The 144,179-nt window shown below is 39.9% G+C and overlaps 2 protein-coding genes and 1 pseudogene across 2 annotated transcripts; 2 read left to right on the forward strand and 1 right to left on the reverse strand.

Moving 5' to 3' along the window:
• Window positions 1-10,850: 10,850 nt before the first annotated feature.
• LOC122689242 lies at window positions 10,851-11,605 on the forward strand (annotated as a pseudogene).
• A 25,593-nt stretch (window positions 11,606-37,198) lies between these two features.
• Window positions 37,199-41,402, forward strand: LOC122690333 (melanoma-associated antigen 10-like). Its single transcript, XM_043897381.1, has 3 exons — window positions 37,199-37,552; window positions 37,742-38,581; window positions 41,283-41,402. The coding sequence occupies exons 1-3, from the start codon at window positions 37,199-37,201 to the stop codon at window positions 41,400-41,402; spliced, it is 1,314 nt and encodes a 437-aa protein (XP_043753316.1).
• A 1,540-nt stretch (window positions 41,403-42,942) lies between these two features.
• Window positions 42,943-113,979, reverse strand: LOC122690334 (basic proline-rich protein-like). Its single transcript, XM_043897382.1, has 3 exons — window positions 113,803-113,979; window positions 50,723-51,514; window positions 42,943-43,433 (listed from the first exon to the last, which is right to left on the reverse strand). The coding sequence occupies exons 1-3, from the start codon at window positions 113,977-113,979 to the stop codon at window positions 43,413-43,415; spliced, it is 990 nt and encodes a 329-aa protein (XP_043753317.1). The 3' UTR covers window positions 42,943-43,412.
• Between the last annotated feature and the right edge of the window lie 30,200 nt (window positions 113,980-144,179).

The raw sequence follows: 144,179 nt of genomic DNA on the forward strand, positions 1-144,179 counted from the left end.
AAGATGGAATCACCTAGAATTCATGGCTCTAGTCTCCTGGGCTAATATTATAACTTGACCAATGATATTCAAATTGCTCTCCCTATCTCTTTCTCTCCATCCCTCTTTCCCCCATTTTCTCCTTCCTTTTCTCTTTCCCTCCTTCAAGTAGCAGAATGCTTTGCTTTCAAACAATTTTTTTTCACTTGGATACGGAAACAGAGGGCTTTCCAGGTGGCGCTTGTGGTGAAAAACCCACTTGGCAGTATAGGAGACATAAGAGACGTGGATTCAATCCCTGGGTTGGGAAGATCCCCTGAAGGAGGGCATGGCAACCCACTCCAGTATTCTTGCCTGGAGAATCCCATGGACAGAGGAGCCTGGCAGGCTACAGTCTATGGGGTCACAAAGAGTCGAACATGACTAAAGCAACTTAGCACACACATGGAAACAAAAACTTCAGTTATAAAGACATTATAAATTCAATGTTATAGGATTTATTGTATCAGTCACTGACAATGATGACAGTTGTTGTGATGAACATAGAAATTAGGCATCAGGTGTTTAGATGATAGTGGCTGTCATGTGACAGGTTTGCCATCCAACTTATTAAGGAATTTTGTTTTGAATGCCCAGTATTGAGAAAATCCAGATGAATCCTAAGAAGTGCAGTAGCTAAAAATAGTAACAGGTGTTAAATAGTGTGCCAGCAATCTTAGGATGCTTAAACTCGACTGATCCTGAAACATGAAAGAGGATTAGGAAAGGATGTCTTTATTTTAAATTTGAATCACTAACAACATCTATTAACGTCCATGCCATGCTGTTAATACAAAAATCTGACAAGAAGCCTTTAGCCTGCTGCAATCCTTTATACTATGATAATACTTTCATAATGCAACATGTTATGTGTACGTTTGTCATTGCACAACTGACTATTATGCAGAAAGTGAGAACAAGCACTGATGAAATGACTGTCTTGTCTTGCATTTCATTGGATCCAATACATGTGTTCCATGATCCTCCTCTTATTTGTACAATTTTGTGTGAGTGAACCCACACAGGCTTGAAATAAAATGATGAGTGGAGACCTATAACTTCTCTAATCAGTGATATATGTCCATAAAGCTCAAACCCATAATAGAGGTGATAGGAAGAGTTATATTCTGAGATCTGCTGTCCAACATGTTCTACACTACATAAGAAAATATGTCTATGGCTTTCGGTGTGCTCAGACATGGTACATTTGAGTGAGCTTATTATGTTTACTATAGGAAATTCCATGGACAGAGGAGCCTGGTGGGCTACAGTCCATGGGGTTGCAGAAGACTCAGACCCAGCATAGGTTAACAAAGAATTTAGGGTGGTTTTCTAAAATTAAATTTAATCCAAAATATTTGTACCCTTGAAGCACTTCAAGGTAGTCCAAGTGTTCTACAAAACTAAACCAGGCCCCCTGGCACTATGCTTTACCCTAAGCTACCTCCAATGTAAGTGGCATGACTCTGTGGTGGGGTAGGCAGCTATCACTCACACTCATCTCACACGCTAGTAAAGTAATGCACAAAATTCTCCAAGTCAGGCTTCAGCAATATATGAACCGTGAACTTCCAGATGTTCAAGCTGGTTTTAGAAAAGGCAGAGGAACCAGAGATCAAATTGATCCGATGGATCATCAAAAAAGCAAGAGAGTTCCAGAAAAACATCTATTTCTGCTTTATTGACTACACCAAAGCCTTTGACTGTGTAGATCACAATAAAGTGTGGAAAATTCTGAAAGAGATGGGAATACCAGACCACCTGACCTGCCTCTTGAGAAACCTATATGCAGGTCAGGAAGCAACATTTAGAGCTGGACATGGAACAACAGACTGGTTCCAAACAGGAAAAGGAATACGTCAAGGCTGTATATTGTCACTCTGCTTATTTAACTTATATGCAGAGTACATCATGAGAAACGCCGGGCTGGAGGAAGCACAAGCTGGAATCAAGATTGCTGGGAGAAATATCAATAATCTCAGATATGCAGACGACACCACCCTTATGGCAGAAAGTGAAGAGGAACTAAAAAGCCTCTTGATGAAAGTGAAAGAAGAGAGTGAAAAAGTTGGCTTAAAGCTCAACATTCAGAAAACTAAGATCATGGCATCTGGTCCCATCACTTCACAGCAAATAGATGGGAAGACAGTGGAAACAGTGTCAGACTTTATTTTGGGGGGCTCCAAAATCACTGTAGATGGTGATTGCAGCCAAGAAATTAAAAGACACTTACTCCTTGGAAGGAAAGTTATGACCAACCTAGATAGCATATTGAAAAGCAGAGACACTGCTTTGCCAACAAATGTTTGTCTAGTCAAGGCTATGGTTTTTCCAGTGGTCATGTACGGATGTGAGAGTCAGACTGTGAAGAAAGCTGAGTGCTGAAAAATTGATGCTTTTGAACTGTGGTGTTGGAGAAGACTCTTGAGAGTCCCTTGGACTGCAAGGAGATCTAACCAGTCCATCCTGAAGGAGATAAGTCCTGGGTGTTCATTGGAAGGACTGATGCTGAAGCTGAAACTCCAATACTTTGGCCACCTGATGTGAAGAGTTGACTTATTGGAAAAGACCCTGATGCTGGGAGGGATTGGGGGCAGGAGGAGAAGGGGGTGACAGAGGATGAGGTGACTGGATGCTATCACCAACTCGATGGACATGAGTTTGAGTAAACTCCGGGAGTTGGTGATGGACAGGGAGGCCTGGCGTACTGCAATTCATGGGGTCGCAAAGAGTTGGACATGACTGAGAGACAGAACTGAGCTGAACTGAGGCAGCTATGGCCTGGCCAGCCCTGGCAATGAGGCATTGTGGGAATTTTCTAGTGTTCCAGATATGGATGTGCATTTTGCCAACAATCTCATGCACAGCCCCTGGAAAAAAAAAACAATAGTCTTTTGCTTTCCAGTTTAAATGCATTGCTCTGTTCATCAAAATTTAGTTGGGGACCTGAGGGAATATTTGAATTTTTATAGTGTTGTTAATATTCTTTGCCTTCTAGTTAGCCTATCATCAATCTGTAAGGAGAGATTCTGGAATGTTGAGTTGAAAGCTATGTGATTAAAGTAGGTCATTTAGTTTCATTAACTTAATAACTGAATAAATAATTTCTCAGAAATATCTGTCACCAAGGCTTATTTGTCTTTATATAAATATTTTTTTCAATGAAATTGAGTGTTTTTTTATGCTCATGTAAATGTACTCTTGTGAAAAGTTTACAAGAAAAGGGCATTGAACCTATTTTGTGGGGAAGGATAAATGTGTGAGAGAGACAGACGAGGGAGCTGGACTCTGATTAGGTGGTTTGCCTTTTCCAGCCTTAACAGATCTGAGGTAGAAGATTTCTCTTAGTTATGACAGTTCACAGTGCAGTAATTCTCAGAGTCAGTGTGGGAATGGAGCCATATCAAATTCTGAAGGGCCTTGTGTATAGCTTGAAAATCTGGGAACTTTAATATGAGTGCTTTCTCGTAGCTTCTCAGCCTACTGAAATCCTACTGAGTTTTTGGGAGTGCCTCCATAAGACATCTCAGACCTTTCTTATATCTTATTCATCAACCATTCATCCCTTCTCTGAACTTCTACAGAAGTTATAGGGCCCATACTACTTAACCTAGCTTAATAAGTAGACCGAAAGGTATGACTCAAAAACGTGTACTTCATCAGGAGTTCAAAGACATAGATTTTGGTTTGTGCCCATGTGCCCCACTGGGCAAGCAACTCACTTATTTTGATTCCTGTCTATTAAAGGGGTATAGTAGTAATAATTCTACCTTCCTCATAGGGCTGTTATGAGGGTCAAATAAGATGATTCTTGTTCAGTCACTAAGTTGTATCCAACTCTTTGTGATCCCCACAGGACTGTAGCCTGCCAGGCTCCTCTGTCCACAGGATTTCCCAGGCAAGAATACAGGAGTGGGTTGTCATTTTCTTCTCCAGGGGATCTTCTTGACCCAGGGATTGAACCCATGTCTCTTTCATTGGCAGGCAGATTCTTTACCACTGAGCCACATGGGGAGCCCAAATAAGATGATTCTTACAAATGTTTTATTTTTTTTTTTTTGAAACCCAAAGCATTGAGCAACTACATGCTCATATTGAAATTTAGTTGTTTCATTGACATCAGCAGTTTTGTCTCTCTGATATGGTCATAAGCACCTTGAGGATACAGATCAAATTTGACGTTTTTTTTTTTTTTTATTCCTTAGAGTGCTGCACATATAATAAATATTTAGAGCAGTTATTGTTTTTGTAATTATCATTTACATTTACATAGTGTTTCATTGTGGCTAAAGCATTTTCACATACATCATATCCATTTTTATATGCCAGCAGGCTGAGATTCTGGGAGACACAGTGACTTTTCCAAGGCCACAGAGTTAGTGTATTACACAAGTCTGCATGCTTGCAGTCTGTAGCTCTTTTCACTCTGTGATGAGATCTTTTGCAGTCTGGGCGCTATCAAAAAGGTACTTTGGTCCATCAGTTCATGCAGTTCTGGTTATAGAAGAGATTTGACTTTGTAAACCATGGAAGTCTTCTGGGAGTGACATTATTGATTCTCTACAGCTGACTGCACCTGTGCCTTTGACTGCTTTATTTTCTCTCTCAGTATACCAGCGAGTGTAGTTAGAGTATGGCATGTACCCAGAGTGATGCCTGGTTTGGGATGTTTCCATTTCAATGAAGCCAGTTCTTAATTTTTGAGATGGTGAATTTTCCAGGGTCTCTGTTGGGCTGGTCTTTTCCATTTCTGCTAAGGCCCACTTTTTGTACATGCCACTGTGAGCTAGAATTCTGATCAGAAGGTTAGCAAGCAAGGAGAAGTGAAGGTGACCAATTTCAGTCCTAAAATGTGATCCTTTTTCACCACTCTGGACAAAGTGTTTTAGAGAAGAGGTTGAAGTTATTGGACAGGCACTCATTTAAAAATTATCTGGGCAATTTCCCCCTCCTGGGCCTAATTTAGTATTGATGGGTCCTAATTTAGTACTGACTGTGTCATCCAAATTAATCCCAAACAAATGTAAACAGTCAATGAAAAAACATTGTATTCTGATTATTATAATTAAAACCTGAATTTAAGTCAAAATGTGCCCTTTAAATGACCCTAGAGTTTGACTAGGAATGATGATAATGGTGAGGCAGTGGGCTACTGACAAGACCTTCACAAAATTCTCATCAGTTTCTATAATGTTTTTGACATTTCATCAAAGCTCGGGAGGAAATGGAGCAATTATTTATTTGACTTTAAAAATCACAGGGTGTCAGAATGCACTCAAGGGACTTCAAATGAAATGCTTTGAAAAAGAAGAACTGCAGTGGGTGCACCACAACTGAAATTAGAGCAAGTGTCAATATGTCAGCGGCAAAGTGACAGGTCTTGCACAAGGCACTGAAGGTTAATGAGAGATGTTTAATTTGGCCAGAGTTACCAGAAAATTTCCAAGATGTGAGCTCATCTTAGAAAAGGGCGATTTATGGCAAGGATCTAGAGGAAGCAGATGTAGCTTTTAAGCAGCAGATTTCTATCATAATATAAGAGTACTGTTGTATTAGTATTAGTGTAAGTGTTAGTAATGATAATAATACAGCTACCATTTGTTTGATGCATACTATGTGCCGGGCCCTGTACACTAAAGCATGGACCCATGTGACCTGATTTGTCCTCACTCAACCTTATGTTGCTCCATTTACATCTGAGCGAGCAAAGGCTTAGGGAGTGAAAAGCTGGGATTTGAACCTGTGTCTGTCACAGTGTGGAAGCCAAGTTTTCTAATCCTTTATCAATGACATGGGTCTTGTGTCAGATCTAACATTTTCTGTACTGTTATGTGACCTTAGAGAAGGTACTTTCCCTCTCTGGAAATATCTCCATCCGTAAAATGAGGGAACTTAACTGTGGGTTTTCTCATCTCTAGTCTTTTAAGAATGAATGGGTGCATGAGACAAGTGCTCGGGCCTGGTGCACTGGGAAGACCCAAAGGGATTAGGTAGAGAGGGAGGTGGGAGGGGGGATCGGGATGGGGAATACATGTAAATCCATGGCTGATTCATGTCAATGTATGACAAAACCCACTACAATATTGTAAAGTAATTAGCCTCCAACTAATAAAAATAAATGGAAAAAAAAAAAAGAATGAATGGGTACATGACCTTGGGATAGGGTGAAGTGTTGTGGAGGAGTAGGGGGCAGGAACTGGTATGAAAAAGGTATGCAGCTGAAACAGCAACTGAGAGCTTGGCTGGGCACTCTTGCTCTGTGATATGAGCCCCCACTCTGCTGCAGACTAGTTTGTACTTTTATCAACAGCCTTTGTTATTCTGGGCTTCAGACAGCCCTAGAGGGAGGGAGAAGAGTAACTGGACATGAAGAAAGAAGGTTCTCATTTGGCATTTCCTCTTATTATCACACTAGTCTCTGGAGGTGAGCACATCCCAGTGGCCTGAGTCTGAACACATGGAAACAAAATGAAAGCCCTACACTGAAAGTCAAGAAAGTGGCAGTTGAAAAATGCTGATGTGAAGGCAAAAAAATTTTTTTTTCTTTTCTTCCAGCCATTAACAAATTCTTAACATAAGTAATTTAAATGTAATGTATACTGTTTTTAACATTTAATTTTATAGAAAATTAGATATATGTATACATAAAAAATGAAATTTAAAAGTATCTACAATCCCACTGCTTAGAGAACAGCTCTTGATATTTTCATGTATATTGTAACAGACTCCAGATTTTAAAAAACCAACTAGGCTATTACCAGAGTGTTTCATAATCTGCTTTCCATATGTGCTCCACTCCATCCAAAAGTTTCCATACTTTCATAATCATCTTCATAACTGTTTTCTAGGGCCTTGAGTACCATAAAAATAAATACTATTACTATACCTTATGTTCTTAATATTACAGTCTGCAATACTTGTTACCTACACAGATATCTTTTACTACAGGATATTTTTGTATGGTGGATTCTAAAGACATGTACACGACATGTTCTGAGGCATTTTCTTTTCTCATTCAAATATTTCCAGAATGTTTCTCTATTTCTCATCACCTTTGGGCAGGAGTGGGGTGGGGTGGGGGAACTAATCCTGTTATTCAGATTGCTTTTTTAAAAAAAAATAAAGGTGATTATTTGATATTAGTAACCTAAACTGAGAATGGGAAAGATAATATGGGTAATTCTGTACTATCATTCCCTGACTCATGACTGGTAGCACATTGTTTAGTCACCAATTGTCTTTGCTGATAATACTTTTAATCAGTTACTGGCTGATTATGTAGTTTTATTTCTCACTATATCTGTAAAAAGAAAATTTTTCAAGAACCAACTCCAAAATATACTATTTTTTTTCCCTTTATCTCAATTTGCCTTTTATCCTGAGAGATTTTTAGAAGAGTAAATTGGTGTTATTTTGTGTAACCATTTGTTCTCTGAGGTGGATCTCTTTAATTTTTAAGGATGATTTTGGTCTTCTCAAGGTCAGGCCAATTTTAAAACAGAATTTTCCTGAATATTATATTTTAGTGTTCTGAGAGAGGCAGTTTTCACACTCCTGAGGGACAAAGATTTCTGAAAACCTTTTTGATGGAAACTATGGTTCATAATGATCAAAGTCTCCTCCCAACCTGTTACTTTCTTTGAAAAGCTTAAAAGCACGTTGTTCCTCCCCTGAGTATATCCCCTAGCAAAATTCTTGCACATCTGCACAGAAGACATGTACCAGAATACTAGTTATGAGTCATGGCAAAAATTGTATCTTAACTGTTCTATCAATGGGAGAACAGTTAAATATTATAGATTTTTATATGCTACCTGCATTAGCATGAGTGAATTTCAAAATACCCCAATATAAAATGTTTTTGGTGTTAAAAAAAATGGTCAAGGAAAAAACTGCTGTATGATAAATACGGCAGAATATAATTTATACAAAGTTTAAAACTATGTAAAACATTTCTGTTTAGACAAGCTAAGTTATGCTACTTAAACAAACACTCTGAAATCTCAGTGACTTCGATCCATGATACATCCAGCACAGATTATCCGGGGCCTCTGTTCATGAGTAATTCAGAGTCCCAGGCTGATATAAACTTCATTTTATCACATGCTTCACTGATCACTTTACCAATGGGAAGCAGATAAAGTGACTTGCATGGTAGTTCTTAAAGCTTCTCCCTGGAAGGGGCACATTTCCTTTTCACTCATATTTCATTGTCCAAAGAAAGTCACATAGTCACACTGAACTTTAAAGGACTGGGAAGCATAATCTTACTATGTGAGTGTAAGATCACCCCAAGTATTTGGTTGTTGTTGTTTAGTCGTTAAGTCATGTCTGACTCTTTGCGACCCCATGAACTGCAGCACACCAGGCTTCCCTGTCCTTCACTATCTCCCAGAGTTTGCTAAATTCATGTCCATTGAGTTGGTGATGCCCTCCATCCATCTCATCTTCTGTCACCCCTTCTCTTCCTGCCCTCAATCTTTTCCCAGTAATGAGTTGACTGTTCGTATCAGGTGGCCAAAGTACTGGAGTTTCAGCTTCAGCATCAGTCCTTCCAGAGAATATTCAGTGTGGATTTCCTTTAGGATTGTGTTTGGTAGATAACTGTAGTAACTACCAGACTAAACAGTACTCTGTAGTGCAGATGGATATATGCAAGTATGGTAAAAGTACACAGTTTTGAATGGAAATACTGAACACTAAATTCAGATTAGTGATACCTCTGTGGATGAGAGGAAGAAGAGAGTGGGATGGGATGAGAAAGCTGAATAACTGATATCTGCCTCTTCAGTTAACTCTCTTCTCCACTCTCTGTTCTCTGCCAGGGGAGGCTGACATGTATCAACTGCATAAACGGGTTCTCCATGTTCTGTGGCTTCAGGAAGGATTTGGACAATGGGGAAACCACCGGGAATTCAGAAAGAGGGTGGAAAGTATTCTTCTGGCTCCCTCTCTGTGAGGTCACCTCAGACTGCCTATGTTTGACCAGAGGTCTCTGCTACACTCAGAAAGGCCAATTCTACATGATATTCTTTGGATTCCAGGCATATCTCCTTTTCTTATCCCTTTGGGTCTAAGGATGGTAACAGCTTTGTTGCTACTAATCCCAAATTTCTGCACTGTTTTTTTGTAGCTCTCTCATACCCACACCTTTGTAAATAGTCATTTTTCTATCAAAATCTCTTGGAATGATCTCATATTAAGTGTGTCACTATGTTTCTTGTTGGGACCCAGATGGATACATAAAGATAAACAGGAGGTTTTATTTATATCTCCAATGTTTATTTCATATGCTGAGTTGTTGGCACATAGGTGTTCATTATAATAGTCTCTATGCTTTTGGGTTAAAGACCTAAATGTAAGACTGGATACTATAAAACTCCTAGAGAAAAACATAGAATACCCTTTGACATAAATTGTGGCAATATTTTTGGGAACCGTCTCCTAGAGTAATGGAAATAAAAACAAAAATAAACAAATGGGGCCTAATTAAACTCAAAAGCTTTTGCACAGCAAAGGAAACTATAAACAAAATGAAAAGATAACCTACAGAATGGAAGAAAATATTTGCAAACTGTGCAACCAACAAGGAATTAATTTTGAAAATATGCAAACAGCTCAATATAAAAAATAAGCAGACAACCCAATCAAAAACTGGGCAGAGGATCTAAATAGACATTTATCCAAAGAAGACATGCAGATGGCCAACAGGCACATGAAAAGATGCTCAACATTGCTAATTGTTAGAAAAATACAAATCAAAACTACAATGAGGTTATTACCTCATTCCTGTCAAAATAGCCATCATCAAGAAGTCTATATAAAATATTTCATAATTAAATAACTGCAAAAATTCTGTCGAAGCACACCACAAACATCACACACAATACCCACCCCTCAAAAACCTTTAAAATTCTATTCTCTAAACCTATTCTATTGACAGTTTCTAAATATGGTGATTAAAGTTGCTTTTTGTTCCTTTTTCCTTTGTGATTTTGTTTCATAAAAATAAAGCAAAATAAATAAACAATAAACAGTAGAAGTTCTGTTAGCTGACCTCTGAGTGGTTTCTGGGTCCTCTACGATGCATGTAATACTTGTAGCACATGTAAAGCTCATGGCTGGTAGGCATCTCCTTGTGCGCTTATGTGGTCCTTTTCCTACTGGTTGAGGTGTATGCTTATCAAGAATCATTTGTATATTTGAAAATGTTTTTATATGCTAATTACACTTGATATAATAACAATTCAATTAAATGTCAAAGAAACCAATGTGATATAACTATAAAAATAAAGCTTTCTTTCATGTAGGAATGCTCAGATAAAAGCCTTGGGAAAACACAATAAAGGTGAGCTCTAAAATAAATCTGTATGAATCTGGAGTGAGCAAGAAAATTAAAAATTTGTAAAAATATTATAAAAATTAGAAGGCCTCTCTCAGATTGTTTGTTGCTTTTTAAGTTATTGCTTCAATGCAAGTAAAATGTAACTAGAAATAATAATAACATAGAAATGTAACTAGTATTCACTGTTAGTATGCATTTCATAAGGATGAGGAACAGAACTCTGGATACATCTCAAGAGAAGACCTTGACTTCACCTTACAGGACTAGTTAAGGAACATACACTTTCATGTTTTATGTTAAAAATATGGAAAAGAACTACACAACTCTAATGAAAGGAATCAAAGCTCTAAGTAAATGGAGATGTTCCATATGCATGGATAGGAAGAATCAGTATTTTCAAGATGTCACTTCTTTCTAATTAATTTTATATATTCAATTCAGTCCCAATTAAAATCCCAGGAAAGCCCTTTCGGCTCTGAGTGGCACCATGGTGGTTGGCAAGAACCAGCACCTTGTGAAAGAAGGCAAAAAGGGAGCCAAGAAGAAAGTCATTGACCCATTTTCTAAAAAAGATTGGTATGATGTGAAAACATCAGCTATGTTCAATATAAGGAATATTGGGAAAACACTGGGTATGAAAACTCAAGGAACCAAAATCGCATCTGATGGCCTCAAAGGTCATGCTTTTGAAGTGACTCTTGCTGATCTGCAGAATGATGAAGTAGCATTTAGAAAATTCAAGCTAATTACTGAGGATGTTCAGGGCAAAAACTGCCTGACTAATTTTCATGATATGGATCTTACCCGTGACAAAATATGCTCCATGGTCAAAAAATGGCAGACCATGATTGAAGCTCACGTTGATATCAAGACTACCAATGGCTACTCTGTGTGGGTTTTACTAAAAAACGCAACAATCAGATTCGGAAGACCTCTTATGCTCAGCACCAGCAGACAAATGACTTGAAAGAGGTGGTCAATAAACTGATTCCAGATAGTATTGGAAAAGACATAGAACAGGCTTGCCAATCTATTTATCCACTCCATGATGTCTTCGTTAGAAAAGTAAAAATGCTGAAGAAGTCCAAATTTGAATTGGGAAAACTCATGGAGCTACATGGTGAAGGTAGTAGTTCTGGAAAAGCTACTGGGAACAAGACAGGTGTTGAACAAGACAGGTGTTGAACAAGACAAGCTGAATGAGCTGATGGATATGAGCCACCAGTCCAAGAATCTGTTTAAAATGCAGACTTTTAATGGTGACAAATAAAAGATCTTATTTGTGGTAAAAAAAAAAAAAATCCCAGGAAATTATTTTGTGGACATTGACAAACTGACTCTACAGTTTTTAAGTAAAAGCAATAACCACGGATAGCTAACACAACGCAATCCTCAAGGAGAAGACAAAGTTGGATTGATACTACCCAACTTCAAGACTTACAATAAAGCCACAGTAATTAAGACAGTGTGGTTTTAGTGAAAGAATAGAAAAATTATCAATGGAATAGAATAGAGAGCCCAGAAATAGACGCAATTAAACAGACCCAATTAACAAAGGAACAAAGACAATATAATGGAGAGAAAATAGTCTTTTCAATGAAAAGTGATAGAACGACTGGACATTGACATGCCAAGAAAAAAAAAAAAGAATCTAGACACAGATCTTTCTCAAAAATTAACTCAAAATAGATCACCTACCTAAGCATAAAATGCAGGATTACAAAATTAATAGAATATAACATAGAAAATGTAGATGACCTTGGGTATAACAATGACTTTTTATATACCATTCCAAAGGCATGATCCATGATAGAAATAATTGATAACTTGAACATCATTAAAATTATAAACTTCTGTTCTGCAAAAAATACTGTCAAGAGAATGAGAAGACAATGCACAGACTGGCAGAAGATATTTGCAAAAGATATCTGATAAAGGACTGTAGCTCAAAATATATAAAGAGCTCTTAAAACTTAACAGTAAGAAAGGAACAACCCAATTAAAAAATGGACAAGAGACCTGAAGAGACACCTCATGAAAGAAGATATATACATGATGAATGAATATAGGAAAAGATGCTCAACAACATATATCATCAGGAAACTTCAAATTAAAACCACAATGAGATATTGCTACACAAGTATTGTTGTAGTTGTCCAGTTGCTAAGTCATGTCCTACTCTTTGCCACCCCGTGGACTGCAGCACACGAGGCTCTCTGTCCTCTACTATCTCCCAGAGTTTGCTCAAATTCATGCCCGTTGAGTCAGTGATGCTGTTTAACCATCTCATTCTCTGCTGCCCCCTTCTCCTTTTGCCTTCAATCTTTCCCAGTATCAGGGTCTTTTCCAATGAATCAGCTGTTTGCATCAGGTGGCCAAAGTATTGGAGCTTCAGCTTCAGCATCAGTCCTTCTAATGAATATTCAGGGTTGATTTCCTTTCGGATTGACAGGTTTCATCTCCTTGCAGTCCAAGGGACTCTTAAGAGTCTTTTCCAGCTCCTCAGTTTGAAGGTATTAATTCTTCGGTGCTCAGCCTATTTTATTGTCCAACTCTTACATCCACACATGACCACTGGAAAAACCATAGCTTTGGCTCTATGGACCTTTGTTTGCAAAGTAATGTATCTGCTTTTCAATATGCTGTCTCATAGCTTTTCTTCCAAGGAGCAAGCGTTTTTTTAATTTCATGGCTGCAGTCACCATGTGCAGTGATTTTGGATCCCAAGAAAATAAAATCTGTCACTGCCTCCACATTTTCCCCTTCTATTTGCCATAAAGTGATAGAAACAAATGCCATGTTCTTGGTTTTTTGAATGTTGAGTTTCAAGCCAGCTTTTTCACTCTCCTCTTTCAACCTCATCAGGAAGCTCTAGGTCTGCTTAACTTTCTGCCATTAGAGTGGTATCATTTACATATCTGAGGTTGTTGGTATTTCTCCTGGTAATCTTGATTCTAGCTTGTGTTTCATCCAGCCTGGCATTTTGCATGATGCACTCTGCATATAAGTTAAATAAGCAGGGTGACAGTATACAGCCTTGTCATACTCCTTTCCCAATTTTGAACCAGTCTGTTGTTCCATTTCCAGTTCTAACTTGCTTCTTGACTTGCATACAGGTCTCAGGGGACAGGTAAGGTGGTCTGGTATTCCCATCTCTTTAAGAATTTTCCACAGTTTGTTGTTATCCACACAGTCCAGGTTTAAATATATTCAATTAAGCAGAAGTAGATGTTTTTCTGGAATTCCCTTGCTTTCTCCATGATCCAACAGGTATTGGAAATTTGATCTCTGGCTCCTCTGCCTTTTCTAAACCCAGCTTGTACATCTGAAAGTTCTAGGTTCATGTACTGTTGAAGCTTAGCTTGAATGATTTTGAGCATTACCTTGTCGGTATGTGAAATGAGTACAATTGTCTGGTAGTTTGAACATTCTTTGGTATTGCCCTTCTTTGGGATTTAAATGAAAAGTGATCTTTTCCAGTCCTGTGGCCTCTGCTGAGTTTTCCAATTTGGCTGGCATATTGAGTGCAGCACTTTAACAACATCATCTTTTAGGATTTTAAATAACTCAGCTGGAATTCCATCACATCCACTAGCTCTGTTCATAGTTATGCTTCCTAAGGCCCACTTGATTTCACACTCCAGGATGTCTGGCTCTAGGTGAGTGATCACACCATCATAGTTATCTGGGTCATTAAGGCCTTTTTTGTATGGTTCTTCTGTGTTTTCTTGCCAACTCTTCTTAATCTCTTCTGCTTCTGTTAGGCCCTTACCATTTCTGTCCTTTATTGTGCCCATCCTTGCATGAAATGTTCCCTTGATATCTCTAATTTTCTTGAAGAGATCTCTAGTCTTTCTGATTCTATTGTTTTCTTCAATTCCTTTGCTCTGTTCACTTAAGAAGGATCTCCTTGCTAGTCTCTGGAACTCTGTGTTCAATTGGGCATATCTTTCCCTTTCTCCCTTGCCTTTTGCTTCTCTTCTTTCTTCAGCTATTTGTAAAGCCTCCTCAGACAACCTCTTTGCCTTCTTGCATTTCTTCTTCTTTGGGATGGTTTTGGTCACGGCCTCCTGTACAGTGTCATGAACCTCCATTCCTAATTCTCCAGGCACTCTGTCTACCAGATTGAATCCCTTGAGTCTATTTGTCACCTCCACTGTATAATTACAAGGGATTTCATTTAGGTCATACTTGAGTGGCCCATGGAAAAGAAGTGCAAAAAGGCAAAATTGTTGTCTGAGGAGGCCTTACAAATAGCTGTGAAAAGAAGAGAAGCCAAAAGCAAAGGAGAAAAGGAAAGATATTCCCATTTGAATGCAGAGTTCCAAATAATAGCAAGGAGAGATAAGAAAGCCTTCCTCAGAGATCAATGCAAAGAAATAGAGGAAAACAATAGAATGGGAAAGACTAGAGATCTCTTCAAGAAAATTAGAGATACCAAGGGAACATTTCATGCAAAAATGGGCTCAATAAAGGACAGAAATGGTATGGACCTAACAGAAGCAGAAGATATTAAGAAGAGGTGGCAAGAATACACAGAAGAACTGTACAAATAAGATCTTCATGACCCAGATAATCACAATGGTGTGATCACTCACCTGGAGCCAGACATCCTGGAATATGAAGTCAAGTGGGCCTTAGGAAGCATCACTATGAACAAAGCTAATGGATGTCATGGAATTCCAGTTGAGCTATTTCAAATCCTGAAAGATGATGCTGTGAAAGTGCTGCACTCAATATGCCAGCAAATTTGGAAAACTCAACAGTGGCCACAGGACTAGAAAAGGTCAGTTTTCATTCCAGTCCCAAAGAAAGGCAATCCCAAAGAATGCTCAAACTACCGCACAATTGCACTCATCTCACATGCTAGTAAAGTAATGCTTAAAATTCTCCAAGCCAGGCTTCAGCAATACGTGAACCGAGAACTTCCAGATGTTCAAGCTGATTTTAGAAAAGGCAGAGGAACCAGAGATCAAATTACCAATATCTGCTTGATCATCGAAAAAGCAAGAGAGTTCCAGAAAAACATCTATTTCTGCTTTATTGACTACACCAAAGCCTTCGACTGTGTGGATCACAATAAACTGTGGAAAACTCTGAAAGAGATGGGAATACCAGACCACCTGACCTGCCTCTTGAGAAACCTATATGCAGGTCAGGAAGCAACAGTTAAGAGCTGGACATGGAACAACAGACTGGTTCCAAATAGGAAAAGGAGTAGGTCAAGTACGTCAAGTATATCGTCACCCTGCTTATTTAACTTATATGCAGAGTACATCATGAGAAACGCTGGGCTGGAAGAAGCACAAGCTGGTTATCAAGATTGCTGGGAGAAATATCAATAACCTCAGATATGCAGATTACACCACCCTTATGGCAGAAAGTGAAGAGGAACTAAAAAGCCTCTTGATGAAAGTGAAAGAGGAGAGTGAAAAAGTTGGCTTAAAACTCAACATTCAGAAAACTAAGATCATGGCATCTGGTCCCATCACCTCATGGGAAATAGATGGCGAGACAGTGGAAACAGTGTCAGACTTTATTTTTTGGGGCTCCAAAATCACTGCAGATGGTGACTGCAGCCATGAAATTAAAAGACACTTACTCCTTGGAAGGAAAGTTATGACCAACCTAGATAGCATATTGAAAAGCAGAGGCATTACTTTGCCAACAAAGGTCCATCAAAAAAGGCTATGGTTTTTCCAGTGGTCATGTATGGATGTGAGAGTTGGGCTGTGAAGAAAGCTGAGTGCCGAAAAATTGATGCTTTTGAACTGCGGTGTTGGAGAAGACTCTTGAGAGTCCCTTGGACTGCAAGGAGATCCAACCAGTCCATCCTAAAGGAGATCAGTCCTGGGTGTTCATTGGAAGGACTGATGCTGAAGCTGAAACTCCAATACTTTGGCCACCTGATGAGAAGAGCTGACTCATTGGAAAAGACCCTGATGCTGGGAGGGATTGGGGGCAGGAGGAGAAGGGGGCAACAGAGGATGAGATGGCTGGATGGCATCACCGACTCGATGGACATGAGTTTGAGTAAACTCCGGGAGTTTGTGATGGACAGGGAGGCCTGGCATGCTGCGATTCATGGGGTCGCAAAGAGTCGGACACAACTGACTGACTGAACTGAACTGAACTGAGTGGTCTAGTGCTTTCCCCTACTTTCTTCAATTTAAGTCTGAATTTTGCATTAAGCAACTGATGATCTGAGCCACAGTCAGCTCAGGTCTTGTTTTTGCTGACTGTTTAGAGCTTCTCCTTCTTTGGCTGCAAAGAACATAATCAATCTGATTATGTTTTGGTGTTGACCATCTGGTGATGTCCATGTGTAGAGTCATTTTTTGTGTTGTTGGAAAATGGTGTTTGCTATGGCCAGCATGTTCTTTTGACAAAACTCTGTTAGCCTTTGCCCCACTTCATTTTGTATTCCAAGGTCAAAGTTGCCTGTTTCTTCTGGTATCTTTTTTAAAAAATTAATTTATTTTTAATTGAAGCATAATTGCTTTACAGAATTTTGTTGTTCTGTCAAAACCTCAACATTACTCAGCCATAGGTATACATATATCCCCTCCCTTTTGAACCTCCCTCCCATCTCCTTCCCCATCCCACCCCTCTAGGTTGATAAAGAGCCCCTGTTTGAGTTTCCTGAGCCAGACAGCAAATTCCCATTGGCTATCTGTTTTATTTATGATTAATGTAAGTTTCCATGTTACTCTTTTCATACATCTCACCCTCTTCTCCCCTCTCCCCATGTCGATAAGTCTGTTCTGTGTGTCTGTTTCTCCATTGTTGCCCTGCAAATAAATTCCCATTGGCTATCTGTTTTATTTATGATTAATGTAAGTTTCCATGTTACTCTTTTCATACATCTCACCCTCTTCTCCCCTCTCCCCATGTCCATAAGTCTGTTCTGTGTGTCTGTTTCTCCATTGTTGCCCTGCAAATAAATTCTTTGGTACCATCTTTCTTGATTCCATATATATGCATTAGTATATGATATTTATCTTTCTCTTTCTGACTTACTTCAGTCTGTAATAGGCTCTAGGTTCATCCACCTCATTAGAACTGACCCAAACATGTTCCTTTTTATGGCTGAGTAATATTCCATTGTGTATATGTACCACAGCTTCTTTATCCATGCATCTGTCGATGGACATCTAGGTTGCTTCCATGTTCTAGCTACTGTAAATAGCGCTGCAATGAACACTGGGGTACATGTGTCTTTTTTCATTTTAGCTTCTGCGGGGTATTATGCCTAGGACTGGGATTGCTGAGTCATATGGTGATTTTATTCCTAGTTTTTTAAGGAATCTCCATACCTTCTTCCATAGTGGCTGTATCAGTTTACATTCCCACCAACAGTGCAAGAGAGTTCCCTTTACTCCACACTCTCTTCAGCATTTACTGTCTGTAGAATTTTTGAGGTTTGTCTTTTCACCTTGCTTATAGTTTTCTTTGCTATGCATAAGACTTTAAGTTTAATCAGGTCCCACTTGTTTACTTCTGTTTTTATTTCCATTACTCTAGGAGGTGGTTCATAGAGGATCTTGCTTTGATGTATTTCATCAAGTGTTCTGCCCATGTTCTCCTTGAAGAGTTTAGTTTCTGGTCTTACATCTAGGTCTTTAATCCATTCTGAGTTATCTTTGTGTATGGTGTTAAGAAGTGTTCTAATTTCATTCTTTTACATGTAGCTGTCCAGTTTTCCCAGCACCACTTATCATTGTGGGAGACCTGGGTTCAATCCCTGGGTTGGGAAGATCCCCTGGAGAAGGGAATGACTACCCACTCCAATATTCTGGCCTGGAGAATTCCATGGACTATATAGTCCATGGGGTCACAAAGAGTCAGACATGACTGAGCAACTTTCACTTTCTCCTATAATGATGAAGACACTTCTTGGGGGGTGTTAGTTCTAGAAGGTGTTGTAGGTCTTCATGGAACTGGTCAACTTCAGCTTCTTTGGCATCAATGGTTGGGGCATAGACTTGGATTACTATGATGTTGAATGGTTTGCCTTGGAAACCAGTTGAGATCATTCTGTCATTTTTGAGATTGCACCAAAGTACTGCATTTCAGACTCTTATGTTGACTCTGAGGGCTATTCCATTTCTTCTAAGGGATTCTGGCCCACAGTAGTAGATATAGTAGTCATCTGAATTAAATTCACCCATTCCTGTATATTCCTAAGACGTCAATGTCCAATCATGCTATAACCTTCTTGACCACATCCAATTTACCTTGATTCATGGATCTAATATTTCAGGATCCTATGCAGTATGGTTCTTTACAGTGTCGGATTTTACCTTCACCACCAGACATATCCACAGGTGAGCATCATTTTTGCTTTGTCCCAGATGCTTCATTCATTCTGGAGCTATTTGTAACTGCCCTCTGCTTTTCTGCAGTAAGATATTGAACACCTACTGACCTGGGGGGCTCATCTTCCAGTGTCATATCTTTTTGCCTTTTTTGTACTGTTCATGGGATTCTTGAGGCAAACCATGGAGTGGTTTGCCATTTCCTCCTCGAGTGGACCACATTTTGTCAGAACTGTTCCCTATGTCCTGTCCATCTTGGGTGGTCCCGCATGGAATAGCTCATGGCTTCATTGAGTTATGCAAGCCCCTTTGCCACGACAAGGCTGTGATCCATGAAGGGAACACAAGTGTTAGAATAGCCAAAATTCAGAGCCCTGAGAATGCCAAAAGTTGATGAGGATGTGGAGTAATAGGAACTCTCATTCATTGCTGGTGGGAAAACTACATGGTACAACTACTTTGTAAGACTGTTTGGCAGTTTCTTACAAAACTAAACATACTCTAATATTATCCAGGAATCATACTCCTTAGTATTTTCCAAAAGAATTGTCAACTGATGACCATGCAAAAACCTGTACCTGAGTATGTATAGCAGTTCTATTCATAATTGTCCAAACCTGCAGTCAAATGATGTCCTTCAGTAAGTGACTGAATAAACAAACTGTGGTACTTTCATACAGTAGAATATTATTCAGAGCTAAAAAGAAATGACCTGTCCAGCCATGAAAAGAGATGGTGGAATCTTACTGGAAGTGCATATTACTAAGTGAGAGAAGCCAATCTGAAAAGACTCTGTATGCTCTAAAAAGTAATCTATTAAAAATATTTAGCATAATTTTTGATTCTTATTTCAACTGACTTTTTAGACTGCTTACAATTAATAAGAGGTCTTCTATATTTGCATTAAAAAAGACTGAGAATAAATACAGATGCCCCTTGAATAACATGGGTATTAGTGGGACTGACCCCCCATGCAGTTGAAATTCTGCTTTTAACTGTACAGTTCACCCTCCATACCTGTATATGCACATCTGCAAATTCAACCAACTGTGGATTATTTGTTCTATACACATTTGTTGAAAAAAAATCCACATATAAGTTACCCATGCAGTTCAATTCATTTTCAAGGTTTCAACTGTATGTCAATATTTTAAAATCCCTCATCCCTGGGTGGTATATCACAGATGGATTTTTTTAAATTTTCTTTACATTTTTTTCATTTTTCATATTCTCTTATAATAAATGTTTACAATTTAAAGGTTATCTTTAAAATATCAAAGATAATGTGGAAGAGTAAAAATAGCTTGGACTGCAGGGTAATTTCTTAGTATTTACCTCAAGAATCCTTCTAGCATTCTGACAGTTGTAACATTTAAAAACTATATTTGAAATTAATATCCTATCCTGGTGTGACTACTTTGATATTGCAGCACGTTTTTTGTTTGCTGCTTTGTCCTTTTGCCATGAGCAGATAAGTGCCTGAAGTTCCTTTCCATTGCTCACATGATGTGTTATGGATTCTAGAAAATTTTATGTCTTCTTGGAAGTATGGCAAAAATTGCCTGCTTGTTATAACTATCAGTTTGTTGGGAGATATTCATAATGTTGGGTTTATGCACTGTCTGTAAATCCACTCCTTCCTCTTTTGCCTGAAGATATACTTGGAAATAGAGTGTTTCATCATTTAAGTAATTTTCCACAAAATATCAGAAATAAATTAGAGGAGAGAGGAGTACACTCAAGTGAAATATATTGACTATAATTGTGTATGTGTACTACAGAAACTGAACTTGAGAGAGAAAAGGGCATATTTTCCACAAGATACTCCAAGGGGAAAAGAAAATGCCATATTTTAGTAGAGAGAGAAATTTAGGAATGAAGTGTTCAAAAGCTGAAACAACCAGTGGATACAACCTTTAAGAACAAACTTGTTTCTAACAAAACACCAGTCAGTGACAGAGCCAGGATATGGACATCCTCAAGTTGTCTTGCTCTCAGTTGGCCTGCCGGAGTCAGTCACCTTTGGCTACCATTGTGCAGTCCAGGCTTCTAGTATTATGATCCCAATGGGGAGGAGGGGCATGGGTATTCTTATGCTGAAGGCAATCTTTGGTGCCCCCATATCAGTTTATTTCTACTCCTGAGTACTTATCATGTGTCAATATGTGCACTTAATTCTGGAATGTACAGTCTAGAAGGGAAGACTCTTCTGCATAAAACCTGTCAAGCCCAGGCAAATGGTAGTTGTCAGTAGAAAGGCAAAGTACTGCCAGTATGTGTGGATAAAGAGAGAAAACAGTTTGGAGAATGGAGAGGAAGGTAGTGGCTTCTCAGCTGATACTTGCAGGACCATGTGCACTCAGGGTCTAGTGGGAAGCTCGCTTTGTTTGGCATTTGGAATGCAAAAGTAGGAAGTCAAGAAACACCTGGAGTAACAGGCAAATTTGGCCTTGGAGTACAGAATGAAGCAGGGCAAAGGCTAATAGAGTTCTGCCAAGAGAATGCACTGGTCATAGCAAACACGCTCTTCCAACAACACACGAGAAGACTCTACACATGGACATCACCAGATGGTTGACATTGAAATCAGATTGATTATATTCTTTGCAGCAAAAGATGGAGAAGCTCTATACAGTCAGCAAAAACAAGATGGGGAGCTGACTGTGGCTCAGATCATGAACTCCTTATTGTCAAATTCAGACTGAAATTGAAGAAAGTGGAGAAAACCACTAGACCATTCAGGTATGACCTAAATCAAATCCCTTATGACTAAACAGTGGGAGTGAGAAATAGATTTAAGGGACTAGATCTGATAGAGGGCCTGATGAACTATGGACAGAGGTTTGTGACATTGTACAGGAGACAGAAATCAAGACCATCCCCAAGAAAAAAAAAATGCAAAAAAGAAAAATGGCTGTCTGAGGAGGTCTTACAAACAGCTGAGAAAAGAAGAGAAGTGAAAAGCAAAGGAGAAAAAGAAAGATATACCCATTTGAATGCAGAGTTCCAAAGAATAGCAAGGAGAGATAAGAAAGTCTTCCTCAGTGATCAGTGCAAACAAATAGAGGAAAACAATAGAATGGGAAAGACTAGAGATCTCTTCAAGAAAATTAGAGATACCAAGGGAACATTTCATGCAAAAATGGGCTCAATAAAGGACAGAAATGGTATGGACCTAACAGAAGCAGAAGATATTAAGAAGAGGTAGCAAGAATACACAGAAGAACTGTACAAAAAAGATCTGCACGACCCAGATAATCACGGTGGTGTGATCACTCACCTAGAGCCAGACATCCTGGAATGAGAAGTCAAGTGGGCCTTAGGAAGCATCACTATGAACAAAGCTAGTGGAGGTGATGGAATTCCAGTTGAGCTATTTCAAATCCAAAAGATGATGCTGTGAAAGTGCTGCACTCAATATGCCAGCAAATTTGGAAAACTCAGCAGTGGCCACAGGACTGGAAAAGGTCAGTTTTCATTCCAGTCCCAAAGAAAGGCAATGCCAAAGAATGCTCAAACTACCGTACAATTGTACTCATCTCACACACTAGTAAAGTAATGCTTAAAATTCTTCAAGCCAGGCTTCAGCAATACATGAACTGTGAACTTCCAGATGTTCAAGCTGGTTTTAGAAAAGGCAGAGGAACCAGAGATCAAATTGCCAACATCTGAAGGATCATCAGAAACGCAAGAGAGTTCCAGAAAAACATCTATTTCTGCTTTATTGACTATGCCAAAGCCTTTGACTGTGTGGATCACAATAAAGTGTGGAAAATTCTGAAAGAGATGGGAATACCAGACCACCTGACCTGCCTCTTGAGAAACCTATATGCAGGTCAGGAAGCAACAGTTAAGAGCTGGACATGGAACAACAGACTGGTTCCAAATAGGAAAAGGGGTATGTCAACGCTGTATATTGTCACCCTGCTTATTTAACTTATATGCAGAGTACATCATGAGAAACGCTGGGCTGGAAGAAGCACAAGCTGGTTATCAAGATTGCTGGGAGAAATATCAATAACCTCAGATATGCAGATGACACCACCCTATGGCAGAAAGTGAAGAACTAAAGAGCCTCAATGAAAGTGAAAGAGGAGAGTGAAAAAGTTGGCTTAAAGCTCAACATTCAGCAAACTAAGGTATGGCATCCAGTCCCATCACTTCATGGCAAATAGATGGGGAAACAGTGGAAACAGCGGCTGACTTTATTTTGGGGGGCTCCAAAATCACTGCAGATGGTGATTGCAGCCATGAAATTAAAAGATGCTTACTCCTTGGAAGGAAAGTTATGACCAGCCTAGACAGCATATTAAAAAGCAGAGACATTACTTTGCCAACAAAGGTTCGTCTAGTCAAGGCTATGGTTTTTCCAGTGGTCCTGTATGGATGTGAGAATTGGACTATAAAGAAAACTTAGCGCAGAAGAATTGATGCTTTTGAACTGTGGTGTTGGAGAAGACTCTTGAGAGTCCCTTGGATAGCAAGGAGATCCAACCAGTCCATCCTAAAGGAGATCAGTCCTGGGTGTTCATTGGAAGGACTGATGCTGAAGCTGAAACTCCAATACTTTGGCCACCTGATGAGAAGAGCTGACTCATTGGAAAAGACCCTGATGCTGGGAAAGATTGAGGGCAGGAGGAGAAGGGGACAACAGAGGATGAGATGGTTGGATGGCATCACTGACTCAATGGACATGGGTCTGGGTGGACTCTGGGAGTTGGTGATGGACAGGGAGGCCTGCCGTGTTGCGGTTCATGGGGTCGCAAAGAGTCAGACAGGACTGAGTGACTGAACTGAACTGATGTCTTCCTGAGGCTTATCATACCAGACCAAGACAATTGATTTTTGAATTTGGTTAGAGCTGAGAAGAACCACTTTAGAAAGAGTGCTCTGCTCTTAATTGTAGAAAGTGGGAAAGGGCTCGACTGGGAAATCACCTTTTCCTGTTAACCCTCCAACCCTATCATACCCTGCACCCTAATATGCCTCCATTGGCTTACTCTCCAAATGAGTAGAAAAGTTATAACACTTAACTCTTTTCTATCTAGCATCCAATCTTTGATAAGAGGCTCACATTAGGACATTCTTCAGATTCTTACTTACCTGGATCTTCCTATGGATACAAGAAGAAAAATACAACCATGTCATGTTAAAAAAATATTAAGAATATCAGTTTCTTGTTTCAGCCTTTACCTTCCCTATGTATAAATATATTAAGAAAGTATAAAGAATTATTGAAAGTGTAGTATGGATACATGGGTTTTCTGACTATGGAGTTTCTACAGCTTTTTTGCTTGTATTTGGATAATTTTTTGGCATCTGTAATTAGCTCTTATAATTACATCTAATGGAGATGAACAAAGGTCGGACAACCCAAAGAGACAGATAATTACACACCTCTGTTATTCTGAGTTCAAGTATCTTTCTTGACACATCCCTTCCTCATATCAGAAGAATTACCCGAGGATAGGAAAAGCCAAGATAAAAATTTACCTTCTTCCACTTAGGAGGAATAAGGAACTGACCTCTGTAGCCTCCATTTACATTTATAAAATGTTAGGAAAATCTGTCATTTTTTTGGAGACTATGTCTCTGAAGTTTACATTGTCTGGTTTATTGTCTTAGTGTCTCTTCCCTCTCAGGAGCATCGTTGGAAGGATCTTCTTGGAAGCAAATAGCTTCTTCCTCTCAATCAAATGAAGTTGTTCTAGTAGAGTATCCAGGTGTCCTTGGTTACAAAGATAGGCATACTATACAGAATGGAAACAGCAGAGTGGGCAGCCGGGTGGTAGTTGAGGTCTCAGTTCCAACTGTTTTGAGGACAGACTCACCCTTTGGTTTGGTTATGTGAAACATTAACATTCCATTTTCGTGTAAGATTAGAGTTGTTTCTATTACTTAAGGGAAGAGTCTCAAAGAAAACACTCTTTATCTGTTCACTCTTTTCCATTCCTACCACAACTACTCTAGTTAATATTCTTATGACCTCTTACATCAACTGTTAAAATAGCTTCCTGGCAAGCCTCCCTTTGTTCATGGAGGAAGTGAATATTTAATTGTATTTCATTTTATTGCAGGTCCCAGGTACCACAGGTCCCTAACAGGAAGGTGATGCTGGAATCTTGGCCCAGATTGGGGGCAATGATGGTGACAGCTAAAGCAGTAATAGTGATGGCATCATCAGTGGATCAGGGGGAGAGGTCGTACTTCACATGGAGTAAGTGCTGGGACCCAAGGTGGGACCTTGTCTTTCTCTTCTGTCCCCAGAACCTGTCCCTGTAGTGTTTGTACAAACTAACTCTTTGGCCTGAATGCCAGGAAAAATGCAGCCTATGCTCAAGCAGTTAATTGGTTAGTAAATTATTATAAACATAAAAACATATTCTCGGACATTGTACTAACCATTTCAGGGAGTTATTAGAATTCTTCAAGGAGTTTAGATTTTCTGATTTTGAAAACTGCTGCAGCATTGCAAAGCAAATATCCATAGGCTTAGAAGGAAAAGTCAGAGTTATAGATCATTACATTTCACAGAAAATAAAATTATTTTCAGATGAAGTCTTGGATCTTAGCGTTTCTGCTTTTCTAATTGAACGTGGTAATATAATGTTCTATGAGGAGAGTCCCAGAAGTGTATTGCTTCTAGAAGGAAGATACCAGATAATGAAAGATACAAAAAAAAAAAAGCAAAACACCAACAACCGAGCCTAACTTATAATTCACCATTTATAAATCTTTTTTAATCTACAAAAAAGAGAGGTATAGACCAGCACTGAACAATAACATTACTTTTGTGATAATGATGATGGAAATGCTCTCTATCCGTGCTTTCCAGCTCAATAGCTACCAGCTACATGTTGTTGTTCAATTGTTAAATCATGTCCAACTCTTTGCTATAGCATGGACCATAGCACACCAGGCTTCCCTGTCCTTCACCATCTCCTGGGGTTTGCTCAAACTCATGTCCTTTGAGTTGGTGATGCCATCCAACCATCTCATCCTCTGTCACCCTGAATATCTGAAGTGTGGCTATTATGACAAAGATGTAAATACTTAATTTTAGTTAATTTACCTCTAACTACAGCTGTTTAGTAGACAGCTAAGTTTAGTGTTTAGTAGACACTATGATATATGGGAATCTCCTGAAAGAAATAAGTATGTTATTTTGGACTAGTAGGACTTCAGTTTCCCAGGTAGCACTAAGGGTAAAGAATCTACCTGCCAATGCAGGAGACATAGAGACTGGGTTTGATCCCTGAGTTGGGAAGATTCCCTGGAGGAGGGCATGGCAACCCGCTCCAGTATTCTTGCCTGGAGAATCCCATGGACAGAGGAGCCTGGTGGGCTACAGTCCATAGGATCACACAGAGTCAGACACAACTGAAGTGACTTAGCATGTATAAGACCTGAGCAAAACATGTTGGCTGTTTTCAACTGAAGGCCATCTGAAGGATGGCCATGTGGTTGTACAGAAACGTTTATTGTGATTCCACAAAGCAGAATCAGAACTAATGAACAATCAGTTACACAGGGACCAATTATGGACTTTATGTAAGGAACTTTGTAACAAGTAGTACATCTAAAACTTCAATGGGTGACTAGACTAAATGTCCTTCAGGGTCTTTTTTCTGTACTGTGAATCTGTGATTGTATGATTTAAATGTTGGTAATGGTATACTGTGGGCTTCCCTGGTGGCTCAGTGGTTAAAGCGTCTGCCTGCAATGTGGGAGACCTGGGTTCGATCCCTGGGTTGGGACAATACCCTGAAGAAGGAAATGGCAACCCACTCCAGTATTCTTGCCTGGAGAATCCCTGGTGGGCTATAGTCCACGGGGTCGCAAAGAGTAGGACATGACTGAGTGACTTCACTTCTTCAACTTCAATGGTATACTATAGGGAGAATTTCTTTCCAGCTAAATAGCCATGTAATACAAAGGTCATTTAAGACACCCAGGCGAGGTGGCCTTGTCTATTTTTTTATTAAATCCTGGGTGAAGTATATTCTGTCAATCTCTGAGATTAATTGTTCTATTTTCTACTCAATATTTTTGAGAAAATTCTGTTACTAAAGTAATTTGTGGAAAAAAGAAAACTAACTTTTCAAGACCTTTTTCTTGAGGTTATCAACATATAAGTTTCATGATTCCTTCATTTTCCAGTTTTTATAGGTTTCTAAGATTATGTCTCTAAAATATTGACAGGTAAACATTGAGAACAGTGCAGTTCCTAGGTTAGATAATGGTTGATGCTAATTACTTCAGGTAAGAGTATAATCTGACTAGATGGAAGCAGTTACCTTAATTTCTGTGTTTACATTTGTGCAATCATGTCTTTTGTGTGATACTCAACCTAGGAAAAATTATGAAGTTAAAATAATTATGTATTTTATTTAAAAATGCAAATGCAATGGCAAATCAAATGATTCAAAAACAAATATTTACAGTGCACACTCTGATTGAAGCAATATACAGACACTGTGGATTCAGTGAGAGACATGGCATAGTCTACGGAGATAGACAAACTGTTAATCACATCTTGGAAATTAACTTGATGAGACAAGGAGCGTATAAGGGGTATGGGAACACAGAGAAGAACATTTAATCTAGCCTGGACTTGGGAAGGTGTGGAATGAGGACAAAATACATTATTGATTCTGTATCAATTTAGATATTATCTTTTTCATTTAATCTGTCAACATTGTATACTTTTCCTGGGCTTAACTGCCCTCAGATTCACCCCTCACTTGTCCTCCTCTCTGCCTTATAATATGTATGGGTTGAATCCTACCGTCTGCAATTCTTAGGCTGGCTAACATTTTGCTTCCATCTGAGTTCTGCCAACAGGCAAACCAGCAGGATATTAAACCCAGGAGAAAGAAACAGCCAGTTTTTCTCCTTCCTCTGCATCAAGTGGCTTCCCTTTAACAGCTACACATTTTCCACGGTTCCAGCCCTATCAGATTGATCCACCATGGCTCCAGATCCTATTGAACCTAACACTTCTTTATGTTGCTAATTATTGGATTCTCCAACTGTCCCCTGTTTAGCTTCTCTGTCATTTTTGTCACTAATTTTCTGCTTTAAGTATTTATCATGATTTCTATTTTCCTGGACAATCTCTGACTATTACATGTGTGGCCAATAATAGTGACAGATTTTCTAGTATTAAACCATCACATTCCTGGGATAAACCCAATTCTGTCACCAGCAATTAAATAGGCTTAAGTTTCTTCTATAGTTAATAAGGGCTTCCTTGATAGCTCAGTTGGTAAAGAATACGCCTGCAATGCAGGAGATCCCAGTTTGATTCCTGGGTTGGGAAGATCCCCTGGAGAAGGGATAAACTACCCACTTTAGTATTCTTGGGCTTCCCTTGTGGCTCAGCTGGTAAAGAATCTGCCCGCAATGTGGGAGATCTGGGTTTGATCCCTGGGTTGGGAAGATCCCCTGGAGAAGGGAAAGGCTACCCACTTTAATAATTAATAAAAGAAAAAACATAAATAACCCTGGATCCTGAAACCTTCTCTATATAACACTATATATCTCTCATATTCTCCATCTTTTAATCAAAAATATTTTTTGCACTTCTAGTTTTTATATATATTTTGAAAAATTCTAATAATGTAAGTAATCAGATGATATAGTTAACTTTAACTGTGTGGTGCAACCCAGGTGCTACTCAGAGGGAAATATATAGCCTTAAATAGATGTATTTAAAAAATAAGAAATGTCTGAAACATCCAAGCCATTCAAGAAGCTAGGGAATAAATAGCATGTTAAACCTAAGGAAGTATAAAGTAGGAAATAAAGAAAGTAAATGCAGAAACAAGGAAATGGACAACAGTAGAGCCAAGTAACAAAAGCCCATTCTTTGAAAATCTTATAAAACAGACAAAATTTTAAAACATGATTACTGAATATAGCTGAGCACAGAAGAATTGATGCCTTTGAACTGTGGTGTTGGAGAAGACTCTTGAGAGTCCCTTGGACTGCAAGGAGATCCAACCAGTCCATCCTAAAGGAGATCAGTCCTGGGTGTTCATTGGAAGGACTGATGCTGAAGCTGAAACTCCAATACTTTGGCCACCTGATGCGGAGGGCTGACTCATTGGAAAAGACCCTGATGCTGGGAAAGATTGAGGGCAGGAGGAGAAGTGGACGACAGAGGATGAGATGGTTGGATGGCATCACCGACACAATGGACATGCGTTTGGGTGGACTCTGGGAGTTGGTGATGGACAGGGAGGCCTGGCGTACTGTGGTTCATGGGGTTGCAAAGAGTCGGACATGACTGAGCAACTGAACTGAATTGAACTGAATATAAAATCAGAAATAAACAATGTAATTTAAATAAAATTATACAAAATATTGATGCAGAAGAGATTTAAATGTTATAAGAGAACACAGCAAACATTACACCTTTCCCTCAGGATAAACAAATGATGGACAAAGAATAATTTCTACCTACAGTATAGGGGTATTTCAGCTAATAAATTAAAATAGAATGAGAGAATAAGAAATTATCACTCTTCAAGCCCTAAGGGATTAATGGAAAATTGTCATCAGTGACTGCCAGCATCAGCACAAAGAGAGATAACCAAACATTATGTACCCTCCTACTGGAAGTACTTGGGCTTTCCTGGTAGCTCAGTTGGCAAAGAATTCACCTGCAATGCAGGAGGCCCAGGTTTGATCCCTGGGTGGGGAAGATCCCCTGGGAAGGAAAAGGCAGCCCACTCCAGTATTCTTGTCTGGAAAAATCCCATGGACAGAGGAGCCTGGCAGGCTACAGTCTATGGGGTTGAAAAGAGTCAGACATGACTTGGTGACTAAACCACCATTGGAAGTACACAACATCACCTATGGAGTAGTCTTGGAAAACAAAAGAAAATACAAACAAAATCTGATCAAGTCTCTACCAACTAGCAATGAAAAGAAGTACAGAAGGCTGAAGAACATGTTAAAAGACACTAAATTGTTGCAATCCACAAAATCCACACTATGGGAAACAGGACAGAACACAAGACATATATATGTGTTTCATTAAATAACAAAAATTAATTTCAATGAAAAAATTTTATGTGTGTGTGGGGAAACCTGTAGATTAAAAATAACTTCGGGGACATAATAAGCAATATCAATGTATAGATCATGTTTGGGCACCAATTTGAAGGAAACCAATTAAGAAATATATATATAAATAGAAACTTTTAGGGTTTATAATTGCACTGAGTTCTTATTTTATGAGTAATTATCTTTTAAAATGCATACTGAAGTATTTAGAGATGAAACTGTGTAATATCTTAAATTTGTTTTACATTATTCAAGAAGCAAAGATTGGTGATGGTAGTAGATGGAGGTATAATTAAAACCATGTTGGCCATGCATTAATGATTGTTGATGCTGACTATCAAGTATATTGGGTTCATTATGCTATTCTCTTTACTGTTGTGTATGTTTTAGGATTTCTGTAATAAAAATTTTATTATAAATATCATGTCATTAAATATGGAATCCTAGGTGAAAGCAATTGCTTTTTAGGAAAAGAAAGATCAAATTGCCTCATAAAGAAATAGAAACTTCCAACTGAACAATAAAAACGGAAAGTATTTTCAAAGTTTAAGCCATCCTTATATGCTCCAGAACAAGCAGTTTGAAGGCCAATTTTATCAAATGGTCAGAGAGAGCCAAATCACCATGTCATGTAACCTCTTCTAAAGCATATAAAATGGTGGGAAGTTTTTCAACTATTTTTCCCAGGATAGCTCTCCTTAATTCAAAAACGAGATGAGGACTCCCCATGAAAATAACACTTGAGCCAAACTCACTCACATGGCAGTAAATACCTTAAATAGATTAATAGCATATTCAGCATAGCAGTGAATTAAATGAACAAAGAGATAGTGTCTGAGAAATAAAAACATGATTTAACATTAGGAAATACTTTCAATTTTAATTCCCTACATTAACAAATTACAGGAGTGTGTTAGTTTGCTAGGACTGCCATACAAAAATACCAGCGATCAGGAGGCTTAAACAATAGAAATTTATTTCCTTATAATTCTGGAGGCTACAAGTCTACAATCTATATGTTGTCAGGATTGGTTTCTCCTGAGGTCACTTTCTTCAGCTTGTAGATGACTATCTTCTCTTTCTGTCTTCATATGATCTTTATGTGTATCTGTTTCCCCATCCCTTCTTCTTATGAGAACTCCAGTCATATTGGATTAGGCCCCATCCTTATGACCTCATTTTACCTCAGTTATCTCTTTAAAGGCCCTATCTCCAAATTCAGTCACATTCTGAGTTGCTGAGGTTTAGGACTTCAGCGTATGAGTTCTGGGGTACACAATTCAGCCCATAACAAAAGAAAGCCATTTCATTACTTCAATGGGTACATTAAAAAAAAATGTTAGAAAATTTCAGTACAAGTTCATGGGAATTCTTTTAGCAAACTAAGGTTACAAGGGAACTTTCATCCCCCCAGATCTACAACAAACATGCTTTAATGTGAAACAGTAGAAGCATTTCCATTAAAGTCAGGGAAAATAAATAGATACATGCTATCATCTTTATCATTTAAAATGATACTGGAACACAAAGTCAGAACTGTGGATATCAAAATAAATAAGAGGTATGAATATTGAAAAGAAAGTTATACTACTTGGTGATATCACCTATGTAGAGAATTCTAAAGAATAAGCATGTGGAATATTCAAATGAACAAGAAACCTCAGAAAGTATAAATTCACTATATCAAAAGCCAGAGGCTTGTCACATAAAAGCAGTAACAGATTAGAACATGTAATAGAAAATATCCCATTCACAACAGCAATAAAATCCAAAAAGTACCTTAAAAGAATCATCACAAAAACATTTTAGATCTTTATGGAGGCAACTATAAAAGTTTACTGATAGATTCAGGTAAAGTAAGTCTCAGATAAATAGGGCAGTATATCATACTTACTGATGGGATATACATCATTGTAAAGATGTCAATTCTCATTTACAGATTTCATGCCTTAGAGTAGCTGCTAAGATGACAATCAAACCTGGCCTGTTGTCTTCTCCCAAAATCAAGCCTGGAAAACCATAGAAGGTAGAATAAAAAGAAATCTCAAAACTGTACATAATAAAATCTAAGCAACAAAACATGAGAAACCCCTGGGGAAGACTGAGGACTGTGTTGAACTTGTGTTTGCATGAGGAAGTCCTGGGCCTAAGAGAGGTTGGAGAGAGTTTACAGATTATAATAGAAGGAAGATGACAGTATAGGGAGGAGTAAAGTTTAAAAGCTTCTGCTCCTACTTCAATATAGTAATCTGAGGCTGCACCTCAGACCCTAGATGCCAGTATCCTTGACAGCAGGAAAAATTGATTTAACCAGTATGACTTGAGTCTGCTAATAATCAGTTGAAACCCCTTTAGTGGGTAAAAGACTGGTCTTTTTTTTTTTAATGTACTATTTTAGCCCATTTTATAAAAAATGGGCTAAAAATGGAATAGTGAGTATCACAATGAATCACCCACAGTAAGGGTAGATATTCATGAAATACAAACACACGCACATATATTCTACATATATATTTGGTAGAGATACACAATGTACAATATATTTCTAAGAATGAGGGTTATAAAAAAAAATCACCTCATTGGACAATGCAGAGTTAGATAAGCTCGAAAGAGGCAGGATATCCCATAATCACAACTGTTCAGCTTCTTCCATGGAGAAAATACATTTTGTAGAACAAAAGTTTCTAAAACCTAAGTCTGGCTAGTGAAGAGACCCATTAGGAAGTTGGGCTTCATCTCTCTCATGGATGCTGCGACTCTCTTACACAGCATTTAGCCTGGAACCCTGGTTCTGCCTCATACATGGGGCAAGGAAACCTGGCCACATCTCATAGCAGAGCTGGAAACCCCGCCCTGCTGCACAGAGCCATGAAACTGGGCCCTGCCCCACAGAAAGAGCGGGAACCCTGGCTGTGTCTCAGAGGTGGAGCTGGAAATCCTGCCTCTCAGAAAGAGTGGGAACCCTGGCTTCGCCTCACGGATGGGACAGAGAAACCTGGCCGTGTCTCCTAAGGTAGAGCTGCAAATCCGGCTCTGCCTCTCAGAAAGAGTGGGAACCCTGGCTTCGCCTCACAGACGGGGTGCAGAAACCTGGCCACTTCTCAGAGTAGAGCCAGAAACCCCGCCCTGCTGCACAGCCAGCCATGAAACTGGGTCCTGTCCCACAGAAAGAGCTGGAACCCTGGTTGCGTCTCATAGGGTAGAGCTGGAAATCCAGCCCTGCCCCTCAGAACGAGTGGGAACGCTGGCCGTGTCTGATTGGTAGAGCTGAAAATCCACCTCGTGGATGGGGCGGGGAAACCTGGCCCCACCTTAGCCCTGCAGCCATCCCTGGGAGACTACGTAGGACCCCTAGAGGTGGTGTGTCAGGACCATTTCTTCTGGAGTCTGAGGGACAGGAGGCTGCTCTGAGGAGCCGGGGAAGGAGTCCAGCTGTTGTCTATCAGGTGAGGACCCAGAAGCGGGAGAAGCCCACTGCAGGTCAGGTGGAGGGAGCCCCACCGGGTGCTTGCTTTCAGCTTTGAGAACCCACAATAGGCTTCCTGGACATGCGGTGAGGCTTGTTAGAGGAGGCTGGCCTTGGGGCACCAAGGAACGAGCCCAGGCCCCGTCGGCCTTTGAGGCGAGGACCCAGAGCAGGGGAGAGCAGCCTCCTTAGCCCCCGGGGACGGGATCCTCTGGCACGCTATGCCTCGGCCATCTTTCCCAGAAGGCCTCAGGCAGGGGTCCTCCGTGTGATGTGTGCTGACTTGCCCCCAGGGGACTCTGGGGCACTGAGGCGTCGGTGGAGGACTCAGGGTGGGAGACGTGGAGGTGAGGATGCAGAGGAAGGCTCCCTCTCCACCCTGTGAGGCTGAGGGGTCCCCCTGGGGACCCAGGGGCCCATGACGCCCTCCCCGCCCGCTCTCAGCCCGAGGCGCTGCGCCCATCTTTGTCTTCTGACTTCTGTCTGTCACCTCATGGCGATGGTGGTTGCAGGGTGAGGGAACGGCCTCAGGTCAAGAGAAGGAGGGCAGGTGTGCCCGTGGGGCGTGAATGTGAAACTCTGAGGGTTGGGGGGACCTTCCGCAGGCGAGGAGCCCCGCCAACCCCGCTCCACCACCCCAGTCACCCGGAGGACTTGGCCGCGGCGCTCGGGAGTGGTGGACCTCGCTCCCTCAGGACGTGGTGGGGCTGGTCTCCAGGGAGGGAAGCCTTTGCCTTCGGGGTGGTGGGAATACCCTAAGTGGGGCCAGAGCTCCCTGCTGCAGAAGATATGCTGGTCAGCCCCTACTATCAGCCCTCAGAGGTGCTGGGCGGAGGGGTGGGGAGGGCAGTGGAATGGGAAGGGGTGGGAGGTAGGGGAGGGAGGGTGTGGCCTCTCTTTACGTTTCTCTGGATGTCCTCAGCGGAGTGAGGACCAAGTCTGAAGGAGCAGGGACAGTTCGGTAGAGGGAGAAGTTGCAGGCCTTCCCCACGGTAAAATAAAGGATTGAGGGCACCCCCTACACCAGAACACATGGGACCCAGCAGTTCTCTGCTCTTGCCATCAATACAGGAGAACCAAGGATGCTTACTGGATTTGGGCCCTGACTACTTTTTCTTCTGGGGGCTTCCCAGGATGGAAGACCTGGGTCTGGTGGGTGTGCCTGAGTTCAGCAGAGGGAGGAGAGCCACATGCTGTCAGGCACCCAGATAAGTACTCTTGAGTGAAGATCTACAGGACCTCCCACCCTGTGAATAGGGATCTCCCAGAAACCTGCCCCTGCTGTCAGCCCTGCGAGGCCATGTAGCAGGGATGCCAAACATGGCTTTATTGACTTCTACTCTGGGAGTCTCAGGGAGGTGAGACTTTTTCTGAGGGGTAGACCTCTGGATAACAGAGAGGACTGTGAGGGAGGATTGAGAGGACCTCCCTCCCCAGGTAGATTTGGCCTTGCCTGCCCTGAAAATATCTGTCTTAGAGAGAAGGGGCCCCAGCCCAGCTCTGCTCCTCTTGTCAGCCCCAGGAGACCACAGGCAGGGTTGGACAGATGTGGCATTTCCTAACTTTTACTGGGGAAGGGGGGGTCTCAGAGAGGTGAGGGCATCCCTTTGAAGGGGAGACACATCAGTTCAGAACAGGGAGGAGTTTCAGGCTCTGTCAGGTATCAAGGTAAGGACCACTGAGAGGCCTGAAGACCCCCTTTCCCTGAAAAGAAGGATGCCACAGAATCTCAGCCCTGGGAAGATACAAGTAGGGGTGAACAGAGGGGAGGAACTCTCACTTCTGCCACAAGCTCTACCAGGAGTTCAGGGGATGGAGTGTCTCAGGGAGGTGAGGTCTGGGTTGGAGCAGAAAGCTTCAGGTCAGCGGAGGGTAGGACAAGCCTTGCCAGGGGTACAGATGAATACTTTGAGCAAGGATTGAGTACATTCCCTATGCCAGAACAGACCCCAGGCAGGGGTGGCTGGACTTGGTGTCTTTTTACTTGGTATGGGGTGTCCCAGGGAGATGAACACTTTGGTCTGAGCTGATGACATCAGCAAAGGGGGAAGTTCCAGAATCTGAGGAGTCAAGGTAAGGTAAAGGCCTTGAAGGAGGACTAAGGTTACTCCCTAACACAGACAGAAGGGGTCTCACAGAAACTCCACCCTGTCCCCACTATCCACCCTGGAAGGATCTAGGCAGGAATGCTCAGATGTGGTGTACCCTCACTCCCTGCAAGGGGTATGTGGAAGTGTCCCTGGGAGATAAAACCTTGGTCTGAGAAGGATGATTTCAGGTCACCACCTAAAGTGGGCAAGGCCCTCCAGGAGTAAAGAATACATTGATGGAAGACAGAATTACCTCAGAAGAGGAAGCCCAGCCCCTGCTGCCAGCCATGGGAGACCCCCAACCAGGGGTGGTTGGATGTAATGCCTCTTTACTTTTGTCTTGAGGGTGTTGAGGTCTTGAGACGAAGGCCTTGGTGTGAGTGAGAAGACAGGTCAGCTGACGGAGTCACATCAGATCAGAAGAGGGAAAAGTCCCAGACTCTACCAGAGTCAAGGTAAGGACACTTGGTGAGGACCAAAGGCACTTTCAATGCCAGAAAGAAGAGACCCCGTGAAGTCTAGCTATCTCTTGTCTGCAGGCCTGGAAGGATTCAGGCAGGATTGGTTGTACATGATATGCCCCCACTTTATCCAAGGATGAGAGAGTTGTCTCAGAAAGGTGAGGTCATGGTCTGAGGCAGTAATGTCCAGTCAGCAGGGGATGGTTTAGGCCCTGTCGAGGTAAAAATGGATACCATGAGGGAGGACTGAAGATAGCCCTACCAAAGGACACATGGGGCCCAGCACTTGCTTTTAGCACTGTAAGGACCTAGCAAGGGTGGTAAGCTGTAGTGCCTCATTTTTGTCCATGGGTTTTTCAGGGAGGTGAAGTCCTTGTTCTGAGAAAGTGGCAGTCTGCGGGGAAACTACATCAGGTCAGCAGAGGGAAAAGTCCTGGACTCTGCCAGAGTTTAAGGTAAGATAGGGACCCTGAGTGAGGGCACACCCTAACCTGAGGACCCAAGGCATACCCAACTCTGCCCTGCCCCCGTGGTCAGCCCTGGGAGGCCCTGGGCACAGTGGTCAGATGGTGTACCCTTACTTCCTTCTTGGTGGTCTCAGGCAGGTGAGGGCTTGTTCTGAAGGGGCCAGACTCAGGACAGCAGAGGGAGTCCCAGAACCAACCAGCAGCAACGTGAGGAATGAGGGTAACCCTCAGCTAGGAGAGAGGGGGAACCCGCAAACTTCATTCAGCTCCTGCTGTCACCCTGGGAGGCCCTGGGCAGGTGTGGCCGAAAGTGTTGCCCTTCACTTCTCATCTGTCTCAGGAATGTAAGCTCTTGTCTTTAGCTAGTGGAGGTAGGGAAAGAGGGGGCACAAGCCTTGTTAGAGCAAAGGTAAGAACCTTAGCATGGAGGGGATCATCCACTCCAGAACAGCAATGACCTCACAGAACTCAACCTCTCCTCACTGTTGGGGGCTCCAGGAACTATGAGCTAAGGGCCTTGGTGTGAGGCACATGTCCTCAGGTCAGCAGAGCAGAGGAAGCCCAGGCAGTGCTGGGAAGTCAAGGTGAGGTGCATACTCTGAATGTCTACCAAGGACCCCAACTATTCCAGAACAGAAGGGACCTCACAGTGCCTGACCCCACCTGCCACAGTCATCCCTGGAAGCCTTGGGCTGTGCTGGTTGGCTGCACTCTGAGGAGCTTTCTAATATCCTTTTACAGGTTCCCAGGGGACAAACTGTCCAGGGAGACAGGAGCCCTGTGAGGCCCTAGAGAACTCCCTAAAGAGGAGATCTGTAAGCCAGCCTTTGTCAAGAGCTGCCAAGGGTACATTCCTCTGATGAGGCTGCTGACCCACTTTCTCTCTCCCTCAGGCCCGTGGGATCCCATCTTCCACCATCCTGCTAACACTTCTACCTGCTCCCTCCAACAAGAGTTATCATGCCTCACTCTCCAAAGCGTCCACGCCTCACATTTGAGCCAGGCTTTAAGACCCAAAGTGAGATACAAGGCCTGCTGATGGTTCAGGATCCCATACCTGAGGAGGAGGAGGAAGAGGAGACCTTCTCCATTTCTTCTTGCTCTTTCACCTTCTCCTACCCTTCTACTTCCCCCCCTTCCTCTCCTCTGATATTGGGCACACTAGTGGAGAAGCAGCAGGAGGAGAAAAAGTGGGAGGAGAAGGAGCAGCAGGAGGAGAAGGAGCAGCAGGAGGAGGAGAAGGAGCAGGAGGAGGAGAAGCAGCAGGAGGTAGAGAAGGAGCAGCAGGAGGAGGAGAATAAGGAGCAGGAGGAGGAGGAGCAGAAGGAGGAGGAGGAGCAGCAGGAGAAGGAGCAGCAGGAGGAGAAGGAGCAGCAGGAGGAGGAGGAGCAGGAGGAGGAGAAGCAGCAGGAGGTAGAGAAGGAGCAGCAGGAGGAAGAGGAGATGGAGCAGAAGCAGGAGGAAGAGCAGGAGCAGGAGGAGGAGGAGGAGAATAAGGAGCAGGAGGAGGAGGAGGAGCAGGAGCCTCTGGAGAGTCCCGGGAGGTTCTTCTCTTCCACTTCATGGAGCACATCAGATGAAGACTCCAGCAGCCAAGAAGAGGAGGGCATAGGCTCTCTCCAGGCCTCAGAAGACACCAAATCCTTGCCCAGTAACCTGCTAAATGAGAAGGTGGTAAATTTGGTGCATTTCATGATCCTCAAATATCAACAGAAGGAGCCCATCACAAAGGCAGAAATGCTCAAGGTTATCATCGAAAGGGATAACAAACAATTCCCTGTGATCTTTGAGAAAGCTTCTAAGTGCCTAGAGGTGATCTCTGGCATTGATGTGAAGGAAGTGGACCCTAAAACCCACTCCTACATCCTTGTCAACTCATTAGGCCTCACCCATGATAAGAAAGATAGTGATGATCAGAGCATGCCTACAAATGGCCTTCTGATAATCATCCTGGGTGTGATATTCATAGAGGGCAACTGTGTCCCTGAGGAAAACATCTGGGGTTTCTTGAATATGATAGGCGTCCATGCTGGGAGGAAGCACTTCATTTATGGGGAGCCTAGGAAGCTCATCACCAGAGATTGGGTGCAGGAGAATTATCTAGAGTACCGGATGGTACCTAATAGTGATCCTTCACGGTACGAATTCCTGTGGGGTCCAAGGGCCTATGCTGAAACCAGCAAGCTGCAAGTATTGAAATTCTTGGCCAGGATCAAAGGGATGGACCCCATTTCCTTCTCACTCTGGTATGAGGAGGCTTTAAGAGATGAGGAAGAGAGAGCTGGGGCCAGAAATAACTCCATGGATAGTAATACTGCCATGTTTACTGTGCAGCATTTGCCAGTAATTCCTGACCCAACTGAAGGATGATGCACTGTGTTTGAAGAGGGCAGTCAGGTTTCTAGGTAGAGGACAGTCAGGGTCAGGCTGGGGAGAACACTCTGTGCAACAACTTTTTTTTCCTGTTCTGTATGGGTGACTTGAAAGTTTATCGTTTTTTCTTCCCTTTCAATATTTTTTCAAATACTCTTCTTTGTAATAGGTTTATTGACTTTAGAATCTGTTTATGAATGATGTTGATCACATTTATTGCTAAACATTTATCAGATTTAAGAATAAGAGTTGTGATATTTTGCAAAACAAATTGGGGAACCTTTCATTGTATTTTGTGACCTGGAACAAGATAACATGATATTGGGATTTTCTTGGAAATATGGAAAAACTCAGCAGGCAATAGAGAAAAAAAATGTAAAACGTGGTTCATTTTTGGATTCCCATACCACTTTAGTCTATTGTTCTGTAAAATTTAAGATATGTATACCTGGATTTGTACAGCTTATTCAAGAAAGTAAGAGTAATCTAAGCAAACCCTACTTTTTGGATTCTCTTAACCACTTTAGTGTATTTTCCTGTAATATTAAAATATATACCTGTCCTTGCTTGGCTTATTCAAGAAAATAGGCATAATCTTAGCAAATCTTAATTTTTGGATTCCCTTTAGCTATTTTAGTTTATTGTTCAGTAAAATTAAAAGATATATACTTGAATTTGCTTGGCTTATTCAGAAAAGTAAGAATGATCTTAATCTTAGTAAATAAAAAATGACTCACTGACTCATTTATTCATCAAACATTAACTGGATATATTTTCTTTAGAAAGCACTGTGATAACAGTGGAAATCTGAGGCTAAGCAAGACATACTCCTGCCCAGAGAAAGGAAGAGGTTAGGAGAAGCAATAATATCAGGAAGAAAGTAAGATGTCCTCCATTACCTAAACAACAGTTGAAAAAAGAGTAAGAGGTAGGACTCCAGATGCGAGCAGTCAAGTGGAAATGCCCTGAGCTAGGGCAGTTTGGGGCTTTGGGGAACTGCATTTCCTTCTATGAGAGTTAATTATTAGTTAAGCTATGGGTGATGGCAGAGGCCAGACTCTCAGACTGTGTGTTGTAGAGGTGAGAGAAGAGCATGGAATGGAAAATTGCTTAGTAGTTACTTTTGGATCAGGGATAAACCAGAGGGAAATCCCTACCTGGGGCAGGTATGAGAGGTACCCTGAACTCTTGTTCCAGTGCAGTGAATACAGTGCTTGAAGGTGTGCTATACATATCATCTGCAGTGATTTCTTGAGAATAGGGTGATACTCTCTTGAGGTGATACCCAGAAGCCACTAGGCTGGCATTCCTGTCCCTGGTCTAAGAGAGTCAGAGCCAATTCTGTTAAGATCCAGTTAAAGATGGGTTATTTTGAGTGTGCATGCGTACTAAGTCACTTCAGTTGTGTCCGACTCTTTCTGACCCTATGGACTGCAGCCTACCAGGCCCCTCTGTCCATGGGATTCTCCAGGCAAGAATACTGGAGTGGGTTCCCATGCCCTCCTCCAGGGGATCTTCGTGACCCAGGAATTGAACCCAGATCTCCCACATTGGAGGCAGAGTCCACCTGCGTCTCTTATGTCTCCTCCATTTGGCAGGTAGGTTCTTTACCACTAGCCCCACCTGGGAAGCTTGAGTGTGAAAGTGTTAGCTCCTCAGTCATGTCCAACTCTCTGCAGCCCCATGGACTATAGTCTGCTAGGCTCCTCAGTCCATGAAATTCACCAGACAAGAATACTGGAGTGGGTAACAATTCCTTCTTCAGGGGATCTTCCCGACCCAGGGATCGAACCCAGGTTTCCCACATTGCAGACAGATTCTTTAACATATGAGCCAAGAGGGTAGTCCATCCCATCTTGAGTGTAATTAGGCCAAATCTAAGCAAGGTCTAGACTTTGGTGGTAGTGAAATGAATGAAAATAGTATTTTGGATGGATGAGTAGCTGGGAGAGAAGGAAAGAATTTTACTTAAATTCTAGGAGCTTTGAGTTATGTCAGCTGGGGAAATTTACTCATACCCCAAATTAATAATCCTCTAAGAGGAAAAATTTAGTGAGTTTTGTGAAGCTGCATTTTTGCCTGATTTGATTATCTGTATATTATTTGGGATATCATGGATAAAAACAAAATCCCAGAGGAGAGGGTAGTAAGGTCTGGGGCAAAAATAATACTAAAAATATTTGCCATTCATTAAAGACCTAGTAAATGCCACTGTGCTAGATGCTTATCTTCCATACATTCCAGCAGTCCTATAAGAGGGCTTATCAAACCCATTTTATAGAGGATGCATCCAAGGCTCATAGTGTTGGTAATTTCCCCAAGATTATACTGCTAGTAAGTGACAGGGCTGAGATTAGACTATGGTCTGAATTCATCTAGGGCCCATAACCTCCTAGCTTACAGCAGGTCTTTCTTTTATTCCATTCTCTTCTGAGTACTGTGTAACCTCTCAGGTGACAAAAAGGAGGACCACGTGACAAGGTACTAAAAAAAAAGGAAGAGAAAATGAGAATAAAACATAATTTGGGGATTGTCTGGGCTTTGTTTATCTAGGATCCTCTTGCTTAGAGACCTGGGATACCTTCATAGTTAACTCTACCCAGGTGCTGGCATTTGTGTCCAGTCCTAGCAATATCCTGAATTACAGCACCCTTCCCCTTATCCTCCCCAGTGTGCCCTCTTGTCCAGATCTGGAACCAGGTCTGCTGGACAGCTCCTCACTGTCTCTTCATCTGAAAGCTGTGCCCTGTTCCCAGTGGACGACCCAGAACCATCCCTGCCTTCCCCCTAACAGAGAACATTCCTACTCCATGCAAAAGTACCCTGGCTGTTTCATCTTCACTCTGGAGCCCTGATAGCAACAGCCCCTTCAACTTGGAAGTTCAGTTTGGAAAGTTCAAATAGACAGTATAGACTATACTGATCTGTAGTGAGTTAAATGGTGACCCCCAAAAGATATGTATTTAAGATATATATATATATATACATATATATATATATATATATATATATATATATATATATATAAAATCTCCAGATAGATATCTCCAAGTCCTAATTTCCAGTATCTGTGTATGTGACCTTATTTGGAAATAGTCTTTGCAGATGTAATCATGTTAGGAATCTTGAGATTATCTTGGATTTAGGGTAGGCCATAAATACAATGAATGGTGTACAAATAAGAAAAAGGAAAGGGAGATTTGACACACACAGAATCACAGAGAAGGTGATATGAAGGACGGAGGCAGAGATTGGAGAGAAGCATTTATAATGCAAGGAATACCAAGGATTGCTGGTGATAACCAGAAGGCAGAAGAGGACCATGAGATGGAATTCTCATTAAGATTTACAGATAGCCCTGGGAAGCTAATACATGTTCATTCCCCCTAGGTGTATTTAACAGAATATCAAAGTGTTTTCCAAATGTGCTTGTTAGTAGAGTGTGATTTGGCACATAATCTACTGGCTATTGGAATGTAACTCTGACGTTAGATATGCTATTTTTGAAACCAACGTAATATTTGCAGTAGGACTTTAATGGGATGTGTTTTTGAAACTGACCACTGAACACATACATAGATGGATGTGCTTATCTATCTGGTTAAAAACCAAAGCCTTCCTCATAAATAATAGATAAGGAAAGACCATAGAAATCTCTTGTGTAATCAAACGTCTACAGAGGCTAAATTCTTAAAATCTCTGTAGTCTTTCTGGGAGATGAAAATGGTTCCTTAGCAGACATGCTAGCTCTGTTTAAAAACAAAACAAAATCTTTGTTGTGAACTGTATGTTTATGTCCCCCACAAATTCATATGTTGAAAACATAACCCCCATTGTGGTAGTATTAGGAAGCGGAGCATTTGGCAGGTAATTAGGTTTTGATGAGGTCATGATGGTGGAACCTCTATGCTGAGAGTAGTGCCTTTATAAGAAGACAAAAATAAATAGGCTAGAGATGTCTCTTGGCCATATAACAATAGAATGAGAAGATAACTGTCTTCAAGCCAAGAAGAAGGTCCTCTCCAGACACCAAGTCCAACAGCAGCCTGATCGTGGACTTCACGGACCCCCAGAAGACATATAAATTTCTGTTGTTTAAATCACTAAGTTGATGGTATCTTGTTAAAACAGCCTGAGCTGACTGACTAAAACAACCATCCTTCTACTGCCCATTGTCTGTGTGCCTGCTGCATAGGAAAGTCCTGGTTTGCGGTCTGCCAAAAGGCACCTACCTGTACAGGAATGTTCAGTCATGTAGAAGGTAGCAGAGGCTCATAAAAGATTCTGGCCATGTATCACAAGGAAGGAGAAACTTCTCAGTCTGCTGAAATTAGAAACATTATTGCAAAGAGTAGTGAAGTAAAGTATTATTGGGTGAAGAAGGGTGAGTTCTCCCTGCCGAGATTATAGAATCCTTTGACAACTAGGTGTGGTCTTCTATTAGAAAGCACCTTTCACATAGCAGGTTCCTGAAAAGCTGGTGAATCTCAAGGTAAATTGGGTTTTCTCAGAAACTCCCTTCAAGAAATGAAGAGAATCGTTATAACAAATTATAATTGCTGCTTTTTATTGAGCACCTCCTAGGTGACAGCTCATGGGAGAGAGAGTATGTGAAGGCTTATGGAAGAGACTACAAGAACTCACCCACATTCTGTCTTCCTCACCTTCTGGGTGGTCCACTGGTAGTTAGGCAGGAGCCAGTATGCCCTTTCCATGGTTCCTCTGCCATTCAGCAGCAAACATGGAGACCCCCATGTTGGAATAGTGGTGCTACAAGATGGAAGCAGCCTCTATCCTTGAGTTACCTGAAAGCAGAAAGTCCCTGCCAACCCAAATCAGAGTTTATGTGAACAACAATAACAATTGTGTTAAGTCACTCATATGACAGGTTTTGTCTACTGCATCAGCAAGCAGTTAATTTACTGATGAACACACAGCACCTATTTCTGCTTTTAGGCCTACTTAAATATTTTTCTTAGAAAGCTAGTAGTTCATATATTCTTGTAAAAAAATTCTAAAAAATCAATCACAATTTTCCCCTTTACAAAGTTCCTTCAAAATCCATACCCCTTCTCAGTCGTTGTTCAGTCACCAAGTTGTGTCCGACTCTTGGTGACCCCATGGACTGCAGCACGCCAGGCTTCCCTGTCCTTCACCATCTCCTGGAGTTTGCCCAAGTTCATGTCCATTGAATTGGTGATGCCATCCAACCATCTCATCCTCTGTCGCCCTCTTCTCTTTGTGCCTTCAATCTTTCCCAGCGTCAGGGTCTTTTCCAATGAATCAGCTGTTTGCATCAGGTGGCCAAAGTATTGGAGCTTCAGCTTCAGCATCAGTCCTTCCAATGAATAATCAGGACTGATTTCCTTTAGGACTGACTGGTTTGATCTCCTTCCTGTCCAAAGTACTCTCAAGAGTCTTCTCCAGAACCACAGTTCAAAAGCATCAATTCTTCAGTGCTCAGCCTTCCTTATGGTCCAACTCTCACATCCATACATAACTACTGGAAAAACCATAGCTTTGACTAGATGGACATTTGTTGGCTAAGTGATGTCTTTGCTTTTTAACACACTGTCTAGGTTTGTCATAGCTTTCCTGCCAAGAAGCAATTATCTTCTAATTTCATGGCTTCAGTCACCATCTGCAGTGCTTTTAGAGCCCAAGAAGTGGGAATCTGTCACTGCTTCCACATTTTCCCCTTTTATTTGCCATGAAGTGATAGGACAGAATGCCATGGTCTTAGTTTTTTTAATATTAAGTTTTAAACCATTTTTTTTTCACTCTCCTCTTTCACCCTCATCAACAGGCTCTTTAGTTCCTCTTCACTTTCTGCCATCAGAATGGTATCATCTGCATATCTGAGGTTTCTACTATTTCTCCCGGCAGTCTTGATTCCAGCTTGTAACTCATCCAGCCTGGCATTTTGCATGATGTGCTTCGTGTATAAGTTAAACAAACAGGGTGACAATAAACAACCTTGTTGTACTCCTTTTTCAATCCTGAACCAGTCAGTTGCTCCAGACAGAGTTCTAACTGTTGCTTCTTGACCCACATATAGGTTTCTCAGGAGACAGGCAAGATGGTCTGGTATTCCCATCTCTTTAAGAGTTTTCCACAGTTTGTTATGATCCACACAGTCAAAGGCTTGAGCATAGTCAATGAAACAGAGTTAGATATTTTTCTGGAATTCTCTTGCTTTCTCTATGATCCAGTGAAATTTTGCAATTTGGTCTCTGGTTCCTCTGCTTTTTCTAAGCCCAGCTTGAACATCTGCAAGTTCACATAATGCTGAAGCCTAGCCTGGAGGATTTTGAGCATAACCTTACTAGCATGGGAGATGACTGCAACTGTCCAGTGGTTTGAACATTCTTTAGTACTGCCCTTCTTGGGAACTGGGATGAGGACTGACCTTTTCCAGTCCTGTGGCCACTGCCAGGTTTTCCAAATTTGCTGACCTATTGAGTGCAGCACTGTAACAGCATCATCCTCAGAGGTAACTACAAATAAAAATCTGTTGTGTATTATTTTAAAGGTTATGCTAGGCTTTTCCATAAATACATGTATTAAAATATATATTGATTTTCTTTTAACATACTTGGTAATTATGTATTAACCTTCCACTCACCTTTGCCATTTAATAAAGAAAATGCAAGTTCTTTCCTAGCCAAAAGACCAGGAAAAGTTTGGCCTAACAAGAGAAAATCTTTTAGCAACACTTGCCTCATGCTAGCCAAACACTAACAGACAAACTACAACATCCACACACCATCGGCACACTAAAAGGTTATTAGGAAGGAGTGGGGAACTGATCTTCCACTTCTAAGGCTGAAGGTGGTAGTGCCAGAATTCCCCCAGCAGGGTAATATTGGCAAGGCTTAACAAGGTATTGGCCTTCATATTCCCTGCCTGGCAGAAACACACAACATCCTTATTCCCCTCCAAGGTGGTGTGTGTGTGTTGGGGGCAGAGCAGAGAGCTGGTCTTGCAAGTCTTCCAGATGGCACAGTAGGAGGTGCTCTGACTCCCCCTCAAAGATAATGTGATCAGGATCCAGCCTCTTTCCCCTCATGACATTGGGCCACGCAGAGGTATGACATAGCTCTGAAGCAGAGCTATATGGCATACCTCCTCTCCACTTTCTTAGTATCACAGTGATACTGTGCCAGTGGTGAGCTAACAATCTACCCTTCCCTATAGGTTAGGTACCAAGAACTAAAAAGATCTCAAACTGATGAGAAAGGCAATGCACAGAGGCTAACAAGAGGATAATAGAAGCAGTCTGAGCCATCTCTCTTTCCCACTCATACTGGTGAGTAACCGTGTTACTTGGCAGAAAGACACGTTTACGTTGTGGCTGGGAGGTACCCAGGAAGTATGCATTAGTTCTTTATGTTTGCCAGGACAGTGTCAGTTCAGTGAAAGAGGGAGCTGGGCTTCCACTCTGTCTATAATAATGCTACGTGAGTCAGCACCTTACTTCTGCTGAGAAGATGTTGGTGGGGAGCAGAGAAAAGTTGAACATGGACCCGTCATGTATCGCAACAGGGGAACTGTCTGCTAAAAAGAAAAAAAAAAGGAATAGGATCTAGAATTCATAATATAATGTCCAAAATGTGCAGGATACAATTGAAAAACAGCTTTCATACCCAGACCCAAGTAAAGCACAATTTGAGAGAGCAAAGACAATCAGCAGATGCCAACACTAAGGTGAATAAAATGTTGGAATTATCTAACAAGAATTTAAAGCAGCCATTAGAAAACAGGTTCAACAAGTAACTACAAATTCTCTATAAAGAAAAGAAAAAGAAAAACTGTCAAAAATGAGATAGAAATTATAAAAAAGAAACAGAAAATATAAAACTGAAAAATACCATAGCTGATATAAAAATCTTGTTGGATGGTCTCAATAGACCGGAGATGACAGAGGACAGAATCAGTGAACTTGAGAAGAGAACAATAGAAATTACTGATCTGAAAAGTAGAGGGAAAATACGCTGACCTTATCTAATCATCAAAATCTAGTCTGAAGACTTTTGCTTCTGACAACATGGAATATATATATATATATTTTCTTATTATTCCTGCTGTGAACAACTAAAAATCCTAGACATTATATTCAAAACAAATATAAAAGGACTCTGAACAGTGAAAAGAATCAGCCAGACTGGCTAAGGGCCCAGGAGTCTGAGGAATGGCAAAGAGGTGAGTTCTCTGAGTTTCTTGCTTGCTTGCTTCGTAAGTCCCAGTCATGGAGCTGAAGAAACCAGCAATCAGGAAATACCAACAGATGCAGACAAAAAGAAAAGTCCCGGCAAAATCCTGCTTTCTCTAGCTTAAAGACAAAGAAAGGGGCAGTTTAGTAAGACACAAACCTTTTAGACAGTAACTGCTTTATTCCAGCCAAGCATGGCACAACTGTGGTGTCATCCCTGCACACAACAGCCAAGGCTGAGTGGGGAACACTCAGTAAAGTTAACTTTACTCTTAACTCTGCCCCAGACCCAGTTTTCTACCCATATCAGAATTACTGGGAACAAACAAGATAATATTCCTGTTGCCAAAGCTCCTGAAACACCTAAAGCTAAACTTTCATATATGTTTCAAAGAAGAATTTTAAGTGTCCCCGAGGGGCATGCAAGAAATGGTATGTTTAGCCTAATTGATTTAAGGTTGGGCCACAGTTCTTGTAACCATTTCCAACAAAAAGGAAGCTCCCAAGGCGGCAGGGAGGAGCATCTGGAACAATGAGGTTAACGACAGAAACTTCTGGGGAAACCATCTATCATGGCAGGAAAGTCCAAAACACAATGCTTCAGGGGCCAGATTTATGTTAACAACACAAATCACACAGCTGTAACCAACTCTCCAAACATGTTAGAGAGGGTAAGGTGAAGCTCCTCCGAGGACTACTAAGGCAGTGGTTTGAAGATAATATATGACCATGACAAAAAAACGCAGGAGTCTCCTGGAGAAAACCACCATCAGTTCAGGGCCACAGCAAAGATATAAATATTTTATAACATCATGCTGTGTCTAGAAAAATTTTCTCGGATTTGCAGCACCCAGCCTCCCTTCTTATGTAACTTCCTCCAAATAAATGTTCAAAAATTTTGTAAATGGCTGAGGCATTCGAAACAGACAGCAAGAGAAACTGAAAGCCAGGACTCCATGAACACTCCCACATAAGGCAAAAAAGGTGGTCTAAATCTTTCATTTTTACCTGTTCAAAACTGCCTGTGATGATGTTAGAGCATACCAAAAAATAAAAACAATTTAAACCAAAAGAAAAAGAAGGAGAAACAAAAATTGTAAAAACGTCACCTTGAAACAATCAAGCAGTCCATGGGGTTGCAGAGTTGGACACTACTGTGCAACTAATACTTTCACTTTTCCTGTAGAAAAGAGCTCCGAGTCAGGAATCTCTTCTACAGATCTGACAGCTCAGTTGTTTTCACTAAATTGCAATTTTTGAAAAGAACCATCTTGCTTGGTACCAAGACACAGGCAATGTGGAAGTCCCAAATGACAACAATCCTATCCCATTAGTAGACCAAAAGAAAAATGATTTAAACTTTTATTTCAGGCAAGTATCTCTCTAAATTGAAAATCATTTCTAGACACTAAGGAGGGCCTAGACATAAAACAATGTTTTGGAGTAGTTGTAAATTATTTTTAATGTCTCTTTCTTAAACATTTACTGAGCACCTACCATAAATTAGACACTAATCATAGCTAAATGTACAGTTACAATTCACAAAAAAGATGTATAGTCACAAAAAATGTATAGGCGTTAAATGTACAGTTACAATTCATACCATTAAAGGGTTCACTGTAGAGCAGAAGAGGCAGATATATAAATTAGTTCTTATAGTACACTGAGAGAGTTGTTATTGATTGAAGAAACATGAAGTGTTATGGGCACAGAAGAGCTAATGTTTGGAGCACTGAGTCACAGAAGAAATGATGCTGTTGCAGAATCTTGACAGATGATTATAAGTTGGACAAGAGAAGTGACGGCATCCTAGACAAAGAAAATAGTAGATTTGTAAAGGGCAAAAAAGTCTGAAATAAAATAATGTGTTCAGGAAAAATAACATGGTTTTGTCTGGTAGGATGCATAAAATACATAAGAGGAAGGAGCATAAGCTTTTTTAAAAGAGAAGACAGTGTGAGGTAGAGCATATTGATAAAGCAAGAGAGAGGTCGGTAAAAGTGAGACATTCTCAATAGTTCTCCTCTTCTACTTCTGAGCCCTCTCAAGAATAGCTCTTAACAGTCCACTCACTGGCAAGGAAGACTTTTTCTAGCATGCACCTCCAGACTCTTCCAGCCTCTGCCCATTACTCAGTTGCAAAGCCGCCTCTTTTTTTTTTTTTTTTTGTTAACAGCAGCAATCACACTTCCAGTACCAATTTTCTATCTGAGTCTGTTCTGTCTGCTATAATAAAATACTACAGACTGGATGGCTTATAAACAACAGAAATTTCTCTCTCATAGCTCTTCTGGAAGCTAGAAGTCTGAGATCAGGTTTCAACAGAATGCCCTCTTCTAAGTTACAGACTTCCCATATCCTCACAAGCTGAAAAAGGGCAAGGAAGCTCTCTTGGGTCTCTTCTATAAGATCATTAATTTCATTCATGAGGGCTCTGCTCTCATAGACTCATCACCTCCAAAAGGTCTCACCTACTAATACCATCACATTAGGCATCAAAATTTCAACATGTGAATTTTGGGAGGATGCAGACATTCAGACCATAACATGCTATTTACAGTATGGAGAACATCTGGAGGGTGGCAGGAGTAAAAATGGGGAGTTTTTGAGGAAATATTTAAACAGTAAAGTGATACAATATAATAGTTATTAAGAATCTGAACTAAACAGTAGTGGGAATGGAAGAGTCAATATATTAGAGTGTACTCACCAACACTTAGTTTGGTCAACCTTACTAATTTCAGTCATTTAGCAAGTGTGTAATGGCACACCATTGTGGTTTTTATCTGCCTATTCCAAGTTAGTATGTTGAGAATCTTTTCATGTGCTTATTGTCCAGTCACATAAATTATTGCTGATACGTCTGTTAATTTTTTTTTTTTACTTTTTATTGCATTGTTTTCTTATTATTGAGTTTTGAGAGTTTTCTATATACACTGGATACAAGCCCTCATTTGAATACATGATTTTCTAATATTTTCTCTTATCCTTTCATTCTCTTAACAATATTTTGGAGAGAAGTTTTGTTCTTATTGAAGCCAATCCTATCCATTTTTAAAAAATGGATTTGGTGTTTTGGTATTATATTTAACAAAATGTTGTCTGACCTGTGCTTAAGTCGCTTCAGTTGTGTTCGACTCTGCGACGCTGCGGACGGTAGCCCACCAGGCTCCTCTGTCCATAGGATTCTCCAGGCAAGAATACTGGAGTGAGTTACCATGCCCTCCTCCAGAGGATCTTCTCAACCCAGGGATTAAACCTGCGTCCCTTATGTCTCCTGCATTGGCAGGCTGGTTCTTCACCACTAGTGCCACCTGGGGAGCCGGTAGTCTGGCGTAGGATCCTCCAAATTTCTCTTTCATGCTTAGTTTTAGAAGTTTCATAGTTTCAATAGAAGTTACATAGTTTCAAGGTTTACATTTAGGTCAGTGTTTCATTTTGAATGAAATTTTGTATATGGTATGAGGTATAGATCCAAGTATTATCTACTTTCTTTTCTGGCCTTGTATTTTCTTCCATTTGTCTATCCTGATGCCAATTTGTTAGGCAACAGCGCGGTGGCCTCGCCCGCCGGCTAGCGAGCTTCCTCCACCCGAGCGGCGCGGGATGGGACGGAGGGAGCGAGACATCCGGAGGCCCGTCCCTCCGCGCCGGAACAGGGTCTGCCCGGCGGCCGGCGGTCGGGTCCGGTGGTCTTTCCGGTAGGGGAAAGAGGGCGAGAAGGTTGGGGGGCGGCGTGAAAAGGGTCTTTGGGCGGGAAGGCGGCTCCTCGCCTCCCGCCCCCTCCGCGCCTCCCCCAACCCCGTCCCCGCCACTTGACCCGCACGCCCCCCTCCCCCGGTCCCGGGTCGTCGTCTCCGGCGGCGTTTCTCTCCCGCCCGACCCCCCCGGCTACATACCTCCAGGTTGGGGGGCCGAGGGTTCCGGGGGACCGAGGTTCCCCCCGCTACGCACCTTCCCCTCTGGCGGCGGCCACGACTGCCCCCGGGCGCCACCGCACAGTCCGGGGCCTCCGGTGCGTCTCCCGGGCTGCGCGGCGGGGCGGGGGCCGCTCGCCTGCCGGTCGCCGCCGGCCTGGACCGGTCTACCCGGCCGGTCGTCGCCTGTCCTTTGCTCGGCTCTCCGCCAGGTCGCCGGGCGCCTCTCCCCGCCCTCCGACCGGCCAGCCGGCCGGCTCTCGCGCGCCCTTCCTCCGTCGTGCCCCTGCCCGACTGCGCCACGCTTCCCGTCGGAGCGTCCCTCTGCCCTCGGTGGCGGGGTAAGGGTGCCTGGGACGCGGGTGCGGGGAGGGGCCGCGGCGGTGGGGGAAGAGGAGGGGGCCGTCTGGGCGCCAGGGGGGCTCTGCTCCTTTTCGGGGGAAATGGCGGGGGAGGTCGTCGGGGGGTGGCGGCGGCAGCTGTAGGACTCCGCGCGGCGGTTGGCCAGCGCTCGGCAGGCCCCGCGTCACGGGGCTGGTAGCGCCCAGGCCCGCGGGCGGCCGCGGTGGTCTGGGTCTGGGCCGCGGGCCCGTGGGGCGCCACGCCCCGGCCTCGCCCGCGTCCCGGCGCGGAGGTTTCAAGACCCCTGGGCGGGTCGGGGGGCGTCTGGGAGGTCGGGCCCGCCCTCCTGTCTCCCCGGGACTGCACCGCCCCCGGGGGCTGGGACGCTGCCCCTCGCACGGTCACCCCGGCCGCGGCCGTCGGGAGTTTTTTCTTTTAGGGGGAGCTTCCCGAGTGGCGCTAGCGGTAGAGAACCCGCCTGCCAATGCAGGAGACCTAAGAGACGCTGGTTTGATCCTTGGGTCCGGAAGATCCCCTGGAGGAGGGCATGGCAACCCCCCTGGAGTATTCTTGCCTGGAGAATCCCCATGGGCAGAGGAGCCTGGTGGGCTTCAGTCCATGGGGTCTCAGAGTCTGACATAACTGAAGTGACTTAGCACCCAGGCACATGCCAATGCCATGCTTTATTGCTTAATGTAATTTTGTAATAAATCTTAATATCAGGCAATATTTTGCAACTTTATTCTTCTCTTTCAAAGTTATTTTGATTGGCTACTCTAAATCCTTCGCATTTCCATATGAATTTTATAGTCAAACCGTCAGGAGCTACAAAATTTTTACTGGGAGTTTGGGTTTGAGTTGAATCTATAGATGAAGTTAGGAAGAATCAACATCTGAACAATATTGAGTCTTCCAACCCCATGAATATAAACTATATTTCTACTTATGTGGTTTGCTTTTAAATTTCTTTCATCGGTGCTTTGTATATTACTACATACAGATCCTGCCTGGTTTTGTTAGATTTACATACAAACACTTTACTTTTGGGTGGTACTGTAAATGACATTTTTTTAATTTAAAGTTTTAATTTCCAGTTTCATTGCTTGTATATAGAAATGCCATTGACTTTCCTGTATTGTCTTTGCACTAATTTGTATCCCACAACTTTGCCCAAGCATACTGGAGTGGGTAGCCTATCCCTTCTCCAGCAGATCTTCCCAACCCGGGAATTGAACCCTCGTCTCCTGCATTGCAGGTGGATTCTTTACCCACTGAGCTATCAGGGACGCCACAACTTTGCTAAATTCACTTAGTTCTAGATATTTTTTAAGAAATTTCCTTGAGATTTTCTGTGTAGACAATCAGATTATCTGTGAAGAGAGATAGTTTTAATAATTCCTTTCCACCATGCATGTATTTTACTCCTCTTGCCTTATTGCACTGGCTAGGTATTACATTTATTTTTAAGTAAAAATGTTAATATTCAGGGTTCTGGGATTAATTTTCAACACTACATTGGTAAAGTTTCTAGATATTACTGAATGATATGAGACTGATTATTGAAAGGGACTCCAACATTTCTTGGAGGGGGTTCCATTGTTGGTTAAGGAACCAGGGTAAATTTGTTGATGTTTTCTAGTGAGACAAGAGTCAATAGTAAAGTCTGCCCTCTGAGTCAGAGAGGAAACTGCCAAATCTGGGGGGAGGTGGTATGGTACAGATGTAATATTGCACTTCTAAATGTGTAGGTGATATTGCAAAGCACCCGTTTTCTCATTTGGTGCTTAGGATAGCTCACGGATGTTGGAATTACTAAATTCTTTTACATATGAGGGGAAAATTGGACTTCAGAAAACAAAATGTTGTACCTAAGCTTACATGGCTTTGTGAGTCCTCATTCAAGGCTCTAAGAACCACTTATCTATTCAGAGATCCCAATTTATGAATTGAGGAATCTCTGGCCTCTTCTCTAATTGCTGGGACCAGTCTATATTATGGGGCAGTTTTACATATTGTCCTGCTAGTGTACAAGGGTTGGAATAGAAGTTTCTGACAAACTATCCTCTTGCTTTTATGTAATCAATTGCACATCAGGGAGTTGTACTTTTTCTGACATTTGACCCTTTAAAAACGACACTGTGAGTACTCGATTCTTTGATAGCTAGGCAGATAAATGATTTCCACTAAGTTATTCTCCTGCCCTGTCACTCCATAGTTCTGACTGCATAGAAAGTTCAAGGACACAGAAGCGCTTCTGATACGTGAGGCTTTCAAACACGCAGTCGAGGGACATCAGAGTTAGACTTCATCTTGCTAACAGGTATAGAAAATGCCACAGCTAGTGTGTTCCATTTCCATTCCTGAAACCTCCAGATACACTCTGGGTTAGTTTGTGTATGATTGATGTCTTTGCTCCAGTGATATTGGCTTCAAATAGTAGTCCAAGTGTGTCTCTTTTTGGAAAAAGCCTTCACAAATCCCACCTCCTTTGTGTTCTGACCTCTTTTTGCACCTTTAGGACAGCACTTCGCACTGCATTGTAAAAGAGTTATAGTAGAGATATTTATGTTTCAAAGCTTCTGCCATCCTTTCTCACCAGGCTGTGTGCTTCTCGAGAATAGGATTCCTGTATTATTGATCATTGTATCACCTATGTTGACAGTAGGCCTACCTAGAACAAAATTGGGCACTGAATAAATATTTGGTTAATGAAATTGAAGAATAGGTTTTTTTTTTTTTGGTTCTTGATACGATTAGCAATAAAATATCCTTTCAGGTTATTTTCATTATGAGACTTGCTTTCTGAATAGTTAAGCAGAGGGTAGTATAGAACTTGGATTGTAGATACCTCCAAGCTATGCTTCTAGCTACCCTATAAGGAAAAGAAAATTAGGAATTGTTTCTCCAGTTGAGTTGTCTCTGGTTGGGGCACGCTCCTTACACCTCACTGGACCATATGCTTCACAGTATATATTCCACAGAATAACTTAGTAGATGAGTGATTCTTAGAGCCTTGAATGAGGACTCCAAAGCCATGTAAGTTTAGATAGAACATATGCCCCACAGTATAAAAGACAAGGCCCCTGCCCTCAAAGAGCTTCTATTCTAGACAGATTATAAGAAAATAACCCAATAAAAAAAGAGAAAATAACCCAGCAAACAAACAAAACTATAATTACAGGTTGTTTTGATATGAAAGTAATGAGCAAAACAGTGTGTTAGGGTGTGGTAAGGAAAAGGTTGGTTGCCTTGGAATGACTTCTCAGGAAAGACCTCTCTGAAGACATGTCATTTGTCCTGAGATTGGCATATTCTGAAAAAGGCCAACTACATGAGGAGCTGAGAAAAAGTGCTCCAGGCAGAGGAATCAACAAGCACACAGATGCTGAGGTGAGAAGGAGGATTGCTTCTTTGAGAAATAGAAAGGAGGCTTGTGCAATTAAAGTGAGAAGACAGATATAGGATGAGATTAAAACATTGGCAGGGGTCAGATTCTCCGGAGGTCATATAACCTATAAGAAGGACTGGGAATTGTATTCTGAGTGTGGTGGGAAGCTACTGATGGGATTTAGGCAGGAAAATGACAATCTGCTTTATGTTTGAGAATCAACTGCTGTTTGGAGTTTACTCTTAGGTATAAAGGGCAAGGCTGAAAGCAGATATACCAATTAGCCAGCTGGTGAGAGGTAATTATGATTTGGTTTATCCTGACTGCAGTAAGGATGGAAAGAGGTGCATGGTTTGGGGATATATCTTGAAGATAAGTTAACAAAACATGTGTTGGATTGGATATAAATGATGAGAGAGTGGGAGGAATGATGGCCTCTTGATTTTTGGTCTGAGCAATTGGGTGAATGATGCTATTCACTGGAACAGGAAAGACTGTGGAGTGAGCTGGCCTTGGTTGTGAAATCTGGATGCTGGGTCATATTAAGTTTGAACTTTAATAGAGAACTATATGAAGATGTTGAGAATATAACAATTTGAAGTTCACAGAAGAGGTTAAAGCTGAAACTATAAACTTGGCATATAAGTGATAGTTCAAAGCATATCCCAGGGTGAGATTTTTTTGATGGACAGACTATTTTTTTTGAAGAGTGCACCTCAATATGGGGACTCTTCAACAATGAAAGGCCAAGAAGAGGAAGCTGATACAGCAAAGACGACTGAGAATGATTGACCAATTGTGTATGAAGACAGTCAGGAGAGTAAAACACCCTGAGTACCTAGAGATGGGAGTGTTTAAAGAGAGAGTGTTTAAGACAGGAGCAGAGAGGGGTCCACTGGATTTGCAAACATGGGGGATCATTGGTTATCCTTTGAAGAAGATTAGAGAATTCAAATAAGTTGCTTCTAATTTCTCAAAAGGAATGTGCTAAGTCCATCTGCTAAGAGTGTGTGAGTGAGGTTATGGCACGTTTGAGGAAAGATGGAAAAGTTACAAAATGGATATGGTAAAAGCAAATTTATCAGGAGAATGTAGGATTTCCTGGTACTATAGAGTGCCTGTGTGAGGTTTGTGACTATGGATTTAATTGGACTTTTCCTCAAGTAACATTCAACTGCTAAGTTTTACATGTGAGAAAACGATACACTTGGGTTCAACCAAGTTTGAAATGTTACTCCTTGCTCAGAGGGATAGAAGGGTTAGTGTATAAGAAAGAAAATGACTGCAATGCTGGATAATTTGGGTAAAGAAGTGAGGACATGGAAATGGTGATGGGGTTAATGGATTGGAGATGACAAATTTGCTGAAAGATTGTTTGAGTGGGAGTAAGAGAAAGAATGAGAGGTTGGAATCAAGATTTCAGAAGTGATACAGTTATTGGTAATGTTAAACTTGAGTGCATGCACATGGGAGTGAGTGACTTAGATGAGGCAGAGGGAAAGAAAACTGGAAGAAGTTAAAAAGCTGTGGATCTAGAGTATTAGACATTCCATGTGTGTGATTATTGACATCTCTAAACATTATGACCTGAATAGAAATAGAAATGATGTCAGAGAGCCATGGCCAAAGCCTTTAATGAATGAAGAAGAGGCACTGGGAGGTCGGTGCTGGGTGTATGCTAAGTCTCGTCTAACTCTTTGTGACCCTATGGGTCATGGCCCACCTGGCTCCTCTATCTGTGGGATTATCCAGGCAAGAATACTGGAGTGATTGCCATGCCCTCCTCCAGGGGATCTTCCTGACCCAGGGATCGAACCTGTGTCTCTTTCATCTCCTGCACTGGCAGGCATGTTCTTTACTACGAGTGCTACCTGGGAGGTTGGTTGTTGGTAGCAACTAGGAGATGTAGCATTGTTTTATATATAATGGTATGAGTTTTATAGGGTCTTGAGATTTTTTTGAATAAAAGAAATGATTTTGAAGTAGTGGTGAGGAATAAGGCTGCCTCTGGCTCTGAGATTCAAAGGTTAGAGAAAAATATCCACCTTTTACAGCTTCATGTCCTCATGGGACAAGCAGGTCTTGATTAAGGTGAGGAGGTGGAGGGAGGTTGAAGAGGTTGAAGATATAGGAGAATAGATTGAATAGGGAACATGTTACCAAGAATTTAAAGGAATCAGTTGGTGAGTGAGTCAAATTAAGGAATATAGAGAGCAGTAGAGGAAGGAAAGTCTAGGTGAGTGAGGCAAAGAGTATGTATGGTCAGGTGGGAAATGCATTCAAATTATAGACCCAAATACCATATTTAGTTCAATGATTTGTTGGTTGTGCATATGAATGGCAAGAAGCTGGGGGTTTAGGTGTGTTCTCACCAAGAATGTGATGAGATCTGATCACCTTGTGGCTTGTGAGTAAGTAGGTAGGCTTGCAGTTTACCATGTAGTAGTTATGCAGGGCAGGAGGCCATGTGATGGACACCATCTCCCCCTAATGAAATATTTGAACCTCTCAAAAAAAACCAGGAGTGGAGCAGATTTCCCTTTGTGCCTATGAGTTTGGAGAAATGGTGGTATTTAATTTAGTGCCACTGAGCTCTGCATAATGTGCAGCTTCTGACCACTTGGAATGTGTTTTCTGCTGAGGAATGTATCATCCATCCTAAGCCAAAGAGATATCAGGTAAATGTTCTGTTTTCAGCACTGACCCTAATTCTTCAGAAATAGAGCCAAACCCTGCTCAGGTAGAATTTTGATTGCTTGTTTTGAAGTATACTGCAAGGACACATAAGTGTTGCTGTAGATTTACAAGAAAGGAAGCTTGCTTCTTACCTTCCATCACCATGGCTGGATGGCAGTGGCCATATTGGGAGGATTCCTACCCCTTCATCAGTCAGTTCAGTCACTCAGTCATATCCAACTCTTTGCAACTCCATGGACTGCAGCACACCAGGCCTCCCTGTCCATCACCAACTCCCGGAGCTTGCACAAACTCATGTCTATCGAGTTGGTGATACCATCCAATCACTTCATCCTCTGTCACCCCCTTCTCCTCCTGCCTTCAATCTTTCCCAGCATCAGGGTCTTTTCCAGTGAGTCAGTTCTTTGAATTAAGTGGCCAAAGTATTGGAGTTTCAGCTTCAGCATGAAGCTTCAGTCCTTCCAATGAATATTCAGGACTGATTTCCTTTAGGATTGACTGATTGGATCTCCTTTCAGTCCAAGTAAATCTCAAGAGTCTTCTCCAACATCACAGTTCAAAAGCATCAATTCTTGGGTGCTCAGATTTCTTTTAATTTCAACTCTCACATCCATACATGACTACTGGAAAAACCATAGCTTTAACGAGAAGGACTTTTGTCAGCAAAGTTACATCTCTGCTTTTTAATATGCTGTCTAGGTTGGTCATGGCTTTTCTTGCAAGGAGCAAGTGTGTTTTAATTTCATGGCTGCAGTCACCATCTGCAGTGATTTTAGAGTCCAAGAAAATAAAGTCTGTCACTGTTTCCCCATCTATTTGCCATGAAATGATGGGACTGGATGCCATGATCTTCGTTTTCTGAATGTTGAGTTTTAAGCCAACTTTTTCACTCTCCTCTTTTACTTTCATCAAGAGGTTCTTTAGTTCCTCTTCACTTTCTTCCATAAGGGTGGTATCATTTGTGTATCTGAGGTTATTGATATTTCTGCTGGCAATTTTGATTTCAGCTTGTGCTTCATCCAGCTCAGCATTTCACATGATGTACTCTGCAAATAAATAAGCAGGGTGACAATATATAGCTTTGATGTACTCCTTTCCCAATTTGGAACCAGTCCTTTGTTCCATGTCCGGTTCTAACTGTTGCTTCTTGACCTGCATACAGATTTCTCAGGAGGCAGGTCAGGTGCTCTGGTATTCCCATTTCTCTAAGAATTTTCCACAGTTTGTTGTGATCTACACAGTCAGAGGCTTTGGCGTAATCAATAAAGCAGAAGTAGATGTTTTTCTGAAATTCTCTTGCTTTTTCTATGATCCAACAAATGTCGGCAATTTGATCTCTGGTTCCTTTGCCTTTTCTAAATCCAACTTGAACATCTGGAAGATCTTTGTTTACATACTCTTGAAGCCTGGCTTGGAGAATTTTGAGCATTACTTTACTAGCGTGTGAGATGAGTACAGTTGTGCAGTAGTTTGAACATTCTTTGACATTGCCTTTCTTTGGGATTGGAATGAAAACTGACCTTTTTCAGTCCTATGGCCACTGCTGAGTTTTTCAAATTTGCTGGCATATTTAGTGCAACACTTTAACAGCACCATCTTTTAGGATTTGAAATAGCTCAACTGGCATTCCATCACCTCCACTAGTTTTGTTCATAGTGATGCTTCTTAAGGCCCACTTGACTTTGCATTCTAAGATATCTGGCTCTAGGTGAATGATCATACCATCGTAGTTATCTGGGTCATGAAGATCTTTTTTCCATAGTACTTCTGTGTATTCTTGCTTCCTCTTCTTAATATCTTCTGCTTCTGTTAGGTCCATACCATTTCTGTCCTTTATTGTGCCCAGCTTTGCATGAAATGTTCCTTTGGAATCTCTAATTTTCTTGAAGAGATCTCTAGTCTTTCTCATTCTATTGTTTTCTTCTGATTTTTTTTTTTTTTTTTTGCATTGATCACTGAGGAAGGCTTTATTATCTTCTTTCTTACCCCTCCACAGTGGGAGGATTTCTACCTCCCATTCTAGGGTGCCAGCCATCCACATTTTTCTTCTCTATTTTTCTTTCCATCCTACACTTAGCCTCACATTCTTCCCCTAAAACTGGGAAGGGCTTCCTTTTGAGGCCATGCTAGATGTGCTTTCTTTGAACTCTGCCTGGTTTCCTAGGGCAGGATTGGACCTGTCTCTGCCAGCTGTTGAACAGTCATTTCCTGATTCCTGTAATGATTCAAGGTAGAACTTTGACAGTTCTACCCCTGCTCTCCAGTCTGACATTTACTTAAGTATACTTCTTGTTGAAGTAGGCATGAATAAAGAAAGCTACACAAGTCAAAACATGTAATTCAATGCATTTGGACCATAGAAATATACCTATTTATGCATCAATCATATCAAAACACCCCTCATTTCCTCTTCACAGTCCTTCCCTGTCATTACACCCCTCTACTGAAGTAGTTGCTATCCTGAATTTTATACTCTTAATGTTTAGGCTGGTATTAATTCTACTTGCTCTGATATCAAATGCAAAATGTTTTTCCTTTGTTCAGAAGGCTATCTTAACTACTTGGAATGTCCAAATTGTGCAACAGGACTGTGTCTTGATTGGCAATGTAGTGGACTGGCTGTATTATTTTCAACTTCTGAAAGCAGTTAATCAGAATAACTTTCTTGGAGCTGATCTTTCACCCCAGTTATATATGTTTAAGACTGGCCTCTTTTTCACTTGCATTTATCTAAGGGGAAGCATAGGCAACTAAAGGTCCTGCTATTAATAGATCATCATAAAATGGAGAGTAAATCTGGTGATGTGGTTCTGGTGACATTCATAGCATATATGAATCAGGAAGCGTCTACTATCCATTCCCAGTATTCTCATTGGGCTTAATTTGGAGTCTCCTTATTGGAAGTAAGACTATATTATGAACTCCTTGATTTTGGATATTTAAAGCACTTTATCCAGCAACCCAAATTAATATTCTTTCTCAATTTCAATGGATCCAGTTATGGAAAATATAAAGATAGACTAAATTTCTTTCACAACACTTGGGCAGGAAGAGGTGCATGCCAGTCTTTTAAAAATTTTTTTATTTTTTTCTTAAATTTGATTTATTTTTAATTGAAGCATAATTGCTTTACAATATTGTGTTGGTTTCTGCCTTACATCAACATGAATCAGCCATAAGTATACATATGTCTCCTCCCTCTTGACCTTTCCTCCCACCTTTCTAGGTTGTTACAGAGCCATGGTTTGAGTTTCCTGAGTCATAGCAAATCCCTGCTGGCTATCTATTTTACATATTGTAGTGTATATGCTTTCATGTTACTCTCTCCATTTGTCCACCCTCTCCCTCCTCCCCCTACCCCCATGTCCATGTCTGTTCTCTGTGTCTGCATCTCCACTGCTGCACTGCAAATAGGTTCATCAGCACCATCTTTCTAGATTCCATATATATATGTTAATATACAGTATTTTTTTTTCTCTTTCTGACTTACTTCACTCTCTGTAATAGACTTTAGGTTCATTCACCTCATTAGAACTGACTCAAATGCATTCTTTTTTAAGACTGAGTAATATTCCATTGTATATATGTACCACAGCTTCTTTATCCATTTACCTGTTGATGGACATCTAGATTGCTTCCATGTTCTAGCTACTGTAAATAGAGCTGCAGTGAACATTGCAGTGCATGTGTCTTTTTCAGTTGTGGTTTCCTTCAGGGTGTATGCCTAGTAGTGGGGTTGCTGGGTCATATGGTGGTTTTATTCCTAGCTTTTTTTTTCTTTTAAGGAATCTTCATACTGTCTTCCATAGTGGCTGTTATCAATTTGCATTCCCACCAACAGTGCAAGAGGGTTCCCTTTTCTCCACACCCTCTCCAGGATTTATTGTTTGTAGATTTTTTTGATGATGGCCATTCTGACTGGTATGAGGTGATATCTCATTGTAACTTTTATTTGCATTTCTCTAATAATGAGCAATGTTGAGCATCTTTTCATGTGTTTATTAGTCATCTGTTTGTCTTCTTTGAAGAAATGTCTGTTTAGGTCTTTTGCCCACTTTTTGATTGGGTTGTTTGTTTCTCTGGTATTGAGTTGTATGAGCTGCTTATATGTTTTAGAAATTTATCCTTTGTCAGTTGTTTCCTTTGCAATTATTTTCTCTTATTCTGGGTTGCAATGGAAGCAATCTAGAAGTCCATGTTCACCTTGTTTATAGTTTCCTTTGCTGTGCAAAAGCTTTTAAGATTAATTAGTTCCCACTTGTTTATTTTTGTTTTTTATTTCCATTACTCTAGGAGGCGGGTCATAGAGGATCTTGCTGTGATTTATGTCATACAGTATTCTGTCTATGTTTTCCTCTAATAGTTTTATAGTTTCTGGTCTTACATTTAGGTCTTCAATCCATTTTGAGTTTATCTTTGTATATGGTGTTAGAAAGTGTTCTAATTTCATTCTTTCACACGTAGCTGTCCAGTTCTATCAGCACCACCCATTGAAGAGACTATCCCTTCCCCATTGCAGACTCCTGCCTCCTCCATCAAAGATAAGTCACCCATAGGTGCATGGGTTTATCTCTGGGGCTTCTATCTTGTTCTATCAGTCTATATTTCTGTTTTTGTGCCAGTACCATACTGTCCTGATGACTGCAGCCCTCCAGTACAGTCTGAAGTCAGGAAGGTTGATTGCTCCAGCTCCATTCTTCTTTCTCAGGACTGCCTTGGCCATTTAGGGTCTTCTGTGCTTTCATGCAAATTGTGAAATTTTTTGTTCTAGTTCTGCGAAAAATGCCATTGGTAATTTGATAGGGATTGCACTGAATCTGTAGATTGCATTTGGTAGTACCATAATTTTCACAGTATTGATTCTTCCAACCCAGGAGCATGTAATGTCTCTCCATCTGTTTATGCCGTCTTTGATTTCTTTCAGCAGTGTCTTACAGTTTTCTTTATACAGCTCTTTTGTCTCCTTAGGCAGGTTTATTCCTAGGTATTTCATTCTTTTTGTTGCAATGGTAAATGGGGTTGATTCCTTAATTTCTCTTTCTGATTTTTTGTTGTTAGGGTATATGTATGCAAGTGATTTCTGTATATTGACTTTGTATCTTCTGACTTTAGTAAATTCACTGATTAGCTCCGGTAATTTTGTGATAGTATCTTTTAGGGTTTTCTGTGTATAGCATCATCTCATCTGCAAACAGTAAGAGTTTTATTTCTTTTTTTTTACAATCTGGATTCCTCTTATTTCTTTTTCTCCCCTGATCACTGTAGTTAGGACTTCTAAAACTATGTTGAATAATAGTGGTGAGAGTGAGCACCCTTGTCTTATTCCTGATCCTAGAGGGATGCTTTCAGTTTTCCACCATTGAGGATAATCTTTGCTGTGGGTTTGTTGTATATGGCCTTTATTATGTTGAGGTAGGTTCCTTCTATGTCCATTTTTGAAGAGTTTTTTTAAACCATAGATGAGTGCTGAATTTTGTCAAAAGCTTTCTCTGCATCCACTGAGACTACTGTATGGTTTTTATCTTTCAATTTGTTAATATGGTGTATCACATTGATTGATAGGCATGCCGGTCTTTGATGGGATATGTTTAGGTGTGGGTATTAAAATGATGTCTCACTACAAGAATTGTCCAAGTTTTTATAGTCTGATTTAAAATGTTATACAGCTAATTACTAAGGTTTGCGGGTTTGAATAGGCTGTACATACACTGCTTGCAGGGAGAAGGTCTTCCTTTGTGTTTAGTAGGTATAGAAATTACAGTTGGATTGAATATTCTCTACACATCTTATACTTGAAAAAACATGCTCCAAATTTGTCTTTTCTCACATTCACACATGATACTGCATCTCCCTCTAGTCTCTCCCTTACCCCTACCATTGCATCTCTGATCTCATCCCTTGCTGCTCTCCCTGTTTCTCACTCTGCTCCAAACTCAGACATGCCAGGACAACTCCCATCTCAGGTCTTTGCACATGCTGTTCCCTCTGCATGGAATTCTCTTCTTCCAGATGTACAAAGAGCTCCTCTCTCACTTCTTTAAAGTTTTTACTTGTCACCTTCTGTGAAGCCTTCCTTGGAGTTCCTATCTAATATGTTAATGCCCATTCCAGACACTTTGTCTTTTCATTATCTGCTTTATTTTTCTTATTAATGTCAATTATTTGTCTACTATTTGTAGAGTGCAAGCTCCATGAGTGCATGGTTATTTGCCTGTTTTGTTCATCACTGTATCTCTAAGACCTAGAACAGTGACAGGCATATAGTAGATACTCAATATCTGAAGATGGGGCCACTTTGTTGGAGCATCTTGTCTCTGTAAGTGAAGCCAGGCTAGCAAAGAACAGTGATATAATGGTCTGCTAGAACTGCCATCTAGTGCTGCTTCATGACACTTATTTTTTATATAACAGTTTTGAATATAAATGAATGAGTTATTATTAGTCCATATACTTTGGCCAGCTGATATGAAGAGCCGACTCATTGGAAAATACCCTGATGCTGGGAAAGATTGAAGGCAGGAGAAGGGGATGAGATGAATGAGATGGTTGGACAGCATCACCAACTCAATGGACATGAGTTTGAGCAAACTCCAGGAGATGGTGAAGGACAGAGAGGCCTGGCATGCTGCAGTCCATGGGGTCACAAAGAGTCGGACACGACTGAGCAACTGAACAACAATAGTGGAAAATGTGTACCGGACATAAACTCTTCAAGCCTAGCTATCAGAGCTCAGTCCAACAGCAATAACTGTCCATTCAGTTACCTGCTGTTGGAGATACAGATTGTTTTCAAATTTTGATGCTGTAAATACTTCTGCAACAAGCACCTTTGTACCGTGACCTTTGTGTGACTTCTATTATATTCATTTTGGTATCCCTTGTATACCTAGGATGGGCTTCCCAGGTGGCGCTTGTGGTAAAGAACTGACTCGCCAGTGCAGATAGATGTAAGAGATGTGGGTTCGATCCCTGGGTCGGGAAGATCCCCTGGAGGAGGGCATGGCAACCCACTTCAGTATTCTTGGCTGGAGAACCCCATGGACAGAAGAACCTGGTGGGCTGCAGTCCATAGGTTTACAAAGATTTGGACATGGCTGAAGCAACTTAGCAAGCAGCACGTATACCCAGGATAGTTTCGAGTTGATAGAAACCAGTTCGTAATTGTTGGTTAAACATGAATTAAACCTTACTGGCTAGAAATGCTTACTGTCCTGTAGTCAATTACTGTTTCCTATTTTATATTTTCTGCCAGTACTAGGTCAACCTACCATCAAGACCTGGCAGATATTCCTTTCAGAAGTAAATAATTTTTGAGCAAATATTTTATGCCAGCTGCTATTGGAGGAGGAAATGGCAACCCACTCCGTTACTCTTGCCTGGAAAATTCCATGGACGGAGGAGCCTAGTAGGTTACAGTCCATGGGGTTGCAAAGAGTTGGACACGACTGAGCAACTTCACTCACTCACTTCACTCATTCTATGCACTGTGGATACAGCTGTGAAAAAATCGACCAAGTCTCTACCCTCCTAGAGTTTATAGTCAAGTAGGGAAAATAGTCCTTAAATAGACATGTATGGTGGTTAATTTTGTCAGCCTAGCTAGGCTGTGGTGCATCATTGTTTGGTCAAACACCAGTCAAGATGTTGCTCTGAAACTATTTTTTAAAGATGTGATTACCATTTCACTCAGTACACTTTGAGCAAAGCAAAATGCCCTCCATACTGTGTGTGTATGTCGGGGGGAGAGCTCATCCAATCAGTTGAAGGCCTTACAAGAGCAAAGACTGGTGTGTCCTTAAGGAGAAGGAATTATCCTCAAGACTGCAGCATAGATATCTTGTCTTGTTTCCAGACTGCAGAATTTAGATTCAAGACCCAATTACCAACTGTTACCTGAAATTTCAGTTTGCCGACCTGGAGAACTGTTGCCTAATACAACATGTGTGTAATTACTTAGATAGAAACTATGATAAGTGCTATGAGTAGTATGTCTGTAAGGGAGTCTAATCAGGAACCTAATTGAGATCAGCATTCAGAGAATGCCTTTTTAAATAAGTAACTTTTAAAATCTGCTCTTTTCATAAAAGTTTTGCAGGGAAAAGAGGCAGATTTGGGCAAATAGAACACAAAATGTGAACATCCTGAGATGAAAGAGACTGGTCCATTTGTGGTTGGAGTGTGTTGAATGAGCAGGTGAGTGGTATGAGTGGTGAGTGGTATGAGTGGTTGGAGAGGCAAACAGGGGCCAACTGTGCAAAACCTTGGAAGTTATGCCATTCTCCTGAAGACACTTTCTAGCAGTCTGACCTTGGGAAAGTCAGTCTTCCTGAGCCTGTTTTCTGTTTTGTGGGGGAAATAAAACCTCCTCTATGGAAGAAGTCAGTGAGATGATATATCAGTATATCATGGACCTAACTCAGTGCCTGGCACAGAATATATTTTCAAGCCATGGATACTGTTATTCTCTACCCAGTCAAGTCCTACCCAGCCTTTAAGATACAATTCAATACCTTTGTTTTCCATGTGGACTTTCTTGATGAGTCTGGCATGCCCTGATCTTTCTCTTCTCTGAAATCCAATTGCGCCAAGAGTCTTTTTGAGGTTCCACTCTTATTGCTTCAAACTAATGTTATCTTCTCCAGAGTCTTTCTAAGAGATATTAGGGAAGAACAGTTTTCTGTAGGCTCTGCTCCACCATAGTAATTTGGTTAAATAGCGGGTAACTTGCTTCTGATTGCTTTTCTCATGGCAAGTGTTGGCTTCACAGTATCACTTAGCCTCTTTGGCCACAGGCACACCTTTGTCAGAGGGTTACCTGGGGATAGAGGCACAGTTAGAGAGCTGGGAGGGAAGTAAAAGCTATTTAGCCCACATGGAGACAGAAGCCAGGATCTTTACCTTGAGCAGCACAAGGAAACAACTGAACGATCTGTCAAGCTATGACACAAGCATTTTGAAGTGTTTGTTATAGTTTCATAGTTCATACCACAAGACATTGTTCAGACATATTTTCTATCTCTTTTATCTTCTGTTCCTTTTTTACTTTCCCCTAGAAGATCTGATAAAGCTATACTTATGTTTGCATCTCATTTCTCTATGCTGTCTTTTATGGAGTTTTATAACAATAACAAGAAGGAATGGGGGGGGTCAATGATTTACATTTGTTATTATAGACATTTAACTTGTTAACATAAACAAACTTTTGAGAAGTTCAGCTTCCTGTCTCTCAGTGGAGGAGGAGAAAATTCCCCTTTTGGCCTACTTGTCACTTGCTCATCCCCAGGATGTTTCTGAATGCCAAGACCAACCTGTGGGAAATCTTGAAGCTTTACTGGGTCTTATTCTCAACAGTGCTAAGAGATATATTTATACCTCATACTTTCAGCTACTCGGGGAATTGTCTTTTATGTTAGCATATTTCCAAACTTTAATGGCATATCCAAAAGCCTTGAAATGATAATTTACCTCTTTTCCTATCTGCATATAGCAAATATTTTGTACTAAATTGAACGTGAAATGTAGAAACTGGCAAATCAGGCAATAGCAAAATTTAAGTTGAAGAATTAGATGCATTTAAATTACTTGAAGGAATGATCTGATTAACAGTTGTTATCATTAAAGTCACAGTTTTATGTAATATGGCATATGCTTGATAAAGTCAAACAGCTCCTTTTTTTTTTCTTTTTTTTTTTAGGTGAAGAGTAAGTTTATTAGCATAGGAAGCTTGTGAGAGATTCAAATGGGCAGGCAAGGGCTCACAGCCCCAAGAAAAGATAGGGCTACATTTTCATAATCAAAGAAAAAGTGAGGAAGGGAGAAGACCACCTTTTTCCTCAATCTTGGGCAGACAACAAGTCTTTTTTTTTTTTTAAGTTAATTTACTTTTTACTGAAGGATAGTTGCTTTACAGGATTTTATTATTTTCTGTCAAACCTCAACATGAATCAGCCATAGGTATACATATATCCCCTCCCGTTTGAACCTCCCTCCCCAAACAGCTCCTTTTCTTAGAGGCATTTTTATTTGCATTAGTTTCTACCTTGAGCAACTCTGAATCCTCAGGGAAGAAACATGAGCTGCACATCATCTCAACAAGTTAGCTAGTTTCTGTTTGTTGTATTGGCTGAAGTGATGCTGGATTTTCAAGCCAGAATCTGAACCAAAGTTATTGAATGATTGTTCTTGTGAGAAAAGGAAGTTGGACTATTTGGAATAAAGGCAAAAAATTAATTCAAGGGGGCAGAATGACTTGTGAGAGGAGCATAAGAAAAAAGGTGTCTCAAGCTAGTGTTTACATTCTGGGAGAATATTCACATGAGGTGGCTTCTATCTTGAGCAAATGGTGACACCCTCAGTGAGAAGAGAGAGAATGATTAAGAACTAAGCAGAACTCTGATAGCTGTGTTTCTGGACGAGGAATCAGTGCATCTGAGTTTGACTCCCAGATTCACTTAACCAGAGGCAAGTGACTTTATTTTTTTTGTAATCTCTGTTTACCTGGGGAATGATTCACATTTTGACTATGAAAGGAAATAGTGGCTATGCAAAAACAAGTGGCTCAAATCAGAGCAGGAATCTGAAAGTGTATGGGAAGTTGCAAGGTTGAAGTATAATCATAGCTATCTTTCATATAGTACTTTACTACCTGTAAAGCACTTTAATGTGATTATCTCCATCTCTAAAACTTCAACTTACTGTCATATTGATATTTTCATGTTTCCTCCATTATAGCTATTCTGAAGGAGAATATAAGCAAAGAATAACTTGGTTGTCATCCCAAATCTACAGGATTTCCTTTTTGTTTGCTTTTCTTTGACAGTAAAATTAAGTTTGGCTGTGGTTATAGCAGAGGAGTGAATTTGGTCACTAACTTACATGGCCATGAATTTCCATTGTCTTTGCCAACCATACCTTTTATTAAAACAAAACCCACTGGCTTATGCTTTATCTATCTTTGGGGACATCCTGATATTTCTCTTGTAATGCTGAGAGAGAACCACTTGGCCTTTTTATATTTCCAATATCATGCTTGCTACCCTCTGGGCATTTAATAAATGTGTGTATCATCATCTCCATTTTTATTAGTAAGAGTCTTCTGTGTGTCACTATGTCTTCTCTTAGGTCACGAATAATCTACATTATATATCCTTTTCCTAGAATGACTCTGTTACCCTGCCACAGCCAGGATATATTTTACGCCTTATCTGGCCTTTCTAAATCCTCATAGGTTTGCTCACATTTATATTATTGAAATTATTCCCACACTAAAATGCTAGCACCATATCTAATCCATGACTGAATTGTACTATTAATGTGAATGTGTCTGGCATCTGCAATTTCTGATATAGTTTAAAAAATATGAATATCACTTTGCTCCCAATAACCATTTTAGATCTTCTTCGGCAAGGCACATAGCTTTCCTCTATCTGCATGCTAATTATTTAATAAATCCATTTATTGCCTGCTAAAGTAGTTTTCTTAACAGGAACAACGTATCATATTTCCATATAAACTGCTTATAAAAATAAGATGGAATGAAGTGTTTCCAGAGGAGAATGATTATGGGGTTGAGCTTTTCAAAGCTACAGTATTAATTTATTAAATCATTCCAATATATTCTGAATTGTTAACATTGCATTGGAAATGTCGGCGACTGGCTGGAACTAGACATGGAAATGTCTCATCCATACAGCAATTGCATTTCATAAGCTTTTGTTAAAATAGTCATTTTTCATACTTGGAGGGGCGAATATCTTCTTAGGGTGTTTTTTTCAATGTATTGCTTTTTACTATGTACCCCTGGATCCAAAAATGTTTCCTTGATGACATAACATTCTGTATTTATTTACAACAGAGCAAATAATAACCATTTTTTGAAGAAAAATAATCTAGCTTGTCTGACTTAGATCTTAAATACAAAGCTCACCAGAAAATGATCTTTTTTTCCTCTGTAGAAGGACCAGCAACCAATCACTTATGAGACCTTTGTAGAACATTCCGTTGTTGAAGATACGTGCCAGGTGCTGGTTCTATGAGAGATGCAACAAAGGGTGAGCCATGGAGTATCACAGACACAGATCTCTCTCTCTCTCTGGATTTTAGAGGAGATTCATAACAGTGATTTGTTTCATCATACCATGGAACCCCTTAAGTACCATGATCTTAATCATCTTATTTCTGACATCCCCACTCACTTCTATACATGTGCTGTTTTCTGTATAAATTTGTATTTCAAGTGCTATATATTTTAAGTGCTGTTATAGAATTTTGGAAAAAGCTAATGGGCTTTAGCAAAATTAATGTATCTGAGTGATAGAATGGACTTTAAAACTAGGACAAACACACAATCCAGCAAAGATTTGCAAAGTAGAAATGTTTTGCATCCAAGTCAATAATCTAGCTGATCTCTAGCTCTAGAAAGGACTGGAGAGAACCCAAGGGTTTGGCACGTTTTTGATGGTGAAAGTTGGGGTGAGGCTCTTAGGTTTTATTCACAATGTGGCTCATGAAAGCTGAGAGATAGGCATGGTGCTGGAAGGGAAAGAGGTTCATTGCTGATGTGAAGAGGAAGATAATAATTTTAATAGTTGATTTGTTTACTGACATTCTCAGAATTAAATATCTGTACTTAGGAAATCTTGTTTTTTCCCTGTTTGTATATTTACTATACTTGTTTTTATGTTAGTTTAATTTTTATATCTTCATGGCATTTGGTAAAACTCTTGAGATCTCCTGGAGATGGGAATGGCAACTCACTTCAGTATTCTTGCCTTGTTAACCCCATGGATGGAGGAGCATAACGGGCTACAGTTCGTGCAGTTGCAAAGAGTTGGAAACAGCTGCACAACTAACACTTGATCTATGCTTATATTTATCTTGAATAATAATAGCCCATCCTGCTCAGCTCTCCAAAATGGATTCTTGTCTGAATTTAGCCTGATGTTTTCATGATGGAGTCTGGTAGTAATAATGGTAAGAATGAGAGACCCTTGTTGGAAAATTAAAACAAGAAGGATGGAGTTTGGGACTGACAGTTGAGCCCACCCTTTCATCATGGGAATTCTCTAGGGTCTCTTACTTTGAAATTCAGGGACATATCCATGCGTTTTTTTTTTTTTTTTTAAAGGAAGGCCATTCCTTACTTGTGGTAAGATGTTCTTGGACTAGAAGCCCAAGTTATGTCCTACACTAAGCTCCAATCTGCACGGAAAAGCCCAGGTTAGACCTTTGGAGCAGGGATCTGTATATACTCCACTTAGTCATTTATCACACAACAATTGTTGGTTGAGTGCCAGGTACTGTTCTAGGTCCAAGGGAATATGAGACAAGCAGTTCCTGTCTTCACAGACAATAGTAAGTAATTTTACTTTGACCTACATATCCTCATTTCAGAGGGACTGGCAAAGAAACACCCAAGGTACCCTGAGTAAGAATAGCACCACTAACACCCTGCTAGGGAGTCTCTATTATGCACTTAGTTTAGCAGATATTTATCAAGTGTTACTTCTGTGCCAGGATCTGTGCTAGGAACTAGAGATCCAGATGAATAAGTCCCTTGAGAGTTATCAGTTTTACCCCTATTAAAACCTATGTGTTATGTGGGATGGAAACTATGTTTACTATCAATTTAGAGCATTTCAACATGAATCAGGTAATTAGATCCTGGCTAATGCTAGGCCCTGATCAAATGATGCATAAGATAAGGATAAGTTACTTTATTAGCTGTGTGTATATGGCAGGGGAATGGAGTAGGAGGCAGGGGAGATGGCACAGTTCTAAAACTGGGCAGGCTTCCTGTCAAACTCAGAAGAGGGAATAGCTTTTAAAAGTGTTATCTCTGTGTATTTCTTTTGCAATACCCAGTGCAAAATGAAAATGCAAGGATCCTTTTTCAAAAAGCAGAAAAAAGTGACATTAAAGGTACAAAAAATATAAAGTTTTTCCCTTTAAAAATATTTTATTACTTATAAAATGTTGTTCAGCTGCTAAGTCATGTCTAACTCTTTGTGACCCCCATGGACTGCAGCATGACAGGCTTCCCTGTCCTTCACTGTCTCCTGGAGTTTGCTCAAACTCATGTCCATTGAGTCTGTAATGCCATCCAACCATCTCATCCTTTGTACTCCCTTCTCCTCTTGTCCTCAATCTAAAAGGAGTAATAATGATGCATAAGAATATAATCTTATAAAAGGAAAAGAATAATACTTTTTTGTCATAATTTTATAAATATATAAATGATATTGTTAATGTAATGTCTTGATGGGTCACAAGACTTCTGTTTCACTTTTCTTCCAGTTCATTTGTTATCAAATTTATAGTAAGTCTATTTTCAATTTAGATAGCTGAAAGGACCATCAGCTACTCTTGGCAAATGCAAGATCCCAAATATGTTTTGATATTTTTTTTAATTTTGAGAAAGGATAAAACTGTTACTGTTAAGAGTATTTTATAGGTTGTGACAACATGGGGATAAGATTATAATATAATACTTTTTTCCACATATAAATTTTAGTGCATCTAGAGCTGATGATTCTCACAGAAAAATGTTTCTAAAAAGATTTAACTCTTCATTACAATAGGTGAGAAAGAGAGAGAATGTTGTGTTTAGAAAACTAGTGTTCAACTCCTGACTCCTCTCTTACTGAGTAACCCTAAGCAAATCACTTGAACTCTGTGACCCTATGTTTCCTTATTGGTAAAATTGGAATAATTTATTTTTTAAATTTTTTTAATTTTTTTCATTTATCTTTATTAGTTGGAGGCTAATTACTTCACAACATTTCAGTGGGTTTTGTCATACATTGACATGAATCAGCCATGGAGTTACATGTATTCCCCATCCCGATCCCCCCTCCCACCTCCCTCTCCACCCGATTCCTCTGGGTCTTCCCAGTGCACCAGGCCCGAGCACTTGTCTCATGCATCCCACCTGGGCTGGTGACCTGTTTCACCATAGATAATATACATGCTGTTCTCTCGAAACATCCCACCCTCACCTTCTCCCACAGAGTCCAAAAGTCTGTTCTGTACATCTGTGTCTCTTTTTCTGTTTTGCATATAGGGTTATCGTTACCATCTTTCTAAATTCCATATATATGTGTTAGTATGCTGTAATGTTCTTTATCTTTCTGGCTTACTTCACTCTGTATAATGGGCTCCAGTTTCATCCATCTCATTAGAACTGATTCAAATGAATTCCTTTTAATGGCTGAGTAATATTCCATGGTGTATATGTACCACAGCTTCCTTATCCATTCGTTTGCTGATGGGCATCTAGGTTGCTTCCATGTCCTCGTTATTATAAACAGTGCTGTGATGAACATTGGGGTGCACGTGTCTCTTTCAGATCTGGTTTCCTCAGTGTGTATGCCCAGAAGTGGTATTGCTGGGTCATATGGGAGTTCTATTTTCAGTTTTTAAAGGAATCTCCACACTGTTCTCCATAGTGGCTGTACTAGTTTGCATTCCCACCAACAGTGTAAGGGGGTTCCCTTTTCTCCACACCCTCTCCAGCATTTATTGCTTGTAGACTTTTGGATAGCAGCCATCCTGACTGGCGTGTAATGGTACCTCATTGTGGTTTTGATTTGCATTTCTCTGATAATGAGTGATGTTGAGCATCTTTTCATGTGTTTGTTAGCCATCTGTATGTCTTCTTTGGAGAAATGTCTGTTTAGTTCTTTGGCCCATTTTTTGATTGGGTCATTTATTTTTCTGGAATTGAGCTTCAAGAGTTGCTTGTATATTTTTGAGATGAATCCTTTGTCAGTTGCTTCATTTGCTATTATTTTCTCCCAATCTGAGGGCTGTCTTTTCACCTTACTTATAGTTTCCTTTGTAGTGCAAAAGCTTTTAAGTTTCATTAGGTCCCATTTGTTTAGTTTTGCTTTTATTTCCAATATTCTGGGAGGTGGGTCATAGAGGATCCTGCTGTGATTCATGTCGGAGAGTGTATTGCCTATGTTCTCCTCTAGGAGTTTTATAGTTTCTGGTCTTACATTTAGATCTTTAATCCATTTTGAGTTTATTTTTGTGTATGGTGTTAGAAAGTGTTCTAGTTTCATTCTTTTACAAGTGGTTGACCAGTTTTCCCAGCACCACTTGTTAAAGAGGTTGTCTTTTTTCCATTGTATATCCTTGCCTCCTTTGTCGAAGATAAGGTGTCCATAGGCTCATGGATTTATCTCTGGGCTTTCTATTCTGTTCCATTGATCTATATTTCTGTCTTTGTGACAGTACCATACTGTCTTGATGACTGTGGCTTTGTAGTAGAGTCTGAAGTCAGGCAGGTTGATTCCTCCAGTTCCATTCTTCTTTCTCAAGATTACTTTGGCTATTCGAGGTTTTTTGTATTTCCATACAAATTGTGAAATTATTCGTTCTAGTTCTGTGAAAAATACCATTGGTAGCTTGATAGGGATTGCATTGAATCTATAGATTGCTTTGGGTAGAATAGCCATTTTGACAATATTGATTCTTCCAATCCATGAACACGGTATGTTTCTCCATCTGTTTGTGTCCTCTTTGATTTCTTTCATCAGTGTTTTATAGTTTTCTATGTATAGGTCTTTTGTTCCTTTAGGTAGATGTACTCCTAAGTATTTTATTCTTTTTGTTGCAATGGTGAATGGAATTGTTTCCTTAATTTCTCTTTCTGTTTTCTCATTGTTAGTGTATAGGAATGCAAGGGATTTCTGTGTGTTAATTTTATATCCTGCAACTTTACTATATTTGTTGATTGGCTCTAGTAATTTTCTGGTAGAGTCTTTAGGGTTTTCTATGTAGAGGATCATGTCATCTGCAAACAGTGAGAGTTTCACTTCTTCTTTTCCCATCTGGATTCCTTTTACTTCTTTTTCTGCTCTGATTGCTGTGGCCAAAACTTCCAACCCTATGTTGAATAGTAGTGGTGAGAGTGGGCACCCTTGTCTTGCTCCTGATTTCAGGGGAAATGCTTTCAATTTTTCACCATTGAGGGTGATGCTTGCTGTGGGTTTGTCATATATAGCTTTTATTATGTTGAGGTATGTTCCTTCTATTCCTGCTTTCTGGAGAGTTTTAACCATAAATGGGTGTTGAATTTTGTCAAAGGCTTTCTCTGCATCTATTGAGATCCCAATGTAAAATGGGAATAATTTAAAATTACACAACTCTTTTTTGTATTAAGGAATACTGCTTGAGAACTTATTCTCTATCTGTCACTGTTTTAGGTGCTGGATATACAAGAGTAGTTCCCTCACAGAACTTCAGTCTTGTAAGGAAACACACAGAATGAACAAAATATGTGAGAAAAAATTTACTATATCATGGGGGTAAGTCCTGTGGGGAAAAAAGCAGGAAGGGGAAGGAGGATTGGAGTTGGGGGAGGAAGGCCATGTAAAGAACTCAAGTGACCAGGAAAGGCTCCTCTGATGAGATAGCATTTGAACAGAGATTTGGAGGACATGGAATCCACCTGCAGTGTAGGAGAACTGGGTGTGATCCCTGGTTTGGGAAGATCCCCTGGAGGAGGGCATGGCAGCCCACTCCAGTATTCTTGCCTGGAGAATCCCCATGGACAGAGGAGCCTGGCGGGCTATAGTCCATGAGGTTGCAAAGAGTCGGACACGACTGAGTGACTAAGCACAGCACAGCACCCTAGAGGATGTGAGGGGAGAGGCCATGTAGATTTCTTGGAAAAAAGCATCCCGAGGAGACAGCACAGCAAGTGAAAAGACCAGAGGGAGGAAGGAAACCACACAAAAAGGCAGTCTGGTAGATCATATAGGCCTTATAGCCTCCTGTCAAGACTTTGGCTTTTATTCTAAGGGCGAGTGAAATTGGGAGCCATAGCAGAGTTTTGAGCAGAGTAGGGACACACTGGGATTTGAGTTTCTAAAGGATCACTCTGGCTGTTGTGTTGAGAATAAACTGGGGCAGGGAAAGAGTGGAAGGAGAGAGGCTAGTGAGGAAGTGGTTGCCTTAATTTGAGCAAGAGATGGTGTGGAATAGTATCAGAAAGGGTGAAAAGTAGGCATACCCTGGGTACATTTTGATGGCAGGGGTGACAGGATTTTCTGACAGACTAGATGTGGGGTATGAGAAAAAGCATGGAGTTGAGGAGACTCCACATTTTGGGGCCTGAGCAATAGGAAGCTTCAGTGAGGCAATAAACACAAAGTGCTCAGCACAGTGCCTGGCCCATACTTGCTGCCTGATCAATTATTATTATAACAGATCTAGATGATCCCCAGAATTCATCAGCCTATATATGCAAAATACATCACATTTAGTATAATAACCTACATACCATTCATTCTTTGCCCCCCTAGATGGCTCATCAATCAACCCACCTTCCCTTAAGTTGACATTCAGGGAGAGAGACCCCATTTGATTGTCAGGAAACCTGGATCCTACTTCATTTCTACCACTGGCCTGTTGTGTGATCCCAGGCAAGCTTCTTATTGTTCAGCAACCAAAAGTGTTGATCAACATAGTAGAATCAAATAATCTGCACTACTTAACCCATAAGATGGTGAGGACGAAGCAATTACTGTTTACATGAAAATGTGTTGATTGTCAAAGTGTTAAAGTGACACCAACTTAATGAGTGGAAATGTTCATTGTAATGGCTATTCCTGTGGAGATTTTAATTTCAGATAGGAAAGGGGCTATAACTCTTTTGGTTTTATTAGAAGAACTTGAAGGAACTATGAGCGCTAATCTTTTAGTGCTAAGCATCTTCCATTTAAGAGTTTCTTATATTCTTTGAAGCCATTTTTAATTTACTTACCAACTTTTCTCCCTTCAGGCTCAGTGACTGTAAGCCAGATATTCCTTTCCTTAAAGAATCTTCTCGATCCATTTTGTGTCTTTAATTCTGGATGGCAAATAGCTTTCATCCCTTTGGCCAATTCTAGTCTGTTGATGACTGGATCACTGACTTGAGAATGTTCCTGAGGCCTTTCCCAGGCTCAGTGGAGAAGAACATCCTGATTCATTCGCTTTGGAGGGAGAAGAGGCTGTGTGCTCTGAATTTGACATCCCTGCTCTAAAGCTTAGCTTGGGTTGCTTTCTCACCTTAGAACTCTAGCAGCATACTGACCCAAGCTAACTGCTCTGGATTTTCTTATCAGATTTTTTAATGCAGTAGAATTTTTTTGCTAGCAACCCTCTTGTGCAAAACCCTTTACTTCTCCAAATGTTTACTACTCTCTGGGGCCACTCCACAGATACAGCCACTTTTAATGGTTTCTTTTGTATTCTTCTAGAAGTTTCTTGTGCATATTCAAGCTTGTGTTGATATTCCATTTTTTTTACAGTGATAAGAATATACTGTAAGTATATTTTCTTGTCTACCTCCTTTTCTTAAAATCTAACAATGTAGCTTAGTGCTTATTATATAAACACTCGATTGATAGACATTTACATGTTTTATATTTCTATGTGTGTGGTGCTGTGCTAAGTCACTTCAGTCATGTCCAACTCTTTGTAACCCTATAGACTGTAGTCCTCCAGGCTCCTCTGTCCATGGATTCTCTAGGCAAGAATACTGGAGTCAGTTGCTTTCCCTCCTCCAAGGGGTCTTCCTGACACAGGGATCAAACCTGAGTTTCTTACATATCCTGCATTGGCAGGCGGGTTCTTTACTACTAGCACCACCTGGAAAGCCCTATATTTCTATATCAACACTCAGTTGATAGGTATTTTTATAATCATCTCAATTTCACAAATGAACAAACTGAGATACAGATCAGTTAGGTATCTTGCCCAGGGTAACCCATCTAGTAAGTTGTAAAGCCAGGATCCAAACTAGGTCTGTCTGATTATCTGACTCACGCTTAAACACCCAGCTCTACCAATGTTACTGATTAATACTGGAAGTGCTTGAAAAAGACATACTGGAAGTGCTTATATTCCTGAATTTATACCTTGAGAAACTACGGGACACTGAGGTATGTGCCCAGTCAAAGCACAGCCTATAGCTCCACAGGACTTTCCAGCTTCCAAATACTTTCACACATATAATGTCATTAACTTTTACATTAATTGAATTTCTCTTCTGTGCCAGGCACTATTTTAGGCCTTAACATGAAATGATGAATAAGACAGTATCCCTGTTCTCAAGGCACTCATAATGAGGTGAGGGAAACAGACTTGTAAATAGAAGTTCACAATGCCAAACAATAAACAGTATTCTGTAATAGTTCTTTAGACTTTTCTCCAGCACAATGTGTATTAGTGGTTGGTCAGTTATTTTAAAATGGTTTAAATTGGAGAATGATAAGAAATGCTATATACATGCCTGAAATCCTTTGTTAGGATTTAAATATGTAAGTTTATACACTTTCCCATATGTTGATGCAGGTCTAAGGTCTTTTCCCTGAATATGGGTCAGCTGAGTGATTTCCCTCCTCTTTTGCATAACCACATTCATAATGTTTTACTAATGATTTGCAGTGTCAGTTTCTTTAAACTGTACCATAAAATTAAATTTTAAAAATATACAAAGCAATCATAGCACAGAATCCTAGATTTTAATGATTTTTCACAAATACTTTAGATTTGCCTCTCCCACTCTTCACTTGACAGCAGTTATTTTTTTAGTGAGTTCCCTTCTAAAGCAATCATTTCAGTTTCATAGAAATAGCAACTCTTTCTTTTTATACTCTTTTTTTGGGGGGTTATATAATATTTTAACTAAATTATACAATAATACACCAGGCATAAACAGGTGTGGGAACAAACCAGAGTGATTTTCCTTATACAGATAACTCATTCAATGGGAACAAAAATGAGCAGTCACTCCACTGTGCTTCAGTGTTGCCTCATGAGTGGCTTGGGTTCAAATCTCAGCCCAGCAACTTGCATATTATGTGATTGTGGACAATTTGCTTCATTTTCTCTGCCCCAGTTTTCTCATCAACAAAATGGGGTAATAATAGTGTTATTGTGAAGACTATATGAATACTAGTAGAATGCTTGGAACAGTAACTTACATAAATTTTAGCTATTATTGCTATTTTTCAGATAGTAACCTATCACCTGTGAATTTCCTGAGGGTACTAGACAGAAGTTTCTGCAGAGGGTAGGGAGCATTTCAGTTGTTTGGGCAAGTCACTTAGAGTTTGATTAGGTTAAGATTATCATCAAGATAGGGATGAATTCTGCTGCTATGGATTGAAAAAGACTCTACAGCAGTGGTTCTAAAGGCTGTACATTAAAATTACCTTGAGGGGCTTTAAGAATGTTCCAATAATCATGCCCCACACTAAACCAGTCAATTCAAGATCTCTGGGAATGGATTCAGCTGCTCAGGTGATTTGATGTGCAGCTATGGGAACCACTGCTTTATAGGGAGGTGTGATGGTCTCACTACTGAAAGATGAGTGAAATTTCAACAGAGATGCTGGCAACAACTCCGAGGTGGGTGACACAGATGCTTTTATCTTCATGTTTTTGGATTAAGAAGCAGGGATTCTGAGAGCCTAAGCTCACAAGATGTCAGAGCAGAAAAAAACACTTAGGTCTTCTAACATCAGCTTCAGTGGTCTTTCTACAACTCCAGGCTGACAAAACTAAGAAAGATCAAAGAAAATAATGAGTCCAAATAAATCTGATGTATCTTTTCTAAGTAAAAATTGTCACATAATGTTTTGTGGAAGTTTTGAAGAGAAATAATAATCTGAACTTTTTTATGCAGATAAAGTTTACACTTATATTTCTTCCTAAGAGAAATGTTTTCTACTATCTGAGTTATAAATACAGCATTTTTTTTTCTTGGAGTAAGTGTTTTATGGCACAAATGTGATTAGAGGCTTAATGTTTAGTAAACCTTGAGAGATTTGCTGTTTATTTTTTAATTTATGTTAATAATGCTCAGTAAAAAATTTTTTTCTCTTTCCTCTGTTATTTTACCTAATGTACATAGAATACAGTAAATAATATCATATGTGAAACCCAGCTAGACCAGAAGCATATAAATTGAATAGCTTAGTGGCTTATTGAAACAACCTACTCCACTACTATGCACATACACTCACAGAGTTTCTAAATATAAAACACTCTATAGCTAACTGAACTGGAGTAATAAAAGCTAATCAGATTAAATAGAGAATACTTCCAAAGCCTACACAAATCATATTGCACCAAGATTTGATGTAAGGATTTTAGAAGTTGTTCTTTCTCTGTTTATAGACATGGCATTTTATATTTTCCATAATAACAGATCAGAAAGATAAAGACCAATACAGTATACTAACACATATATATGGAATTTAGAAAGATGGTAATGATAACCCTATATGCAAAACAGAAAAAGAGACACAGATGTACAGAACAGACTTCTGGATTCTGTGGGAGAAGGCGAGGGTGGGATGTTTTGAGAGAATAACAAGGTTTAATCAAGTGTTTTGAAATAAGTAATTTCTTTGTGGTGATTTCATAGTGGGGAATTCAGCTCTTTTTTTCCTGGAATTTAAAAATATTGATTAATTTTCAAAAGGCTTCTGAAATAGAATTACAACTTTAAAAAGGCTAAAAGTGTAACTTTGCTCAATGGTGATAAAAGCTCACTAGCCTTTCAAGGAATCTGACTGAATAAGAACAGAGTGAATGTGCAGACTTTAATGTGAAGAATGACTACAAGTAATGACTTGAAAAATTCACTTGGTTAGTGTATTAGTTTCCAGTGGCTGCTATAACAAATCAGGTGGCTTTAAACAGTAGAAATTTATTTCCTCACAGCTCTGCAGCTTTGAAGGCTTAAATCATGGTGTCTGCAGGGCCACACCCACTCTGGGTCTCTATAGGAATTGATTCCTTTAATCTTCCAGCTTCTGGTGGTTCCAGACATTCCTTGGCTGTGGCAACATCACTCCAATCTCTGTCTCTGTTTTTACATTATCTGTTCCTCTGTATGTTTGTGTCTTCTCTTGTTCTGTCATTGGATTTGGCCCACATGTATAATCCAAGATGATTTCATCTCAAGATCCTTAACTTCATTACATCTAAAAGACCATTTTTTTTTCCAAATAAGGTAACATGCACGGTTTCCAGGTATTTCGATGTGGACATATCTCTTGGGAGGTTGCTCCATTTTCAGTGGAGTTCAGTCTGTATTATGTGCTCAGAAACATTTAAAACAATTAGGAGAAGCACATATTTACCTCAATAACTTATTCGTATATTGAAAACATGGATTTAGCTTGTTTAACCCATGTTTGGCCAAAATACAACATTTAACCAATCAGCTTCCACATCCTTAAGGTTTGCCTATAACCAGTATAAATGTCATTTCTTGACAACCTAATAAATGGAAAATTAGAGGTCGGGACATAATTGAAATCTCATAAAATATAAATGCATAAATGCTTCTTCCTCTTTTTTTTTGTTTGCTAGTAGTTCAGAACCTTATAAACATGAATAATACCACTAGAAAACAGGCATTCCTAAAACTCAAAATCAAAGCATTGATAAATGTAGCTGCTTAGTTGCACTGTGCCATTTTCAAATGCTGCTTGTAAGTTGAGCTTCCCTTGTTGCTCAGCTGGTAAAGAATCCACCTGCAATGCAGGATACCTGGGTTTGATCCCTGGGTTGGGAAGATCCCCTGGAGAAGGGAAAGGCTCCCCACTCCAGCATTCCAGCCTGGAGAATTCCATGGACTGCATAGTCCATGGGGTCATAAAAAGTCAGACACGACTGAGCGACTTTCACTTACTTATTTACTTGTAAGTTCAGTTCAGTCACTCAGTCGTGTCTGACTCTCTGTGACCCCATGGACTGCAGCACGCCAGGATTCCCTGTCCATCACCAACTCCCAGAGTCTACTCAAACTCATATCCATCGTGTCAGTGATGCCGTCCAAACATCTCATCCTCTGTTGTCCCCTTCTCCTCCTGCCTCAATCTTTCCCAACATCAGAGTCTTTTCCAATGAGTCGGTTCTTCATATCAGGTGAAAGTATTGGAGTTTCGACTTCAGCATCAGTCCTTCCAATGAATATTCAGGACTGATTCCCTTTAGGGTTGACTGGTTGGATCTCCTTGCAGTCCAAGGGACTCTCAAGAGTCTTCTCCAACACCACAGTTCAAAAGCATCCATTCTTTGGTGCTCAGCTTTCTTTATAGTCCAACTCTCACATTCATACATGCTTACTGGAGAAACCATATCTTTGACTAGACAGACCTTTGTTGGTAAAGTAATGTCTCTGCTTTTCAATATGCTGTCTGGATTGTAACTTGTAAGTTACTGAGTTGTTTAAGGATCAAATGAGGTGATGCATTTTAAGTTGTTTATAAATTGTATTGTGCTAGTGTAGAGAATTACTTTGCTATTTGTGAGGGAGATAGTAACAAGTGTGATATGATTGGTCACTATCAAAATATGTTGGCTAAATAGAAGGTAAGGACATTTTTGTTCAACACATCAAACAGGTTTGCACTTAGTTGGGGTGGTCATGCAAGTTTAGTGTCTGCTCTTAAATCAGTTTAACAGGTTATATCCATTGTCCAGAATGAATTGAGTTTGTATTAGAGACAAGCTCCTTGTATAGGAAGTACCTGAGTCAGCAAGGTGAATTCCTTCTTGCTTGATTTTTGTTCACTGATAATAATTGATTTGAGATGTAAAAAAAGATGAAAATCTCAGAGGAAATGATTATAAAATAAGGGACTGTGAGACCCTAGGGAAACAAGAAGCTGTCAGCAAGATTAAGAATAACTTTAAAGGAACTTCTCAGATTTGAGACATATTGTTGTAAAAATTCAGTAGTAAGAAAAGTCATAACCAATGTAGTAATTCAAAGTAAATTTTCTAACTTTAAACAATCAAATCCCATCCCTCTCCCCCCCCCCAAGTAAATCTTACCTGGAAGTCCACTATATCAAATGGATTAAAGTACAGCTGCTTGAATTGCACTTTATGAAGTTGGGGCACAGAGATGAGTGACACTTGGTATACTTGTCACTGTTGGAATTTTATACTGCTTGTCTGATTGTCTGATCAATAGCTGTTTTCTCCACTGCACAGCACTCCAGGCTGGAACTTTGTTTCATTTTACTCACAGTTACATTCCTAATGCCTAATGCAATGCCTAGAATTCAATATGTACATGTGTTGATGAATGAATGGATGGCAGGGAAGCTAAGACAAGCTAGTTAGGTGTCAACATCTCTGACAGCAGTGAAGGCAGGAAAGATACATTTTCTACCATCTCAGCATTTATCACCAGTACTATCATTCACAGAGAACACTGCATTTCAATGCCTGACACAGTCCCTGTAACATACTAGGTTTCAATAAATGTAAAATAAATGGTCCTCAGAAAATATTAGTTGAATGAATGAATGAAGTGAAATGATTGAATGAATAAATTAGTGTCATGTGATAGTAATAAAATGAGAGGTTCAATTTTCAGCGTAAAATAATTTAAAAGATAGCTAAAACTCATGAAGAATTCTAGTGGAAACCTCCTAGGTGTCCTTTGAAAAACTCAGGGCTCTATTAAACATAAGTTTCACTTTGTTTATACCAATTCCCCAGAATTGCATTATCTGAAAGTGTGACATGTCATAAAACACTGGAGCCAACAGTGGTGCTAAAGCCACCTTCACTCAGTACAAATCGCTGACTTACAGTTATCCCCAGGAGACACTGAGTGCCCCAAATGTGGACAGCTCCAAAAGAAGTATGGCCAGTTTGAAAGAATTGTGTGTCTTTAGGAAACACACAAGCTCTTTATTTAAGAAGAAGCGGTATAAATTACAGTTGCTTGAAGGAAACCCTACCTTGCACCTTAGCTAGATATATGAGCAATTTACCATTTAATCTGTGGTGTGTATTGCAGCAAGCCATTGCCTAAAGACGAGAGAAGATGGATTTGCTTAGTCATCCAGAGCATCACCAGACCAAAGCACCAAAGCCTTGTTACATAGTGATTTTGTACAGAATTTCCAGAAATCCAAAAAACAAAAAAAGAGCAACCAATTGTGGCTCTCTGTGCATATGTATGTTCCGGGGGCAGGGGGTGATCTGGGTAGCAACAATCCTTGGAGTTTCGCCTGCTGAATCTGCCTCCTGAGTTTCCATATGTGAGAGCATCAGAAGGCCTTAATTAACTGCTTCAGTGGGTGAACTTGGCCCTGGGGAGAGTGAGCCAACCTGTCCTCAAAGTGAGGATCTGTAGCTGACTGGCTCTGAGGTGGCTTCCAGGTGGTCTATAGATGGGTTCAGAATAAAAACCATGCAAACCTAGGGTTGTTTCTTTTGATAATTATATTTTTTCAAAATAAGAAAAATTTTACATATGTATACATGGTTGTCATAAAAAGTATAACTAATATAAAATTATACATCATAAACAATGAAAATGTCCTTTCATCAACTATCCTCTTCAACCCTACCAAAGGTGCCCCCCACATCCTACTTTCTTGACCAGAGGTGATCACTGATGCCTACTTGGAATCATGTTATGTGTCCTTTCAGACCATTTTCTATTTATATGCAAGCATAGCAAGGTACATTGCTAAGGACTGAATGTTCATGTTCCCCCCAAATTTACATGTTGAAACCTTAATCTCCAATGTGATGGTAATTGGTACCTCCAATTACCTTTGGGAGGTAATTAGGTCATGTCAGTAGAACCTTCATGAATAGGAATAGTGTCCTTATAAGAAGAGACGTGAGAGAGATGATCCCTTTCAGGCATAAAAAGATAGAGAGAGAAGGTGGTGGTCTACAAATCAGGAAGGAGGCGCTCACCGAACACTGACGCCAACAACCCTTTGATCTTGGATTTCTCAGCCTCCAAAACTGTGAGAAATAAATTTTTGTTGTTGAAGTCACCCACTCTATGGTATTTGTTATAGCAGCTGGAACTGAATTAAGCATACATATACAGATTTTTGAAACACATACATAGGATCATACTATGTGTGTTTCACTACATATACTTTTTTCACTTAACAGCATGCTGGACATACTTCTAGCTGAATAATTTTTTAAAAAATTGGTTTGGTTCAGTTCAGTCGCTCAGTCGTGCCCGACTCTTTGTGACCCCATGAACCGCAGCACGCCAGGCCTCCTTGTCCATCACCAACTCCCGGAGTTCACCCAAACCCATGTCCATTGAGTCAGTGATACCATCCAACCATCTCATCCTCTGTCGTCCCCTTCTCCTTCTGCCCTCAATCTTTCCCAGCATCAGGGTTTTTTCAAATGAGTCAGCTCTTTGCATCAGGTGGCCAAAGTATAAAAAATTGGTAGCTTCAATGAATAATACTTTGATGTATTTCCTTCCAGGGCTTTTTTTTCCCCTGTACATATATATGCATATTTGGTTGGTTTTGGTTATTTTTATGTAAATAGGATCATGCTCTATGCATTGTTATATTACCATGTTTTTCCCCTTATTAGCATATGTAAAGATCACTTCGTGTCAATACATATAGGTCTTCCTCACTCTTTTAAACTACTGTTTCAAATGTGTTAGCAAAATAAGGATAGTTTATTTTGCCATTCCTTTACTGATAGACATTCCCCACTCACTTGCTGCTCCCCTCCGAGCTAGCATTTCAGCCTCCCTTCAGTGGGACTCCTATCTCATACCAATATCACTCAGTTAGATCACAAATTGAAGAATGCCCTTTGGAATCCTTCATTTTGGTCTCAGAGAGAATCCCAAGTCTTTTGTTAGCTGTATATTTGCCTCCTTCCCCGCCCCTTTCCCCCACCACCCCCAGTGCCTTTTGAACTGTCATTAGAGTGCATTGTTCAGGAATAGCGATGGAAACAATATTGGTTTTTAAGAGTGAAGCTTTAAAGTTTGTTATGTTCTGCCACTTCTAATTCTAGAAAAGGATTAGTGCTAATCACTTCTTTTTAATATCCAATAAAGCATCTTAAGTGATAATGTTGATGATATGTAGTCGGAACTAAGGGTGGGGAAAACTTTAATGGGCTTGCTCCACAGTAATTGGTATTTCATAAGTTTCATTTGTGCCTTTGTGACAGAGGTAGTGAGATTTGTTGAAGAGATAAAAGCTCAAAGAAATGGAAATGGCACTTGGCTTTCCAGCTGTCTCTTTTGAAGTATACTTCAGAAGTTTTAATAGGTAGAAACTGTCTGAATTTAGATACTATTTTCTGTAAGCTTACCGACACAGTCCTTTTTTGATGTGGTATAGAGATGCTTGTAGCTGGAGTTCACTAGTCATTGTGGCCAACAACTGAAGTTTGTTTCACAAACCCACTTATTTTGTGTATTGGTTGGAGGATAAGCAGCTCCAAAAAAGTACAGTTCTCTGGTGCTCAGCAACCACTGAAGGTGGTAATTAATGGGAAAAAGAATCTAGATGGACCAAAATGAATTGCACTCATTTCTCAAATAGTGCACCAGGATATTTATACACAACTGCTCAGACCAAGCTGGTAATGCATTATATTCTGTTTTCTTTGCAAACAAAGCTTCAGATTTCTACAACAAAAAGTGTAAGACTTCAGTGATAAGAATTAATTTGAACTCAGAAGATTTAAGGCTTAATTAGAATTCTGATCCAAGACAGCAGACTGTGTGAACTGCTGTTGCTAAACTGTACTGTGTAAACACTGCATACTGATGGAGTGTGCTTGTCAACTCAACTGGCATTTCAGTGCAGTAAGCTTGTCTTTCTGTCAGCCAAGTGCATCATGGGAAAAGATCAGCATCTCAAAAGAGTATGATCTGCATGTGTAAAGAGAGGGGGGAAAACCTCAAAGAAAAGGAGCTTTTGCATGTATTTCAGTTGTTCAAAGGTTAAAAATAATGTCTTCTAACAATGTGTATTTTGGCCCAAGGATAGCAAGGGTTTTCTTTCTAAGAATTAGAAGATAAACATGTTTTTTAAAAAAATTTGAGTCATAGTATCTTGTAACCCTTAGCTAAGTGAAGCATGCCACAGTAAGACCACAGAAAATGAAAAGAATTTAACAGTGCTTTGAGCTTTTCTCTAATCCCTCCTGTGGAAAATCTTTGTTTTCTCAAATCTACTATTTCAGCCAATTTATCTAAGTCAAGAGGCATTAAAGAAAAAAAAAAGCAGCAGCGGAAATTCCCAGGTGGTCCAATGGTTAGGGCTCCGTGTTTCTACTGCTGGGGGCCTGGGTTCGCTCCCTGGTTGGTGATGATTCTGTAAGCCGAGTCGCTTGGCCAAAAACAAGAGCAACAAAACAAAACAAAAAAAAAGGTAAGCAGCAACATAGCATAGGCAATGTGAAGAACAGGAGTTGGCTTGTGTAGACAGGTTTCAAATCCTGACTCTGCCTTTGAATCACCTTGAGCAAGTCACTTTATCTCTGCACCAGTGTTTCTTATCAAATATTGACATAGAAAACTATGTCATATTGATTTGAGTGTTAAATGAAATAATGTATGTGAAAGTTCTGGCACTTAGTAAGTGATTAAGAAACATTTATTGAATAATTTGAGACAACTGATATTTTAAAAAAGTTTATCTTCTCAATGACATTCTAGGGTTATTGTGATGTCTCTGCTCTATTTTAGATGGACTTGTTTTATATCCTCCTAAGACTGAGGGCCATGTCCCTGAGATTCTTTGTTCTCAGCTCTACAGTATGCACAGGGTTTTTTAATAAGTGATTTTTGCTTGCCTCTGCTAGGCAAACAAGAACAAGTTTCTCCTTCTTACTTATCCTCTGATCCTTTCACCAGTATTTTCCTCTTGACATTTGTCTGTCAGGTCAGAGATTGTCTGTTGCAGACAATTTTGGCCAGAGTTCTTTATGGTTATCTGTGAGCGAGTTATTTTAGTATAAGCACTGAGGAAGAGAAGGAGCCGGTACATGGAATGAGGCAAAGAGAGAAAGGGGTAATAATAGTTAACACTTATTACAATTATTGAATGGTTAGTACATGCAGATGAGGAATTTGAGGCTTAAAGAAGTAAGTAAATTATCCAAAGTCATACTCAGAGAGATCCACAGTCTTTTGTCTAAAGTCAGATATGTTTCAAAATTCAGAAATTGCTGGATTGGATTTTTAGAAAGATATACACCATATTTTACATAAGATTAGCAACAGGGTCGGTAGTAATACCACATAGTCAAATGTTTTTAATCTTTATGCATTGAAAAATATGAATATTCACACTTAATGAGATAAAGACTATAGGTAAATCCATATTTGTCCAAATCAAGTCACGTGTTGCTGCCAAATAAGTTACAAAACATCTTTATTTTTCAAAACTTTTTAGCTTTTGTAATTTTAGATAAGGAGTTGCAGGCTTGTGGTAGGTAATAAAGACCAGTGAGAACCGAGATGTGTCAGACTCCAGAGACAGGCCACTTCCTTGTATCAATTACACATTGCTGCTGAACAAGGTGTTGCGAATTTAAGAGCTCAGCAATGCAAATGCTTTCTCTTAAGGTTCTGGGAATCGAAATTCTAAAATGGATCTCCCTTGGCTGAAATCATGGTGTCAGTAGGGATGTGTTTCTTTTGGAGACCAGGGGATGATGTGTTTCCTTCCCTCGTAGAGTTACTTGAGACTACTCGCATTCCTTGGCTCATAGTTCCTTTTTCTATCTTTAAAGCCAGCAATAGCAGGTTAAGTTCTTGTTATATCACATCACTTTGACCTTCTCTTCTGCTATTCTTTTCCATGTTTAAAGAGCCCTTGTGATTACATTGGGTCTATCCAGATAAACTAGGATGTCATAGCCAGGGTTCTCCAGAGAAACAGAACCCATAGGTTGTATGTGTGTATGTCTGTGTGTATACATTGAAGCTCCCCTTGCCAGCTTCTATATTTGCCTGGGCCAGTTCTGAGGGAAAGAGGGGAGAGAGAGAGTGCATGAGAGAGAGAGAGAAAGGGAGAAAGAGAGAGATTGATTTAAGGAATTGACTTATGAAAACACAAAGGCTTACAAGCTCAAAATATACAGGGTGGACCAACAGGCTGGATACTAAGCACAAATGTTTTACTTTATGTTGGTCCTTTAATGGACCAGAACCTGGTGGTCCAGAGTCCACGATAAGAAAGTAAGAGAGAGAAAGAGGCTGATAGTGCTTGTTGGTCCTTTAATGGACCGGAACCTGGTGGTTCCGAGAGTAAGAGAGAGAAAGAGGCTGATATCCCCTGGTTTACGCGGAAAGCCAATAGAGCCCTGTTCTTGGGGCTCGCGCTGCTGCACGTAGGCACCGGGCGCCCTCTCGAGTGGGTGAAGGCACAGTGAGCCTTCTCCAGAGGGTCTTAGAACCCCGGGCAAGAAAGTGAGCTCAGCGGGCCTCCACGCTCCAAGGAATTAGCCAGAAAGAGAGAGAGCAAAAGAGAGAAGGAATAGAAAGAAAGAAAAAAAGAAAGACACGGGGACCAAAGCTCTGATGGAGCAAAGGTGTTTTTAATCAACATGGCGTGGGCATATACACTGTCTTACAAGGTGGTTATTCTCAGCAAAGACAAAGATTAAAATTCCAGACTTAAAAAACATAAGACGATCCCTATCAAAGAGAGAGAGTTGCAAACAATCACCTTTTAGTGTATGGCTCATAAAAAGGAAGAGGGTACTTATCACTGTAATGAGAAATGCCTGGATTCCTCAGCCCCGGGAAAGGTGTGCCTCTCCTCTTAATTCCTGAATATTCAGGAATCAATAAGGGCCAGAGGGTTCCTGACAGATCCAAAACAGCACACAGGAAGCCTCTTGTTAAATGCTTCCTGACAACTTTAAGCCTGAATATTATCTGCTAGAGAATTCCTTCTTGCTTGGGAGCAGACAATATTTTGTTTTATTCAGGTCTTCAACTGATGGGATCAGGCCCACTCACATTGTGGAGGGCAGTCTGACTCACTCAAAGTCAGTCCATTGATTTAAATGGTCATCTCATCCATAAATGCCATTAGATAAACATCCAAAATAAATGTTTGATGAAATAACTAGGCCCCGCGACCCAGCCAGATCGCCACATAACATTAACCATCACACAGAATAATCTCCCTCTCTGAAGGTCAGTGTGCTAGCAGCCTTGTTTCCATCTTCAATCTTAATTTTTCCTTGTCACAAACCCTGACATACTGTCATTTCCAAGGATTAGGCTATGTATAGCTTTGGGACCATTGTTCTGCCTACCACCGTGTGGTTGTACAACTTGTGTATAACACAGTTCCAAGGGGATACCACTCACATGGATTTTGATCTGAATAGCAATGCAATGTGGAGGTTCTGTTGCATATTTGTCTATAAGGAGAGAATATAGTAAAACCTTTTTTCTAGGCTCAGCTTCTGGAAAACAAGGTGATGATAGCTTCTGCATTAATATATTGGCTAGTTCCATGGGAACTCAGACAAGGCCAGGTTCCCTAGAGAATCACGCTGTGGCACAGAGGGGCAGGTGTTAGGTTTTTGTTACTGTTGTTTGTTTGCTTTGTTTTGGCCACATTTTTTGGTATCTCAGTTCCCCGATCAGGGATCAAATCCAGACCTGCTGTAGTCAAAGTGCAGAGTCCTAACCACTGGACTACCAGGGAATTCCCTTTAGGTTTTCAATTCCAAATCTTCTCAGGACCAAGCCAGGAGGGTCTCCAGTAGACTTTTATAACCCTGACAGCATTGTCTCCATAATAATAATAATTCTTTGGGTATTTTGTGGAAGGGAAGAGGAGACAGCTGCTTTTCTGATGTATAAGGTTTCAAAGGAACTGTTGCTCCCAGGCCAGGCTCTGATGTAGGGAATTCTTGGGCCTGGTGTGGTTGAGTGGGTAATGGGTATAATCTCAATAGCTATGGAGCCAGTGGGTCTACAGACTCTTTCTGCAGAGGAACATTTTTCAGGAGAACTGAGAAATTGCTACAGTATTCATATTTTTATTGATTTTGCACAGATGACAGAAAAACCAAATATATTCTAAATACTCAAGTCAGCAGAGAGATGAACTCTTACCAAAATTCACTCTATACCCCTCTCCACAAAGGAAGATGAGGAAAGAAACAGCACAGGAGAGAAAAATCAGAAAGTCTTTTCAAATGTGCCAGGGCCATTCATTCAAGCTGTTTCAGGAAATCTAGGTGTGGAGGATCCCTCTTTTGTGCCTAAAGTGAAAGATCTCATTTATCATCATTTGCTAAATTCCAGTGAGACAAAACTCTATCTTCTGACCCTTCTAATTCCTATGGTAAATAGCCACACTCTAGATGTTTCATTGTTGTAAAGATTCATTACCAAAGATTACTAGGTAAATTGGTAAAAGTACTGCTGTCAGTTTATAATCACTATTTAGTTTTTTGTTGTGTCTCTTGCAACTCCTGTTTCTGGCCTACTATTGCTCAGAGCACAAGCAATACTTCTGGTTTTGATGTTGATTAGCTTTTATTAGCAGCCAGAAAGTTTGATCTAGATTAAAACAGTGCTGGTCAGCGTGGAGAACATGAAGAGAGGTCAGCAGGTAAGGCGAGCAAATTCCCACCGAGTGGAGGATGTGACCTCAATTTTTCCTTTTTGCAGGAAGGATCCAGGACTTGGGAACAAGTTCTTGGGAACATACCAGTTGTTCAAAATAAAGGAATACAAAAAGGAAATATCTGACAGGATTTGGAACTCATAAATCCTTACCTAAAAGGTCAGTTTTCATTCCAATCCCTAAGAAAGGCAATGCCAAAGAATGCTCAAACTACCACACAATTACACTCATCTCACACGCTAGTAAAGTAATGCTTAAAATTCTCCAAGCCAAGCTTCAACAATATGTGAACTGTGAACTTCCAGATGTTCAAGCTGGATTTAGAAAAAGCAGAGGAACCAGAGATCAAATTGCCAACATCCGCTGGATCATCGAAAAAGCAAACATCTGTTTCTGTTTTATTGACTACGCCAAAGCCTTCAACTGTGTGGATCACAATAAACTGTGGAAAATTCTGAAGGAGATGGGAATACCAGACCACCTGACCTGCCTCTTGAGAAACCTATATGCAGGTTAGGAAGCAACAGTTAGAACTGGACATGGAACAACAGACTGGTTCCAAATAGGAAAAGGAGAACGTCAAGGCTGTATATTGTCACCCTGCTTATTTAACTTATATGCAGAGTACCTCATGAGAAACACTGGACTGGATGAAGCACAAGCTGGAATCAAGATTACTGGGAGAAATATCAATAACCTCAGATATGCAGATAACACCACCCTTATGGCAGAAAGTAAAGAAGAACTAAAGAGCCTCTTGATGAAAGTGAAAGAGGAGAGTGAAAAAGTTGGCTTAAAGCTCAACATTCAGAAAACTAAGATCATGGCATCCGGTCCCATCACTTCATGGCGAATAGATGGAGAAACAGTGGAAACAGTGGCAGACTTTATTTTTTTGGGCTCCAAAATCACTGCAGATGGTGACTGCAGCCATGAAATTAAAAGACGCTTACTCCTTGGGATAAAAATTATGACCAACCTAGACAGCATATTAAAAAGCAGAGGCATTACTTTGTCAACAAAGGTCCATCTAGTCAAAGCTATGGTTTTTCCAGTAGTCATGTATGGATGTGAGAGTTGGACTATAAAGAAAGCTGAGCGCAGAAGAATTAATGCTTTTGAACTATGGTGTTGGAGAAGACTCTTGAGAGTCCTTTGGACTGCAAGAAGATCCAACCAGTCAATCCTAAAGGAAATCAGTCCTGAATATTCATTGGAAGGACTGATGTTAAAGCTGAAACTCCAGTAATTTGGCCACCTGATGTGAAAAGCTGACTCATTTGAAAAGACCCTGATGCTGGAAAAGATTGAGCGCAGAAGGAGAAGGGGACGACAGAGGATGAGATGGTTGGATGGCATCACTGATTCAATGCACATGAGTTTGAGTAAGCTCCAGGAGTTGGGGATGGACAGGGAGGCCTGGCATACTGCAGTCCATGGGGTTGCAGGGAGTCGAACACAACTGAGTGACTGAACAGAACTGAACTGAAATGCCCACTGGGTTATTTGCTAATGGAATTAATGTAAGTCTTGTCAAGTCTCTGGTAGGACCCCAAAGCCCAAGCTTATTCTATTATATGACTTAATTAAATTATGCTCAGTATCTTCTGTTTAATGTATAACGTATTTTAGAATGGAGTGAGGGCAATCTGGCTAGATTTTATGACTTAAAGCAGAAATAAAAACAACTTATTGCTTAAATGTAAAGGCTTTTGTTGTTGAAAGATGAAACAACATAAAGAAGACATTACTATCTGTCATTGATTAACACAGTTTGCTGTTTTAAGTTGTCCAGATTTTTTTCAGTTGTCAGATAATCATAGTGTAAGACAAATGTCAGTAAAGCTTTTCTATAAAGAGCCAGATATAAAATATTTTAGGCTTTGTGGGCCAGATGGTCTCTGTTGCAACTATTCAACTCTGCCATCATATCATAAAAGCAACCATAGAAACTGAAAAAATGAATGAGTGTGGCTGTGTTCCAATAAAATTTATTGACCAAAACAGCTGGAGGGTCAGATTTCGCCAATGAGTAGGTTGTAGTTTGTTCACCTTTAGTCTACAGGACAAGAAATAAACTCAATTAATTAGCTCAATTTCATTAATAAGCTATAAAAATCAGTAATAAAGAGCAGTCATTCAATCTGGTCAGATGGTTATATAATAGCTGTACAAACCATTGTCTCCTCTACAGTTTCAATGATCCTGACTTCTTAGTGTCTTTGCTTTGTCTCCCTGATGTTCTCTACTGTGCTAAGATGCCATAGGATCCTGTGGGAGAGAGGGAAAAAATTGGAGATTGGGTGGTCATAGATTAGGGGACCTGAAGAAAATAGGATAATTTGGTGTAACTTGACTCATGTATGATACCTAGGTATGATTTATCTAAGAGTTTTACTTTTTACTCTCTGACAGAGGTAACAAATTACTTGACCAAGACAAAATGGATATATGGTGCCTCCATCACTATAGGCCATGGAGGTCAGACTCCAGCAAATACTCAGTTCTGTTCTTTTTCTGCTAATGAAAGCAAGCATTTAGATTATAAAGTCTGACTGTGTTGATTCTCATCTTACTGAGGAAAAATGTTCCCCTCTCTCAGTGTCTCTTAATTTTAAGTCAATTTAGTGCCAATGACCAGATTTTACTTTTAAAAGTTGAGTGTACTTACAAGTGTTAAGAGCACATACAAATATCAAGTGAACTATGTAGATACTCATATCCTCTCTTAATGAGCTGTAGAAGGCATCATACGGAAGACCCAGGACTCAAGGATTCTGATTCTTAGTGGAGTTTGTTCTTGTGCTGGAGGCATAGCTATCTAGTCAGTTATTATATTCACTCTGCAGCCTCACAATGAAATTGAAAGTTTTCAGAGTTGGAGTCGATGAACCACATACTTGTTTATAAGAAGTTACATAGAGAGTGCAAGCCCTCTTGGTGAATTTTTCGAAAGAGAAAAGGATCAACAGGAAAAACAATTTCAGGAGAAATTGCTTGTGTGCCCATTGAACAATATCTGGAAGTGGCCTTTGGATTATCCACTTACTCAAGTGACTGGAACACCTTTGCCTTCTTATCAGTAAATCCTTCTTGCTTGTGCAAGGGGAAGCATGGCTACAGTTTATATTTTCACAATTTATGCTATTACTTAAATTGATCCTTTTTTCCCTCCAAACTTTTTTGGCCTTTAAGAAGGCTCTATGTATGCTCTATGCAAAGGGTCTATAGTGTGTGTTGAGTTTTCTGCACACGATACATTTCTTCCTTTATCCATTTAACATATACTTATTGAGCATCGACTGTGTTAGGTGCTAGATAGAAACAGTAGTGAACTCACAGAACTTACATTCCAGTGGAGGGGACAGACCTTAAATAAATAATCACCCAAGTAAATTGACCCTGGTGGCTCAGTGGTAAAGAATCCACTTCCCAATGGAGGACACACAGGAAACGCAGGTTCGATCCCTGGGCCAGGAAGATCTTCTGGAGAAAGAAATGACAACCCCCTCCAGTATTCTTGCCTGGAAAATTCCATGAACAGTGGAGCTTGATGGAGTAAAGTCCATGGGGTCACAAAAGAGTTGGACACGACTGAGTGACTGAGCACACACACAAATACTAAAGAACTGTGGTAAGTGCTATAATGGAAAAGTACCTTGTGCTGTTAGAGCTTACAATAGGGATAACTGACCTAGTACAGGATCAGGGAAGCCTACTGTAAGGAAGTGTCCATTTGGGCCGAGATTGGAGAAATGAGTAGAGTTTCACTAGACAGAGTGGGAAGAAGAGCATACAGGGAGAGGACTTTAGATGCAAAGCCCTTGAAATGGAAAAGAGCCCAGAGCCTTGAAAGCAGACCAGTGTCTCTTGAAGATGGAGGAAGTGAGTGGGGCAGAGATACCAGACTCATTTCTTCATCAACTATTTTGGGGGAATCACTGTGTATGAGGCACTGTGGTAGGTACTACAGATAGAATCATGAAAAATAAAATTCCTGACCTCATGGAGATTGTAAGTGCATAACTCTACATTAATTTAATGTCCTCTAGTAATAGGTGCTTGGAAGATGACTCTGGATGGTCAGGGAAGCTTCTCTGAGGTGGTGCCATTTAAGCAAATATAATTCAGTCAGATTAATATCTCGGGGAGACTTTTAGGCAGTGGACTCATCTGGTGTGTCTTTTAGACTATTAAATGTTCTCAACAGCCTCAAGATGCATATGCTAGGTAACTTTTGCTAAATACACAGCTTATACATGTCAGGGTAAGATTTAAGTTGATTCAGTTGTGTCCGACTCTTTGCAACCACATGGACTGTAGCCCGCCAGGCTCCTCTGTCCGTGGGATTCTCCAGGCAAGAATACTGGAGTGGGTTGCCATGCCCTTCTCCAGGGGACCTTCCCAACCCAGGGACTGAACTCGCGTCTCTTATGTCTCCTGCATTGGCAGACAGGTCCTTTACCACTAGCACCCCCTGGGAAGCCAGGATTTTAAACCCAAGTCTATCTATTCCTGTCCTCTTCCCATTATATGATACTGTTTCTTTAGGAGGTATTAGGCTGTTCCATACATGCACAAGTCATTTAATCATTTCAGTCAAAATTGTCACATCTGAGAATGGACATACTCCTTAACATGTATCCTGGAGAGAACCCCAGACTAATGATGATGAAGACATTCTCACCTTTTTGTGCTGGAGGATACTCCTTTAGGCCTGGTATGAGGAAAGTGTGTGCTTACTGCATAGTCTGCAGTATGCTTGGAAAGGTTGTATACCATACATAAAGTCCGAGACTGATAGGAGACAGGTTCTGTGGTCCTTATTCCATTCAATCAGTTGTGTAAATTTAGGCAAGCTACAACCTCTCTGAGTTCCAGTTTCTTGATTCACAAAATGGCATAATTCTATCTTTCTTGTCTACCTCTCAGAGTTGTTGTGACTATCCAATTTAAATGTCCCTACCTTCAAAACACCCAGAATCCATGAATTTCTCACTATCTTCACTGGTACAACCATGAATACTTCTTTCCTGGATTAATACTATTGCAGACCAACTGGTCTCCCAGTTTCACACTTGACACCCCACCTGCTCACTCAATTCTGAATGGAGCAACAAGGATGATCCTGATAAAAGCATCAGATCTTAGTGGGACTTCCTATAGTGTTCCAAATCCTCCAGTGGCTCATTAATTCACTTGTAATTAAAGCCAATCTGGGAAAGATTGAAGGCAGGAGGAGAAGGGGACAACAGAGGATGAGATGGTTGGATGGCATCACTGACTCAAGGGGCATGAATTTGAGCAAACTCCAGGAGAAAGCGAAGGACAGGGAAGCACTGGCATGTTGCAGTCCAAGGGGTCGCAAAGAGTTGAACATGATTTAGTGACTGAACAACAACAACAAAATTAAAACCAAACTCCTACATGTCCATTCATGAGCTTCCCACCTACATTTCCACTCTGGCCTTACCTCCTCATCCAGTGCTCTCATTCACTCTGCTGTAGCCTCACTGGTTTTCTTGTTATTCCTCAAGTATGATCTCAACCCAGAGGTCTTGGCTTGCTCTTGTCTCTTCCAGGTACACTATTTGGACAGAGCTACATGGCCAACATTCACACTTCCCTCAAGTCTCTGCCCAAATGCCACCTTCTTAATGAAGTCTCTGAAAGTGAAAGTGTTAAGTTGCTCAGTCACGTTCGGCTGTGCAACCCATGGACTGTAGCTCACCGGGCTCCTCTGTCCATGGGATTCCTCAGGCAAGAATACTGGAGGGGGTAGCCAAGCCCTTCTCCAGGGGATCTTCCCGGCCTGGGGATCGAATCCGGGTCTCCCACATTGCAGATTCTTTACTGTCTGAGGCACCAGGGAAGCCCCAATGAAGCCTCTATGACCATCCTATTTAAAATGGAAACCGCCTCCCTCACATCTCAGACCCACTTACTCTGCTCTACTTTTGCCTTTGCCTTCTCCATAGCACTACTTACTGTTTAATATAATACATACTTTACACAGAGACCATATAATTTTGTACCAATTGAGAAATTTTTGAGAGTAGAAGTGAGTGCTATTACACTGATACCAGGGCAGCAGGTATAAACTGGGACTGCAGGAGTTCACAAGGATAGGAACCTCTGGCCGTTTTGTTGTTTGCTTATTTTATGTGTCAATAACAGTACCTGACATACTAGGATACCAGTACATATTTTTGAACAAATGAATGAACACTACATATGAAATATGTCTATAAGATATAAAGTACTATAGACATGTATCTTAGCTATTCATTTTACTCAGTCTGTCTTTCTCTTTATATACAGATACATATATTATGTGAAATACATATATATATTTCCATCTATATACTAAATGTATATTTAATAGCAGCAAGTTCTTACCACTTTATCCCTTTTATTCCTTAGGATAGAGTAAAAGATAAGTTTTGTCATATATTTCACATGTACTTTAAAATACTAAAGAGTGATTTGAAAATAAACATGATGTAGGGTAAAGTATTACAAGTGGGTTGAAAGGTGCTGTTTATTAAAAAGACTTTTTCCCCCAGAGAGCACATCTCTCTGATGAGGACTTACAGATACAGATACTGACAGGCACGTCAAGGAGTTGTTGATGTGGCTTGACTGAAAATTAGTTTGATGCATATATGAGGCTGCTTTTCTTCCCAGGTGGTGCTAGTGGTAAAGAATCTGCCTGCCAATGCAGGAGATGCAAGAGACACGGGTTCAATCCCGGGTTGGGAAGATCCCCTGCAGTAGGAAATGGCAACCTATGCCAGTATTCTTGCCTATAAAATTCCATGGACAGAGGAGCCTGACAGGTTACAGTTCACGGGGTTGCAAAGAGTTGGACAGGACCAAGCACACACACATATATGAGGCTGTGCAATACAAGCCAAGGAAACTTCCATCCCTACAGAAGATAAAGTATACCATCTATTAATTGGGGAGTGGATAGGAAGCCTAGATGGAGTGCAGTAAGCTGCAAAGTTGATCAGCTAAGCCCAGAAGTGATGACTGATAAGGGCACGCTCAATTTGATTAATGATTGAAATGTGACTTAACCAATGCCAGCCTGTAGAAAGCGCCTGGCCAACAATTGGAAATAGCCATTTATTTATTTTTACAATGCTCTGCATCCATTCATTGCTCCATCTGCTCTCTTTATTGGCCCACTCTTGAATAAATTTCTGGTAGAAACGAAAATACAATGTGCTCTTATCAAAGTTAATGAATGAACTGAATCCAAACGTGAAATGGTTTATATTCCATTTTGCTTATTCTGTAGTTTTGGAATTGCTTAGATGAATAAGAGTGTGCAATTTACTTGTAAAGCCAAAGCAAAATCAACAGATAAGCTTTCATGCTTCTTCTCTTAGTTGATGGTATTGATGATGATGATGATTAACCTAGATCATTTTCTTTTAACCATATTTAAAAACAATTAAACAAAAAAACCCAATAAGGCCTTGTTGGGCTTCCATCTTCCTCTCCGTTTTGGTAAATCGAATTTGGTTGAGTTGACTTCTCATACTTCCCACTCCATAACACCTGAATACCTTTTCCATCCATAGTGCTTTTCTTATACTCCAAGTGTGTATCACAGAACATAGTCAGAAAAGTTCTTTGGGTTCAGCTGGATTATGAAAAAAGACAACATTTCAGCATTTAATCTTCTCTTCAGGCATTTAAGAAATCAGAGTCACGATCAATATGGAAAGAGGTAAAACCTTTACAATTTCAGCAAGGGAAAAGAGAGGAGGGAGAATATCAGTTTTTCCACTTTCCTTTTACAAAAGTGCTTGAGTTCTTTTCAGTGTTCAGCCTTCCAATAGCCTTAGGAAGCTTCTAGTTCATATTCCTACTCAGCTTTTGTGGTTTGTATCACCCAAGCTTGCAAAGTCAACTGATTACTTTAAATCCTAGAAGCTGCCTAAATTAGAAAAAGCAAGCTTGAGCGGAGCTGAACATATAGTAGGAAATCAATAAATGTGTTAATTTAATGTGGGCTGATTGATGTCTTCTGTAAGCATATTTATCTGCCAATTCATCTCTCCTGTGTGATGCCAGGTAACCTCCTAAGATTTGAGCAGCTAGAGAGGAGATACAAATGTGTGAATTTCATAGTCACGAACTCAAATATACAGAAACAAAATTTACTTCATTTTCCTGTTAGTAATTCGTTTTCTTTCTCAAGTGCCTGGTTTACTTTATAGGAGTAGAACACAAAAACCACAACCATAACAACAGCAATAAAAACCTTAATCTAGTTATTTCCAGGTAGTGTTAGTCACTCAGTCATGTCCGACTCTTTGTGACCCTTTGGACTGTAGCCTGCCGGGTTCCTCTGTCCTTGGAATTCTCCAGGCAAGAATACTGGAGTGGGTTGCCATTTTCTTCTCCAGGGGATCTTCCCAACCCAGTGATGAACCCAGGTCTCCAGGTAAAGTCAGTTTAAATCTGTGATGTCTTAGTTAATACAAATGAATAATTCAGCCAGCATTAAGATTTAAAACATCTTCTCATGTTTTCTCTGTTACCTCCATCTCCTTGCTGTTTCTTTTAAGCTTTTGAGCCTGGTGGTTCTGTTCGTGGGAATTTAGTTTTATGAAGCTGCTATATGGCCCTAAAGGCATGAATCTCATGTCTGTTACTTATATTCCATGACCTTTAAAGAATTTGGTGAAAATTAAAGCTGGTAAGCAAGTCCAAGAATTCAAAGTGGTGACCAGAAGCCCCACTGCCCAAGCTCATGCACTGAAGAGATGTCAAGTCTTTGGAGCCTAGCTTCTTGCTAATGTTTTGCTATTGTTTAGTTGCTAAGTCGTGTCTGACTCTTTGCAACTCTATGGGCTGTAGCCCGCCAGTCTCCTCTGTTCATGGGAATTTCCAGGCAAGAATACTGGAGTGGGTTGCCATTTCCTTCTCCAGGGGATCTTCCTGACCCAGTGATCAAACCTGTGTTTCCTGTATTGCAGGCGGATTCTTTTCTGCTGTGCCACTGGGGAAGCCCTTTGTTAATGTTTACTGTATTTCATTAACTAAAATAGTTTAAAACAATGATTCATCCATCCAGTATTTTTTCAGCAGTTGCTCAGTGCCAAATATAGCACTGGAGAGAGAGCTATGTTGAAGAAGAAAAAGGTCCCAGTACTCACAGAGCACTCAGTCTACTGGTTAAGGTAAATATTAAACCAAAATGTCAAATGAGATTTATGCTTAAAGAGAAACAAGATTACTTTGAAAATATGTAATAGGGAGGCCTTGCCTGGCCTGAGAGGTCAGAGAAGACCTTCTCAATGAGGTGACACTTAAATGGAGAGCTCAAGGACAAAGAGAGTCATGTTTAGAGAAGCCATTTGCCTTGGCTCCAATAAATCTGCAAGCTACTCTCATCCTAGACTGTATCTGTTCTAGCTATTAAACCAGAGGCCTGCTTAGAAGAGGTGGTAACAGAAATTCTTCCATCCCCCAGGTAAGATACTAAGGCTTGCTAAATAATTATTTGTGTCTTAACTGCTAAGTCTTATTATTCTTCCATATGACCTCTTCTATTTCAGCTGTAAGAAAAGGAGCTAAATTGAACCCAGGAGAAAGTTGACCTATTGGCCCAGAGAAACAAAGGAGCCCAAATATCTTGCCTCTAAGTTCAAAAAGCAAGCGTTCAAGTATAATGTGGCAAGATTCAGGCACACACGGGGACAACTCGTCCCCTTTACCTTTCAAACTCACCAGAAAAACCCTTTGAGCCAAGGAGAGCAGAAGGCCAATTTAGAGTAGAAAGCCAAAGATTTGTCACCATTCTTCACAGAACTAGGATGGGAACAGAGAGAAGCATGAACATTGGGGACAGTACCATCCTGGTGTGACAAAGTACAGACAATAACACCCTCATGGGTAACATAGGCAAAAAGAAGGGTTAAGAAGGGGATGGCAGAGGATGAGGTGGTTTGATGGCATCACCAACTCAATCGACAGGAGTTTGAGTAAGCTCTGGGAGTTGGCGATGGACAGGGAAGCCTGGCGTCCTGCAGTCCATGGGGCTGCAAAGAGTCGGACACGACTGAGCAACTGAACTGAAATGAACTGAACTGAAGAACACTCATGCAACTCATGGAACTCTGCTCGGTGTTATGTGGCAGCCTGGATGAGAGGGGAGTTTGGGGAGACTGGATACAAGTATATGTTTGGCTGAGTCCCTTTGCTATTCACCTGAAACTATCACAACATTGACTCTACCCCAGTACAAAATAAAAAATTAGAAAACAATGTTCATGCAACTTTGGCAGCTCCAAAGTTTCCATGGGTACCCAGTGAGGCATAAAAGTTGGCAGAGAGAACTAGTTGATATGCCCAGTGTCCCAGGGCTATGATGGAAAGTACAGGACAGCTTGGCCCACCCCATGACCCAAGACTCCCCTCTCTGGGATCAGGAGAATTTACAGTTATGTAGTGGCCATGTGCCAAAGTGAGAATCGTCATATGCAGTTTAGATCTTGGAGACACCATATGAGAAGTGTGCAGAATATAGTCAGATGTCATTACACTATAAGAATGACGGCTCAGATGAAAACATACAAGAAGAATCCTGAATTAACTCAGGTGGTAGAAATTAGTTCAAGTAGTTTAGCCATGAACTTGAGAGATGAAGCATTTTGAAGACTTTCATCTATTCAAATTAGATAATGATGATGGAAAATGATGTAAGGATGCTACTTGAACTTATAAGAAACCAACCCTAGTTGAAGGATTGGATCCAGAGTTCCCTGGAACCATAGTGATATTAAAAAAACCAAAACTCCAGCTTATACAGGTGCACACAAATAGACTCTCACTGCAGTGTTGTTGCCTCTGGTATTCCATCCCACTTTCACATCTGTGGCTCATAAATGAGCACATTTATATGTGTGTACACTAAGTCACTTCAGTGATGTCCAACTCTGTGTGACCCTATGGACTGTAGCCTGTCAGGCTCCTCTGTCCATGGGATCCACCAGGCAAGAATACTGGAGTGGTTTGCTGTGCCCACTCCTAGGGCATCTTCTCAACCCAGGGATGGAACCTGTGTCTCTTACATCTACCTGCATTTGCAGGTGGATTCTTTACCACTAGTGCCACCTGGGAAGCCCATAAGTGAGCACAGTATCTTTAAAATCTTAGGGAGGATTGGAATAAAACAAAGGGATAGTGAAGTGAATCAAATCCATAGTATTAATACCAGTATGTGAAGTTCAGAATAATGTGTCTAGCAGTTGATATTTAATTTGCTTATGATGTTGAAGAGAACATGGTATATTTTAGAGTGATAGTTTGAACAGATTCCAATTTTAAAATTTCATTAATTTGTGATTTGTATTAAAGTATATAAGATATTCTGAGTACATTTAAGACAGAGGAACATGATGGGCTATAGTCCATGGGGTTGCAAAGAGTCGGACACGACTGAAAGCGACTTAGCATTAGCACATACTATTAATGCACTAGAATATTTAAGATAATTTTGTATTCTTTATATTTACAAATTTGACTTATTAAATATGTAAGAGTTGTTCAAGCAAGTAGTAAGGTTTTGATTTTGGGGATCAGTATACCTAGTAAGGTATTTGAAGTGCTTAAAAAGAAAATCAGATATATTTGATTTATATATGCACTTTGAAATGTTGAAGAGAATTGAGGCAACTAAGTTTACAAACAGGATTAAGCAGCATTTAGTCTGTTCAGCCTGAGTTGATCTAACATTTATTGAAGGCTCTCTTGCAAGTGATTGACAAAGTGTACTAGATTTATGGAATAGACTATGATTTTTATCTGCTTTTTATTTTGTAATTTTAATAAATTAATATCAAACCAAAGAATGGCAAATCGTGTTTCCTGCACACATAAGGTCCCTCTTAGACATCAAAAATTCAGTGATGGAAGCTAGTCATTCACCCACAGGCCATCTCAGTCACAACTTCCAGGAGCTCTGTACATTTCTTATATCAAGAATCAGACTAGTATTGGCAGAAATTGAAGGCTGCCCACTCAAGATGCCATTCTCAACTCCATCTTCCTTGCCAATCTGTCATGCAAGAAGATGGAATACCCAAAATGTTACTTTCCCTGCCTTCTTGGAAGCAAATTGTAGCCTGTGACTCATTTCTGCTATGAGAAAATTTTGGGGGACCTTCTGGTCTCTTCATAGCTCTCTCTCCAAGGCTTAATGCTCTATTTGACACTGAGTAGCTGCTAAAATTATTGAATGAAAAAGAATAGACATATGTGTTTGTATAACTGAGTCACTTTGCTGTATACCTGAAACTAACACAACATTGTAAATCAACTATACTCCAATATAAAATAAAAGTTTTTTGAAATACTGAATTTTGCCTTATATCCTTTGTCTTAAAAAAGTGACTCAATGTGCATAGCCATAGATAAATATTTTATAATAATATAATCACATTTAACATGCAAAAAATATTGAATGAGTGGATCATTGTTTTTAATCATTTTGTTAATGAAATACAGTAAACATTAACAAGAGGCTAGACTCCAATGGCTTGGCATCTCCTGAATGCATGAGCTTAGCAGTAGGGCTTCTATTCATTACATTGGATTCTTAGACTTGCTGACCAGTTTTAATTTTGACTGTGTTCTTTAAAGGTCATGGAATGCAAGTGAAAGACATGAAATTCAGGAGGTGAGGGCCTGTCTTAGCATACACAAAATGTGACATCTTCAGTTTCCAGGAAAGAGGAAATTTTCCTATTGCTATCAATCAAAAGCATTGTTATTTTCAGTGTTTAGCTACATTGAATGGAGTGAGTTTACTGATGTGTTAAAACTTGTTAGTTGAGAAACACTTTTGCAAACTGTAAATGGGAATTGAGATGAATCTAAGGCTTTCCTTCATTTTGCAAAGCAGGCGAATCTTCCAGGATTTATTTTCTTTTTTATATAAGGCATTTGAGCAGACTTAAGATGAAACAGAGATTTTTCATATCTTTTGACCCTGAGCCATTTATATGAGAGAGGATTTTAAAACATGAATATTTTTGGCTCTAACAACTGTACCTTTGAAATGGCATGAAACACAGTGTTTAGAACTGCAAATATCACTGACATTTAGAAAGTGCAAACAATGTTTAATAGTATAGCAGAAAATGTATTGCTTCTGCATGAACATAGGTATTGCTTAGGAGTTTATGGTATTTAAGAGTTAAATAAATTAGTGGAAAACTCACTATAGACTAGCTCTATGTAACCAGAGATAGGTATAATAATTAGGAGGACTGTGAAACTCTTTTAATGCTTCAGTAAATATGCCATATTATCTGTGGCAGCCTGCTGTTCTCTGAGTCCAGATTGCTGTTTTGTAGGTAGGTATCAATCTTCACTACTTGCTGTGTTCAACCTTTCTGAATCTGTGTTCAGGATCCATCTGTTCAGCTATATTTGTTAGTGTGTTTCCTTATGAAATAAATCCTTCAAAAATGTTCATCTCCAAGTGGTGTCATGATACCTGCTGGGTTATATTTATCAGACACTATAATAGTATAATAGTCTTTAACCACAGAGAATAGTAAGTAAAATATGCAAAACAAAAAAAAACTGTGTATTTCTGCTGAGGCCAGGGCTGCCTGGGGAGTAAACAGTGGTATTCCTGACAGATTGGTCAGAAGGGATGGTAATTATGAAAGATGGCCATGGCTTGGGAGTTACCCTTGACTCAGAATATGGTATGTGAGCTCGCTAAGCAGTTCTGAGGCTTGCATCCTGGTAATGCTGTTTAGTGTCTAGCCATAGGAAATAAAGGGAGAGAGAAATGATTGCAAGTGGCAGTAGGTGTAACATCCAGGGACCTACCAATCTTCATTAAGGGAAGAATTTGGTGATTCCTTAAAGATGAAAAATGCTTTTAAAATTTGGACAGATTTTAATTTTGAAAGATGTGATACTCTATTACCCACTACCTTTTTCCACTTTTTATGCTGATACTTTTCTACAGTTCTTTTTTCCTCTTAAGAGATTTTCCATGCTTTTATATACTTTGAAAAAATAACATTGAAAAATAATTTTTATAAAAATGATTAGAAAATCTTAAAACATATTGTCCCTGTGACAAGAATTTCCAATGATTTGTTCTCATTTAAGAAGGCATAGAGCATTAGACCTGGAAAAGACAGTTCCTGTGTCCCTGTTAGAGATTACTTTTCAACAAACATTTCTTGAGTGCTTACAGATAAGTAAACTAGAGCTCAGAAAGGTTAATGACTTTGTTGCATTGATAAAATCAGGCCCATATTCTCCCATTTTTTGTTTTGTGTAAATAAAGCTTGATGCCACTGTTTACCAATATTTTGTATTTCTGTTCCATCTTTTACTTTGCACTATGAATTTATTCTTTGCTATTATTTTATATAATGTTCATTTAGATTGATCTCAGGTTTAGCAATTTTCCTCTGCATCTTCCTATATCTGAAATTTTCTGTAATCATTTTCCTTAAGCCTTAAGTTCATATTTTAATAGTCATTTTAGTAATGCTATATAGACACACACACACACACACACACACATATACACACATATAATGGCTATATGATTCTATCTTTCTCCTATTTTGCGAGTATGTTTTCATGTTATTTATTCATATGTATTAATTCTTCCATTCATTTACTTATTTATACAACAAATTTTGAGGGGTGCTGACTCTAGACAGAATGTAGTTCTATGTGCTGGTGAACACAAAGGTGAACAAAAATTATCATGGCTGCTCTCCTCATAGAGCTTAAGTATGATGGAGGAGAAAAACATTAAAGAAATTATCACATAAATACATAAGTTCAACATAACAAGAGAAAATAACAAAGGACTTAATATAAATCCCCAAATGGAGATAGAAGGGACTGATGAGAGAAGATCTCTTTGCAAAAAAAGAACTTTAAATAGAAACCTAAGCATAATTTTTGTGGATGGTGGGGAAAAGTCTTCCATGCAGTGGGAATAGTAAGCTCAGCAGCTCTGAGGCAGCATAGAGTTTGTCTATTTCAAGAGAGAAGAAAGTCAGGAGGACTAGTGTGTACTTCATAGGGAGGGATAATGAGATGAAGCTGGAAATAAAGGAGGGGGTTCTATAGCTAGACAATTCAGGGCTATGCAGACCAAAATGGAAGCCATTAAATCTTTCAAGTAGAGGAGTGACATGATTGGTCCAAATTTATATGTATATATGCACATTCTGCACATAAACTTTTTAATCTTACTATCATTTATTAATTATATCTAAAAATATATGTCACATATATAAGTTTGGAATAATAATAATAAAATGAATAATGAATACCTCTGAACTTAGTACCCCATTTTGGATGTAAAGGATGACCAATTTTTTAATTTTTGATATTGCCTATGAACCCAGTGCCCTTCCTCTGTCATATCCCCATGCTCAGTGCTCAGTCGCTCAGTCATGTCCAGCTCTTTGCGGCCCCATGAAGGGTAGCCTGCCAGGCCCCTCTGTCCATGAAATTTTCCAGGCAAGAATACTGGAAAGAGTTGTTGTTTCCTTCTCCAGGGGATCTCCCTGACCCAAGGATTGAACCCATGCCTCTTGTGTCTCCTGCGTTGGCAGGCAGATTTTTTACCACTAGCGCAACTGTGAAGCCCATCATATCCCCATATTACTATTCAAAATTTTGCTTTTATCATTCTTTGTTTTTTCCTTTTTACAAGTAGTTTTACCATATAAATATAACATCTAAACAGTATAATTTTTTGTTTGTTTTTGAATTTCATAAAAGCAACATCACATGATATATACAACTCATTTTTTAAAAACTCACTATTATATTTGCAGGATGTATTCATTAGCTGCAGTCGTGCATTTTCACCAAGGTATAATATTTTGTGGTGTGAGTATCTCACAATTGGTTCATTTTACTGTTGATGGACATTTGAGATGTTTACAAGATGTTGTTGTTACTAATTTTCTCATATGTGTCTCTTGATTAAATATTAGAGAATTTCTAGGGTGTATATTTAGGAATAGAATTGCTAGGTCATGTTCTGGGTGCATATTTAACTTTGTAATATAACGTCATATTGTTTTCCATTTAGCACTTCTACAAGTATCATGCTAGTGGTGGTGCTAGTGGTAAAGAACCCATCTGCCAGTGCAGGAGACTCGGGTTCAACCCCTGGAACAGGAAGACACCTGGAGGAGGGCATGACAACCCACTCCAGTATTCTTGCCTGGAGAATCCCATGGACAGAGGAGTCTGGCAGGCTGCAGTCCATAGGGTTGAACAGAGTTGGACACGACTTATTAGTTCCTCTTGTTTCACATCTTCACCTGCAATTGGTATTGTCAGATTCTAAATTTTTGCTCGTATCATGTGGATAAAATGCTATCTCATTTTGAGCTTAGTTTGCATTCCCATGATCTCTGAAGAAGTTCAAAGGTTTTCAGGATTGGTGATATTCACTCTCTCTTTTGTGGAACACCTGTTTGGTTTCTACTCATTTAAAAAAGTGATTTCTATTTGTGTCATTGATTCTGAGTTCTTTGTATATTTCTATTCTAATAAAGATTTTTTTCAGTTTGTTCCTTACTTTTTCACTTTCCTTATCATGGCTAGCTCAATGATCAGAAGTTATCAACACTATGGTAGTTAACTTTTTCAAAGTTCTATTTTATGGTTTGTGTGTGTGTGTGTGTGTTTTGACAAATCGTTATCTACTCGAGAGTCACAAAAATAGTCTTCTGTGTTCCCTTCTATAAGTTTTATTATTTGTATCTTTCCTGCCTTATTGAGGCATAACTGACAATTAAAAAGTTTAAAGTGTATAGTGTAATGACTTGATGTATATATACATCATAAAATGATGAAAGGTTGCCGCTATAGGCCAGGAACGATGCCGGGATTCTTGGCCTCTCGAGGAGAGGAATCCGATCCGGGGCCAGTGACGAGGCTTGATTGCCCAGAGCTTTTGTGTAATAAAGTTTTATTAAAGTATAAAAGAGATAGAGAAAGCTTCTGACATAGACATGAGAAGGGGGCAGAAAGAGTGCCCCTTGCTAGTTTTTAGCAAGAAGTTATATATCTATTAGCAAGCTGCTAATTAGAGAAAGGGAATGTCTCAAAACTCAGAGAGTGGCACCAGGCCCCTCACCCACAACATGCATTTTGAGATATCATTGGCACAAGGTAAGTCATCTGGGCTATAAAACAATTGACGTGAATCTTGAAGAAAGGCAGATTCTAAGGTAAATACATAGTCTTAACATAGCTTAAGAAAAACATTTCCATAAGGAAAATGCACTGGTTAACTCAAGGTTTGAGAAAAGTTAAGTTCAGGTGGAACCAGGTGTCGTCATGGCAACATAGAATTTTAAAAGAAACCTCCTTTTTATTTTGTATAGAGAAGGAAAAAAAAAAAACCACCTGACACTTGCAGCCTATTTCCTCCACTTGGGGACCCCTAGCCTTCCTGCCTGTTACCCTCTCAATGATTACCACAATCAAGCTGATTAACACATCCATCACTTCATATAGTTACCAATGTGTGTGTGTGTGTGTGTGTGTGTGTGTGTGTGTGCAGTAAGAACACTTAAGATTTACTCTTTGCAAATTTCAATTAATTATAATCATCATGTATACATTAGACCCCCAGAACTTATTCACCTTGTAACTAAGTTTGTACCTTTGACCAATATTTTCCCATTTCCCCCACCTCTAGCCGCTGCAACCACCATCTTATGAGGCTGACATTTTTAGATTCCACATACCAGTGCTATCATATAATATTTGTCTTTCTGTTTCTGGTTTATTTCACTTTACATAATGTCCTCTTGGCTCAACCCTGTTATCACAAACAGACACAGGTTGTTTCCTTATCTTAGCAATAGCGAATAATGCTGAAATAAGCATGGGAGTGTAGATATCTCTTCAAGATACTGATTTCATTTCCTTAGGATGTATACACAGATGTGGGATTGCTAGATCACATGGTAGTTCCATTTTTAATTTTTAAAGGACCCTACATATGCTTCTCCATAGTGATAACACCACTTGACATTCTCATTGATGGTGCACAAGGGTTCCCTTTTCTCCACATCCTTGTCAACACTTATTTCTTGTCTTTTTGATAATATCCGCTCTGACAGGTGTGAGGTGATATCTCATTGTGCTTTTGATTTGCATTTCTCTGATGACTAGTGATGTTGAGCATCTTTTCATACTTCTGTTGGCCATCTATATGTCTTCTTTGGAAAAATGTCTATTCCAGTGCTTTGCCCACTTTTAAATCATTTTTAATTTTTTGTTTTGCTATTGAGTTTTAAGAGTTCCTTTTATATTTTGTATATTAACTTCTTATCAAGTATATGTTTTGCAAATATTTTTTCTGTTCTGTAGGCTGACTTTTCACTCTGTTGATTGTTTCCTCTGCTGTTCAGAATCTTTTTAGTTTGATGAAATCCCACTTCTCCATTTTTGCTTTTTTTGACTGTATTTTTAGTGTCACATCCAAGAAATTATTGGCAAGGCCAATGTCATGAAGATTTCCCCCTATATTTTCTTCTAGTAGTACAATAGCTTTTAACTGTTTAATCTATTTTGAGTTGATTTTTGTATACGTATAAGATAAATTGAACGAGTTGGGATTACTTATGATTCATGTGGCAGGGGAGAACATGCACCTTGGGGAACCTTGAGGCTTCTCAGGAAGATGTGTTTGATCTGGCTTATTTGGGGCTATGGGATTAAGTTAGGTGATTTGTGGGAGAGTTGAAAGTAGGGCTTTGCTCTAGATTTGGTGATTTTAGTCAGGAGTGGGGGGTGCTCTTAATGTTTGGGCATCTTAGTAAATCATATCTAAGAGGAATGAAAGCTACCACATGCATAAAGCTGTAATTGGCATAGAAGCAGCAGTCACATTAGCGAAGCTAAGGATATTTGATCATTTTTGTATTTGCACAATGTTTATTTTTTGTCAGTTGTCACATGATTATTGAGTGGATTTTTTTTTTATCTTGATACATCATGGTCACAGAGTAGCCTTATGTGATGTTAATATTCTGTGAAATTGTTCATGTTCAACAGGAAACCATCAAGACCTTACTGTGAGTGTCAGGCCAGCTCCTAACAACACACAGACCCAGTGATAGCCCCAGTCCAGCTCTCTGACATCAGTGCTGCTTTTCTCTTAAACTGTGTACTACAAAAGGCAGAACAGATTTTGGTGAACAACTATTTATCTCTTACACAGTGACTAGAAATTGTTAATGATATACATCTGACAGGCAGATTTTGTGAATTTCTTCAGCAACTCTCAGCTTTTCTTACCAAATTCCTCTGTGTGTATATCTCTACTGCATGTGCTGTATGTCAATATCATGAATCAATGAGGAAGAATGAGAAGGAGTTGGTGAGTGGTTGCCATGAAGATTGGGAGGGGCTAGCATGATTGGATGACATGAATCCCAAAGAAACTGCATTTTTTCCCCACTAAAGAAGTAGATGAAAATACTGTCTTAAGGCATACTTTAGAAATGGTTAAGTGGGGTGTGAGAGACAGAATACCTTCCCTTTAGTAGACTGAAGGGAAGGCAGTGTCTTCAGAGGATAACTAGATTAAAATGATGTTTACATGATGAGATGATCAACTGACAAGTAGTTTAGGACTTTTACTCAAAATTTGTCCCACTGACCAGCATCATTATCAGCCAGGTGCTTGTTAGAAGGACAGAATCTCAAGTCCCACTCCAGACCTGCTGCTGCTAAGTTGCTTCAGTCGTGTCCAACTCTGTGAGACCCCATAGAGGGCAGCCCATCAGGCTCCCCCATCCCTGGGGTTCTACAGACAAGAACACTGGAGTGGGTTGCCATTTCCTTCTCCAATGCATGAAAGTGAAAAGTGAAAGTGAAGTCGCTCAATGGTGTCTGACTCTTAGCGACCCCATGGACTGCAGCCCATCAGGCTCCTCTGTCTATGGGATTTTCCAGGCAAGAGTACCGGAGTGGGGTGCCATTGCCTTCTCTGACTCCAGACCTACTGTATCAGAATCTTCAGTTTAACAAGATGCCCAGGTGATTCAAATGTACATTAATGCTGATAAAGCACTAGCTGAGTGAGGATTTAGAGGAGCTTGCTGACCATAGCGGAGAAGGCAATGGCAACCCACTCCAGTACTCTTGCCTGGAAAATCCCATGGACGGAGGAGCCTGGTGGGGTCCATGGGGTCGCGAAGGGTCGGACACGACTGAGCGACTCCACTTTCACTTTTCACTTTCATGCATTGGAGAAGGAAATGGCAACCTACTCCAGTGTTCTTGCCTGGAGAATCCCAGGGACGGCGGAGCCTGGTGGGCTGCCGTCTATGGGGTCGCACAGAGTCAGACACGACTGAAGTGACTTAGCAGCAGCAGCAGCAGCAGCTGACCATAGAAAGTGAAAAAAGTGAATTGGTGGCTCAGACAATAAAGAATCTGTCTGCAACGCAGGAGACTCCGGTTCGAACCCTAGGTTGGGAAGACCCCTGGAGAAGGGAATGGCAACCCACTCCAGTATTCTTGCCTGTGGAATCCCATGGACAGAGGAGCCTGGTGGGCTACAGTTCATGGGGTAGCAAAGGGTCAGACACAACAGAGTGACTAACATTTTCACTTTGGGGCTTCCCAGGTGGTGCCAGTGCTAAAGAATCCACCTGGCAATGCAGGAGACACAAGATATGTGGGTTCTATCCCTGGTTTGGCAGATCCCCTGGAGAAGGGAATGGCAATCCACTCCAGTATTCTTGCCTGTGAAAATCCATGGACAGAGGAGCCTGGTGAGCTGCAGTCCATGGGGTCACAAAGAGTCGGACATGACTGAGTGACTGAGCATATAGATTATAGTTTCTGACCATAGATTGGGTATTCCAAAGGACTTAGTGAAAGGCTTGGGAGGCTGGGAACAGAGGCAGGAAAGGTTGACTGAGCAGGGAAGTTGAAAAGAGAAATACAGATATAAGAACACAGACTTTCTTTACCCTTTCAAACTGCCTCTCAATCTCCATTCCTTCCTCCAGCTCTCAGAATGTGGTGGCTTTCCCGTGTCACTTTACTGAACACAGTTATTTTTTATTTTTTAGCAGTTTGTCTAAAATGGATGATTACAGTGGTATTATTTTCCTCCCAATCTTTCTATTTCCCAAATTTCTTAGAGTGCTCATATGTTGCTTCCCTAGTATGACAAAGTAATATAAAATATGTATTAAGGAAGTAGAAGGGTTAAAATGTTATGCTGTGTCACGATTTGCTATTCTGCAGGAGTTAGCCTATCAGCTGTTATCTGTCAGCTGACCTATTTACAACCTCCAGTTCTTTAGAAATCAGTACTATCTCTGGAGATAAGAATAAGACCTATAGTGCCAACTGAAGCTTTGCAATTTTCTCCTGGCTGTGACTTTTCCCATCTGATTTGGCTACCTCTCTGGTGCAGAGCATACCTGAAACAACCTCTGTTGATCACATGGTGAAGGATAACTCACTAATCCTGCAGAGGTGTAGGAGGGTTTGGTAAAAGCAATAAATATAGAAGGGAATGATGGCTTTTGAGAAGGCATCCACAAAACACAACTGTTTAGAGATATTCATACATTACTTTTATTCTCGTATGTTTTAAACAGTTGTTGGAGCTGTGCACCTACAGTATACGCTGTCTTTTTATGCCAATCGGAGTCTTTTCATACCATTCAGAGAGACATTTCATTCTCCTGCAGCACAAAATATATATTTAGCCATTCTATGACTCAGAGTTACAGTTCCCTTCAACAGTGCCTCCTCAGCTGAAGCAGCTGAGTTCTTTTATAGATTTCTTTATCACCCAGCTCACAGCACTTAAAGAGATTCTTATCCCTTAACCCTTTTTCATACCTGATTCATTTAAAAAAGTTTAAAAAAAAACAAAGCTGCTATGAACCTCACAAAGTTTCTAATTTAAATGGAAGTAAAATGTGACCTTTCTTGTGAAGCAATGGCTGGAAATCAGACCAGAACTTGTGAGGTTTTGTAATGGGATAAATAAAAATTAGAATGCATCTACTTGCAGTAGGAAAGATAGTATCTGGTAAAATGCTGGTGTAAGACAGAGTCATCTAAAGTTGATAACAGAATCTAATCCCAGTTTTTATATCATCCACTGTTAAAGTGTCATTCATTGGGCAAGCAGCATTTCACTAAAATTATTTCTTCTTAAACTGAAAATTATTTCTTCTTAAACAACCCTTTGTAAAAGTTGTGCTAATAAATAATTATACTGACTCTGTTTAGTAAAGGTTAATGCTGCAAAGGATCCTAAATGGTGCCCTAACTTTTGGAATGAACAATGGTTTCCCTACCAGTGTTTCTTAAAGTGTGATATAAAGAATTGTGTCCAAGATAACAGTCACCTAGGGTGCCTATTAAAAACACAAATTCCTAAACCCTAACTCAAGCCGAGTCAGATTTTCCAGGAAGAGACTTGGTCACCTGTATATTTTTAAGCACTTTAAGTAATTTTTACCAGAAAATAAGAATGCTAAATTTTAGTCAGGAAGTACCTGCATCAAAAAGACATGGTGGTGGTTTCCTATTAAATATGTAGATCCCTGGGTCTTATTAACTCTCTGAGAGATGAGAACCATTGGGTCTTTACTGAAGAACTATATCTTTAACACTGACTATTTACCAAAACCTAAAAGATAATTCATTAAGTGCATTCAAAGTTCAAGAGTAGTTTCAGAAGGCCTCTTTCTAATTGAAACTGAAAGATAGAAATAAAAAGTATAAGATAATATACATGCTGGTGAATATTGCAGCCTAATTTTTTTTTATATCACACTTTGAGAAACTTCAGAAATAAGTCATAGATCTTGCAAGTGTTGATATCACCTACTCAGGAATTTGAGAAAAATTAAATAGAAGAACTAAAGCAGTAATGTTACTGAACCTTTCAAGCCAGGCCCCAACTAGGGTCCTTCTGCATGGTGTGGCTCGAGTCAATAGAATGAGATGGAATTTGTTTCAGAAGTAAAAGTTTTATTTTTTGAGTAGAGAATGGAGAGGTAGGAGCTTATACTCCAGGGCATAGGTCCTGCCCGACAGGCGGTGAGTGGGGCTGCTTTATGGAGTTCTCCCGGGATTCTCATAGGATTCTCGCTGGGTTTTCATGGGGTTCTCACAGCTCCAGATCCACAGTGTGGGACACAGAATCTCTGGATGCAGCCTGCTGCCGCTGTTTTGGGCTGAGGTTTTGGTGCAGCACTTTTCCGCAAGGCTCGCCAAGTTGGCGTGTCTGGAGAAGCAGTTCTGCACTGGGACCTCCAACCTGACATGTTAGAGGTGACCCCTCTGCACATGCCCCGCCATGGGCAAGTGAAACTAGACTAAGCAAAAAGGAAGCAGTTAGCTTATCACCTGGATTCCAGCTTATTTCTCCCGTAACCCAGTGGGCTTTGCTGGTCATGGTAAGTTTAATAATACAGTCATTATGATAACAGATAACATAAAAAAATCTCTTTTGGGGGCTTCTTAGGTGTCACTAGTGGTAAAGAATTTGCCTGCCAATGCAGGAGACGTGGGTTCGATGCCTGGGTCCAGAAGATCCCCTGGAGGAGGAAAAGGCAACCCACTCCAGTATTCTTGCCTGGAAAATCCCGAGGACAGAGGAGCCTGGCTGGCTATAGTCCATGGGGTTGCAAAGAGTTGGACATGATGAGTAATTAACACAAAGTTTACAGACACATTTATCAAAAATGTCTTCCCTATAGAATTTATTGTTTGATCTTACAGTTACCCCAAGGCCTATATAGGTAGGCCAGTTTTATACCTGAAGAAGTTGAGATTTAAGATACAATAGGTAAGTATGTGGTTGTCAGGGCTAGAACGCATGTCTTTTTTTCTAGAAGCTTCTCAAAGTCTACCTATGACCTAGTTCCCTGTACTTGCTGTGCTTGCTTTCTCATACCCCAGTGAATCTGCTGCTTGACACAGCTGTCCTAGAAGCCACTAAGCATGGTTTCTTACAACCAAACAATAATAACAAGCGGCTTTTATCTTTAGCGAAATTTCATGCTTAAATATCATAACACTGCTTAGGCCAAAATGAAGGGGCTGTGTTATTCTAGGCCCTCAGATAAGATGGCTTATTTTATATTCTACTGGAGTTCTGCTGTATGTATTTCTACTCCCAATGTGTCCCACCTTCATTCCTCCAGCAGGAAATATTCTGAGAAATCTGGCTTCAGCACAAACATTCATTGTAAGATTCTCATTTTATGGACTCCTCTCTCAAATAGCTATCCTGAGTTCCACCTTGTGTTGCCCTTTTTCTACATATTCTCCACAGGGAATGATAGAAGTTGCTAGGGCAGAGAGAAGAAGGCAACACATTGACCCTCACCATGTTGATTTGATATTTTGTCTATTCTTCATGCCTTTGGGGGGAAAAAAATAGAAAATTTGTATTTGGTTTTAAAATATTATGGAAAGTAGGGTTGTATTACCTTTGCAAATTATTCTGTCTTGTACTTTGGAAATAGGGACCTTTGTCTGATTGCTTTGGCTATATTTAAATATTCTGAATTATTTCTTTATTAAAAAGCAGCAGTGTTCCTGGGAGAAGAGCATAAGCATATATTTGAGAACAGAATGTCGTGCACCTCAAAAGTCATTTCTAAGGAAATGTTTGCCTTTTGACTAGACACTGCATATTCCCCCTCCCCATAGTTCCTCAACTGGGCATGTAAATAAGTCTGGCCTTGTCATTAGAATAGCTTTATTCTCAGTATACATGTATTTCATATAAGTAGATGTCAGCGAGTGTTTTCCCAGGTATTTGTGGACAAGAGAATAAATTAGAGGAATAATCTGAGGGAGAATTTAAGTAGTTAAATGGATTGTTCTTGATTTAGAACTTTTCTCATTTGTGCCTTAACTCTTTCCCAAAAGGGCAGCAAGAGCCAGCTATACTGTAGTCAAAGCTTACCATCCAGAAGCTCTTCTGAGAAGGTTAGTAATAATGAGTTTCCTGGTCAAGTTTGCCCTGAAACAGTTTCCACAGCTGCTTATCAGCCAAGTTCAGCCTTGGCAGGAGAGGGAGTACAACTCAAAAAAAAAAAAAAAAAAAAAAAAGGAAGAAGCAGCTTCTGGAAGCAAAAGCAGGAGTAATTTTCCACCTATCCAATGACAAGTAGTCAGATATTACTTTAATTTGAGTTTCCTTTGTGGGGATGAAGCACATTTGGCTTACCTAAAACCTGTTCACCTTGAAAAACACTGCTTGGGTTATTGCTACAGAACAGGAAAGACAAAAATTGAGGCTAAGGGAGGATTATTATGTGAAAAGATATTTCAATTTTTATTTTAAAGGAAATACATGATGAAATGTCCTAAAGTTGTTTGCAAAAGTTGCCTCAGCCCAAGAAAAATATTAGACATCTTAATAAAATATAGGAAAACATGACTTGGGTTTAAATATTGCAACAAATGAAATGGAGGAGCTGGAGTGACTGCTTGAAATGCCACTAGGTAAATTTCTTTTGTCCAAAGTAATATAAAGGCCTGGGTTCCATGTGATAACTGTTGTGTGCTGATAATATCAACATAGAAGAAAATATATTTTAATGGTGAATTCTTGCAATTACTTTTGCTTCTTTAGTAACTAATTTTCTTATTTTAAAAAATTGATTTTCAAGATTTGCATTATGAATACTTGGCTGTGCCACTGATATATGCATGAATTATGTGTTTAATTACCATTACCGTCATGGGTCTTGGGAGTTGAACACAGTGGAGTAAGAACTACAATTATCTATCATATAGAATATACAGCAGCTATTCTACTTATGAACCAGTTATGTTCCAGGTTCCTAAAGGCTCTTCTCAAGGCCATTTGTTTCTAAGTTGCACTATAAAAATGACTGCTAAGATGTTTATTGGCGGAATGTAGTGTTGACCATTTGTTCTGGCTTATGAATTATTGGTATCTATACAGTTGAGTAAGTCAAAACTTTGTGAGCCTTTAAGTTTAATTAGGTCCCATTTGTTTATTTTTGCATTTATTTCCATTACTCTAGGAGGTGGGTCATAGAGGATCCTGCTGTGATTTATGTCAGAGTGTTTTGCCTATGTTTTCCTCTAGGAGTTTTATGGTTTCTGGTCTTAAATTTAGATCTTTAATCTATTTTGAGTTTATTTTTGTGTATGGTGTTAGAAAGTGTTCTAGTTTCATTTTTTTTACAAGTGGTTGACCAGTTTTCCCAGCACCACTTGTTAAAGAGATTGTCTTTTCTCCATTGTGTATTCATGCCTCCTTTGTCAAAGATAAGGTGTCCACAGGTGCATGGATTTATCTCTGGGCTTTTTAGTTTTTTCCATTGATCTACGTTTCTGTCTTTGTGCCAGTACCATACTGTCTTGATGACTGTTGCTATGTAGTATAGCCTGAAGTCAGGCAGGTTGATTCCTCCAGTTCTATTCTTCTTTCTCAAGATTGCTTTGGCTATTCGAGGTTTTTTGTAATTCCATACAAATTATGAAATTATTTGTTCTAATTCTCTGAAAAATACCATTGGTAGCTTGATAGGGATTGCATTGAATCTATAGATTACTTTGGGTAATATATTCATTTTCACTATATTGATTCTTCTGATCCATGAACATGGTATGTTTCTCCATCTATTTGTGTCATCTTTGATTTCCTTCATCAGTGTTTTATAGTTTTCTATATATAGGTTTTTGTTTCTTTAGGTAGATTTATTCCTAAATATTTTATTCTTTTCGTTGCAATGGTGAATGGAATTGTTTCCTTAATTTCTCTGTTTTCTCATTGTTAGTATATAGGAATGCAAGGGATTTCTGTGTGTTAACTTTATATCCTGCAACTTTACTATATTCATTGATTAGCTCTAGTAATTTTCTGGTGGAGTCTTTAGGGTTTTCTATGTAGAGGATCATGTCATCTGCAAACAGTTTTTACTTCTTCTTTTCCAATCTGGATTCTTTTTATTTCTTTTTCTGCTCTGATTGTTGTGGCCAAAACTTCCAAAACTGTGTTGAATAGTAGTGGTGAGAATGGGCATCCTTGTCTTATTCCTGACTTTAGAGGAAATGCTTTCAATTAGGAAACTATAAGCAAGATGAAAAGATAGACTTCAGAATGGGAGAAAATAATAGCAAACAAAGCAACTGACAAGGAATTAATCTCAAAAATATACAAGCAGCTCCTACAGCTCAATTCCAGAAAAATAAGTAGCCCAATCAAAAAATGGGCCAAAGAACAAACAGTCATTTCTCCAAAGAAGACATACAAATGGCTAACAAACATGTGAAAAGATGCTCAACATCACTTACTATCAGAGAAATGCAAATCAAAACCACAGTGAGGTATCATCTCATGCTGGTCAGAAAGGCTGCTATCCAAAAGTCTACAAACAATAAGTGCTGGAGAGGGTGCAGAGAAAAAGGAACCCTCTTACACTGTTGGTGGGAATGCAAACTAGTACAGCCACTATGGAGAACAGTATGGAGATTCCTTAAAAAGCTGGAAATAGAACTGCCATACGACCCAGCAGTCCCACTGCTGGGCATATACACTGAGGAAACGAGAATTGAAAGAGACACGTGTACCCCATTGTTCATCGTGGCACTGTTTACAATAGCCAGGACATGGAAGCAACCTAGATGTCCATTAGCAGATGAATGGATAAGAAAGCTGTGGTACATGTACACAATGGAATATTACTCAGCTATTAAAAAGAATGCATTTGATGCATTTGAATCAGTTCTAATGAGATGGACGAAACTGGACCCTATTATACAGAGTGAAGTAAGTGAGAAAGAAAAACAGCAAAATAGTATACTAACACATATATATGGAATTTAGAAAGATGGTAACGATGCCCCTATATGGGAGACAGCAAAAAAGACACAGATGTTCAAAACAGACTGTTGGACTCTGTGGGAGAAGGAAAGGGTGGGATGATTTGAGAGAATAGCATTGAAACATGTACATTAACATATGTGAAATAGATTGCCTGTCCAGGTTCGGTGCATGAGGCAGGGTGCTCAGGGCTGGTGCACTGGTGTGACCCTGAGGGATGGGATAGGGAGGGAGGTGGAAGGGAGGGTCAGGATGGGGAACACATGTACACCCATGGGTGATTCATGTACGGCAAAATCACCACAATATTGTAAAGTTTGTGAATGTATGGCAAATCACCATACATGAATATATGGCAAAATCACCACAATATTATAAAGTAATTAGCCTCCAATTAAAAAAAAAAACCAGCTTCTCCAGATGGCAAACAATGTTAACTTAAGAAATCTTCCAGTCAAAGACCTAATCTAAAAGACTGCCAGGAAACTACAGTCCAGATGATGCTGAGGGTGTAACTGTAAATGCTTTAAGACCTCAGAAAGATCAAAGGTGGTGCCTCACAGTACCATTCAGCCGGACGGTACTCTAAACATTTTAAAGATGTCTCTTACATTCCCTCTCAAACAACAGATCTTCTAAGAAGATTAAGGAACTATTTTTACACATCTCAGCAGAAGCCAAAGTTAGAGAACTTACCTCCAAAAGATTTGTGGACATGGCTAGTGTCTAAAGGAATGAACCTCAAATAAGATTCACAAGAGATCCACGAATATTTATGAGAATTACATGAGGAAAAAAACAACAGCCAGCTACAACTAAAATGGGCAGAGATAGTACAAAATGAAGAGGCCGTTGGATCCCCAAATTTTTACTAGAAGGATGCAACCTGAGAAAACTCCACAAATGCTACCTATTAGGAAACTGGACTAGGCATCCAGAGGATAGAGCCAAGAACCATGGAGAATTATTCCTAGGCTTTGAGTACTAATCAAGAAACTTTAAATCTTGGCCCTGCTAGATTTTATAATTACTATGGACCAGAGATTCCTGTGTGCTTCCCATCATCCTTCCTTGCTTTCAAATAAACCATTTTGGAAGCAGATTTTACATGCCCAGTCAAGTCTTCAGATGACTGCAATCCCAAGTGAAATCTTGACTATAATCCCATGAGAAATTCTAAGCCAGAACGACCCAGTTAAGCAACTCTGAAATTCCTAAACTACAGAAACTGTGAGTTAAATACTATTTTAAGCCACTAAATTAGGGGGAGTAATTTTTTTTACACAGCAGTAAAAAACTAATACAAACTCATACAGTATATTTCTCCTTATGCTCTGTGCTAATAAAATATTTACCTAGACAGATATTGTATATATGTAACATGGGAAATGATCCTAAATCTTCTATTTCAATTAAGTAGAATAATAAATACTAAAAAAAAAAAAAACAAACAACTTTGTGAGCAGTTTCTGTATTATGGCAGAAAACACTTGATAGTGTGCTATCCAAATTATTGTGCTGGCTCTGCTAGTGACTGGATTTGTGACTTTGGGTAAGTCCTTTCATCTTATTGGGTTTCAGTTAATCCTCTGTATACAGAGAAACCTGGGCCAGATGATCTTGCTTCAGTTTCTAGTTTAAAGCATCTTGAGCCCTGGGACAGGTTTACATCAGAGCAGTTACCATATGCATTTGAACAGCAAGCAGACAAACCTATTCACTTGGGCCCTGCTAAGATGGATTATTTCTGCTCTACTATTAAAATGAACTTTAAAAAATCTCCTTTATTTAGGTGTAATTATATTTATTTATATATAATCGATATACAATAAACTGCATCAATATAAATTGTACAGTTTGATGAATTTGGTAGTTGTGTATACACATAAAACCATCACCACCGTAGAAGTACAGAGCATTTCCATCATCCCAGAAAATTTTCCTCATGGAAATTTGTGCAGTTTGTCCCTCCCTCTGCCTCTAGCCCTGGACAACAAATGTCTGTATTTTTTCACTAGAGATTAGTTTGCGTTTTCTAGAGTTTTATATAAATGGAATCATATAGTATGTACTCTTTTCTGTATGGCTTCTTCAATGAGCACAGTTATTTTGAGATTCATCCATGCTGTTGCATGTATCAGTACTTTGTTTTTAAATTTGCTGATTAGTATTTCATTGTATGAATATTCAGTTTTATTCATTTATAAACTGATGAACATAAGGATTGTTTCTAGATTATGGTTCTAGTGAATAAAATTGCTATGAACATTTGTGCAGACACATATTTTCATTTCTCTTGAGTAAACAACTAAGAGTGGAATACTAGGTTTATGGAAGGCATATGTCTAAATTTTTAAGAAACTGACAAATGCTTGGGCTATACCATGTTAAAGCTCCATCAGCAGTGTGTGAATTTTCCAGTTGCTCCAAAACTTACCAATATTTGCTAAGCTCAGTCTTTTTAATTTGAACATTCTAATGCATGTACAGTGGTATTGCATTGTGATTTTAATTTACATTTCTTCTTATGACTAATGATATTGATTATCTTCATGAACTGACTTACCATTTATATATTTTCTTGGTGTCTGTACAAATCTTTTGCTCATTTTTTATTGGTTAGTTTGGTTATTATTTGTAAGAATTCTTTATAAAATCTAGATACAAATAATTTGTCAGTATATGCATTGTGAATATTTTCTACCATTCTCTGGCTTGTAGCTTTGTTTTCTTCATAATGTATTTCAAGAGTAAAAGTTTTTAATTTCAATGAAGTTAACTTAATTAATTATTTTTTATTTTTTCATTAATCTTATGTCCTAAGAAATTTATGCTGACCTCATGGTTGCAAAGATTTTCCCCCAAGTTTTATTGTAGAAATTTTATAGTTTGAACTTTTACATATAGGTCTATGATTCATCTCAAATAAGTAAGAGAAAATGTTCTTTTATATGAAACAGATATACAAATATTTAACCATATTTTGAAAAGATTCTGCTTCCCCCATTTGATTGCCTTGAACCTTTCATGACTATACTTTTTTTTTGCTTTTTGCAATTTTTTCTTCCATCTCTATTGTTTTATTGATGGACCTGGTTTTTTTTTTTTTAATTTATTTATTTATTTATTTTTGGTCATACATTGATATGAATCAGCCATAGATTTACACGTATTCCCCATCCCAATCCCCCCTCCCACCTCCCTCTCCACCCGATTTCTCTGGGTCTTCCCAGTGCACCAGGCCGGAGCACTTGTCTCGTGCATCCTTGATGGACCTGTTTATCCTTTTGATAAAAATCATTCTGTCTTGTTTAACTTTATAGGAAGTCTCAAAATCACATAATGGAAGTCCTCCTACTGTGTTCTTTTTAAAAATTGCTTTCACTATTTTAGATTTAAATTTTTGTATCAATTTTAGAAACATCTTGTCATTTTCTTCAGAAAAGCCTGCCTTGAAATTATAGATCAATTTGTGGGTGGAGTGGCATTGTAACAGTATTGAGTCTTCCAATCCATGAACAAAGTATATCTCTCTATTTATTTAGATTTTCTAAAAGCATCTCTCAGTAATGTTATATAGTTTTCACTGAAAGGTTTGCACATCTTTTATTAAACTTAATCATAATTATTTTATGATTTTTAATGTTATGAGTGAAATTAAAAAATTAATTTTCTAGAGGCTTGCTGCTAGTATAAGAGATAGAATTACTTTTTGTATATTAATTTTATACCCTATAGTTTTTCTAAAGTTTATTAGTTCTAGTAATTGTTTTGTTGTTTCTTTGGGATTTTCTATGTAAATAATCATGTCATCTGCGTACAGAAGTAATTTTATTTATTTCCAGTCCTTATGCTTTTTTTCTTCTTCTTACTTTAATGTCCTGGCTAGGACCACCAATATCATTTCTGAATAGAAATGGTGAGATTAAACATGCTTGCATTGTTCCTCATATTAGAGGAAACATTCAATATCTTATCAGTTAAATATTATGCTAACCAAAGAGGCTTCACAGGTTACCATTATCATGTTGAAGAAGTTCCATTTTATGTCTATTTGGTGAAGTTATTTTATAATTAATTAGTATTGAATTTTGTCAGGTATTTTTTGTGTAATATCTTTGTTAGGTTTTGATATCAGGGTTGTGTCAGCTTTGTAAAATGCTTTGGCAAGTGTTTCTTTTTCCTCTGTTTTCTGAAGAACTTTATATACGACTTATTTTTTTCATTGAAAAGTTGATAGATACATGCTGTTCTTTTGAAACATCCCACCCTCACCTTCTCCCACAGAGTTCAAAAGTCTGTTCTGTATTTCTGTGTCTCTTTTTCTGTTTTGCATATAGGGTTATCGTTACCATCTTTCTAAATTCCATATATATGTGTTAGTATGCTGTAATGTTCTTTATCTTTCTGGCTTACTTCACTCTGTATAAGGGGCTCCAGTTTCATCCATCTCATTAGGACTGGTTCAAATGAATTCTTTTTGATGGCTGAGTAATATTCCATGGTGTATATGTATACTATCTATGGTGAAACAGATCACCAGCCCAGGTGGGATGCATGAGACAAGTGCTTGGGCCTGGTACACTGGGAAGACCCAGAGGAATCGGGTGGAGAGGGAGGTGGGAGGGGGGATCGGGATGGGGAATAAGTGTAAATCTATGGCTGATTCATATCAATGTATGACAAAACCCACTGAAATGTTGTGAAGTAATTAGCCTCCAACTAATAAAAAAATTAAAAAAAAAATAAAAAAATAAAAATACTTGGAGCCAGTGAAAAAAAAAAAAAAAGAAAAGTTGATAGAATTCACCAGTGAAACCATGTAAGCATGGAGTTTCCTAGTGAGAGTATCTTTGATTTAATAGACATTAAATAATATTAAAATATTAGGATATTAACTTATATTTGTAAAAAAAATTGCCTATTTCACGTCATTGATATATAGTTATTCAAAATGATAAATCTTTATTGTCAGTATAGACTGTACTGATGGTTCCTCTCATTAAATTATTTCTTTGTATTTCTTTTTTCTCCCCAGTAAGAGATTTATCAATTTTCTTTATTTCTTCAAAGAACTAGGTTTTGGTTTTATTAATTTTATGTTGTGCTTGCCTGTTTTCTATTTTGTTGATTTCTGCTCTTATCTTTATTTTCCCTTTAACTATTTGGGTCTACTTTGTTTTCTTTATCTACATTCATGATGAACACCTTAATTCATTGATAATTAGGTGTTTCTTCTTTTCTCATATAACTATTTAAAACTAAAATTTCTCTCAAAGTACTTCACTAGTTGCATAACACAAATTCTTGTGTTGCATTGTTATTAATTTTCAAATGGTTCTGAAGTTGTTTTCTGATTTCTTATTTTACATATAGATTATTTAGAAACATGTTATTTTATTAGCAAACTTTTAATGAATTTTTCTCTAGTTCTATCATTTGATAAGAAAGGTTTTTAAAATTCTTCACTATATTGGGAATTACCTATTTTCCCTTTAATTTTATCAGTTTAGTTTTCATGTATTAATATTTTGAGATGCTGTTATTAGACATAGAAGTATTTATGATTACCACTTCTTCCTCATTTCCTTTTTCAGTTCAGTTCAGTCGCTCAGTTGCATCCGACTCTTTGCAACCCCATGGACTGCAGCACGCCAGGCCTGCCTGTCCATCGCCAACTCCCAGAGTTTACTCAATGTCCATTGAGTCGGTGATGCTATTTCCTTTTTAGATCTGTTAATACTCGTTTTCTTAAAATCTATTTTATCTGATATTAATATAGCCCTCCTTTATTTTTACACATAATACTTGCATAGTGTGTCTTATTCCACCCATTTATTTTCAACTTATCTCTGTCTTTATGTGTAACATGTGTCTCTTTTGAATAGCTCATAATTGAGTCTTGATTTTTTCATTTATTCTGATAACCTTGACCTCTTAACTGGAATGGTTGATCTATTAATATTTAATGTAATTATTAAATGGCTGTATTTACATCTGTCATTTCATTATATTTTTTATTATTTGTATTCTGGTTTTTATTCCTCTGTTATCTCTTTTCTTTTAGTATGGCAACAAATTCTCTTAGTTCTTCTTTACTTGAAAGTGTCATTGCTTTGCTTTCACACTTGAAGATTATTTTGTTGGATATAGAATTCTGGGTAGATAGTTTTTCCAATTTTTTCCCCCAGCAAATTAAAAATGTTCTGTAAAGATATAGTCTCCTGGACCACCTGCTTTCTGAAAAGTTTGTGGCTATGCAAATTTTTGTTACTGTACATACAGTGTGTTTTTTCCTGAGGGTTGTCATTATTATCTTCAGGAGGGACAGTTTGTTACATGTTTACTCCTCCATGTAGGAAGTGGAACTTATGGTAAAATTAAAGCAATTTGGCCATTTTTAATTGTCAAAGTTCATGGGTAGCTTTCAGTTATTGGGTAGGGCAAATCCATAAATTTGTTCTTGATTCTATTAATATATTTCAATAAAAATAACTTGCATACCAAATTCAGCCAATAAACAAACATTCATTAGCAAGCATAACCCCATTCTTGGTGAAATTCCAGCATACTGTCCTTTTGACATCTAGACAAGAACCTTGCATGAAGGCTTCACTCCAGGCAGTTGTTGTAATAAGATGTAATTCTATCAATCTTCTACTTGGATTTAGTGACAAGGTTTCTCCATGAAGAAGCGAGATATGTGACAGAAAATAATCCTTAGGCGTAGAGCGCAATTTGGAAGGATACTAGAATGCTGTGCTCACCAGTTAATGCACCCAGTTAGTGCAAGAATGGAGGTGCCATTGCAATATTTCCAGCCAATCCACATGCATTAAATATATCTAAGTTAACTACAAAAACTTATTTCTAATGCCCCTTAAGCTAATGAACAAAGCCTCTTATTTAAAATAAGAAGTGATGGTACATCCTGATTGGAGCCTTTCAACACCAGCTACAGATAGTGTCCTTTTTTGATTAGGGCATTTCAAATATTAATTAACTGCTACTAAGGGTATAGATTAAAACTAAGTCACATGTGTATGTCAACTGTCTACACTAAAGTAGTCTAATATAAATTATAGATAATGTAAAAGCTGTGCAGTGGCAGAGTTCCCCTCTGTCTGTTACTGTACCTTTATTGATGAAGTTTCCTAGTTCTTCTTCACTATCGTGGTTAATTTCCACTCTCCATCCCCACCCCTAAATAAGAATAGGTGAATTTTGTTCCAACAACACAAGAGAAGACCCTACACATGGACATCACCAGATGGTCGACACCGAAATCAGATTGATTATATATTTTTTTCATTTATTTTTATTAGTTGGAGGCTAATTACTTTACAATATTGTAGTGGTTTTTGCCATACATTGACATGATTATATTCTTTGCAGCCAAAGATAGAGAAGCTCTATACAGTCAGCAAAAACAAGAATGGGAGCTAACTGTGGCTCAGATCATGAACTCCTTATTGCCACATTCAGACTGAAATTGAAGAAAGTGCAGAAAACCACTAGACCATTCAAGTATGACCTAAATCAAATCCCTTATGACTATACAGTGTAATTGAGAAATAGATTTAAGGAACTAGATCTGATAGACAGAGTGCCTGATGAACTATGGACAGAAGTTCATGACATTGTACAGGAGACAGGTATCAAGACCATCCCCAAGAAAAAGAAATGCAAAAAAGAAAAATGGCTGTCTGAGGAGGCCTTACAAATAGCTGTGAAATGAAGGGAAGCAAAAAGCAAAGGAGAAAAGGAAAGACATACCCATTTGAAGGCAGAGTTCCAAAGAATAGCAAGGAGAGATAAGAAAGCCTTCCTCAGCGATCAATGCAAACAGAGGAAAACAATAGAATGGGAAAGACTAGAGATGTCTTCAAGAAAATTAGAGATACCAAGGGAACATTTCATGCAAAGATGGGCTCAATAAAGGACAGAAATGGTATGGACCTAACAGAAGCAGAAGATATTAAGAAGAGGTGGCAAGAATACACAGAAGAACTGTACAAATAAGATCTTCATGACCCAGATAATCACAATGGTGTGATCACTCACCTAGAGCCAGACATCCTGGAATATGAAGTCAAGTGGGCCTTAGGAAGCATCAATATGAACAAAGCTAGTGGAGGTGATAGAATTCCAGTTGAGCTATTTCAAATCCTAAAAGATGATGCTGTGAAAGTGCTTCACTCGATATGCCAGCAAATTTGGAAAGCTCAGCAGTGACCACAGGACTGGAAAAGGTCAGTTTTCATTCCAATTCCAAAGAAAGGCAATGCTAAAGAATGTTCAAATTACCGCACAATTGTACTCATCTCACACGCTAGTAAAGTAATGCTTAAAATTCTCCAAGCCATGCTTCAGCAATACATGAGCCGTGAAATTCCAGATGTTCAAGCTGGTTTTGGAAAAGGCAGAGGAACCAGAGATCAAATTGCCAACATCCGCTGGATCATCAAAAAAGCAAGAGAGTTCCAGAAAAGCATCTTTACTGACTATGCCAAAGCCTTTAACTGTGTGGATCACCACAAACTGTGGAAAATTCTGAAAGAGATGGGAATACCAGACAACCTGACCTGCCTCTTGAGAAATCTGTATGCAGGTCAGGAAGCAACAGTTAGAACTGGACAGGAAACAACAGACTGGTTCCCAACAGGAAAAGGAGTACATCAAGGCTGTATATTGTCACCCTGCTTATTTAACTTATATGCAGAGTACATCATGAGAAACGCTGGGCTGGAAGAAGCACAAGCTGGGATCAAGATTGCCAGCAGAAATACCAATAACCTCAGACATGCAGATGACACCACCCTTATGGCAGAAAGTGAGAAGAAAGAAAGAGCCTCAATGAAAGTGAAAGAGGAGAGTGAAAAAGTTGGCTTAAAGCTCAACATTCAGAAAACTAAGATCATGGCATCCGATCTTATCACTTCATGGCAAATAGATGGGGAACCAGTGGAAACAGTGGCTGACTTTATTTTTTGGGCTCCAAAATCACTGCAGATGGTGATTGCAGCCATGAAATTAAAAGATGCTTATTCCTTGGAAGGAAAGTTATGACCAACCTAGACAGCATATTAAAAAGCAGAGACATTACTTTGTCAACAAAGATCCGTCTAGTCAAGGCTATGGTTTTTCCAGTGGTCATGTACAGATGTGAGAGTTGGACTATAAAGAAAGCTGAGTGCAGAAGAATTGATGCTTTTGAACTGTGGTGTTGGAGAAGACTTTTGAGAGTCCCTTGGACTGCAAGGAGATCCAACCAGTCTATCCTGAAGGTGATCAGTCCTGGATATTCATTGGAAGGACTGATGTTGAAGCTGAAACTCTAATACTTTTGCCACTTGATGTGAAGAGCTGACTCATTTGAAAAGGCCCTGATGCTTGGAAAGATTGAGGGCAGGAGAAGAAGGGGACAACAGAGGATGAGATGGTTGGATGGCATCACCAACTCAATGGACATAGGTTTGGGTGGACTCTGGGAGTTGGTGATGGACAGGGAGGCCTGGCGTTCTGCAGTTCATGGGTTTGCAATGAGTCGGGCATGACTGAGCGACTGACCTGAACCGAACTGAATAGCCATACTTACAGCATACTCCAAAGATGAGATAAAAAATAAGAAATTGTAATTGTTTAGGAAGGCAGGTTCTACCCAGATAAATTTTCTCAGCCATTTGTAGACCTCTCCATCTCTGGTTAAAATATGCAAACTGACCCATTATATTTTTTAGTGGAAAAATGAAAGATTCCTTCAGATTTAAAATTGCTTTCTCAAAGAAAGGATAGGTTAAAACTGACACTTAAGTCTTATATTAGTTGATTTGAAATGCTAGAATGATAAAAACAATCTGGGTGGTTTATAAACAACAGAAATTTATTTCTCACAGTTGTGGAGGCTGGAAGTCTAAAATTAGGGTGTCTGTATGGTTGGATTTGGGCAAAGGCCTTCTTTCTTGTGTCAGACTGCTGCCTTTTCATTGTGTCCTCACATGGTGGAAGGGACTAAGGAGTCTTGGGGTCTCTTTTTAAAGAACATTAATCTCATTGTAATTTTTTTTTTTGCCATACATTAACATGAATTGGCCATAGGTAAACATGTGTCCCCTTCCTCCTGGATCCCCCTCTCATCTCCCTTCCCATTCTATCTCTCCAGGTTGTCACAGAGCACTGGCTTTGCATTTCCTGTGTCATACATCAAACTCCCACAGGCTATCTATATTACATATGGTTATAAAGTAACTGTCCTCCAACTAAAACAAATAAATCTAAAAAAAAAAAACCCATTAATCTCATTCATAAGGGCTCTACTCTGGTGACCTAATCACTTCCCAAAGGCCCCACCTTCACATACCATCACATTGGGCATTAGGATTTCAACATATGAATTTTGGGGTTCCACAAACATTCAGGCCATAACAAGTCTGTATGCATATACTTTATACTTGGTATCTTCATATTAAAAGAGTACTTTGAGGACTTCCCTGGTGGTCCAGTTAAGACTCTGCCTGCCTATGTAGGAGACACAGGTTCAGTCTCTGGTCTGGGAAGATCCCACATGCCTCAGAGCAAACTAAGCCCATGCCCCACAACTAGAGAGTTGGTACACTGCATCAAAAGATCCTGCATGACATAATGAAGATCCCCCGTGCTGTAACTAAGACCACATGCAGCCAAATAAATAAATATTTAATAATAAAGAGATAAAGTAGTACTTTGACCCTAGAATGGAGAAAAGAAGGTAGCATTATTTTGATTGCATACTCATTTTGTATAGGAAAAATAGCTTATTTATTGGAATAAATTAAGAAGGGCAACTGATATCCAAACAAATAAATGTTCCAGAATGTGTTCCCTGGAAACCAAATCTGAGATGGAAAGTTGGGTGCTGATCTACTGTGGAGTCGTCTTGGGCGATTTACCTGCAAGGAAGTGAGGAAGGCAAAGGGAAAAGCTGACATAAATCTACAGCTGAGGCCTCAGGTGAGCTGGCAGAGAGTTTGGGGTCCGAGACAGTATTTCAGCTTTCTCAAATAAACCTAAGGCGGCTGGAGTTTTGTATCTCTTTCTTAGCCAATCATTAGCCATGGACAACCCCTAGGAGGAAACAGGAGTGCAGGTTGAGGCAACTGTTTTAGGCAAGGATAATGTCCAGTGAGGAACTGAGCCATCAGCCATTAGGCATCTGATAAATCCACCCTGTTCCTTCCCCCTTAACAGTAGGTATATCAACCAAGAAGATATAGGCGGTGTACAACATTATCCAATCTTTTTACACTGCTCAAAACTACTTGTCCCTTATGGTAAGTTTGCCCCATTTGGAATAGTTTGCTTAGAAATTCAGTTGGTCTCATTAGTTTTTTTTCCCCTGGGAAACCTTATAAGAGAAGGGTCAGAAGGACAAATGACAGTCCTGATGCTGCTCTTGATCTTGAGATTGCAAATGAGACATACAATCCTCCTCAATGACATATGCTAGATCTCTTTCACCCTCCGCTAGCACCTGTGCTAGCCTAAATAGCTCACCTGGTGGACTGATGGAGACTTTCATCCCTGAACCCTGGGTTAGCACGTTGAAAGGCAGAGAGATCTAATACCACTCAGACCCTGCTTCAAGAAAGGGCACCTTGCCCAAAGTGTGGTAAGCCAGCAGTTCCTAGCTGTTGGCTCCTCATGCCTCCTTTTGTTTTTGAATAGAAATCATGTACTTCTAGGGTGGCTGCAGACAGTGACAGAACCTTGTACAATTCTTGAACCTGAACCAGGTTTCAGACCCAAAACCCACTGACCGAAGAAATGGTTGGGTCCCTGGAAAGTGGAACTCTTCTAAAGGAGCAAGCTGTTATACTGACAGCATTGCAGCAGGTCTGTATCATGGTCTGAGGGGTCCCCCTACACAATCCTACCTTTTCTCTTTTACTTTCACTAGTGTTCTCACCAATAACGTCTTTGATACTCCTGTGTATTGGTATCACCTTACGGAGGACCCAACCCAACTGTTACAGTGGTAACAGAAACAGTGTAAGAAAGCAGGCATTGAAATATGATTTGGGGACTGAATCCCACCATCCTTGGATGTGATGGAGGACAATCCCTAGCACTAGATGAAGGACCAATTGCTAAAAGTTCACCAGTTTTTCAGTAGGATGAAATGCCCTGGCAGGTGCAGTGTTTAAAATGTTTGAAGCAAAAGGCAAAAATGCATACAAAGACAATGAAGTTGGTAAGATACACTGATGCCCTAGAGAGGGATAATGACAAGAAACTAAGTGTGACAGCCAGAGGAGCTCTTTGGTAGCTTATAAAGAGACCTTCATACCTTGCAAAGAGAGACAAGATGAAACTGAAGACCAAGTAGATTCTGGACATCAACTGTGGATTATGACAAGCTCAACTGAGTAGCAGTCCGGATTACAGCTGCTGTGTTGGTCATGATATCATCAGTATTTCAGAAGGGAAAACTATCAAGATCAATATTAGTCTGTCCTTGCATGGATGTATCATATGACACAGGAAATACCTACAAGATTGCTTCTTGTCTAAATTTGTGGTGGTCCACCCTCATTCATGTTTTTGTAGCTGCTTGACTGGTGAACTAACTAAATGGGATTGTGATGAAGATGATCACTCCTGCATTCTTTAAGTCTTTCAGGGTGGTACCAATCTCTATCATTTCTCATGTGAGATAAGGTACTGTGTTTGATTTACTATTTTGGTAGGTGTACTGCAGTGATGGGGGGAGGGGCATTAGCAGTGAGTGATACAGTTGTCAACCATCTACAATTGATGGTTCCCGTCATTGTGAGATGGGTATAAGAACTCTTTAAGAGGAGATCTGGGTGGAGCACCATAGTATCCACCAAAGTAATATGTATAGCCCATCAGGGTGTGTGTATGTATACGTTTGTATGTGTGTTTGTGTATGTGCACACACATGCTTTAAGAGAAGTCTTTTCTTCCATCTGTGCAATCAAGGCTTTCTGAGTAGTTCTGAGTTTCTGATGCAGTATAGATCACAAGTCATGGCACAGGGAATACTCTCCTGGGGTTTTGAGGATGGTGCTGTTCTCACTCTTCAGAGGCCATTCCACAAAGATTTGAATGCTGCCAGTCCTGCTTCATATCCCATCTTCCATTTTCACAACTCTAGTAGCTGTGTCCAAACTGGTTTTGTCTTGAATCCTTGGTGTGGCTTACTTGGTTAATTTGCTTGTGTTATCCTCGTTGGCTTGGAAACAATTGTATGAGGCCATAGGGTAGGAATGATTAGCCTTATTCTGCAGATGAAGAAATGGGGATTGGGAGGCTGTTATTTGCCTGAGGTCAAGTCTCAAAGCTTACTTTTAGGTCAATATTCCAAAGTGTGATCTGGGGACGTCTGCATGAGAATTGCCTGGGCCTCTTGTTAAAGTGCATGATGTTAAAATCCTAAGTCTTACCTTCCATATACTAACTCCACAATTTTTGGTCTGGGAAATCTGCATTTATAAGAAGCACCCTGACCATTCTTGTGCATATCAAAGTAGCAGAACACAGTCTGCTTATATACTGTTCCTACTCAGAATTTTTCAAATCCTGAAAGATGATGCTGTAGAACTGCTGCACTCAATATGCCAGCAAATTTGGAAAGCTCAGCAGTGGCCACAGGACTGGAAAAGGTCAGTTTTCATTCCAATTCCAAAGAAAGGCAATGCTAAAGAATACTCAGACTACCACATAATTGCGCTCATCTCACACTCAAGTAAAGTAATGCTCAAAATTCTCCAAGCCAGTCTTCAGCAATATGTGAACCGTGAACTTCCAGATGTTCAAGCTGGTTTTAGAAAAGGCAGAGGAACCAGAGGTCAAATTGCCAACATCTGATGGATCATCGTAAAAGCAAGAGACTTCCAGAAAAACATCTATTTCTGCTTTATTGACTATGCCAAAGCCTTCGACTGTGTGGATCACAATAAACTGTGGAAAATTCTGAAAAGAGATGGGAATATCAGACCACCTGACCTGCCTCTTGAGAAATCTGTATGCAGGTCAGGAAGCAACAGTTAGAACTGGGCATGGAACAACAGACTGGTTCCCAATAGGAAAAGGAGTACATCAAGGCTGTATATTGTCACCCTGCTTATTTAACTTATATGCAGAGTACATCAAGAGAAACGCTGGGTTGGAGGAAGCACAAACTGGAATCAAGATTGCTGGGAGAAATATGAATAACCTCAGATATGCAGATGACACCACCCTTATGGCAGAAAGTAAAGAAGAACTAAAGAGACTCTTGATGAAAGTGAAAAAGGAGAGTGAAAAAGTTGGCTTAAAGCTCAACATTCAGAAAACTAAGATCATGGCATCTGGTCCCATCACTTCATAGCAAATAGATGGGGAAACATTGGCTGACTTTATTTCTGGGGGCTCCAAAATCACTGCAGATGGTGATTGCAGCCATGAAATTAAAAGACGCTTACTCCTCGGAAGGAAAGTTATGACCAACCTAGATAGCATATTAAAAAGCAGAGACATTACTTTGACAACAAAGGTCCATCTAGTCAAGGCTATGGCTTTTCCAGTAGTCATGTATGGATGTGAGAGTTGGACTACAAAGACAGTTGAGTGACAAAGAATTGATGCTTTTGAACTGTGATGTTGGAGAAGACTTTTGAGAGTCCCTTGGATAGCAAGGAGATCCAACCAGTCCATCCTAAAGGAGATCAGTCCTGGGTGTTCATTGGAAGGACTGATGTTAAAGCTGAAACTCCAATACTTTGGCCACCTGATGCGAAGACCTGACTCATTTGAAAAGACCCTGATGTTGGAAAAGATTGAGGGCAGGAGGAGAAGGGGACGACAGAGGATGAGATGGTTGGATGGCATCACTGACTCAATGGACAAGGGTTTGGGTGGACTCTGGGAGTTGGCGATGGACAGGGAGGCCTGGCGTGCTGAGGTTCATGGGGTTGAAAAGAGTCAGACATGACTAAGCAACTGAACTGAACTGAACTGACCTCACACTTTTTAGGTAATAACTGATAGCATGTTGGAAATGCTGAATCTCAGCCCTCCCCTCAGCCCTCACCTCAGAATTACTGAATTAGATTTTCATTTCTACAAGATGTCTCCAAATTATTCTTATGCAAACCAAAGTTAGAGACCACTGTTCTATGGCAGCCATTCTCCAACTTTAGCATGCAGTCCTATCCCCTGGGAGGACTTGTTAACCATTTGTGGGATCCCACCCCCAGAGTCTCTGGAGTTTGGCTAAAAAATTTGCATTTCTAACAAGTTCCCAGGTGATCCTGATGCTGTTGAGACAGGGACTGCACTTGAAGGATGCTGCTGTAACTTGTGGTTTTCAAATATACATGTTCATTAGAATCACTCAGGGAGTTTATGAAAGTACCTAGATACCCAGGCCACTCCTGATGAATCAGCACACCTCCGGGGTGGGGCCCAGGCAGACAGAGTTTGAATCCTCCTGGGTGATTCTAATATTGAACAGGGTTGACAATGTCTTCTTTTTAGGAATCGGGATTTCATCCTAAGATCTTGTGCATTCAGCTATTCCATAGTGCATCTCTGCAATACAAGGAATCTGTGTAACCACCTCAGAGTAAAAAACATTAATTCATTTGTCAATGAGTACAGAACCCCAATATGGAGGCTTTTTTGTCTCTTTTGACTAAAAAATTAGGTAGAAGGCTATCTTTCTAATAGATCTTTTTGCTTTCTTTCTGGTTTGTTATCTGAGTACATAATTTCCCACCTATGACTTGAACAAGATGTCAAGTCAATACTTGTTGTTCCTTACTTTTTATTCTTGTCTTTTCTGTGACTATCTTCATTCCCCCCTCAGCCTGTTTGATTGTTTAAGTGAGAGGGTGTAAGTGTGCATTGAATATAATTCAGCCCCTGCTCTCTCAACCCCTGCTAACCTCACTGTTCACTCTTAAAGTTCATATTCAATGGGCCTCAAATTATAATTCCAAATTATTTGAAGAATTTCAACTAAAAATTGTCTTTAGAATTCAATCAAATCTACTAGTGAGTATATTCTTTTATATTGATTCATGGAAGTGTGTGTCTATAGTTCCTCTGTAGTATATTTTTATTCTTCCCAAGGGGTTCTCAGATTTTTATGGGAAGACATGACTTTCCTCAGAAGCTGCTTAAGATCACAGGAGAGTATGCCTGTGTGTGTCAGGGTGTGGGGATAGAGGAATGGAGGAGAAGGGGGTGTATATTAAGGGTCTGAATGCAGGAGGCAATAAGGGGGCAGGTGGAAAGGCTGCTGATCCCAGGGTCAGAGTGGGGACAGGGAGAAGATACTGCTGCAGTTGCTGTCCAACAGTCAGGGATTCTTGAAAACCCAAGTGAAGAAGATAAGGTGTCACCACTGGTTGGCAGAGCTACCAGTAACACTTTGAGATCTACTGGCATTCTCATAGTTGAAACCCTGACTTTCAGACTCTTATCCGTGACTTTGTTTACTTGGTGGATATCATCATGTGACTCCAAAGTCCGACTCCATAGTTGAAAATCTTTTTGTATGTGTGTGAAACTGGAGAATTAAGTTTCTTTTTCAAGACTTAGGAAGAGACTGAGCAGGTTATCATGAGATTCTTCCTGAGCATAATGGCCACCGTGGCAGAGCTGCTAAAGATTTGATTTTCATTAAGATAGGAGGGCTGTGTCAAAGCTGGGCAACTGTACCTTCTTCACTCTTTCAAAGGATCTGGAGAATTACAGCATTATTATCACTGTGTAATCAATGCCATTATCTTTCCCAAGTGTGTTTAATAGGTGCAGTGGATTCTGGGGATACTGCTTAATGTTAACATATCCTATATTCCAGCTAGTAGAGAGAAAACAAAGACTAGATGTCTTTTGCTGTGATATCTGGTCTTTGCATCTATAACTCGATTACTGGTGGTCACTGGTGGTGACTTTCAGAAAAAGTCAAGATTGGATTAAAATGCAAGACTAAGCTTAGAATTAAAATCCCTTTGAATTACTCTATTGGTTTCAGAAGCATAATTACAAATATGATTATCTACTAAACCATTTCTGGTTTCAATATGTGCTACATGAAAGCCAGATGTGTATGCTTGTGCAAAGATCTCGAGAGAATGGTTTGTTGTGGCAGCTCAAATGTTGGCAGCTTGCACTCTGTATTTGACTGGGTTTTCTTTGGAGAGAATTGACTCAGTGCATTCGAACACACTTTTGTCTGTGATTGGTTATGTAGCAGAGATTTCAAGCTCAATTTGGTTAAGAATCTGGCTCTTTGAATGATTTCTCTTTTCTGCCATTTAACTACAACTTGCTTGCAATCCTCCATGTACCCTCCCACTTACCTCTTTAATTATTCTTACTAATAAATTCTTGAAGGTTTTAGGAAGATATCAGATTTTTGTTGAGGTTTACTTATACCTTTTCGTTTTCCAGTTTCCTCAACAGTGAAACTAGATTGGTAAGAATGCATGTATATCAATGTGGCTGATAAAGCTCTATAAATTGAGTTAAAATCCAATGCAAAGTCTAAAAATAGCAATCCTTCAAAAATATCAAAATATACTCACTACATTTTCTTTTCCCTATAATACCAAACTATGATTTCCTGGAGGATAGGGTCCATGTTTTCTGTATCTTTGGTACCTACCATGGCACTGAATAAAGCAATTTGCACAAAAGATCTCTGCATAAGCAAATGAACTCATCTGTGTAACCTGACCTAAGTCAATCAATCAGTCAAACAATTGTTAGGGTTTCTTGGTAGATGCTGGAAGTTTGCGGCTATGAGCCATGAAAGACACTGGAACTTGTGGCCTCCGGAGGAGAAGAATTTGATCCAGGGCCAGTGACAAGGCTTGATTGCTCAGAGGTTTTTTGTGTAATAAAGTTTTATTAAAGTATAAAAGAGATAGAGAAAGCTTCTGACATAGACATGAGAAGGGGACAGAAAGAGTGCCCCCTTGATAGTTTTTAGCAAGGAATTATATAGCTATTAGGGGCTTCCCAGATATGCCCTGACCTGCTTCCTGAGAAATCTGTATGCAGGTCAAGAAGCAACAGTTAGAATGGGACATGGACCAACAGACTGGTTCCAAATCGGGAAAAGAGTACGTCAAGGCTGTATATTGTCACCCTGCTTATTTAACTTATATGCAGAGTACATCATGCGAAATGCCAAGCTGGATGAAGCATAAGCTGGAATCAAGATTGCCAGCAGAAATATCAATAACCTCAGATATGCAGATGACACCACCTTTATGGCAGAAAGTGAAGAAGAACTAAAGAGCCTCTTGATGAATGTGAAAGAGGAAAGTGAAAAAGTTGGCTTAAAATTCAACATTCAGAAAACTAAGATCATGGCATCTGGTCCCATCACTTCATGGAAAATAGATGGGAAAATAATGGAAACAGTGACAGACTTTATTTTCTTGGGCTTGAAAATCACTGAAGATGATAACTGCAGTCATGAAATTAAAAGATGCTTACACCTTGGAAGAAAAGGTATGACCAACCTAGACAGCATATGAAAAAGCAGAGACATTATTTTGCCAACAAAGGTCCGTCTAGTCAAAGCTATGGTTTTTCCAGTCGTCATGTATGGATGTGAGAGTTGGACTATAAAGAAAGTTGAGTGCCAAAGAATTGATGCTTTTAAACTGTGGTGTATGTGCTCGCTTCGGTAGCACATATACTAAACTGTGGTGTTGGAGAAAACTCTCCTTGGACTGTAAGGAGATCCAACCAGTCCATCCTGAAGGAGATCAGTACTGGGTGTTCATTGGAAGGACTGATGTTGAAGCTGAAACTCCAATACTTTGCCACCTGATGTGAAGAACTGACTCATTGGAAAAGACCCTGATGCTGGGAGAGATTGAAGGCAGAAGGAGAAGGAGATGACAGGTGATGAAATGGTTGGATGGCATCACCAACACGATGGACATGAGTTTGAATAAGCTCTGGGAGTTGGTAATGGACAGGGAGGCCTGGTGTGCTACAGTCCATGGGGTCATAAAGAGTCAGCCATGACTGAGCGACTGAACTGAACTGAACTGAACTGATAGCTCAGCTGGTGAAGAATCAGCCTGCAATGTGGGAGACTTGGGTTCAATCTCTGGTTTGGAAAGATCCCCTGGAGAAAGGAAAGGCTACCCACTCCAGTATTCTGGCCTGGAGAATTCCATGGACTGTATGGTCCGTGATGTTGCAAAGAGTTGGACTCAACCGAGCAACTTTCAGTTTTCACCTATACTTATGCTGGGAGAAATATCAATAACCTCAGATATGCAGATGACACCACCCTTATGGCAGAAAGTGAAGAGGAACTAAAAAGCCTCTTGATGAAAGTGAAAGAGGAGAGTGAAAAAGTTGGCTTAAAGCTCAGCATCCAGAAAGCTAAGATCATGGCATCTGGTCCCATCACTGCATGGGGTATAGATGGGGAAACAGTGGAAACAGTGTCAGACTTTATTTTTTTGGGCTCCAAAATCACTGCAGATGGTGACTGAAGCCATGAAATTAAAAGATGCTTACACCTTGGAAGGAAAGGTATGACCAACCTAGACAGCATATGAAAAAGCAGAGACATTACTTTGCCAACAAAGGTCCGTCTAGTCAAAGCTATGGTTTTTCCCAGTTGTCATGTATGGATGTGAGAGTTGGACTATAAAGAAAGCTGAGCACCGAAAAATTGATGCTTTTGAACTGTAGTGTTGGAGAAGACTCTTGAGAGTCCCTTGGACTGCAAGGAGATCCAACCAGTCCATCCTGAAGGAGATAAGTCCTGGGTGTTTATTGGAAGGAATGATGCTGAAGCTGGAACTCCAATACTTTGGCCACCTCATGCGAAGAGTTGACTCATTGGAAAAAACCCTGATGCTGGGAGGGATTGGGGGCAGGAGGAGAAGGGGACGACAGAGGATGAGATGGCTGGATGGCATCACCGACTCGATGGACATGGGTTTGAGTAAACTCCGGGAGTTGGTGATGGACAGGGAGGCCTGCCGTACTGCCGCAAAGAGTCGGACACGACTGAGGAACAGAACTGAAATGAACTGATTAGCAAGCTGCTAATTAGAGAAAGGAAACACCTCAAAACTGAGAGAGTTGCTCCAGGCCCCTCACCCACAACATGCGTTTTAATATAGCTTTGGCACAAGGTGAGTCATTGAAGACCATAAAACAATATGAATCTTGAACAAAGACAGATTTCCAAGCAAATACAGAGTTCATTAACATATCTTAAGGAAGACATTTCCATAAGAAAAATGCACTGGTTGGCTCAAGATTTGAGATAAAGTTAAGCTCTGGCAGAACCAGGTGTCGCCATGACAACACAGGATTAGAAGAAAAAAGAAAAAAAAAATGTCTGCCACTTGCAGTTTTATTTCCTCCTGCCACTTGGGAAACTCTGGCCTCCCTACCAAGGCTATTAACACTCTCAATATGAGTAGCTTCAGAAAATGAAAGGTGCAAGGGAGCTATGTATCTTCTCCCCTATAACCTTGATACCAGGTGGTATGTTATAATTGAAAGCATCAGCCCACACTCCAGCATACTTGCAAACATTTATTAATGAGCAGGCACAAACACAGTTGCACAACCTAATTCTGTGACTGGTTCCTACTCTCTGTCTCCTTAGGACCTCTAGGCACTTAGTCAAAGCACTTCACATGGAAGAAAGAGTTCTTTCTGAGGCAAAGATACTATTATGAAGACAGAGTTGGTTACCACATTCATAGGCTCAGGTGACAGAATTCCTTATTTAATGTCAGTGTGTGCATGCTAAGCCACTTCAGTCATGTCTGACTCTTTGCAACCCCATGAATTGTAGCCTGCCAGGCTCCTCTGTCCACGGGATTCTACAGGCAAGAATACTGGAGTGGGTTGCCATGCCCTCCTTCAAGGTATCTTCCTGACACAGGGATTGAACCTGCATCTCTTACGCCTCCTGCATTGGCAGGTGGGTTCTTTAACACTAATCCCACCTGGGAAGCCCATAGATCCAAAAGCACAGTGTTCTGGATCTCAGGTGCTACTTCAAATGTATAAAGCTGCTGGTCTTGACAGAATGTTCTATCTCATTCAGGAAAGACATGATGTGAACCTTCTAGACAAATACATATCCTCATGCTAACTAATCAAGCCTCCAGTACAGATTTGGATACCTGTATTTGGATCATTTGTAATAGTTTCACAGGCCGTGACTGAAATAGGGCCCTTCAGGTACTTAGTAACTGTGGAGTATGTGTTTCTGAGTAGGGCACTTCAAATGGTAGCTATCAGAACCTAGGATGTGGGAGAGGGTTAATTTACACATTGTCTATGCCTGGAGAAACAGGCAACTTTGGCCTTGGAATACAAAATAAAGCAGGGTAAGGGCTAGCAGAGTTTTGCCAAGAGAACGCACTGGTCATAGCAAACACTCTCTTCCAACAACACAAGAGAAGACTCTACACATGGACATCACCAGATGGTCAACACTGAAATCAGATTGATTATATTCTTTGCAGCTAAAGATGGAGAAGCTCTATACAGTGAGCAAAAATAAGACTGGGAGCTGACTGTGGCTCAGATCATGAACTCCTTATTGCAAAATTCAGACTTAAACTGATGAAAGTAGGGGAAAACCACTAGACTATTCAGGTATGACCTAAGTCAAACCCCTTATGATTATACAGAGGAAGTGAGAAATAGATTCAAGGGATTAGATCTGATAGACAGGGTGCCTGAAGAACTATGGACAGAGGTTCATTACATTGTACAGGAGGTGGTGATCAAAACCATCTCCAAGAGGAAAAAATGCAAAAAGGCAAAATGGTTGTCTAAGGAGGCCTTACAAATAGCTGAGAAAAGAAGAGGAGTGAAAGGCAAAGGAGAAAAGGAAAGATATATCCATCTTAACGCAGAATTCGAAAGAATAGCCAGAAGAGATAAGAAAGCCTTGCTAAGTGATCAATGCAAAGCAATAGAGGAAAACAATAGAATGGGAAAGACTAAAGATCTATTCAAGAAAATTAGAGATACCAAGGGAACATTTCACACAAAGATGGGCACAATAAAGGACAGAAATGGCATGGATGTAACAGAAGCAGAAGATATTAAGAAGAGGTGGTAAGAATACATAGAATACAAAAAAAGATCTTCATTGACCCAGATAACCACAATGGTGTGATCACTCACCTAGAGCCAGACATCCTGGAGTGTGAGTCAAGTGGACCTTAGGAAGCATCACTACGAACAAAGCTAGCAGAGGTGATGAAATTCCAGCCGAGCTATTTCAAATACTCAGAGATGATGCTGTGAAAGTGCTGCACTCAATATGCTGGCAAATTTGGAAAACTCAGCAGTGGCCACAGGACCGGAATAGGTCAGTGTTCATTCCTATCCCGAAGAAAGGCAATGCCAAAGAATTTTCAATCTACCGCACAACTGCACTCATCTCACACGCTAGCAAAGTAATGCTTACAATTCTCCAAGCCAGGCTTCAATAGTACATGACTGAGAGCTTCCAGTTGTTCAAGCTGGATTTAGAAAAGGCAGAGGAACCAAAGATCAAATTGCCAACATCCGTTGGATCATAGAAAAAGAAAGATAATTCCAGAAAAACATCTGCTTCATTGACTACACTAAAGTCTTTGTGTGGATCACAACAAACTGTGGAAAATTCTTCAAGAGATGGGGATACCAGACCACCTTTCCTGCCTCCTGAGAAATCTCTATGCAGGTCAAGAAGCAACAATTAGAACCAGACATGGAACAATGGACTGGTTTCAAGTTGGGAAAGGAGTACGTGAAGCCTGTATGCCAGGCTGGCTGAAGCACAAGCTGGAATCAAGATTGCCAGGATAAATACCAATAACCTCTTATATGCATATGATACCACGCTTATGGCAGAAAGTCAAGAGGAACTAAAGAGCCTTTTGATGAAGGTGAAAGAAGAGAGTGAAATATCTGGCTTCAAACTCAGCATTCAAAAAACTAAATCATGGTATCTGGTCCCATCACTTCATGGCAAATAGATGGGGAAACAGTGGAAACAGTGACACACTTTAGTTTCTTGGGCTTCAAAATCACTGCAGATGGTGACTGCAGCCATGACATTAAAAGATGCTTGCTCCTTTGAAGAAAAGATATGACCAACCTAGACAGATTATTAAAAATCAGAGACATTACTTTGCCAACAAAGGTCCGTCTAGTCAAAGCTGTGGTTTTTCTAGTAGTCATGTATGGATGTGACAGTTGGACTATAAAAAAAGCTGAGTGCCAAAGAATTGATGCTTTTGAACTGTGGTGTTGGAGAAGACTCTTGATAGTCCCTTGGACAGCAAGGAGATCCAACTAGTCCATCCTAAATGACATCAGTCCTGGGTGTTCATTGGAAGAACTGATGCTGAAACTGAAGCTCCAATACTCTGGCCACCTGATACGAAGAACTGACTCATTAGAAAAGACCCTGATGCTGGAAGAGATTGAAGGCAGGAGGAGGAGGGGATGACAGCGGATGAGATGGTTGGATGGTATCACTGACTCAATGGACATGAGTTTGAGCAAGCTCTGGGAGTTGGTGATGGACAGGAAAGTCTGACTTGCTGGAGTCCATGGGGTCGCAAAGAGTCAGACTTGACTGAGAGACTGAACTAACTAGCTAACTATGACAAAATTTCCAAAATTAGATTACAAACAATATAGGGACATTTTCTCTCTCCTCCTTTGCCTTGAATACCCTGTGAAATGAGCTTGCTTTTACAATGGGTGCTTCTGATTGTCTCTGGCCTTTATAATTGTGGAGGAGGAGTCTCAGAATATGTCTAAAGATGCCAAACCTTTACTTTCTCTCTTATCCTAATGTGGGCTATGTTTGAGATCCTCTGTTAATGGCTTCATTTGGAGACAGTCTTTTTGGCTCACAAATTGCGGTTATGTCCCTTGGACACATTGCACACCTAAAGCAAACTGCCTCAGTGATGCAGATCCACAAGACAAAAATGCCTGACAGAAAGTGAAAAATCCCACTATCTACAAGCAACAGGTTTCTGTTCTGATGCTACATGTCTCTGACCAATTGCTCCTATGGCCCCAGAAATGTAGATCAGGGGTCTCCATACTGTACCCCAAATCTGCCCTGCTGCCTTTATTTACTTTCTTGGTAAAGAAAGTTTCATATGTGCATGGTCATAGCTGTTCATTTGCATTCTATCCAAATATAGCTATTTCATAGACATTCACTGTCTATTTCAGCTTTTATACTACAATGGTAGAGTTGAGTGGTTGAGACAGATGAGGTATGTGACTTGCAATGTCAAATATATTTACTACCTGGCTTTGCAGAAAAAGTTTGCTAACTTCTGATACTGATTATAGTGCAGCAATAAAGAGACTTGTACCTCAGTTTCCTCATATGTCAATGGGGATATAATATTACCTGTCTCTTAGAGTGCTATGATGATTAAATCATTGGTGCATGCAGAAAGAATTGGAGCATGTCTGAAATATTAATAGTTTTCACTAAATGTTACTGTTAGATGAAAGCACATGAACAAACTTTACTTAATATACTTGATTTACAGCTCTCTGAGAGACTCCTCTTTCTTTCTTTTTTTTTTTTAATAATAGAAAAATATTTAAAGTATTCTGATGGATATAAAATAAAATTAAACATCATAAAAAAATCAACCATTCCTCCTACACACACTCCTTCTTCCAGACTTATTTCTTCCAGAGATAGTCTATGAACACGAAAGCATACATTTGTACATATCACTATCTTTTCTTTCACAAAAATATGGATAAGGAAGCTGTGGTACATATACACCATGGAAAATTACTCAGCCATTAAAAAGAATTCATTTGAATCAGTTCTAATGAGATGGATGAAACTGGAGCCCATTATACAGAGTGAAGTAAACCAGAAAGATAAAGAACATTACAGCATACTAACACATATATATGGAATTTAGAAAGATGGTAATGATAACCCTATATGCAAAACAGAAAAAGAGACACAGATGTACAGAACAGACTTTTGGACTCTGTGGGAGAAGGTGAGGGTGGGATGTTTCGAAAGAACAGCATGTATACTATCTATAGAGAAACAGATCACCAGCCCAGGTGGGATGCATGAGACTCCTCTTTCTATTTGTCTTCTGCTTGTCTTTTGTCCTCCTCTTCATTTCTCCAGGGCTTCCCTTGTGGCTCAGCAGGTAAAGAATCCACCTGCAATGCGGGAGACCTGGATTCGATCCCTGGGTTGGGAAGATCCCCTGGAGAAGGGAAAGGCTACCCACTCCAATATTCTGGCCTAGAGAATTCCATGGACTGTATAGTTCATGGGGTCACAAAGAGTTGGACATGACTGAGCAACTTTCACTTTTCACTTTCATTTCTCTAGGGAGAGAGTCTTGATGCTACTCATGATGACTTCCTATCTCCATGAGGCTGACAGGTCCTCTCCATGAAGAGATCCATGAGTGCCATTCGAAGTCTTTCTCTTTCTCTTCCAAAACTGTATTGTAAAAGCATCTACTTTTATCTTGCCCTCTTCCTCATTTTACTCTATTTTCCAGCTTTTATTAAAATATAATTGACAAATAAAAATTGTATATATTTAAGGTGTACAGTGTGATGTTTTGATATGCATATCATTGTGAAATAAGTAGCACAATCAAGCTA

The sequence above is a fragment of the Cervus elaphus genome, chromosome X, assembly GCF_910594005.1.
Source record: "Cervus elaphus chromosome X, mCerEla1.1, whole genome shotgun sequence".
NCBI classification, from domain to species: Eukaryota; Metazoa; Chordata; class Mammalia; order Artiodactyla; family Cervidae; genus Cervus; species Cervus elaphus.

What these genes read in the sequence shown, in the direction of transcription:
- LOC122690334 (XM_043897382.1), bottom strand. Translation starts at nt 113,979, where the DNA reads ATGTGCAGAGGGGTCACCTCTAACATGTCAGGTTGGAGGTCCCAGTGC. An exon ending in CACACTGTGGATCTGGAGCT is followed by an intron (nt 51,515 to 113,802) that starts GTGAGAACCCCA and finishes TCCCCCTAAAAG; the next exon opens with AAAAAACTCCCGACGGCCGC. An exon ending in CTCGGCCCCCCAACCTGGAG is followed by an intron (nt 43,434 to 50,722) that starts GTATGTAGCCGG and finishes TTGGGTTGGCAG; the next exon opens with GGACTTTCTGCTTTCAGGTA.
- LOC122690333 (XM_043897381.1), top strand. Translation starts at nt 37,199, where the DNA reads ATGCCTCACTCTCCAAAGCGTCCACGCCTCACATTTGAGCCAGGCTTT. An exon ending in AGAATAAGGAGCAGGAGGAG is followed by an intron (nt 37,553 to 37,741) that starts GAGGAGCAGAAG and finishes AATAAGGAGCAG; the next exon opens with GAGGAGGAGGAGGAGCAGGA. An exon ending in TTACTGTGCAGCATTTGCCA is followed by an intron (nt 38,582 to 41,282) that starts GTAATTCCTGAC and finishes TATCCTCCCCAG; the next exon opens with TGTGCCCTCTTGTCCAGATC.